The following is a 121,896-nucleotide window of genomic DNA, read 5'->3' as shown; positions in this document are numbered from 1 at the left end:
CAGACACTTCGGGTGCAGAGATGGTCTTTTTCTTTGTGACCCAGAGCATGTCTCTAACACATACTGTGGGGTTATCCACCAGAGAAGACTACTCGGACATGGGTTCAAGCCAATAGGAAGTCCTTATTAGCCAGTGAACTCTTAAGCACAAAAAAACGATATCCTGGGTTGCCATACTTCAGTTAACCAGAGCAGTGAGCCTTCAGTTAACCAGAACAGTGAGCCTTCAGTTAACCAGAACAGTGAGTCTTCAGTTAACCAGAACAGTGAGCCTTCAGGTAACCAGAACAGTGAGCCTTCAGGTAACCAGAACAGTGAGCCTTCAGGTAACCAGAACAGTTAGCCCGAAGCCAAAACCAAGGTTATTATCTTTAGAGACTTTTCTAGAACTATGGACTTTGATGGATTAGGCCTTTATTTTAGTTTCCGTGGGTGCCACATTTTATATGTGGATTATAGAACCTGAATGGTTCTTTCACTAAGGCATCAGTTGTGCTAAAGAGGAATATTAAGAAACTTGTTCAGTACTGGATTCAGTGACACTGGAGCCTGAAACTTTTCAGTACAGGGTTTTTTTTTTGTTTTTGTTTTTTTGTTTTTTTGTTTTTTTTTTAATTTTTTCCATTAAATCTTGGGATCCATTCTATAGTTCATAATTTTGACAACACTGTTGTGTTTAGTAACACAAGAATGTGATTCTTTTAATGATGTTGCATGTATGTTTCTTTGTATAATTGATTGTAAACAATTCCATCTAAGAAAGTAAATAAACATTATTACAAAGCTAAGTGTAACCTGCTTCCCTTCGCCATCTTATGTTAGACTCTCACATGCGGAAATGGGAAGGTCTGTTATTTCCACTGCTGCATGGTGTGATGCTGTCTCACTGACAGCCATTCAAATTGCCCACACAATTTTTGCAATTACAATTTTATTACAAGTATCATGCCTGCCCTCTTTCACATGTTGGTGGTTTCTCCCGGAATACAGACAGCAGTGTGGTTATATAGTCCTCATCCCCGGACACCTTTAACCTCCACAGACTGGCAGCAACCTGTTCAAGCCCAGAAACAGGAGATCTTTAAGGGAGTGCATCATTCACTCTAGGTATTGAACCCCCAGAGTTTGTGAGTTTAAGGGGAAAGCTCTCCTAGAAGGTGAGTAAAACCCATCTATACATTGAAAGGTTAGGATGCAAGAATTTAGACCGTTCAGGTAATGGTGAGGGAGGGGATGATGACTGGGGAAGCAAAGACCACTCTTTTGTGGGTTTTCTCCCAATGGGACAGAAACACCGTGCAAAGGGTAAAAGACAGCCCTGCTGCCCTCTATGGTGGACACTAGCAGGACACACTTTCCCAGCTGGGCGGGGCTTAGGAAGCTTCCAAGGGGCAGGCCTAGGAAGGGACAGCCCCGTCCTCCCCGCCCTCCCCTGCGGGACAGGAGCCGTGACGCCACCGGAGCAGGCGATGACGGGCGGATCGAGCTTGCGCAGGCGCCGGGCAGAGGAGCGCAGCTCGGCTGCGGGGACAGAGAGCAGCTCCCCGAGAGAGTCTGCGGGCGGCATGGGCGCGGGCCCGGCGCTGGCAGTGCTGCTGCTGGCCGGCTCGGTGCTGAGCGCCACGCTGCTGGCCCCCGGCCGCCGGGCGGAGGCAGGTGAGCGGCCACACGGGCTCGGGGCTGTGGGGACCGTGCGTGGGCCTTCCCCGGACTGCCCCACGGTCCCCGGGGCGCAGGACTCGAGCGCGACGCCGTGTCCACGCTGGGGTGGACCGCAGTGCCGGCATCACGGGAGCTGCGACCTGGGTCTGGCTTCCCTGGTTCAGTTGTAGGGCCTTGGGCTGGGTGCTCTGTCCGTCTCCGAATTCACCAGGGGAAAGGGTGAAAAAATAGGAATTCTGGGACTTCCCTCGACTCGGGTCTGACGGTCCACAGGGTCCTGCAACACCATTTCACAAACTCCTGTCCAGAGGACAGTCTGGGTCGAGGACTGAGGCAAGTGAACACCCCCTTCTCCCCCCCACCCCACCTCTTTCCTTTAAGCATTGTTTGGGATTGTCATCTGGCAAGGTGTATCACCTGCCTTTTCCCCATTATCTGTATCGGAAATGGAATGTGGTCCTGTGTGGACCACCCCTCTGGCTTCCAAACTTTAAAAATACATCGAAATAATGCAAAAAGCACAAAGAAATGTGTGAATTACAGTGTGCAATTACAACCGATCCTTGGGAGGAGAAATTTAAAAGAAAATCCTGCTGAATGTGGGGTCTGGCCAGGGTATTTGAACTTTGCTGCTTCCCGGGCAGTTCTGATGTTCATCTAGGCCCGAGGGACTCTACATGCTCAGAAATAATATAGTAACAATGTCAAGATCTTTGTGAATCTAAAAGCCACATGGGAAATCTAAACGTAAAACATACTACTAAAGACTAAAGAATAATACAGCCATTCTGTCCAGGAAGGGACGCCGTTGTAAAGGGAGAAGAGCGGTTGCACAGGGAGTTACTCTCACTGGGAAAGGAAGACCACCAAGAATGAATGGTGGCCTGGAGAGATATCTTCCTGTTAAGAGTATTGGCTGCCTTTCCATACCACCTGGGTTCAATTCCTAGCTCCCATGGCAGGGAACAACTACATGTCTCAAGTTCTAGGGGTTCTGATGCCACCTTCTGGCTGCTTTAGTCACCAGGCACTCATATAGTATACAGCAGGTAAGGCGCCCAAACACATTTAAAAAATTGAACAGGAGAAATGAAAAAGAAAATTATGACAGATGAAAAACAGACAAACAAACAAACAAATCCCCGAGAATACCTGGGTTTAGGAAAGCCGTTAAATAAGTTTCAAAACTCACAGGATAGGAAGATGGTCACGCTGAGCGCTGGGAGGACATGTTCAAAGTGTTGCTTCTGTTTATCCGGCTGAAAACTGAAGGAGAAATCTAAAGGCTGGTGGAGGGCCCCAGGTATAGAATAGATACACTTCCTTTCTGGATTGTGGTAGCCTGGAGATTAACGACTGCCACTGACTGAACTCCACCTTCACCTGCCTCCTAGCAGGTCGTGACCTAAAGCAAGTTGGTTGATCTCAGTAGGTCACACAGTGGTGCCTGCCTGGAGCACCAGCTACTTGGGAGACTGAGGCAAGAGGATACCTTGAACCCAACAGTTCAAGACCAATCACTGCAATGCAGAGAAGCCCCCACTGGAGAAAAAAAAAGAGACTAATCTATCGTATAAGACTCTTGAGATGTGGCACACAGTAAGAAAGTCATTGTTACCAGCTACCATTGTTACCGGTCCATGGTCTCTGCAGATGTCATAAACCAGCCCCACCAAAAAGGACTGAATTTCATAGCACTTTTGAGATGGCATTAACATTTTTGAAAGGCTATTTTGGGAGAAAAAAAATCTCTACTCACAGAAGTTCATTCTTAAATGCTGTCTGTGTGTGTGTGTGTATGTGTGCGCGCGCGCGCACGCGCAAATGTATTGTCAAGCAGTAATCCCTGGAGTCTATGTGGTGAGAGGAGACACCCCAGTCAACTAAATAGTTATCTTTGTGCCAATTTAATAATGTCATCAAGCAAGTGCCTCTTGGTTGAATGCTGAAGCAGGGAGTCTTTCTGCTCTTCAGTTTTGTCATACACTTCATACCCCTTTCAAATATGCCATTGAAGCTAGGAGATTCATAATCTCCCGCCAGAATGGTGGGATACAAGAAGTCTCAGACTTAAGAGGCAGACCGGCCCAGGAGTCTCATCCACCTGCAAGTGTGACTCTGGAGGGCTACAGTCTCTGTGTTTTTGTCCCAGTCAGTGTAAGTGGGACTTGGTTACTTACACTGGTTGTTACTTACTTGGTTACACTGTTAGGCCTGGGCAGCTACTCTTGGCTTTTCCTGGCTTTGGGTTGGAGGCTGTTGTTTTGGCTACAGCATACAACTGGTAAGTGCAGGTGAGGGTAGCACTGTGGGCAAATGATCTCGTCATAGTTGTGTTTCTGGGAGAGCTGTAGGTGTGGGCTGGACTGGTGGATCACGTAGCCCAAGAGCGTGTGGCCATGCTCCGCTGCCATCTGCTGTGTATTAAGTAGTCAGATTAGGCGCCATGGTTGGATCTTGGTTTTAATATTCCATTGGGTTGGAATTCGTGGATGATGGTCTTCCCTGTCAGAGTTTTCATACACATCAGCATCTTGTGTCTCCTCATTTTATTTTATGTGTGTGTGTGGGGGGGGGTTGCTGCATGTATGCCTCTGCATCGTGTGTATGCCTGGTGCCTGCAGAGGCCAGAAGAGAATGTTACACTCTCCTGGAACTGCAGTTAGAGATGGTTGTGAGTTTCATGTGGGTGCTGGGGGTCAAGCTAGTGTCCTCTGGAAGAACAGCAGCAGCCTTTGATGTCTCTCGTGGCCTCCTTGGAGGGACAGAGCTGCAGTCTGTGTTTCTAACAAGCTGCTGGGCTGAACTAATAACTAATGTGGTAAAGTCTAGCCGAGGGAATCATAGACTCTCGGTTCAGATCAGTGAGTTCATTGAATAGCTGTGGGCATGGGCAAAAAAGCAAACAAACAAAACCCAAACAAACAAACACACAACCTCTGGGAGCTTTGTTCTTCTGCAGAACAGAAAATAACCTAGCTTAGACATCCTTATTATATGGAGACTACTCAATTCAGTGGCCGTTACTGCCACAGAGTCCTCACACACACTGGATGTGGACGATGCTGACAGAATTCTCAGGTGTAGTTGAATCATGGTGCAAAAGGTCATGCGCATGCGTCCTTGGGCACACGACATCGTGCACATGGGTGTTGTGCTGGAGACCCCACAGGCTCCAGAGTGTAGGTGCTGGGAAGAGATACTCTGCAGCTGACCTCTGTCTCCTTTGTCTCTGGCACCCGTCAGGTGCTCCGGCTGTTCTGGTTTTGTAACTTTTCTTTCTGATCCTTCTCAGATCCAGATGAAAAAAGGAACGTGGAGCTGAAGATGGATCAGGCGTTGCTGCTTGTCCACAATGAACTGTTGGGAACAAGCCTGACTGTATACTGGAAATCTGAATCCTGTTACCAAGTACGTATTGCATGTGTCTTCAGCATTTGCCCCAGGCTTGTCGGACACATTCTTTTAATGTCCTCAGACCTAAGCCATTTCTTGTTCCCTTCACATCTACAGGTAAGGAAATAGTTTATAATAAAAAACTAGATAGAATATGGTCAAGGGAGAGCGTTTGGCCATGACTGAAGGATGTCTCTTATCCTTTTTTATTTATTTATTTTCCTGCCTGGTGTGGTGCCTCATGCCTTTAATCCAGCACTCGGGAGACTGAGCCAGGTGGATCTCTGTGAGTTCAAGGCCAGCCTGCTCTACAAAGAAGGATCTAGGACAGCCAGAGCTACACAGAGAAACCCCGTCTCCAAACCAAAAGCCAAAAACAATAGAATGCTAGATTTAGTGGTAGGCTGTCTTTATTAACTCATAAAAAGCAAATCTGTGAATAATAGGTATAAATACCTTGTTTGGTTTCATCATGGATGGCAGTCATTACTTTAATATAAATTAGGTAAGTTTTATCTGAATAACTTTTAAGTATTTTAAAGTATGAAGAAAAAGTAAAGATTTTTTTCTTAGCTATTATTTTCTCTCACAACTGAGAGCTTTCAAAACCTCTGACAGGATAGAGGTATAGTTTATGGGAAAGTATCTGCCTAACAGTGCAAGGCCCTGGCTTTGACCCCCAGGACTGCCAAATAACAGCAGCAATGATAATACCAGCCAATACTCTGACACCGTGCCTGGTGGGCTTTTGTCTTAACAGTGCACCTTCCAGCCTCTGGTGAACATCTCTCATGGCGGCAAACCCTCAAAGCCAAGCGTTGCAGCTGTCTCTGTGAGCACCCAGCACGGGTCCATCCTGCAGGTTAACTATACCTTGGAAGAGGAAGCAGCTTGCAGGTCTGTGGCTGCTCCTCATGATCTAACTCAAGTTTGCTCTTTTTCCTACTAGATTTTTCGTTTTCCTCAATCTTCCTGCTTCATATATAATATTTCATATCGTTCATTGCTGTTGGTGTTAGCAACAGCTAGGTCTGGTTCTCAACCTTCCTAATGCTTCAACCCTTTAAGACAGTTCCTCATGTTGTGGTGACCCCCACCATAAAATTGTATTTGTTACACTACTTCATAACTGTTATGAATTATAATGTAAATATCTGACATACAAAAGTATTTGATATGCAGCCCTCAAGGGATCGCAGCCCACAGGTTGAGAACCTCTGGTCTAGCTCTCTGTTTCCTCATGTGACCATTTGCCATCATCTTGCTTGCTCCCTGTAGGCTAGAATACAAATTTGGAGAATTTGGAAACTATTCCCTTTTGGTACAGCCTGCTTCCAGCGGAGCCAGTGAAATTGTCTGTGACCTCGTTGTTAATGAGAATCCAGTTGACAGTAACCTTCGTAAGTACATGTTCCTTCGTTGGTTTCTTAAATTTGTGTTTTCGGAGGTTTCAGTCTTGTTGTTCCTGACACTTCATGGTGTGTTCTTTAATTTCCAACTATCTGTTTATTATCTCTGTCATTTGTTTATGGTCCAGGTGTAGTGTTCTTCCTTTTTGGTGCTAGCAATTAAAGTCAGGACCTCACACATGCTGAGGCATCTAACCTCGGCCTATACATTCAATCCCAGTTCGATTATTTTAGTGTGTATACTAAGAAAATCAGGTGACGTAACACCATATTTTGATATTGCTAGGTTTGCTTACAAAGCATACAGTTTTAAAAAGTCAACAGACTGGAAAGAAACTGGAAGTAGGGCAGTTAACTCTCTTGTTGGGGACTGAGGGCACACATAGCGTTTCCTGTGAACGCATCAGTGACGGTCAGCTGAGGTTCCCCTACAGTGAGAGCATCTTTCATTCATCTACAACTCTGTGCAGAATGTCTGTCACCTTGAACCCTCTGTAGATATTACTGTGTATGATGCTCTTTAAGGGACAACAAGGACTCTTTGTGGCATTAATAAGTTTATGGAAAGCTGAGTGGTGTTACTTTAAAAGAATGTAGAGCCAACACCAAAGGGGCATTGGGGGAGCAAAATAACGGCTTAAAAGACTATTGATGCTGAGCAGGATGGCTCAGTGGGTAAAGGCACTTGGCACCAAGTCTGAGGATCCAGTTCAATCCCCGAATCTCACGTGGTAGAGAGACTAGACTGCTAAAAGTTGTCCTGACACCTTCGCATGCACAGTGGCACACGTGTACCTACACATACACACCAAGAGTGAAAAACGTAAAAACAGCAAAAAAGTCACTAGTGAAAAATAGCATTTGTAAATGGCATAAAAACTGCAGGGTTATTAGGAAACAAAGAAGACAAAAATAAAAACCATACTTATGTTTATTGCCTTTGGAGTAACAGGGGCACCTAATATTGACTTGGGTGATTTAAAATTCTCACTCGAGGGCCAGCAAGATGGTTCAGTGGTAAAGGAGCTTGCTGCTAAGCCTGAACTGGGAACCCACGTGGTTGCTCTGACACCAACTAGACAGGCCTTTGCTAGCTCAGCAAGTCTGCATCACGTGGTCAGCTGCAGGAAGTGCCTCTTCAGTGTGCACAGCTGTCACATGCTCAGCTATTGGCATTGCCTCCTCAGTCTGAAAGAGTTATTGGTAGCTTTGCATGGTCCTGGGTTTGTAAAGAAAAACTTAGGTTTATAGAAATGTTACAAAAAGTTTTCTGAATACCCTTTATCTGCATTTCTTTATGCTCTTACACTATGTAATCATTACTATAATTACCCTATATAGAGTTATTGGGGCCAGGAGCTTAACATTTCCATAGCACATATATACTATAGGTATTTAAACTTCTCAAAGTGGCTCTTTTTAGCATACATTTGTTTGTGTGCTGTGCTGGCGGGTGCCAGGGTCCACATGTCACGGAGTAGAAAGAAATTCTGAGGTTTTGGCTGTCTTCTACCACGTGGGCTCTGGCCATGGAACTCGGGTTGTCAGGCTTGGCGGATCTAATCTGTGGTCTCCTGTTGCATTTAGTTGTCAAAACTGCTTTGTCCCGGTGAGAGAAAGATAGTCCCTTGCCTTTCTTTGTCTCTCATGACCTTGACGGTTTTGAAGAGAACTGGCTGTTTTGCAGACTGGCCCTGGTAGATATTTTCTCATGGGTCGGTAGAGGTTTTCTTTTTTCTTTTTCTTTTTCTTTCTTTTTCTTTTTTCTTTTTTTTGGTTTTTTGAGACAGGGTTTCTCTGTGTAGCCCTGGCTGTCCTGGAACTCACTCTGTAGACCAGGCTGGCCTCGAACTCAGAAATCTGCCTGCCTCTGCCTCCCAAGTGCTGGGATTAAAGGCGTGCGCCACCACTGCCCGGCCAGTAGAGGTTTTCTATCAGAGGGTAGAAAATTCCCCAAGGAGAGCTGTGTGCTCTTCAGTGCGGCGACCAGACCTTCTCCAGGACTCAGACCCGCTATGAACATAGTGAGGGATGTGGAGATGAAGCGACTTGTTGTCTGGGGTTTAAAATACATTAACAAAACATGATTTAGTAGATGAAACAGAGTGAGTGATACCGTTTTTTGTTTGGCTGAAGTTAGAGCCCAGGTCCTGGCAAGTGGAAAGACAGTACCCACCACTGAGCTGTATCCCCGGCCCCAAGAGAGACAGTGTCTTAATAATAATAGCAAATCTCCAGGAGCCGCGTGACGGGGTGTTGTGAGCATATCATTCGGCTCTCCCGCTTCCTCATTCTCCGTTGTTTATACAGAGTCTAACATGTGAACGTGAGCTTAGCTCATTCCGTTCCCGCGGAGTGATTAATGCCCCTATAGCTTTGATACTCAAGATGGCGTTTTGGGGATAATGTTTTTTTCTTTGTTTTTAGCTGTGATCATCGCATTCCTTGTTGGTCTAACCCTCATCATTGTAATATCCTTCCTGAGGCTCCTGCTGAGGTAAGCTGTGGAGAACATGACTGGGAAGCATAGACCCAAAAATAATAAACCCAAAAAGGGTAATTTGGCCCTCAACTGACCAGTATTCCACCTCAGGACAATCACCAAGAACAGACACACATAGATGACCGATATTCTCTGTTTAATACGATTTGTACATCCTATGACTGTTCTAGTCCTGGGTATCTGAGCAGACTCTAGTCTCTGACCAAGGGCGTGCTAATGAAGGTGTGAATGGGCGTTTGCCTTCCATTCTTCCAACATGGCTGAAGATGAAGATGTTTGTCTTCTGGATTGAGTTTTAGCTAGTAGAGGTGGATTATAGTATCTCGTGAGTATTGGCATCTTAGCCACCCCCCCCCCCTCACACACACTCCCTCTTCCTCTGCTCTCCGATAGCCCAGGAGTCTGGGGGGCTAAGTATAGTACAAGGATAGCATGTAGCTCAGGACCTCAGCATGGAGTCCCTTTCCTTGTGTAGAAGCACCCGATTGGAGAAGCCATTTGGCCTTCTCTGCCTGATTAACAACAGTAATCCTGGGAAATGAAATCAGTACATGAGAAAAAGAGAAATGAAGCAAAATAGATACAGGCTGTTTTAATCAACTCCCAGATTTAATTTTTTTTTAAAGTAGTATGTATGTTTTTGTGTGTGTGTCTGTTTCTCTGTCTGTTTCTCTGTCTGTCTGTCATCTGTCTGTCTGTCTGTCTGTCTGTCTGTCTATGTGTCTCTACAGAGGCCAGAGATACTGGATTCATTGGAGATAGAGTAAAAGTTGTTTTGAGCCACCCAATGTGGGTGCTGGGACCCAAACTCGGGTCTTCTTTAAGAACAGTATACACAATTAATTGCCAAGCATCTTTCCAACCCTTTGATTAACTTTAGAAGAAAGTTCTTTTGTGTTTTAAAAGGAAGAAGGGTGGCCATGGTGACACACACCTGTAATCCCTACAATTGGGAGGTAGACAAAGGGGGATCTGGAGCTTGAGTTCACAGCCTGCCGTGGCTCCATAGTGAAACCTGGTCTGAGAAAGGAAAGACGGATGGAAGGACCACAGAGCTCACTGGTGACATTAGCGTCATCCAGGTTGGGAGAGTGAAAACCACTTTCATTTGGCTGCCTCGAGGGAGCTTACTATGCATTCTGACTCTGGGAGCGTTTGAAGTAGTTTCGTTCTGTGTCTAAGAAACCTGACCTTACAGTGGTGAGGCTCGCTTGCTGCTTAGAGGTGACCACTGGACTCAGCTGCTTCCTAGGAGGAAAGTTCAAGTCCTGAAGTTGTGTTTCTTGGAGGTAGGTGCTATCTTGTCAGTCTTGTGGTGAAATGGAAACACTATTCTAATATAGCAGTGTGCTTTGTGCTGGTGCTTTCCCTGTGACTGGATCTGTCCCTTCACTTCAGAGTGACAGATAGTTGGGTGACGTACTTGCAAGGAGAAACTGGTCATCTTGCCATCTTGGACGCCTCTGGCTCTCCTAGGGGGGTAGACTAAATGTTCCAGTGGGGCGGGGGTAGCTAAAGGCTACTCTTTGCCCTGTTGTCTCTCAACATACCTGTGTAAGCTCAAGGATGTTATGTGGGCCAAGAATCTCCCCCTTTCACTCAGAGAACAGGCAGTGGAAGACGAATGTCTTACTTATTTTTTAAGCATTTCAACTTCTCCATTTTGGTGCTTCCTTGAATGTATCTATTTTAACGTCTTCACGTGATAGTGGCATTTACAGCGCTGTACAGACTAGATTGCAAGTGGAAGATCCGCTGTGTGGGTTATATATTTGAACACGAATAAAGAACATCCATGAGCCAGCAAAACTGAGCTGGCTATACAGGGATAATAAGGAATATTGCTATCATTTGAAATGCATGATGGGAAAGGTCTTCTTGATGGCTTGAACAGGAAAGGCACTTGCCACCAAGCCTGGTGACCTGACCAATCCAGGTTCCACGTGGCAGGAGAGAAGCAGCTCCTGCAAGGTGTCCTCTGGCCGCCATTCTTTGGCATGTGCATACCTCCTCAATTAATAAAAAAAACTTAAGAAAACAAATGTAAACTATGATTATGTCATGGTCATGCTTAGGAAGAAAACAGTCTCCCACTTTTACAGATGCTGCTGTGTTTATGGATGGGGTGAGTTTTATGCCTGGGCCTTCTGTAAAGTTGTAGAAGACAGCGAGTCGGGAGGGGAAGGAAGTTCGGTGAAGTAAGGTTGCCCATGTGTGGATATGTGAAGCTCAATGACTCATTGCATTTATTAAAACATACGAGTGGTTTTGTGGTATTGTTTTAAGTTTTCGAGACAGGGTTTCTCTGTGTAGCCCTGGCCATCTTGGAACTCGCTCTGTAGACCATGGTGGCCTCAAACTTAGAGTATCCACCTACTTCTGTCTCCCAGGTGCTGGGATTAAAGGCATGTGCTACCACACCCAGCAAAAACTGGGTTTTTAAAAAAAACTGTGTGTGTGTTTATGTGTTTGTAGCAGGGACATGCACACGTGTGGATGTCAGAAGACACCTTTCAGGGGTCAGTTCTCTCCTACCATGTGGATTCCTGAGATTAAACTCAGGTAGTCAGGCTTGGTGGCAAGCATTTTTACTTAGTGGGCGATCCTGTGGGCTGGAGATCTTTAGAAAGATTTATGCTCAAGTAGAAATCTCATTCTAATGAAAAATCAATTAATGTATTTACTTTTGTCAACCATGTAGAAGAATTGGTTTGTTGCCAACGGATGCTCTCTCCGGTGTGGACGCATGTATTCACATGTTGTTGCAATCATGCAGAGTGTTTGTTTTGCTTTGCTGTGTGTAATTGCTCATTTCTTTGAGTGTCCTGTGGAGTCATTCCTCTGTCTAGTGGTCATAGTTGCTGCCACATGCCTGTTCTTGTACCTTTAGCAGTTAAGAACCCTGGTGACAGAGAGCTTGAGATTTGCAGTCTCCGAGTCTCTATCATTATTTTTATTTATTTATTAGCTGAGGGCTGCTACAAGCTTGGATCTCTATTTTGCTGTTTCTAAATCTCTTTCATAATGTTTATGAACCTTAACATAAATTTTATTTCAGCATCTAGTCGGTTTGAAAATATTGCCATTCAAGACAGAAAACTAATAGAGGATTTTTTTTTTTTTTTTTTTTTTTAAAATACAGTTTGGATGACGTCAATAATTGGATTTCTAAGACAATAGCTTCTCGAGAAACTGACCGCCTCATCAATTCTGTGAGTTATTGGAGTTTACATGTGTTGTCTGGGAGGTTTTCTAAGTGTGAATTCATCATTTTCTTTTAGTGAGCATGATTGTCCAGTTAAATACATTTGATTGTATTGTACAAGGTCAGACTACATGTCCTGAATGTTTTCCCTATGCTGATGAATCTAACCCAGGGCCTGTGTGTGCTACACAGACTTTACACCCATGTCCTGAATGTTTTTCCTATGCTGATAAATCTAACCCAGGGCCTGTGGGTGCTACACAGACTTTCTAGATGCAATAACACTCCTGGTCTGGACTTAGATTCTTCTTCCTGTCTGATAACCCCAAGTGTAAGCCAGCATTCCCTGCATGCTTGCTTTCCTCCCTCCTTCCTCCCCACCTCCCCTCCCCCCTCTCTCTGAGACAAGGTCATGTAGCTTAGGCTGACCTCCAACTTACTGTGTAGCATATAGCCAAGGATACCCTTGATCCCCCTCTTGTCCACCTCCTGTGTGCTGAGGTTTCCGGTCTGTGCCGTCTTAGTTACTTAGGTGGTACTAGGAATCAAGCCCAAAGCCTCGAAATGATGGGCAAGCATCTTCCCAACTGTGCTAGCCCGCTCACATCTGTTTTTTTTTTAATATTTAATTATTTAATTTTTTATTACTTATGTGTGTATAAAAGACACATGAGTGTGAGTGTGTGTGCATGCATGTGCTATGGCCTGCATGTAGTGCTCAAAAGACAACCTTCGGGAGTCGGTCTTTTCCTTCCACTATGGGTTCTGGGAATCAAACCCAGATTAAGAGACTTATGCAGCTGGCACTTCAGACTTGGCCATTTTGCTAGCCTCTGAGATGCATCCTAACTAGGAACAGCCTTGTCCTCAGCCTCTATGGAGGCCCCAGTCCCCTCTCTCAGTGAGGGTAGAAGTCTGGGCCACTTTAAGATGTATAGTTTTCAATCAGCAGGCAGCCCCATTTGAAAATAAATGAAGGACCAATGAGATGGCTCCGCGGTTAAGAGCACTGACTGCTCTTTCAGAGGTCATGAGTTCAAATCCCAGCAACCACATGGTAGCTCACAACCACCTGTAATGAGATCTGATGCTCTCTTATGGGTGTCTGAAGATAGCTACAGAGTACTTACATATAATAAATAAATATAATAAATAAATATATATAATAAATAAATATAATAAATAAATATAATAAATAAATAAAAACTGTTGGGCCAGAGCAAGAGTGAGAAGGGAAAAAAAAAAAGAAAAAAGATAGAAAGAAAGAAAGAAAATAAATGAACCAGAACATCAGTATTGTAAGTATCAATGTCGATGGCCACTGTGATAATTAAATATACTGTTATATTTGGTCTAATAAAGTCTCTGTAACATATTTGTTTCCACATCTGTTCTGGACTACCCAAGAACCAGTTCGTACCTTATTTTTTCAGTGCGGGTGGGTTGGGGGGGGGGGGTGAACACATGGTCTCACGTGGTAGCAAGCGCTCTGCCATTGAGCCACATCCTTAGCCCCAGAACCAGTCCTGTGTCATTATCACATGACTGCCAGCAAGATCCGCAAAGAACAGAAAAACGCCAATGAAGTGGAGAATGAGACCTCAGATGGGGTCTTTATAAAACCAAACTATCGTTCAAAACTATTCTTTTCTACTCTAACTTCTTTCCTGGATTATCCAATAATGAAACTTGATTTCTTAGCCTTATAAAGTCTCTGTCTCCCTTTGCTTGGAAGGAACTAGGATCCCCCAGCAGAGCAGACCCTCTCAGCGCTGATTGCCATCCAGAAACACGGCGTACTTCTGCCTTGCCGTACCGACTCCGATGCGTGGACACATTTAGGGGGTAAGTGGAGCTCAGTGGTGGGCACAGGCCCTTGTCAGATTTCATAATTACACGCAAGCCCATTTTTTTAGCGGAAGGTGTTTTGCATGTTTTTAATTTTCTAGGCTGGTGTAGTGTTGCACTCAGGAGGCCAAGGCGAAAGGATTGCTGGAAATTCAAAGCCATCCTGGGATACCTAGCAAGACCCTTTCTAAAAAAAAAAAAAAAAAATTAAAACCAAAACAAAGCAGAAGTAACACCAGAAGATTATTGCCTTGGGATTATCACGATAAGGGACTGGAGTATAAGCAGACTCCGCCCACCTAGCTTTCCGCATGTCGCTGAGGTCATTCCCCAACACCACAAAAAACAGACAAAAAATAAAACAAAAGGAAAGGTTGGCATAGTGTTGAGAGAGAAGAGAGAGGGAACACAGCCAGAACTATTTTCCACGAGTGTAGTGGATAGTTTAGTAGTCTGGGCAAGTGGCCATGTTCAGGACACACTCTGGTTCACTGTGTCTAGCAAGCAACAGCAGCTTGGACGGTATGTTAGCCCACAGAGCATCTGCGTGGGGAAGGCTCACTTTCACCCTTTGCTGCTAGAACCCCTGGAATAACAAGCCTTCTGGCAGCAGCTCCACAATCAGGGGCCGTAGCTTGTCACGCTGTACTTCTGGTAGAAGGGTGAAGGCCAAACTCTGAAAAAGCAGATTCATGAATAGCCAAAAATAAAACACACAGTGTCTGTTCTTCCATCTAAGGGAACCCTGCAGTTTCTTCCCAGCATCGGGAGTCTTCGGTACCCAGCTTTGGATATGTGGGAGCCAGTTCAGGTGCTTAGATAAGCTGCCCCTATCCAAAACTCTTGGAACCAGAATCGTTTCAGATTTCAGAGTTAGAATATTAACCGTGAGAAAGCTTGTGGGTAGGACCCAGGTCTAAACACAAGCTTAGATTCCTCACATGTACCTCACATGCATGACCTGAAGGTGATTTTAGGCAGGATTTTAATGTGCCTGTGTGTGTGTGTGTGGGGGGGGGGTGTTTATTTATTTGTTTGTTTTTGTCTTGTGTTTTTTTTTTCTTTTGGGGGTGGGAGTGAGGCATTCTGGGATTTAAAACTGGGCTCTACACATGGTAAGTAAGCACTGCTTCACCACCGGCCCAGTTCCTGCATCTTTGCTGTGAGCTGACATTTTCCACCCGTGACTTTGTGGACACAGTCAGTAAATTAATGCATGTCAGGTTGCAGTGAAAGCCATCACAGTATACAGAATTGATAACAAACCTGTATTTCCCCGTGCTGCTGCACCTCTAATGTGTCTTATTTGAACACTTAGAAATACCGTGGAATATGCTTTTAATGAGTGTGCTTCATGGATGGGAAAATAGAGCCACTGAGTTAAGTAACTCTCTCAGCCACTCAGTTGCTAAGAAGGAGAGACAGGCTACTATTGTAGGTGGGTCACCGAGCACAGCAGGTCAGCAGGTTAGACCTCAGCATGCCAAGTGTTCTTCTCAGGTTAGTAGCCAATGATAGCCTGTTCAGAAGCCATTTTACTGTATCTTTTTTTTTTTTCCTGTCACCATGGACACATGGAGATAAGAAGTTCATAGGTGAACAGAAACCAACATTAAATACTTAGGACATGCCTATTGAGACAGCAAGACTCAAGCTTTGAATCCTCAGTTTTGTGAGTGTCATGACAGTAAACCTGAGACATCTGAAATAATTAACACAAAGTTTGCGTTACTGGAAACATGTTACTTTGTTTTCAGATCCTAAGATTCAGTTGCATAGTATGAAGTTTTCTTTAAAATAGCTGTGTGTGGGTGTGTGTGTGTATGCTCGTGGGTGTTAGCTGCGGTTTCCTGGTCATGGTTTTCCTGTGGAGTTGGAAGGATGGCTTACAAAAGTGAATTCTCCCCTTTTACCATGTGAGGCTGGGGTCTTTAGGCTTACCGTAAGTGCCTTTACCAGCTAAGCCATCTTGCCAACCCAAGTATAAAATTTTCTTGACAGGGTTGGAGAGATGGCTCAGCAGTTAAGAGCACTGACTGCTCTTCCAGAGGTCTTGAGTTCAATTCCCAGCAACCACATGGTGGCTCACAACCATATGTAATGGAATCATACTCCCTCTTCTAGTGCGTCCAAACAATAAATAAATCTTTTAAAAAATATTTTGTTGACATACTGTGTTAGATAGAAATGTAGGCTGAAGAACATCATTTCGTGTCCCCTCGTAGTGAGCACCAGTAATCATATCTGACTTTAAAATTTTCTACTTGTGTCACTATCTGCCCTGTGGAGTCACATTATCATGTGATGTGCCTTGTGTGAAGTGTGTCTGTACTTGACGGCCACCATTACATCGCCCTCTCTTTGTTTGCCTTGTAGGTTAGCTCTCATCCTCATGGTCTTCGTTAATTATGGTGGAGGAAAGTACTGGTACTTCAAACATTCAAGCTGGAATGGTAAGACACTTCCCCCAGGCGGCATTGCTTATAATACGCCAGCCCTGTCCCCACAAAACTGTGGGTTAGCGGAAGACTTGTCATCCCCCTGTGAGCACTCCACCAGAACCCTCCCAGCCTGCTTAGAACCACCCTGGCCTTACTCGGAGACCTTTGGTTTGGTTCTTCAGAGGATCTAGAGTAACTGTAGTGACACGGCAACTCTGGAGTTTTCTGCTGTGGGACTGTGGGTCTCCACAGGGAATGTAAAGACTTGGTTTTACACAATCATTGGTACAGTTTAGATAGCAGAGTGATGGTGTTCTGGTGGGGGAGGGGGTCTACCTTCCTAAGACTTACAGTCTTTCTTGGGGTGCCACTTAGGAAGATTATTCTGAGTGGCACTCAGTAATAGCTATGAGTCTGGATGGGTAGTTGTCTGGATAGTGGATATTTTAGAACCAGGAAAATGACATAGAGTACAGACATGGACTTTTGAGAAGTTTTAGTTGTCTTTACCCTGATCAGACCATACCTGCTGAAGCCTCTAGAAGAGAGTTGGACCACTGGCACCCAGATTCCATACATTGATGGTGGAATCTGTTGCTGACACAGCTCAATACTCAGACTTGCAGTCCAGATGCTAGTAGAACATGTGTTGTTTTAAAGTACTTATTTAAACCACGAGTTGTTGCTTCTTGACCTCTTGGCTAAGGCCAAGTATAAGACAAGATCCATCGGCTTGCACAGCAGCTCAGCAGTGAAGGTGCTTTTGCTGCCAAGCCTGACGACCTGAGTTCAATCCCCGAGACCCACACTGTGAAAGTGACTCCTGCAAGTTGTCCCCTGACCTCTACACATGCCACCTGACCCATAAATTAAGTAATTAATAACCGAAAAAATTTAAAACAAGAGTTCTATCTCCCATTCATACCTGAACACCAGATTCTTTCTTGTGTGGCTGAATATTTTCAGTTATGTTCCGTGTTGGACATTCTGATAGAAGACATGGAGCGTCTGGTGGAAGGAGAGAATGGGTTTTGATTAGTATTGATGGAAGGTCATAAACCTGTCCACAGATCTCCAGTTTTAACCTCCACGAATGGTTTGTGGTCAGGAACCTCCCCCAGCCCGGTCAGGCCCCGTGACTGTGTTGGGGCTCCTGTCTGTGTATTATACTCTGGGTAAATATGTACCAGAGTGTACACGTTTGGAACTGAGAAGTATTTACAGTCTAGAGCCCTCCTTCTTACTGTTTGTTGTTGTGTTGTTTTACAGGACTGACTGTGGCTGACCTCGTCTTCCCATGGTGAGCTGACCATGTATTGTAAGCGTATTATACACATTAGTGATTAGCGCTTGTCACCAGTAATGCATTGGTGTTGTACAACAGAAGGAGATAAAAGCCTTCCCCTTGGAGTTCAGATTTGAAGTCTCTACCTCAGTGCTCCACGTCTTCTATCTCCTTGTCTGTCTGTCTGTGTGTGCGCTGTGTGTCACTCTAATGCATTTATTGAACAGCACAGAAAGCATCAATGAGGGAAGGAAGGGGACACTTTATAGAAATCTTTAACAGAGTTTTACAAGGGATTAAGTCACTGGCTCCAACTGATCCCACCCGATCCAGACCACAGGCAGTACTGTTTATCCACCAATGTCTATAAAACTGGTTGTTTTCAACCTTTATGGTAGATTTTTGGAAGTGGATCTCAACTTCTGTATCTGCTGCTTTTGGCAAATGATACACATGCGTTATCTGGGCTGGGGGAATGGAAAAGTATTAACCTAAGGTTAAAACTATGCATTAATTTGGGTGGTATGGTTGATGACCTGGGAAATCCAAGGAAAGTCGGGTAGATTCATATTGTTCTCTTAAAGGTTGATGAATCAAGCAGGCTGCGCACACAGAGCACACGGTAGAATAGCAGTCTTAAGTGACTTCAAGGAGTATTAGTAACCCTGGCTGTGAGGTTCAGCAAAAGTTCCAGTGTCTTAGCATGTCAGAGGTGTTTCACAATATTGCATTGGCATAGCCTGTCATCCGTCCCTCCACACGTCTCCTGTCCTTTGTCTGTGAAAGGCTGGAGTCTCTCTCTGTGACCGTTTTCAGATCATGAGCCAGCACTGACTGTTGTGAAGCCCTACCATAAGTTGTGCTACTGGGCAGTTCATACACTTGACGTCACGTTTATGCATGCGCCCATCAAAGACATTTGGTATCTCTATGTCTGCATGAGATTGAAATTAAGATCTTGTGCCAAACCGTAGTCTCAGCCTCAAAGGTGAAAGGTTTCATAGGGAACATCTTGTTAGAACAGATATCCTCTACTTGATGCTGAAATTCTATCACAAGTTCTGAAAGTATAGTCAAGTTTTATAAATCTCCTAAATATGTGTAAATCATAGCTCTTAAAAACAGGTACAGTAAATTGACCTCTGTAAATATGGATTCATATATAGCAGGAAATGAGAGGTGTAGATAAGACAGCATAGTAGTGGAGGGGACATACTCTCCACTCGTGGATTCTTAGTCTTGCCAGGGCATATTTCTCATCTGCGACACCACCTGTGTTCACTCTGATGCTCTGAGTAGCTTTGGTGCCCCATCACCGGGGATGGTTCCCGGACAGTGGTTGATGTGTTGGGACTCTGGTGTTTTACTACTACCACGGGTCAAGGTTTGGGGAGAGATATTTGGTTTTTTGAGAGAGATCTGGATAGGGCACTTTTTGTTTGCTTAAGATCTGGTAATCACTTCAGCATGCTGTCTGCATGGCTCCTGTTACTGTCCTGTGAGCAACTGACTCTGGAAGGGAAGCCAGAGGATGCTGGGAGGCAGCCAGAGCAAGCTACGCTTCTCTAATCCTGAAGAATACCCTGTGGTGTGTCAGTTACTTTCTCCTCGCTGGGACAAAATTTCTCAGGGAAGGGACTTAGGGGAAGAAGTTAATGTAGCTCAGGGGTGTGTAGCAGCAGTGGAGCAGGAGGCATCTTGTTCACAGCAGAACTGGAAGCCGTGTTTCCAGGCAGGAATAGGGGCTGCTTCAGTTCTCTGGCCCCACCCTTCAGCCCTGTGATGGCCAAGTTGTCTTGTTTCCAAAAGGCCCTATGATCTCCCAAAACACCAAATGGGAACTGACTGTTTGCACATGCATCCTTACGCTCAGTTTTGGGTTTTTAGGGAGACTTTTTAAGTTTAAAGAAAGGAAAGAGAAGTATGTGTGACTCCTACCAGTTGGGGAGTGGGGAGGGTCGACGGAGGGATGGAGGGATGGAAGGAGAGACTTTTTCTTCTAGAAGAAGGAATGAGTTTCTAAAAGATGGGATGTTTTCTTTCTGAAGGACTTTGATGCTAGAGCAAGCCCCTTGCATCCCAGCATCTACAGCCTTCCCCTCTGACAGCTTCTTGGAGGGTTGTCCTTCAGAGTCCCACCAACTCTTATCCAGTTTTCCTCCCACGACAGGACTCGAAGGTGTTCTGTCAAAGCTCCCAGCCAACAGGGCTGTGTTTGGGCCCCTCCTGTGTTATGTGAGCCTGACACTTGAATCGGCTCTGGTGGATGGATGGCGTGTCACCTCCCTCCTGTGTTATAAGATACGAAATATACATGTATACAAATTAGAAATGGCCACCCACCAATAGTCTTTCTTTTTAGGTTTGTCTTTATTATGGGATCTTCAATTTTCCTGTCAATGACTTCTATCCTACAACGAGGATGTTCAAAATTCAAACTGCTGGGGAAAATTGCATGGAGAAGTTTCCTGCTGATCTGTATAGGAATTATCATTGTCAACCCCAATTATTGCCTTGGTCCATGTAAGTATCTCTGCCCCGTTGTTAGTATATGGTCAGGGTGAACTATGGAAAAAACTTGTTTTATATGTGTGTGTGTGTGTGTGTGTATGTATATGTGTGTGTATGTGTGTATGTATGTATATGTGTGTATGTGTGTGTATGTATATGTGTGTGTATGTATGTATATGTGTGTATATGTGTGTGTATGTGTGTATAAATGTGTGTGTGTATATATGTATATGTGTGTATGTGTATATGTATGTATATGTGTGTATATGTATGTGTGTGTATGTATATGTGTGTGTATGTATGTGTATATATATGTATATGTGTGTATGTGTATATGTATGTATATGTGTGTGTATGTGTGTATGTATGTGTGTGTGCGTATGTATGTATGTGTATATTTTCCCCCAGTGTTTGGGATCAGATCCAGGCCCCTGCACATGCTCAGCAAACTTTTTGCCACTGAGTCCCACATGTCTCATCTGCTGTAATTCTTCTGACTCAGCCCCTCCCAGCAGATCAGTCATTAGAAGAATATCCTTACTGCTTGTGTATCATTGGCTACTATCGTACTTAGCTTGTCATTTTAATACTGGGAGGCACTGTTGTGACCACTCCAATTCCTGTGACATAAAGGTCAGGCTGAGTGAGGTTGAAGCTCTGTATCTGACCTCAAGCCACATGTGATGATTTACTTACAAGCAATAGAGATAATGTCTCCTCTTCAGGAGACAATACTGGCTTGGGGTAAGACGCATCCTGCCGGCTTAGCCTAAGGTGACTTGTGTCTTTGGCAGTGTCTTGGGATAAGGTCCGGATCCCTGGTGTCCTGCAGCGGTTGGGAGTGACGTACTTTGTGGTTGCTGTGTTAGAGCTCTTCTTCTGGAAGCCTGTGCCTGACAGCTGTACCTTGGTGAGAATCTTATGTGTGTCTGTGGAGGGAGTGGTGGTGAGGGGGACATAGCTGGAGGACAGCCTTGAGGGTCATTTATCTGGTGCTGTTCACCTTCCTTTTGAGTTAGGGTCTCTCACTGGCCTGAAACTTTCTGGGTAGGCTAGACTGCCTTGCCAGTGAGTCCTAGGGACCCTCCTTTATACAGGTCATTGGGATGGAACCATAGTCCCCTATTGATCCATCTGTCCTCTCATCCCCAGAAATTGTATGTTTTAAACAACAGGACAATTCACAAAACAGTTTTCTGAATCCTTAGACTGCATAGTCCATTACTGCACTTCTGCCAGCGAAATACTTTTTCCTGTCTCCACTAACTGCTTCTTCTTTCTTTCTTTCTTTCTTTCTTTCTTTCTTTCTTTCTTTCTTTCTTTCTTTGTTTTGAGACAATGAGGCAGGATCTCACTATGTAGACCAGGCTAGATTTGAACTCACAGAGTTCCACTTGCCTCTGCCTCCTGAGTGCTGTGGTTAAAGGCATGTTTCACCACACAATACTCTTTAGTTTTTTTCTCTCTTGATACAGTACTAGGGACTAAACCCAAGGGCCTCGTGTAGCCTAGACAAGCCTTAGACTCAGTATGTTGCTGAAGGTTGGCCTTCAACTCCTGATTCATCTGCTTCCACCTCTCAGGTGCCACTGTGCCTTGCATTATTAGATCAGTGTCTATGCACACATCTCCATGTGTGCTTGTGTGTGCAGATGAGAACAGCCTTGGGTGTCACTCCTTGGGTGTCATCCATGGTTTCTTGTTGAGATTGTGTCTGTGCACAGCCAAGTGGACCAGGTTTGCTGACCAGTGAGCTCAGAGAGGTACATAGGGATTCCAGGACCATAACACACACCAGCCTTCTTGTGTTTGTTCTGAGGGTTGGATTGAGGTCCTCATGCTACCTCTGAACCATCTCCCCAGCCAGATATATGGAGAGAGAGAGACAGAGAGACAGAGAGACAGAGAGACAGAGAGACAGAGAGAGACAGAGAGACAGAGAGACAGAGACAGACAGACAGACATTTTATTCTACTATAGATGATCACTGGGAATTTCCCAGGCTCTCTGTTGGGTTGTTCACAAGTGCTATGCTTGCCTCTCACCCAGGAAAGAAGCTGCTTCTCTCTCCGAGACATCACTTCCAGCTGGCCCCAGTGGCTCGTCATTCTGATGCTGGAAAGCATTTGGCTGGCTTTGACATTCTTTTTACCTGTCCCTGGGTGCCCTACGTAAGTGACCCTCTTGCCAGGTAATCCCTTTGTGTGTGTGTTCCTGTTAGTGTGTGAGAGGGGGTGCATGTGTGTGCATGTGTGTGCATGTGCATCTGAAGACTCACAGAATCAACTTTTTTCCTTTCTTTCTTTCTTTCTCTCTTTCTTTCTTTCTTTTTTTTTTTTGAGACAGGATTTGCCAAGTAGGTTGGCCAGTGAGCCCAAAGGATCCACCTGCTGGTATTACAAAATATGTACCACCATGCATAGCTTTTTAAAAAAAAAATTTTAAAATATATTTATGTGTATGAGTGTTTTGCCTGCATGTATATCTTCATGCCATGTGCTTGCAGTGCCCATGGAAGCCAGAAGGAGGTGTTGGATCCCCTGGAACTGGAACCTCCATGTGGGTTCTGGGAATCTCACGATTGCCCTCTTAACTACTGAGCCGTCTCTCCAGCCCCAGTACATGGCTTGGCTTTCTCTCTGTCTCTGTCTCCCACTCTGTCTCTCTCTCTCTGTGTCTCTCTCTGACTCTCTGTCTCTCTGTCTCTGTGTGTGTCTCTCTGACTCTCTCTCTCTTTCTCTCTGATTCTCTCTCTGACTTTCTCTCTCTGTGTCTCTCTCTCTCTCTCTTTCTCTCTCTCTCTCTCTTTCTGACTCTCTCTGTGTGTCTCTGTCTTAGTTAGGATTTTACTGCTGTGAATAGACACCATGACCAAGACAACTCTTTTTTTAAAAAAAATATTTATTTATTTATTTATTTATTTATTTATTTTGTGTATATGAGTACACCACTGATTGCTTTTTTCAGGCACACCCGAAGAGGGCATTAGATCCCATTACAGATGGTTGTGAGCCACCATGTGGTTGCTGGGAATTGAACTCAGGACCTCTGGAAGAGCAGTCAGTACTCTTAACCGTTGAGCCATCTCTCCAGCCCAAGACAACTCTTATAAGGACAACATTTAATTGGGGCTGGCTTACAAGTTCAGCGGTTCAGTCTGTTATCATCAAAGCCAGAGCATGGCAACATCCAGGCAGGAAGAGCTGAGAGTTCTACATCCTCATCTGAAGGCTGCTAAGTGGAAGACTGACTTCCAGGCAGCTAGGATGAGGGTCTTAAAGCCCACACCCACAGTGACACACCTGTTCCAACAGGGCCACACCTTCTAGTAGTGCCACTCTCTGGGCCAAGCATATACAAACTATTGCAGTTTCTCTCTCTCTCTCTCTCTCTCTCTCTCTCTCTCTCTCTCTCTCTCTCTCAATCTCTCTCTCTCTGTCTCTGTCTCTCTCTCTGTCTCTCTCTATCTCTATCTCTATCTCTATCTCTATCTCTATCTCTATCTCTTTGTTCTTCCCTACATGGGTTCTGGGGATCACACTTGGGTCCTCAGGGCTGCAAACACTTTCCTGACTGAGCTACCTTCCCAGTCATGATAGTCTCTTGGTGTTTCTCCGTGTCTCTTTCTGCGGAGTCAGAGGTAAGGTTTATAGCACTGAAGAGGAATTATCTTTCACACTTTACTGTTCTTTGAGACTCTCTTTCCACTGAGAGGAGGGTCGAGTTGTCTCAGCATCACTCTGAGTAGGGACGGAGCCGCCCTCTGGTCAAAGAGCACTAAGTTCAGGAGCTGGGGGCACTGGGGGCTTGTTTGTGTGTGAGGCTGTTCGAACCCTGCTGCATGGCCAGCCACTGCTCTGCAGTCCTGTCATTTAAGTATGTTTTTTACTTCCCTAGTGGCTACCTTGGCCCTGGCGGTATAGGGGACTTGGGGAAGTATCCTCATTGTACTGGAGGGGCAGCTGGCTACATCGACCGCCTGCTTCTGGGAGACAATCACCTGTACCAGCACCCGTCCTCCACTGTGCGTGAGTCTTTCCTTTACTGAGAACTGGGAAGTAGGAAGCTAGCTCTGTACTATTTAAGGAAAATGTGCTGTGAAATCAATTTTATTTGGAAAACTGGCTGCCTTCATGCCTCAGATGTCTACTACCTGTTGGTAGGTAAAGGCATTTCTGATTGCGGAGTGACATGAACCATATAAAACAAGTGGGGTTTTAGTTAGACCTTTAAGTTTCCAGTTCCAGATTCCGAGACAGGGACTCCTGTGCAGGGTGTGTGTGGGGTATCCTCACTGGATCCCCGTGAGGAATGCAGCAGGGTGGGGGGACATTGAACTACACTATGGTTAATATCTGTGCCTCTGAGGTGGCACTGGGTGAGGGGTGGATCCCTTATGGTCCTGGAGGTGGGCTGTCTCCAGCACAGGAGTGATTTAGGAAGGCAGACCAATCCCCATACTTTTGTTTCTCTTGTTTTATGTTGTGGGATCCAGCTCAGGGCCCAGGAGCTGTGAGCTTACAGTGTGTACCCATCTTTACTAAAGGACCCTGCATGAAGTACGTGACAGAGACCTTCTGGCAATATCTCTAGTAGTTGGGGATGAGTGTTTCAGGCCTCAGAAGGGTTGAGGATCTCGGTGGTGCTGACACACTGCACACTTCCAAAGTTCTGGTCTCATTTTTATATTTAAAAATACAAATGTTTTATTTTAATTGACTTTGCTTTTGATTTTGCTTTGGTTTGTTTGCATGCTAGTACTTAAAACGTGGGCCTCCCGCGTGCTAAGCATGCATGCTTCCCCTGGGATTCTCCCTTCTCAAACGGATTACTAAATGTTACTTGCCCAAGATGAAGGTTGGGAATTGTTGATGCTGCAGTGGGGTTTGCTAAATCAGAAACAGTGCGCACAATCCCTGTCCTGTTAGGCGTTTCCATTTGAATTTGGTTAAATGTGGCTCAACACTCTTTGACAGACTTGCTAATGTGGCCAGGCAGGGTCATACCTTACATCGCTTATGATGCCTATAAAATGCCCATGAATTTCTGCTGTAAGAGCATAAAAATAAAAAAAATAAAAAAAAAGAAAGAAAATGAAAAAGGAGGGAGGGAGGGAGAGAGGGAGGAAGGGAGGGAGGGAGGGAGAAAGGAGGGAGAAGGAAACCAGGAAGTATCAACTATTGGATTGTATTCCAGTTTGCATTCCATCTTGCATTTCTTTTTGTGTTCAGCGAGTGACTGACACCCTCTTTTCTGTCTCCTTAAGGTGCTGTATCACACAGAGGTGGCCTATGACCCAGAAGGAGTCTTAGGGACTATCAACTCCATTGTGATGGCATTTTTAGGAGTTCAGGTATCTGTTCATTTCCTCAGGATAACCCTTCTGACAGTTTGTGACGGCTGCAAACAATGTATCAAGGGGCCATCTCACTGTAATGAGGTAGTGGAAGGAGGACCGTCTGCTGCCCTACAGGTCTGGTGAATTCTGTTTAGGATTAAGATTGTGCAAACTAGTGTGGGATAGCTCAGCAATTCAAATGACTGGCTGGGTCCTTACGTTCTGGAAACTAAATTCTTACTAGTTGTGGCTTTATGTTAGGCCAGCAGTTTGTGGATAATGAGTTCTATTAATGGCTACATTTCTTCCTTCCTTCCCTCCTTCCTTTCTTCCTTCCTTCCTTCCTTCCTTCTTCCTTCCTTCCATGTTTTTTTGACAGTGTTTCTCTGTGTAGCCTTGATTTTTCTAAAACTTGTTTTGTAGACCATGCTGGCTTTGAACTCCTCAGGGATCCACCTGCCTCTGCCTCCTGAGTGCTGGGATTAAAGGTATTGGGGTCCAAGAATCACCTCACAAACCACACAACACTGATCTCAATCAGACAGGGTCAGTTTATTGCGTATCTACCCCAGGACTGGTGGACCAGGCCATGGTCCAGATTCAGGAACTGAACCATGACATTAAAATTCTACAAGGTTTTTAAGCCCCAAATCTGCAAACATCTGTGTTCAGCAATCAGGATTTAGGGGATTTCCTTTTGAACATGTCTTTGTTGTACACTTGTCCTGCACTCATTGGTTGGGGTATTCAACTGTGGCAGAGAACTTACCTTGTCTAACATTCATGTCCTAACATGTCACCCAGGATGGGACTTGTCTAACATTCATGTCTTCAGTTACCCACATACGTGTCTCTTTCTGCTAAGTAGGATGTCAGTTCCCAGGGAGGTCTTGGGACCTTAAACTTTACTAGATCACTACTCAAAATGGAAATCTTAATCCAAATGGTTTCTTATATTGGTGCAGGTGTCTCTCTTATGTTGGGGTCCATCCCAGGGGCACCTTATACAGAAAATACCATAATAACTCAGACGTAGGTGCAGGAAGTGCTGTTGGGTGGTTGGCTGGAGTCCAAGCTTATGGGTAACTATACAAAACAGTTCTACTGACTTCTATCGTGATTGGTTTCCAAGGGCACAGAACATAACAGAATATGTAATTAACTTAAGCATGGAAAAGTCTCCTGGAACAGCAGAAGCTACATAGTAACAGTACAAAATGGAAGGGGCAGACAGGTAACAGTTACCCAGACCATAACAAAGGTGCTTGTCACCGTGCCTGACAATGGCCACATTTCTAATCCCTGCACTTGGAAGGCTGAGGCAGGAAGACTCCAAGTTTGAGACCAGACTGGGTCACAGAGCAGAACAAATGGAAACAGACACCATGAAAGACTCCATGTGGAATTTTCAGAATGTTTCGATATTGGTAACCTGCAGAGTTACCAATATCCCTTGTCCCATGTCCCTTGTCTTTTTGTTTCCTATGTGCTTGTCTCCCTGTGTTTGTTTATGTTGCTGCAACAAAACAGCCAAGACTAACAAAGAGACAGCAGAGTTTGCTTCTCAGGCCCAGGCTCAAAGTGCTGCCAGTTCCTTTTCAGGCAGGGGTCCATCTCTGCCTCCTAGAGTGCAGCCCGTGGATGGAGAGCTGGGCACTGTGTCGGCACATCGTGGTGCTTACAAGGGTGCAAATGCTGGACTTGCTGTCCCAAGCCCTTTGTAAGATCATAAAATACAGTCATAAATGCAGAGATCCACACTGGTCCCAGAAGGACCAGACCTCCTTCCCGTGCTGTCACCTGCTGAGTTTTCTCTGTATGAACTTAGGAAAGACAGACTTCCATCCACAGCTAGCTATGTAAGCGGCTTTAAAGCATGTGTGTCTTATGCCCCAAATCAAATCTGGTTACCCTTTTTTTCCCCTTCCCTTCTCCCTCTTGCTCCAGACTCCCTTGCTCTAGGCCCCCTCACTCCGGCCCAAAGTCCACTGTAGCTGTCTTCAGACACCCAAATGAGGGCATCACATCTCATTAGGGATGGTTGTAAGCCACCATGTGGTTGCTGGGATTTGAACTCATGACTTCCCGTAGAGCAGTCAGTGCTCTTAACCGCTGAGCCATCTCTCCAGCCCAAATCTGGTTACTCTTAGTGTTCCTCATGTGCACTTCTGTTTTGACTCAGAGCAGTCTAGATTTCTCTACACAAAGTTGTCCTTCCTGGCGTTTGAGTATATTCTTTGAGGGGAACAAACTGACTCTACAGCAGGCCCGAGAGAACATTCTGTGATGGAGAGAGCATCCTGACCATGCAGGCAGCCATTGGGAGGAGTCTGGAGTACTGCGTGTGACTGGAGTGTGACTCAGAACCTCGGTTTTCATTTTACTTGATTTAAAATTTAAATGGCCACACATAGCTAGTGGCAGTCCCATTAAATGGTACAGATCTCAAATGTGTACAGTTTGGGGATTCAATAATTTTCCACTAATGGGTCAACACCCTGCCTCTATTTCTGTGGCGCTTAGATTCTGTTTTTATATACATTCACTTACTCTCTACACACACACTGTAGGCAAATCTCAGCCTGCTAGGGCGGCTGGGTTAGTGTGGGAAGGTACAGACCCACAGCTGCACTGTGTGGATTTGTGTCTAGCTCTCTCATGTGCAGGCTGGGTGAGTCTTGGTGTGTGTAATTCCAGAGGTATCACAAGGATGAAATACATCAATTTATACAAAACCCCAAGAACCAGCACATAGGCAATACTCGGACATTTTAGCTATTATTATAAATTGTAAACACTATATTCTTTGATACTTTCAAAGTTTGACCCTAGTTCAGAGAGATTTTTGTGCAGTGTCCTGTCTGTGGGTTGTAAGTTTTCCCTGCACCGGGTTTTGCTCCTTTGCATCCCGGGTGGCGCTGCCAGACCCGATACTTCGTAGTCAGGCTAGTCTGACCTAGTTTCTTGTCACCTAAATGGGTGTTACTTTCAGTTTCCATCCTGTTGCTGTGATAAAACACTGTTGGAAAGCAGTTTAGGGGAGGAAAGGGTTGTTTCACTCACAGGTCACAACCCTTCATTGAGGGGAGTGAGGGTAGGCACTCAAGGAAAAGCCCTGCAGGGGCGCTGCTGGCTGCCTTAGGCTTGCGCATGCTCAGGCGGCTCTCCTATAGTCCAGGAGCACTTACCCAGGGATGGTACTGCTCACAGTGGGCCCAACCCTCCTGTATCAATCAGCAATCAAGACAGCGCTGCACAGACACGACAGACCAGTGTGATCTAAGCGGTTTGTTGATTGATGTTCCCTTTTCCTAGGTGACTTTAGGTTGTGTCTAGGATAAGGGGTAACTTTCCTGGGCTCCCCAAAACCTCTAAGAGAAAGCCCCTGATCTAAGTGAGACCTGAGGTGCCTTCTGCCTCCCCTGTTATTTCACTTCTCACCCTACTGTGGCGCTTTTGTGCTTTACCTGTTTCTCTCTGTGCTATCCCCTTCACCCGGGATGTCCTGCTCTGATGCTCTCCGACTTGTATCCCCAACATTATCTGTGTGACGTCCACTTCTCTATCACTGGTCCCACGCTTCTCCCCAGTTTCCACCAGGGCACAGGGGTCAATCTGCGTTCCTCTTTATATCCCCAGAGTCTAGAACGTGTACTTTGCAAATAACTCTGTGTGCTGAATGGTTATGTTGATGAAGATAGAAACAAGAATTCACCATAGGTGACTGACTCCCTTGGTCATATTGTTTTCATCCCCAGGCAGGAAAAATACTGTTGTATTACAAGGATCAGACGAAAGCCATCCTGATCCGATTCACCGCCTGGTGCTGTATCCTTGTAAGTAACCAGTCTTCCTTACTCCGATTGCTGTTTTTAAGGCCGACCCTTGTTTAAGAAGAAATGAAATGTTGAGCAGTCACTGGCTCAGCATGATGGGGAACGGTTGACTAGAATAACAGGGTTCGCAGAACAGCATCTTTTAAAATTATTTTTATTTCCTGAGCCTGGAACCCAGGGCCTGGTATGTGCCCAGTATACACTCTACCATTAAGCCACACTCCCAGTCCCAAGGAGGACGACGTCTTTATATCTAAATTCTCAGGCTTATTTTCTTAGAAAACTATATTACATAAATAAATAACATAATGTTCACTATCAAACACTTGAATGAGGATTACTGGAGACAATGTGTAAGAGAGCCCGGTAGTGGTGGCGCACGCCTTTAGTCCCAGCACTTCAGAGGCAGAGGCAGGCAGATCTTTGAGTTCGAGGCCAACCTGGTCTATAGGACAGGCAAGGATACACAGAGAAACCCTGTCTCAAAAAACAAAAACAGGAAACACACACAGACAGACAGAGAGAGAGGTGGTGGTGGTGGTGGTGGGGGACCTGGGTCCTATTCCCAAGATGCAGGATGCCTGGGTGTGGTGGCACGTGTCGGCAATGAGAAGGCAGAAGCAAGTGTATCCAAGCACCCTCGGCTACATAGTGAGCTTGAGGCCAGCCTGGGATTTGTGAGACAGTTTCAAAAACAAGAGAGAAAATAAAACTGGAAACAGCCTGGCAATCGGTAGTTATAAAAGCAGGAGCATCCCCTTAAGAACATGCTTGTGTGCGCCTGCCTGCCTGTCCATTCTCCCCGGCCTTTCAGAGTCACCCTTAGGAGTCACTGTGACTCATCGCTTACCGTCTCTAACTCAGGGGACACTGGAAAATGGTTTTGGATAACGTGTTAGGTACACGTCTTAAAACAGGTTTCCAGTTAAAAGAACAAAATAAAAGGTGGTTTTTTTTTTCAGTCCTCCCTAAGCAATTAAGTAATTTTTTGGTCTTAAACACATTGTGTTTCAAGATTATAATATAAATCTTTAACATCCTTCTTGTCTTTGTAGGGACTTATTTCTATTGCTTTGACAAAAATGTCTGCAAATGAAGGCTTTATTCCAATAAACAAGAATCTCTGGTAAGCATGGCAGAGGATGTCGTCTTCCTGTTGTCCCTCATGTTGAAACCGGGCGTTCCCGGAGTGTGACAGCCCTCCCTCGCTCGTCTTCCCACAGGTCCATCTCATATGTCACCATGCTGAGCTGCTTCTCCTTCTTCATCCTCCTCGTCCTCTTCCCAGTGGTGGATGTGAAGGGTTTGTGGACGGGAACCCCATTCTTTTACCCAGGTGAGTTAGCTAGCACCAGTAGGTGGTAGCGGGTAGACTGGCTTCAGAGGCACTGGGCTTCCTGAGAGCTGAAGTCTCTGTCCTAGAGGCACATTTCCAGGAAGCAAGCTAAGGAAGAAGCCAGCTCACAGGAGGTCACTGGCCTGTCCCAAAGCACTCTGCCCCATTTCCATCGTTTAGTTCCTAGAGTCAGTAAATACACTCCACTTATATCCAGGCAGGACAAAATGGTGATATGCTGGGTGCGACCCAGGACATAATGTTTTTAATAAGAAATAGGATTGTGCTTCGTATGTGCATGCATGTGTGTGAGTGTATGTGTGTGCTTGTATGTGTGTATGTGTGTGCATGCATGTTTGTGAATATATATGAGTGTGCATGTATGTATGAATGTGTGCATGTATGTGTATATGTATGTGTATGTGTGTGTGCATGTCCATGTGTGTGTATGCATGTATGTGTGTGAATGGGTGTACATGTGTTGTGTGTGTTTGTGTGTACGTGTATGAATGTTAGTGCATGTTTGTATATGTGTGAGTATATATGTGAGTATGTGTGTGTGCACATGGCGTGTGTATGTGTGATATGTGCACACGTGCGCACATACAGGAGTACAACTTAAAGTCCTCCCCACCAAGAGGGTTCCTGGGGTAGAATTGAGGTCAGCAGGCTCCTACCTCCTAAGAATCTAGAAATACACTTCACAGTTAAATAGCTAAGCTATGTATCATTTATTCGGGGCAGTAGGCAATAATGCAAGTGCATGCTTCATGTTATTTATTGAATTTATTTCAAGAATTCTATGGATGATAGGGGAAAAAAAAAACCACATTCTGATCTCTCTAAGGGATGAACTCCATTCTGGTGTACGTTGGCCACGAGGTGTTTGAGGATTACTTCCCCTTCCAGTGGAAGCTAACGGATGAGCAGTCCCACAAAGAGCATCTCATTCAGAACATAGTGGCCACCGCCCTCTGGGTGCTCATCGCTTACATTCTCTATAAAAAGAAGGTTTTTTGGAAAATCTGACAGCATGTGCTGAAATACATCGCTAGCAGACTCCAGAGGGCCTGAGAGAAGAGCGGCAGCAAACTCGCTCACAGAGGGGATGTGCTTCCGGATGCTGTCCAGGCTGGTTTGCCTAGACATCAGAAAGCTGCCTGATTTTTTACTTATATATTTACATATCTGAAATGTTACGTTCTTCATTTTCTATGAGATTGATCTGTTTGGAACCTGTGGAAATCTGAACTTCTCAGAGGGGATTTGCCCTGGATTTGCCTTTGTGAAGGAGGCTGAGGTTGGTGGACTGTGCCTGACTCACATCCAAGCGTGGACGGCACCTCGGGTTTGGTCCCTGGCATCACAAGCAAGCAAACAAGAAGAAGGACCGAGTCTTACTTCCTGAAAACTGCCTTCCCATGTGTATACGCAGGCCAACAATAACCACTGTGGTTTCATGGTGACAGACTATAAAGCTTTTTGAATGAACTGTGTCATAATGTCTGATTTTTTTAATAGCACGTACTTTATTGTTTCTAGAAAGCCAAAGTAATTTTTCTTTCCAACTTTCAGGGCTTTGATGGGCCCATAAAATTAATTGTGAACGCATTTTGCTTCTTTCCTCACTTGGCAAAAAGCTGAGATATAGATTTGCTCTTGCAAACCATTCACCTTACAGCTCTATCTGTCCATCTACCTTATTATTGTCTGTCTTGTCTGTCTGTCTGTCTGTCTGTCTGTCTGCCTGCCTGCCTACCTGCCTGCCTGCACTGGCATGTCTCTGGATGGTATCTAGGCATCTCTCAGTACCTAGAGATGTAGCCCTGGGAAGAAGAACATATGTTCTTGGTGGGTCCTCCAGAGCTGTCTTCTGGGTAAGGTGTGGGGCAATGCCCTGGCCTGTCAGAGCTTTGGTTCCCTCATCTGTGGAAGGAATGAAACGAGGATGCTCCCTCAGCCCTCCCAGGGTTTGGATGTGATAAGGTGGGACCCATCAGCAACTTCTGTGTAACTCACAGAAAACCCTGGGAAAGGAATAATAGCAAACCCTCTCTGTCTCCATCGGAGTGAATCCTACCAATGGCTGTCCACAGTTTCTTAGGGATGAAAGTGATGTCTGTGTATAGACACCCTCCTGGGGAGTTTCCATGAGAATTGCATTTTTTAAGGAGAATCGTGATGGGGTTGTACTTTCTGCCACTCTTCTGTGGTGACCTGGGGACATTTGAATTACAGCCTATGGCTTTCGAGCTGGTTTCCAGCTCTGCCCTGGCCTCTTGGCTGTGCTTCCTGTTGTCTTCTCTCCTGTGCCCGCAGCACCTCTGGCTCAGCTCTGCCCTTCTCTACAAACGGAAACTCCATGTTTTCCTAGCTCTGAATGGCTCACTCTGTGTCAGGGCACAGAACTAAGTGCTGCTGTCTTTTCGCTCCTTACTTGTACTTTCCCATTTAAAATAAAAGATTTTTATCATGGCTAAGTCTTCTGGATTCTGTCTCCATCTTCCACCTCTTCGTTCTCTGTTATGTCCTCTGTTCGAGTGTAGATGCTTGCCTCTTTCTGTGAAGTCATTGGTCCACTGTCACCAGATTAAGCTTTATAAAGCAGGAGTTGGATCAAACCATCTTGTCCAGTTCAGTTGAGCCTGGGTCATTTCTGCCGGACACAGCCCTCTTCGTTTGATCCCAGCACCTTCTGCTGTTTTCCTGTCTCCGCCAGCCTTGCTGGCTGTAGCCCAGCTGAACCCCTCCCCTCCCTCCTCTTTATTTCTCCACACCTGTATTTGATCTGTTCTTTCACAGGCCCATTGTGGAAGCACCACCTCTGATCTCATTCTCAGCCAGAGCTGATATCCTCTTCTGGGTTCTCACTGATAACCATCTCATAGCATTAATTGCTTCTGCCTCATGAGATGGTTACTTTCTGTATTATTGTGATCTTAATGGCAAGAATTACATATTCTGCTGCATTTTTTTTTTTTGTGGTACCAAATGCACTGCCTTGTACTTAGCAAGTGCTAAATAAACATTTATCAAAGCAAAACAATGTGGGGTTTGATTTTTGTAAGACTTTAGTTTTTAATTATGTGTCTGTGGGGAGGGTCGTGCATATGAATGCTGTCGAGGAGAGAGGCTTTGGGTCCCCCTGGAGCTAGGGTTATGGGCAGTTGTGTGACACCCAACGTGGGTGCTGGGAACAAATTCCCGTCTCTAATCTGAGCCAGCCATCTAATTGTTTTTTTGAATAGTATGACTGAGCTGTAAGTTTGACGTTCCCCACTGAGAGTCTCTTGAGAATGCTGATGGAGTTGTTCATGGGAACATGGATCTTTAAGGACTCCTGGTGCCGCCCAATTCTTCAATGCGCCTGTAAGGATAGCCACGGCTCTGCTGTCTCCCTATCCACAATGACAGCCTTCATGAAAGGGTGACTTCAGAGTTACCCTTGAGAGTAGCACTTCTCAAACTGGGTGCTGTGTCTAGGTTAGGATGCCTTCAGCCATAAGAAGCACTGAGTCCTGATACAGCAGAGCTGTCAGGAAGCTCACCCATCCTAGGCAGTTCTTAGGGAGACATGCTACTCACCATTGCAGCCTGCAGAGATGGCTTCTGGGATCCCAGCTGTTACACACAGTACTGTATAGAGGCAGATTCTCTGTGTATCTTAGTGTTTTATTAGCCAAAAAACCCCAAAACTAAACAAACAAACAAACAAACAAACAAACAAACAAAAAACCAACCCAAAACCCTGGTCCTTGAGGACCACTGGCTAGAAATGCCTTCAAAATCAGAAATGAGAACTTGGGTTAATCCAGTCCACGTTATACCTGAGAAGGTGACTACCTGAGTGTACAGGTACCTTCTGAGAGAGGGAAGACAAGACATGTCACACCGGTGACTAACAGAATGGGAAAGTAGGTGTGGCTAGCATGACAGTTGGTGGCTGACAGTAATGACAGATGACACTACATCTTCCCAGGAGCAAAGTTTGTCATTTAAAATTATTTGCATTTCTAATTCCTGTTTATAATTAAGTAAACTGTAGTTTTTATAAGTTGTGCCATTTAACGTTCACTAATATAAAGGACACCATGGATAAGTAAATAACCCATGTGTAAGGTATTAGCTTGAGTGAAATTCAACTGAAATACTGGGTATTTTCCCACCTATAATGTAATTGTATTTTTTTTTTAAATAAGAGAGAAGACCAATAGACTTCCAGGAAGAGGTCTTTGTATCAGGTTTTTAAAACTAGGAGCAGATCCCTCCCAATGCTAAACACTATACTCTTAACCATGACTTGTTAATGACCAAGTGTCAGGCATGATCCCAGCTTTGAGAACTTTTAACACATTTAAGCAAGGTGGATGTCTTAGTTAGGGTTTTATTGCTGTAAACAGACACCATGACCAAGGCAACTCTAATAAAGGACATTTAACATTTAATTGGGGCTGGCTTACAGGTTCAGAGGTTCAGTCCATTATCATCAAGGCAGGGACATGCCGTCATCCAGGCAGGCATGGTGCAGGAGGAGATGAGAGTTCTACATCTTCATCTGAAGGCTGCTAGCAGAATACTGACTTCTAGGAAGCTAAAATGAAGGTCTTAAAGCTCACTCTCACAGTGACACACCTACTCCAACAAGGCCACACCTCCAAATAGTGCCACTTCCTGGGCCAAGCATATTCAAACCATGACAGGGCCCTTTTGACATTGGTTCCAAGTAGTATCCATCAAGCTGTCAGTCTTTCTACATTCAAGGCTAATGAAAAGCTAGATAGTCCTGTTATGTCATAAAATGCCTCAAATTTCATAAATTCCACTTTTAGTTGCTTATGTCAAAATGCTGTCAAAGTGTCAAGGCCAGGCATCGAGAGCATGTATCTGTAGTCATGACACCCGAGAGGCAGAGGCAAAGGGGTCACAAACAAGCCAGCCACAGTTCTAAGTTGGAGACCAGACTGGACTATGTGAGACCCTGTTCCTAAACAAAACAAAAAGCACAAAGACAAAATAAACCACTATTTTGCTGACTTTGGTTTTCAAAATTCCATCCAAAAGTGGACTGTAAGCCTTTCTCACCAACGGTGAAGCACAGAGCCATGGAAGTAATTCCTGACCATCGGGGTTAGGAAGATTTCTGCCTGGCAACTGAAAACGGATTTGCCCACATATCTCAGCCAGATGTTCTAGGATTTTATCATGTTTGTGGTCACACACACACCCCTTTTGGCACTTGCCTGGTGATCTGCTTTCTACAGAGCTGATCCGGTGACACTGGAGCCCAGGCAGAGCTGGAGGAACAGAGGTAGCTTTGCCATTGGAACAAGCCACAGGTAATGTCTTTCCAGATCACAGTCAGCAATGACAGACACCGATGCCACCCAAGCATGGAATGGGGGGGGGGGGCGGTATCCCATGAACACCTCACTGAGGGCAAAAGCAGTCACTTCATTTGTCAAAAATATTACAAGAATGACCTCTAGGCCACTTACTCTGAAACTTCTTGAGCTAGTTCCAGAGTTCTAGACATTCGTTCACTGCAGGAGGAATCCCTGACAGTGACAGACACACAGCTGGCGACGTCTGTGTGTGGGGGTGGGAGGAGGACAGGAAAGCTGCAGCTGTCCTAGAGTAAAAGAAGCAGAGATCACGAGCATCCCTGGCCGACACACAGACAGACAGACAGACAGACAGACAGATGCCGAGGAGGGCAGCTGACATTGGATATATAGACTGAAGCAGAACTGAGAAGCACCACCCACACAGAGACAGGGGTGGGGTGGGGGCAGAGGGAGAGAGGAAGAGAGGGTGAGAGAGGGAAAGGAAGAGAAACAAAAACTATGTCATTAGAACAGAAAAATGGCTTCCCTCCAGGGGTCATGGGAGGAGCCCCAGAGGTGAACGTGCACCTGGGCTCTGCAGAAGACTTTTTAAAAAATTATTTTCATGCAATATATTTTGATCATGCTTATCCCACTCCCTCAGCTCTGCTTCAACCCTCCCCAGTTCCGTAAGCACTCAAATTTATTTTTTTCTTCCTCGCTTTCAACAAAACACAAAAATGAAAATCAAAACAGATAAAAACTACCATTAAGACAAAAAACGGAACAGCAGGACTGATGCCTGAGAACTCAGAGACTGTGGCAGTACAGGCTTCAAGTAGGTGGGGGATCCCAGCACTAAGAGAGGGAATCAGACACAGGCCCCCACCCCTAACCAAACAGCAGTCTGTAGCTGATACCCGCCAGGAAAGGGAAAATCCATTTGCTCCAGTCTTACTGGGTATTTCAAGCACACTGCAGACCCCATCCCCAGGCCAAAGTAAAGCCTACAGGACTCTTTTATAGTCTCCAGCCCCTTAGTAGTTTGTAACAGCTGCAATACCCGAGGAGCAGGGAGCTGTCCTTCTCAAAGGAACCTATCCCCAATTACCCAGGTCAGCCCCAACTCTGCTCATTCCCCAGCTTCCACAAGATCCCAACATCTCATAATACTTTAATAAGCATCTGCCCTGTTTTAGGCGTGTACCTAGCTCTTAACTCAGAGACAAATGGGTTCCAGTTCCAACTGCCATCTGTCCAAGTGGAGGACTTGTTAATTCAGCTCAAATGAAACCTTTTGTGCTCAAGGAAAGAGAGCAATGAACTTTAATACCATTTGTCATGGGCATCTTTATTCATCACATCAGATCCACTGGGATAAGACGGTCCCTTCCACAGCACTGTGGGCTTGCCGACTCGTCGACCACTAAGCAATTGGTACAAAAATTAGCTTGTTTCTGTTTTTATTTTTCTTGATCAGTATCACCAGCATCAAATGTGTCCAAAGGATAGACTTTGGAGTTGGAGTGCTGAGACCTCTTCTCTCCATTGACACTGACTTCGTAAAGATCCTTCTCTCCATTGACACTGACTTCGTAAAGATCCTTCTCTCCATTGACACTGACTTCGTAAAGATCACTACTTTCCTGGATAGTGTGGGCATCATAGAAATTCAACTCCTGGTCCAATGATGTCACATTTGTAGTGTCTTCAATTTGAGTTGAAGGGTTGCTTCCTGTTTTTTCACAGGTGGTACTGAAAGGGATGGCACAAAACACGAGATCTGAGGGCAGCAAGTGACACTCATTGGCCGGCCTGGTGATCACGAACCTGTGAAGTAAAGCCAAGGATGGATTCTGAGACTGCAGTTTGGACAGCGTGGCTTCAAGCACCACCCCAAATGAAGAGGGCATTTTGTTCTGGGTTTTCCTTTCTTCGTTGACACACAATAAAAGGAGAGGCCAGGGGTTTGACTTTCATCTCTCTACAACATGCCCACCTTGGCATAGCATCACAACTCTCTGTGGGTGGCTGTTCTCATCATCCAATGAGAGAGGAATGAGACTGTATCTGGGATAGTTCACCTCTGTGGGCTTTTCTGACCCCTGGTTTATCTGCTTTCAGGATACATATACTAAACTTTGAACTAGCACAGTTCTGACCACTGAAGCAAGCTGTGGTACAAGGTGGGGAGACCTTGTAAAATGGCAGACCACTTGCCATTGGTTAGGCAGGAGGCCCAACCATAGACCTTCAAACAGACAAAGCAAGCTCAGAACTTGACTGTGGAAAAGTTTTTTGACCAGAGAAACCAGAAGGCTACAGTTTGCTGCCTACAACGTGCTTGTGTCCCAGATATTTTTAACACAGATTTATATCTATCTTAGCCTGATGTGTATGTCACAGAAATTTTACACAGAATGCAAGCCTGGCCAAAGACTAAGTACATTAAAACACCCAAGTTTTTAATCAAAATTAATCTGCAAGAAAACCTACAGACTGGGCCTCCGTGAGAAGATTTTTAAGGAAGCAAGGCTCTTCAACAAGGTATCAAGTTCAGAGGAAGCCTCAAATAGTGTGTGAAATAGTAGCCAGGGTTCACGACCAAAACATAGGCAGGCTGACATTGCATGACTTTTTAACCTGCTGTACTTCACGGCTGTCCAGTCTGCCCTCAGATGGAAGTCTACCGAATGATTCTCCTCCAGTTCTCTGTGCACCTGATCGGGTCTAGTGAACATTTAACACAACTACACTTCTCTTTAAGGAGAACAACCATCCCTTCCTTGAGGACCTCTCAAATATAAGTTGTGTGTTCTTCCAAAAACCATATCCTACGATTTTCCAGACATGTGAGGGACAGGACTTAGAGCTGAGGAAGAGTGTGGCAGGGGAATCCATTTTACAGAGAAGTCATTTGTACTTCCTGGTGCTGAACGCAGAGTACTGCTCCTCTCCCGTCCTAAAGGTGAGTGTTTGAAGCCAGGTAACCCTCTCTACTACACCAGTGTCATCTGTAGACACTTCCATGTTTATTCATGTCTTCCCCACTGGGGCGGCATGACCACTGTTCATCCCGACAGCATCCACATGGTCTACAACTCTGTCACCCAGGCTCACTTGACATCCACCACCCAAAGATTTCCCCACCTCCAAACAGCTTCACTGGTGCATCCTGAATGCTGTCACTTCCTGACAATGTCCCACATCAGAAATCTTAAGCTTCAGTAAATCACTCTCTGCCCACACCCTCCCACCTTTCTTTCTCTCCCACTCCCTTCCTCTGAGTGCATCCTCTCTAACTTCATCAGGATTTCCAGTCCTGGTGCTTTGACTTTAGAGTCAGCCATTGTTTCCTGTATCCATGACAACCCTGCTTCCATACCCAGCAGTCAATCTGAGTCTTTATCTCTTCTCAACTCTGCATCACTCCTCCATCTCTCTCTGTACTGTGTCCATCCTCCATCTCTCCCTGCACTGTGTCCCTCCTCCATCTCTCCCTGCACTGTGTCCCTCCTCCATCTCTCCCTGCACTGTGTCCCTCCTCCATCTCTCCCTGCACTGAGTCCCTCCTCCATCTCTCCCTGCACTGTGTCCCTCCTCCATCTCTCCCTGCACTGTGTCCCTCCTCCATCTCTCTCTGCACTGTGTCCCTCTCCATCTCCTCTCTCCCACCATCCATCTTTTCTCCCTCTCCTCTCCTTTTTCCTCATCACTTGAGCCTACTACTTGGAGTATTTTTATTTCTCCTCTGCCTGGAATGGGCTCCACCAACCCATTTCTACTCTTTCATATCTTCTCTAACTGCTCTCAACCCCACAGTGACAATCCTGGTTTAGACTGCATGGCTATGCTGTTCTAGATTCATGCTCCTTGTTTTTGCCTCTTTGCCTCTGATCTAAATATTCTCTCTTAGCCACAGCGTGCAGAATGATCTCCTTTTAATAAACACTGGAGCCTGAGCAATGTACACTGATGATTTTAGGATGAGCAAACCATAGTGACTAGAGGAAGCATTCTGTAAACCGTCTCAGTGAATCCAGCAGAAAACCAGGGCATCTCCCTGATAGATAGCAGCTTCATGAATAGAGGCAAGTATAAAACTTCCTGCTGTTTAGACCCCACCTTCCTTAGAGCAACAGAATCATCCTAACTCTCCCCACCCCCCATTTCCTGCTATGCAATGGCTGATCTGGAGCTCTGGGTGCAGCTTTCAGTGAGATGGCTTGGCCTTGTTTCTCACACTTAAAAGGTGGCCCACGCCTTTCAAACCATCATACTCCCCTTTTGCGTTCTTGGTCGTGTTCCTCATCATCCATCATACGGTATAAGCCGACACATAGAATCCCAAAATTATCCAATGAGCCACAGAACAGCTGTCCAAAGGTTTTTCTTGGCTGGGAAGAGAACAGAATAGCAGGTATTTGCTTAGAACTTTAATCAAACAGTTGCAAGAGCTTACTTGAGTTTTATTTGCTGGCTATTTGCTGCAGACATCTAGAAGACCTGGCAGCCATTCACCTCCTTGTGGTAGCAATGTAAGGTGGTCACTTATAGAAGTTTATGATTGGTTTCGAACCTTTATTGTTGGGAGCCGACTTTTAGCAGAAAGCCGCTACCAGCTTTGCAGCCATCTTGAGCCATATACCCTGACATGAGACTTGTTTTTCAACAGCCTACAACAGCTGAAGCACACTCTGATATCCAACATATTTTGTTTTGCTGTTTACTGCCCCCAGCTACAAGACACACGTGATATCCATGCCTACAAGACATGCGATTCACGTGCTATCCACGCCATACATGCCGATAAGGCGCACGTGATATGCAAGCCTACAAGTCACATGGTGCACGTGCTACCCACACTATAGACGCCTGTAAGGCTTACGTCATATCCACGCCTACAAGGCACGTGATATTCACGAGCCTACAAGGTACGTGGCAAAAGCCTATAAATACCCCAGATTTCCCTTCAATAGAGAGAATACGGGAGACAATGAGATGAGACAATGAGGAGGAGACAATGAGAGAGACACAATAAACGAGACTTGAGACTTGATCAGAACCTTGTCTTGTCTCCATTCTTCACGTCTCTTCCCCTTTATCCCCATTCTCTCTGGCTCGCTAGACCCTGACCCCGAAGACTGGAGCGACAGCTTGGGCCAGGAAACAGTGGCCGCCAAGCATGGAGTAGAGAGGCCCACAACACTTTATCCCTTTAGCATTCTGGTTTTCTCCAGAGCCTCTGGTGGGTGTCTTGTGGCACGTGCTCCTGCAAATTCTTTTACTGTTGATATTTTGGCCACCATTAAGAATTATCAATAAGCAGCAGGTTCAAAAATTCAGTTTTAGGGGTAAACTTCAGGGAATCTCAAGCACCCGGGCTCTAAAGCTACGGCCAGCAAGGTCACAAGTCAAAGGCAGTGGAAAATAGGTTAGATACACCCAGACAGATGCTGCTCACTTCTGTGATTCCCCAGGGCAAGATCAAGATCTCTGAGGACAGAAATACAGGACAATCGATTGGCTATTGTCCTGGTACAACAGGAGGTGCTGGTAGCAGCTTCCTGGGCCTATCCCTCACTCACCAGTCAACTGCAGGCGAGGATTCCAGAACCACATGAATGCAGATGGCATTTGCATCTGGAATTCACAGGCTCAGAACACACAGGGGGCCTGCCCATTCTGGCAGTGCGGTGCGTTTAGAGGTCTAAGGAGCACACTTCTTTGAAGGGAGCTCTGCTGATACCCAGTGAATCTAGAAAAGATGTCTCCTTGTTCAGCTGTGCCCTGACTGCAACACTGGACAGCCAGATGCAGGGTCAGTCAAAGCTAAAACAGAAAGCAGAATACTGAGGAGCAGATTGCTTGTGAGGAGGCAACACTCTACTCTGGTTCCTGAATGAAGAGATGACCCATTGGAAGTTTGCCCAATGTGTTATCTTGTTATAGTCTACAATTACCAGCTCCCCAGGCTAAGAAAGCATCAGCATATTCTATTGAACCAGTGGCATCCTTAGACCCAGCCACAGAGTTCTGCCTGATTCCAGCTAGCCTGACCAGAACTCCTTAGCATTCCAGGTATTGAGGCAACTTTGAGAAGCTGGACCACACTCCTTAGCTGGACCCCCTGCTGTGACACAGTTGAAACTATGATGTCCTTGGGTAAGCCTCAGGGTTGTTTGTTTGTTTGTTTGTTTTTTGTTTAGTCTGTTAAATAAAATTAGTTACTTAACTCGTACCATCCCTGGACAGATTAAACCCAAAAGACTAAAATAGATACAGAGGAGATCTAGGACTTCTAGATCCTAGAAGGCTGAGGTCATGTGACAACAGTCTTACTGCTGTATGGTCTCATGACAAGGTGAAAGGACAAGAGATGTTCCTGGCGGGAGAGAAGGGAGGAGGCCAAGCCCACCTTCTACTGAAAACCCACTCCTGCTAGTGACATCTAATCATCTTTTAATAGGCTCACCCTTCAATATGACTGCATGAGTTTCCAATATGGGATCTATAGGGGACACATTCAGAAATGCTGGGCCTCTCAGATGCTGCTTGCATCCTCAGCTGGAGGGTGCAGAGAACAACTGCTTCCTCTACCTCTTCAGATTGTTTTAAAGAATAAACACAACCAATGAAAATGTTCTGTGTGCTGAAGTTATAGTACTGTATTGTATTAAATATTTACTAATTATCATTTCTAGGTTGTCAGTCATCTATGAACCCAAGCAACCTGTTTCCAGAAACTCAGAGAGTTATGGAAGTAGGAAAATGCATTATACTAAGAGTAGACTCACCTTAATGTCTGACAGAATGGTTTGGTCTAAAGAGAGAAGTCCCAGCTTACACCGAGTCCTCCCAGACAATAATGCGGCATAGCCCTCATTTGTCTCATATGGCTTCTCCTTAACCAAATAGTGTTCCAGCTGAGAGTTTATGCCTCCAGTCACTAGCATCTGAAGTAATTCCAGGACATGGTAGTTGTAGAAGGACTGGAAAGCAAGGACAAGCCATGTGTGAAATTACAAGGGTCAGCCGGGCGGTGGTGGCTCACGCCTTTAATCCCAGCACTTGGGAGGCAGAGGCAGGCGGATTTCTGAGTTCGAGGCCAGCCTGGTCTACAGAGTGAGTTCTAGGACAGCCAGGGCTACACAGAGAAACCCTGTCTCGAAAAACCAAAAAAGAAAAAAAAAAAATTACAAGGGTCAACACATGAACTGTACAGGCGTTGGGACATGGAGGTTTAGTGAGCATCACCATGTGAAATGATCCTGACGCGCAGAACACCGCTTTTCATTGTTGCCATCAAAACTGACTGCGAATTGGCAGTTTGGGTAGGGAGGTGGGTCAGTCAAAGCAGGGAGAACAAAACAGTGGGGTGGGTCTCATTTCTGTGGAGTAGACACTGAAAAATGAGTAAGGAAACTGACATCCCAGAGTCCTCTCCCTCCTTAAGTGAACAGCCACAATACCCTATGGATCATCAATGTACATTTGTGGAATGTACATATAATAATGAGACAACTTTTTCCTGAAGTTTGCACTGATGTTGTTGTCAATTATTCTTGAGGTCTTTTGCATGGGAATCTACTGATGTTCTGAAGAATGACCTATTTAAAGCTACACAGTGGTGTTACTCATAAACACATGGAGTTCCCATAGTTCTTTTCAGCCCAATCACGGTTGTAGATGTAAGATAAGTGGAGTTTTGAATCTTCGGTGTCTTAGTCACTGTTGTATTGCTGTGAAGAGACCCTGTGATCAAGCCAATGCATATCAAAGACAGTACTTAATTGTGGGCTGGCTTACAGTTTCAGAGGTTAGTCCATTATCAGGGAGGAATAATGGCTGGAGGGAGCATGGTGGCACATAGGCAGGCATGGTGCTGGAGAAGCAGTTGCGAGTTCTATATCCTGACCCATAGGCAGATAGAGAGACACACCCCTAGTGACACACTTCAGCAGGGCCACATCCACTAATCCTTTTAATCTTTTCAAATAGTGCCACTCCTTGATGACTAAACACTCAAATGTATGAGCCTACAAGGGCCATTTTTATTCAAACCAGACATTTTTCATCCATGAATCCAAAAGAGGGACTGGGGACAAGTTCTCATACTAAAACAAGCTAAAGTCTAAACAGTCTGAGGGTCTGAGGTGTCTCCATAAACTGCCTTCTTCAGAATCTCTGCCACAGTCTTTCTTACATAGTAGGTTTTCTCAAGCTGGCTGAATATGGATTTTCTAAGAGTTTTATTTACTGATTTTTTTTAGGTTGACAGAACAAAGGAATGAGTTTCATGATGGCATCTGTGTATGTCTGTCTTTATATTTGCTCCCTCGTCCTCCTGTCTCCACCTCTCTCCACATGGACTGCCATTATCCAGTCTTTTCCTTTATCCCCCAGTTAGTCTTTAATTTCAGTTATGTATTCTATTACTCTGTACATTCCCCAAAGCCCTTAAAAATCACGCTCCACTCTCATGATGGTTTCATGACCTAAACACACACACACATACACACACGCACAAATTAAAATACCACACACTAATTTTCAGACTCAAGACATGATTTCTCTGTGTAGCCCTGGCCATCCTGAAACTCACTCTGTAGACCACACTATCTTTGAACTCACAGAGATCCACCTGCCTCTGTCACCTTGTGCAAGTTTTTTTTAAAATAATAAAGTTCATTCAAAGTTTTTCCTGTGTGTATGTATGTGTAAAAGGTACATACACACACATGGGTGATGGTCCATGTTCCTGTGTAAGTGTGGAGGCTCAAAGGAGGAACAACGTGTATTTCTATCACTCTTGGCCTTATGCCTTGAGGGGGAGGTGTGGTCTCTCACTGCCTCAGGAGCTGTATGGCTTTGACTAGCAAATTCTCCTGTCTCCTCACCATCAGGAGTGTGGGGATCCACACTCAGCCTATCATGCAGATGCTGAAATTAAACTCTAGGCTCTGCAGTTGCACAGGAACTCATAACCACTGAATCATGTTCCAGCCAGAGTTTTAAATGGGGGGAAGCCTCCACCCTGATTGCCATATAGTCTGTGGAAATTTACATTTCTGGAAGCTTTGGATAAGGCCCGCCATTCTCTACACCCTGGCCAGCTTTTGCCGTCATTCCCAGAGCGAGAAAGATGTTGAGAGCAATTTAGTCTTCTCTTCCCTGGCAGTGAGGATTTTAGAACTGTCCGCATACTCTACATTGTGGTTTTTATTTTATAATTTTTTTCACTTCTTACATTTCTATTTTTTTTTTAAAAAAAAAAAGCTAATGTTCTTACTAACGTTCTTTCATCTGGCTGACTTTGAGTACATCTTCCTGACACTGCTGTCCAGCCTGCTGGCGTTGGTCTTAGTGCCATCTCCCACCCACGGGCCCGGGTCGGACCCATCTGCCATTTGTCTTCTCCTTCAGGACTTTAATGAAAACCCTTGAGCCCGCATCTGGGATTTCTCCTGTTCAGTGTATTGAGTTCAGTCAATGAATTCCTGTGTGGCCTTGCTCTCCTGTGCTTGCGCTGTGGTTTGCACATGTTTCGGAGGCTGAGGAAAGGCAGTCGTTAGATTTCTGTGAAGTTCGAGGCCAGCCTGGTCTATAAAGTGAGTTCCAGGACAGCCAGGACTACAGAAAGAAGCCCTGTTTTGAAAACCCAAAAAGAAAGAAACAAAGAAAGGAGAAAATACAGTTTTATTGTCTATGAGAATGTAGAGGATAGGCGTCACCTTAGCAGGGAAGGATAGAGAAAGTACTCCAAGAAACAGGACCAGGAAACGAGTAAGCATCTATCCTCATCCCTCCAACAGGGCAGATCCCAAGTCAAAACCAATCAGAAGAAATAACGGACACTTTACCCCAGTCAAGGGAAAAATTAATCAAGAGGGAATTATAATCCTAAAAACTCTGGCATACCCAATTTCATAAGAAGTGTACTATTGTATTTCAAAACACAGACTAATCCCAACTCAGCAGCAGTGGGCAATTTCAGTACCCCACATTCAATACTCCACAGATATCTGTGGTAGTTGTCTGGACAATGAATAAAAAGAATTATCAGAACTAAATTATACCATATATCAAATGGTTCTAGCTGACAGAGTAATCTACCCAAGCACTAAAGAATATAAAATTGATTCAGTACTCCATGGAAGTTCCTCTAAAATAGACCACATACTGGGACACAAAACAAAGCTCAACAAGCACATAAAACTGAAATAATTCCATGTATCCCATGTGTCCCAAATGCAATAAACATCAACAGCAAACAAACTTTGAGTAACTACACAGACTCACAGAGATTAAACGCTCATTACTCACTGATGAAAAGTAGACCAAAGAAGAAACTGAGAAATTAAAAATTCCTGGTAAATGAACCACTAAAGTTAACCAACTGAAACCTATAAGCAATTGTTACCACCTGTAACTCTAGCTCCAGGAGATCTGGCACCCTCTTCTGGTCTCTGTGGGTATCTGCACTCACATGCACATACCCCTTACCCCAACACATACACATGTCTAAAGAATATTGTATTTTGGGCTGGAGACCTAGTTTGGCTGTTAGGATTTCCTACCACAGCCACACATCATTAAGACTTAATAGGTGGAACAGAAGGCACCAGGTGGCCGTCTAGTAGCTTGAGACCCAAACTAGCCTCCATGACATAAGAATGACTCTACACTGATGCTCCATTGCTGCCTGTGCCCTTATCTGTTTAACCAAGATGCAGTTTTAAGGGACATTAAGGGTTAGCTGATGGCCAGTGTTGCTTTTGACCTGATGTGACAAACACTTCTATAGACTACACTTTCATAAAAGGCCTTGTCTCTTTCCTGTAGACTTCACCACGGGCTTTATAATACTTACAAGGTTTTATGTAGCCTATTTCCCCCACCCCACCCCCAGGATGATGTCAATCTCTTCCACTGACTAAAGCCCATTGGTACAATAAACAGAAGCACGTTAGGTAGTACTCAGACTATACAAGACCAAGTTCACATAGGGAGTGACTGGAGGCATCACTGAGCCTCGGTGCCAATATCTAGTTCCAGACTATAAAAAAAAATGAGTCTCCTAGGATGGCTTATGTTATACACTGCTTCGTAAAATTTTTACTATTCCAACACTTTTCCATCTATCCTGATAGCTAGCCATGGTTACAATATATCCCTTGAAAAGCATGTGTGGACACGTGATTCAGTGCAGCGCTGTTAGGTGGTGGACATTAGTTATGGGACATCCTTCTCAATCAAGAGCCCATTCTTGTGGATGATGACAAACTGACTTGTTTGTAGGTGTTCCACACTCATAACAAACGGGGATGATCTCCGGCCTAAGAGTATCTGAAGAGAACAGAGAACTACAGCCCATCTATGGTGTCTCTTTTCTGCAGGTCAAGCTCATCAAGAGTTACTGTCTGCCTCCTTTGCTGGTTTAATTGTTAAAAAGTTAATTGACACATTGGTGAGATCCAGTTACACGGTACTAACAAGAGTTAGCTCAGAGAAAGAGTCTGACTTGATTCTCTTCAATGCAAATATGTCTGGCTTGGCCAGGGGTTAATGTTGCTTACCCTTCAGGAACTTGAGAGCCTGTCCCTGGTTTCATCTAGTACCAAGGTAGAGCTATCTGTCTGAGAGCTCAGTGGGGTTTTTGTGATGTTCCCTGTGGCTAAGGGGAACAGAGCCATGTACTTCCCTCAGTACTGAATAGTGCTGAGGGCATGGAGAGACTGCATGTCCAGCTATGCTCTACTGCATGTGTAAACTGCCTTGAGACAACCACTCAGTTCAAGAACAATGCCTTCTCCATGTGGAACTGCAAAAAGCAGAATGTTTATCCATCTTTCCTCAGCGCCTTGTGCATTTAAGATCTGCATTTTGATATTTGGTCTTTTTGTAACCGTCTCTTGAAAAGTCCCAGAGGGAGCAGTCTGAGGCAGTGGCTTGCACCGTCTCCTTCCAGGAGTTCCCAAAGTCATCCTAAATGGCTGCACACTGATTCTCTGGGTCTTAGACAATACCTCAGATGCCCAGAGTATGCTTGCTCTTACCTTACACCTGCCTGGAACATGCTTCTCTGTGAGAATAAATTGTAAAAATGAAATTTTAGGTCTCAACATGAAAGATTCTTAGGTTCAGAGTTTCAATTTACACTCAAGTGTTAGCTGCCCCTGGGGTGCATTCCAAGGGCTTGAATAAACATTTCAAAAGCACAAAAGACCCAAGATAGAGACAATAAAACACCTGGGTAAACAGAAGTCACTTAAAAGGAATTCTCCCTGGAGCAAGATACATATGTAAATTAAGATAGAGCCTGGTTGTAAATTGGGATGGAGGCTGGATGGAAACCAGGCTTGGGAACAGATGTTTGAAATCTCTTTTATTGTCTAAGAAGCAATTGACTGTCTTTGTGAACTTTATATATATACCATCCTTTCTGGTCACCCATGGCGCCTCTTTTTCACTTGAGAGTGGAGGGCCCGGTGCACTGGCTACTGTTATTCTACCTATTCATCTAATAAACCTCATGCGATTGCAGCGATTCTCTTCTGTGGGTATTTCTGAAAGAGCGCTTCCCATGGGTTTGGATCTTTAGATTCCAACATCTCCAAGGCTCTGAGTGGTGTCTGCCCTCAACCAGATTATGATGTGCATGTGTCTTTTCAGAATCCCCTTCCCATGTCATAACCATAACTGACACCCTTTCTCTACACTTCATATTTCCCATCTCCCCTAACTTTTGCCCTTTTATACATTCTTTCTGTGTCACTAGTGACCCATGTTTAAGTCAGTCACTGCTACATCCTTGCACAGTGACCAGCACAGTTTAGGCGTTCATTTGATCTTTCAGAGTGAACTCTACTTATGGGAATCCTGTAATGAATGCCAGTCACCTGCTCACTGCCAATGAACTACTGAGCCATCACCAAGTGCTTAAAATGGATCCCAAGAGAGGGACAATGCATGAGATTTGGCTTAGACCTGAACAAACCTCACATTCATACCTGTCAGGAGCCATCATAGGACAAGATAATAACTAGCAGGTGATCTTCCTGAAATGACTTCGATTTAGATTATATCTATGACGAAGCTCCAACAGGCAAGGCCCAGGAATAAATCATTTTAGGAAAGATTCCTTCTATCAATATGCTTTTCCTGTTGTTATTAAACATATTTAACAATCACTGGGTAATAGCCCACCCCCTTTGAGCAGATCTCTGTAGATCTACAAAGATGTACTGTCTTGTAGTGATGCTATATAGACAAATAGATGACTTCTTAAGTCTTAATGATTATCCTAAATTCCTAAAATTATATCAGTGATTATTAAGCTCTTTTATAGTGAGACTGCTATTAGGTCTTTTTCTGATAGTCAAAGCTGCAATGAGAACTCTTCCAGTCTCCCGTGTGTCACCAGTTAATTGCTTCTAGTTAGTAACCAGACTTTCTACTAATCAGTGCACATTCCAAGAGGTTGTAAAACAATTAAACAAAGGTAATAAAACTAACAATTTATTATAGGTGCCAGGACAAAAGACAGAATATTGACTGGATTTATCTATATAAAACTAGACTAATAACTTAGTTATGTTTTTTAACTTTCAATGAACCTGTGGAGCTGTGACCGGTGATGACTGTTTAACCAAATAATTAGTCTTAATGGATGTGCATGTAAACATTCTCTGTTGTAAACTTCTATTTCAATTTATGATTTGATTTTATGTGTGAACTCGTGATGAGCTTTTTACCATGTGATCATGTATTATGAAAGATGTGTAAGTGCTGAGGACAAAGAGAAGAGTCAGAGGAACTGAGCTGAGGAGGACTTTTTAGACAGAACACTTTTTAAACAGAACTGAACTCAAGAAGAACTTAAGAGTATAGGCATAGCATTGGTAGAAAAGACACTGAGAGTAAGAGCATTGTTGTGACATCAGAGCAGGAGAGAGCAAGATTAGGAGAAAGCAGAGTGGAATAACTTAGAAATTATAGGTAACATAAAAAACTAAGAGAGGTATATGCAAAATGCAGAGAGAAAGAGGAAAAAGAAGCTGCAGAGAGAGCAGAAGGAGCAGGCAGGCTTCTCCTGACCAGGGGACAGAACAGGTCTATTCTTAATGGCAAGGCAGGCTTAGTCTTACTAAAGCGGACAAAACTTTCTTCTTACAGACTCGAGTTTAGTTTATTTAGCATTAAAAGGGTAGAAGCTTTTTCTTCCGCTATGCAATAACGATCAGAGCACAGTTTTCATCCAGGATGAGAATGAGTGTGTTCTTTCAGCACTGATGCTTGGTCTTTTGCTCCAAATACATATGTAAGTATGTGTGTAAATATAATGATGAGAATGTATGCAAGCTGGACCCAACTGGCTTGAATGGAAATGTATAAATGCACATGCGTGAATCTGTATATGAATTTATGTGAGTTTATGCATATTTGCTTATGTAAAAGTTTTTCCTTCTGTGAGTGTTAGTTTCTTCTCCTGGTTCAATAGAAATTTATTGCTCCTAAGAAAAGAGTGAAAGAAAAATTTTCTCTTGCCCTGCTTAGGATTGTTCCACTTTTCCCCTTTTTCTTAGAGAGTTTTCATAGAAAACTTTTTAAAACTTAGAAATAAATGCTATAATCACTTTTCAAAGTGTCCCCCTTTCTTCCTGGGACATAAGGCTGAAAGTTAGGGCCTTGGAAGTTCCAACTGAAATAGAACAAAGGCCACATTACATAATCGCCTGCTATTAGGCTACAGGTGTCAATTGCCTAAGTCAGCCAATTTTTTATCCCCCAGTTAGAGCAAGAAAGTTCTTAGGACTTTTTAGAACTTATCACCAGCATTTCAGTATAGTTAGAGAGCTAGAACATCCAGAGACCCTCAATCTTTAAAACTATACCATAATACTACTCTGTGCACCTTCTTTACCCTCTGCAGGCCTAGAGGCTCCTGGCACCTACCCAAGGCCAACCCTTTTCCCTTGAAAGGCCTACATTCCCTTTATGGTGATTTCTACATGAATGACAGGGCTCCACATGATCTACAGAGCTCTGACACCAAGGAGTCTGGTCTGCTTGGACGAATGTGAAGATCCAAGTTTGGTCCCTCTGGTGATTTGAATATGCTCGCCCATGGCAAGTACCACTCTTAGGAGGTGTGGCCTTGTTAGAATAGATGTGGCCTTGTTGGAAGAAGTGCATCTTTGTGAATGTGGCCTTTGAGGGCTCCTCCTAGTGCTCAAGCTCAACCCCTTGTGGAAGACACTCTTCCTAGCTATCTTCAGGTCAAGATGTAGAACTCTCAGCTCCTTCTCCAGCACCATGTCTGCCTGGATGCTGCCATGCTTCCCACCGTGATGATAATGGACTGAACCTCTGAACCTGTAAGCCAGCCCCAATTAAATGTTATAAGAGTTGTCTTGGTCATGGTGCCTCTTCATAGCAATGGAAACCCTAACTGAGACAGTCCTTGTCCCCCAGGCATCTGGGATCCCTGCACCAGGACTGTAATCTTGAAAATGTGAAAATCTGAAATGATGCCTGTAGAGTTACCTTTTTGGGAAATTTTTTAAAGGGGTTAGAACACTGAGCTATAGCTTCTCCATGAGGGGCTTGCTCCTAAGGTGGGAGAGGGGAACTCTGGTGCATTAGCACCTACCGTGGCCAGGAGAGAATCCAAGAAGTTGCCTGAAAAGACAGCACCCGTGGAGAAAGACGTGCTGAGATGTAAGCTAGTTCCTTTGATCGTTCCATCCAGTCCACCCATCTGCTCAATGAAGTGGATGTTGGCCGGATTCTCTGCAAGACAAGATTGGAAGGCCAGGCCAGTGTACGTGGCAAATGAGAGATTGCTGCCTCCATTCCTAAGCTCAGTCCTCTCTGAGAGACTAAAGCTCTGAGGGGGTGGGGGGAGTGTCCCATGGACTTTTCTTCCTTTCACCCCATAGAAGTTCATCAGTAAACGCTTGTCACACAAGCAGGAAGAGCTATTTGAGCCAAGAGTATGTTTAAAAGGCCACAGGGCTGAAAAAGACAGCTCAGCAGTTAAGAGCACTGGTTGTTCTTCCAGAGGACCTGGGTTCATCTCCTAGCACCCGTATGGTGGGAAACGACTGTCTAGAACTCCAGTTCCAGGAAATCCTACACTCTTCTTTTGGCCTTTGTGAGCCCCGGGCATGTGCCTGATACACAGGCATGCAGGCAAAACACCCATACACACAGTAAATTAAAATACTAATAAAAATTAAAATAATGAGAAGCCAGGCATGGTAGTTTATCTTTATAATTCCAGTGCTGGAAGAAAAGAGGCAGGTGGTCCCCGGGCTCTCTGACCAGCCATATTAGCTCATTTAGTGAGTTCCCGGCCAATGACAGATCCTGTCACAAAAAAACAAAGTGGGATGTGAAGGGTCTTAGAGGGTAAAATCACGTGCTGCCAAGCTTGATGACCTGAGTTTGATCCCAATGACCCATGTGGTAAAAGGAGAATTCCAACTGTTCCCTGTTGTCTTCTAACCTATACGTATACATACTGTCTGACTTTGTCTTAATTCTGCTGGGTCATTTAAACCAGGGGCCTCAAAATTCCTCCCCATTCTTCCTTAGGTAGCATATGCTATACCAAAGACAGACCTGAAGCTCCCATTTCAACCCGACCGTTTCCAGCAAAGAAGAGGAAAGACTGAGCAGTCAGCAGGTGACTTGTAAGCTAACATGATGGCGGGTGTCTATTTCCAGAAGGTCTTTGGCTGTGGTCCTTGCCGAGTGGTTGGACATACCTCATCTCCTACCTACCACCTTCATTTACCATTTTCTCTAACTATACACTTAATGTATTGTATCTTAGGAGTTAGAGATGGTTAAGATGGAAGATATACATTAAACTTGCAGCCATCTGGCTTCAAGGTGATTGCAAGTTGATTGACAGGTACTGGTTCGGATACTTAAGACAGGCTTCCATGGATGACATCTTCATCATTGAAGCCCGAGGGAGCATTCAAACAGCCCCTCAAAGGTTTCTGGGACCCAATCTGGTTCTTTAATCCCCTGACTGTGGATCTAGAAAGAACTTGAGATGCACCATAAAGGTTTTTTCCTTAAATATTCTGCTTGAAACACAACTTACTCAGTTCAGTGAGAATGGGGATCTGCTGGTATCTTGCCTTCCCTTCGTAACCAGCAAACGTAGATGTTGTCTTTACGTCTACAGACAACAAAGAGACAAGAAGCACAAATAAACAGCTCATAAAACTTAGTCAGATGTGCAGTAACTCCACGTGACCCAATGCTTTATCTCAGCAAAGTTACTTGCTGGCCCAAATCCCAAATTCAATTCCGCATTAAGAAAAAAAAATTATAATTTTCCCTTGACATCTACAAAGATTGGAGTCCCTGTAAATACCAATCTTTGGCTGCTCAAGCCCCTTTTCAGAAAATACCATAGTTATTTGCATATCACCAAAGCATATTCTCCCAAGGACCTCACGTTACCTCAGACAGCGTATAATACCTAATGCGTTGTAAATGGCTACACTACCGAGGCTTAAAGAACAGCCAGGTAAGGTCTGTAAGTGTTTAGATGTTTAATATAGATGGACTTTCCCTTTGAATATCTTCTGTCTCTAGTTGAGTCGAATCAACGGATGCAGAACCCTTGACAGAAGATTGACTAGATGACTGTATTTGGTCTCTTCTTTTTATGAAAGAGGGATGGGATGTGTGTGTGTGTGTGTGTGTGTGTGTGTGAGAGAGAGAGAGAGAGAGAGTCTCCAAGCAGTAGGGTGTTAGTGTTTGAGTAAGATCTCAGCCATTTGGAGCCTCCTGTCACAATATTCTTAACAGAATTTTTAAGGAAGGAGTAATGAGTTCGTTGCTGGTGCTGTTTCGTGAGCGCCCTGGAGACCCTACAACAGACTTCTACTCCTAGTGCTATCTGCCAGTCAAGATCTTCTAAAGGACACTGCTTGTGTCTCCCTCACTCTGACAGCCTGCCTCTACCCAGAATGCCTTGGCATTCTGTAACGAATGGTCTTTGATGGGAGAGGTCACTATCAGAGTCCTGCAGTATAAGAAACTTAATTTTCCCCCATGCTCAGATTATTTGGTTCACTCTTAAGTTTGCCAACCTTTTCACCCTGCAATGTGGCAGAGAGTAATCAGAGCTTTCCTGGAGACCCTTCAAGCTTCTCATGGACCTGTCCAGGAGGTCTGGTGCTCTTAGAGATCCTTTGGAGAGGCCTCACTTCTGTCTACCTAACCCAACATCCTGGGGTGAATAACTATGGGGCAGTTAGTGTTGGCTTCCTGTGTGAGTTTAGCAGAATGTCTCCGTGTAGATTTCCTGCCTCTATCAAAGGCTCACCAGACCTTTGGAGGGTGTTTTTTTGTGTACTGTGTATTCAAATGCTGATTTCTGTTCCCAGAGATCTGGATGCAGTAGGACCTTGGTATTACCATTATTATGATATACCAAATACCATATGATCATTATGATCTTCTGACTCAGTATTTTGTAAAACACTGCCCTCCATCACCTTCAGATTGGTCGAATAAAGCGCTGAACAACCTATAGCTGGGTAGGAGAGAAAAAGGTTGGACTTCCGTGACCAGAGATAGGGAGAGGGTCTTAGGTGGAGACCAGGGGAGTCACCATTTGAAGACAGATGAGGAGGAGGTGCCGGGGTGAGACTAAAATGGCAGGTAATGGGTACATGGCTGGGAAGTAGGCCAAACCAGCATTGTCGGGTTAGAATAGCTGAGTATCTGCCCAGCTACAGTGCCAGAAGCTTTTAATGAACATAAAGGTCTTCACATCATTATTCAGAGCATAGAAAAGCCCCTACTTTCACACCAGACATGAGGGACAAACTTCCTCAGTCTCAGTACTACTGACCTTGATCTTTGGGGCTGCCTATGCACTGAACGCTGTGTGCCCTTCACCAACTAAACTCTGACAGTGTCTCTCCAGTTATGACAAACAAAACTGTCACCACTGGCCTAAGGAAATACAAAGAAGCCTGTCCACCATTCAACTGGTGCATTATGGGCCAACCTCTAGCTCCCGACAAAGAACCTAATACATCACAGGAAATCAGCATCTTTTTGCTGAATTAGTAAGAGATGGAAAATCACTAGCCATGAAAAAGAAACAAACAAAAACAACATTTGGGCAGAGCATGGTGTGCACACCTTGAACTTCAGCAAACCAGGAGGCAGAGGCAGGTGGATCTCTATGAATTCAAGGCCAGCCTGATTTGCATAGTGAATTCCAGGACATAGTGAGACAATGTCTCAAAAAAAAAATTAGAATCCTTTTTTTTTTAAAATCTTTTTAACCTATAAAGGAAGTTAAGGTTTTAAAACAATAACTGAATACCATCCATAAGAATCAATGGTTACTGGTTAATCTCTTATTGTCATAATATAGTAGAAGTTATGCATTCCAATATTAGCAAAATTTTATCCAATAATGAACAAAATTATTTTTCCAATAGTAGCAAAAATAATGCCTGGGTTTTTCAGTGGTTTTTTTTTCCTATTAAAATAAGAAACTGATGTATGTGAATTCCACTTAAGGGTGGACATAGGTTTACATTGTACTAAGAATTCCAGAGGAAATAACTGGATTATTACTCCCATAGCATTGTCAGAAAATCTGAGACATCTGTTCCCATCCTTCTTCCTCCTCACAACTCAAGTTTTTGTGGAGGGTCAGTTACCTTTCCTTCCCCCTCTCCCCTTAGGCTCTTCCTCTCTGGAGTTGTTCTGACCTGGCTTTGAAGACACTGAGGCAGGACAGATCACCCGCAGGGACTGGATATTGAGGGTAGCCATGATAGTCTCGGTGTCCACCAGAATCTGGCTGCTCAGCGGCTTGTAAGGGGTGGCTAAGATAACACACATAGAGCACTCCTCTATGTTGACTGCCTGCAGATCTCCAGTATAGAGCGCTGATCCCTACGGAGAGAATTTCATGTTGTTGAAGGGAGTGTCAAAAGGCCATTGTGGTTCATGGTGCTGGGTCTTTTTGGGTGATGCAGTTTTTAGCTAACATCTCTGCTGGCTTGACTAAAATGCAGTTATCAGTTGTCTATTGTGCTGATCAATAACTACTATCTTACTATGAAGTGAAGTCAAGGACCCCTCACAGAGGAGGAATTAGGATGAGAGGATGGGGAACAAAAATCCATTTTGATGCAGATGCGGAGGTGACACATGTGCCTTTACCCTCAGCACTCAGGAGGCTGAGGCAGGTTGGATCTCTCTGAGTCCGCGGTCAGCCTGGTCTACAGAGTGAGTTCCAGGACAGCCAGGGCTACACAGAGAAACCCTGTCTCGAAAAACAAACAACAACAACAAAAAGTATTTGAGGTTTGGAGAGATAGCCTAGTGGTTAGGAACACTGGCTGCCCTTCCAGAGGACCCAGGTTCAATCCCCAGCACCCACATAGGAGCTCACAACTGTCTGTGACTCCAGTTCCAGGCTCGGATACCCTCACAACAATGCACATGACATTAAATTAAATTTTAAAAAATTCCATTCTGACAGCTCAAGTAAGAGAATGTAAAAGGTGACCATGGTGATGAAAAAGTTGGAGAAAAAGAGAGAGAGAGAGAGAGAGAGAGAGAGAGAGAGAGAGAGAGAGAGAGAGACAGAGAGACAGAGAGACAGAGAGACAGAGAGACAGATCCTGGAGCTAAAGGCTAATTCTACATCTCCCATCCTACTTGTGTGCTCCAAATAGTTGGTAATGAAGCCCCACTTTCAGGGTGCATGGGGGTTTGTCTTAGCATTTCTATTGCTGTGCTGAGAAACCAAGACCAAAAGCAACTTAGAAAGGGTTTATACTTACACATCATAGTCCACTGGAGAGGGAAGTCAAGAGAGGAACTCAAGCAGGGCAGGAACCCAGAGGCAGGAACTGAAGCAGAGGCCATGGGGGAGGCCAGCTTACACCTCAAGGCTTGCTCGGCTTGCTTTCTTATAGCACCCAGGACCACCAGCCCAGAGGTGGCACCACCCACAATGGCCCTCCCACATCAATCACCAACCAAGAAATTGTACCACAGGCTTTTCCATAGGCCAATCTGCTGGGAGCATCTTCCCATTTGAGGTTCCCTCTTCCCAAATGGCTGCAGCTTGGGTCGAGCTGACATAAAACTAGTCAGTACAATTGACCCCTTGTCAGCTAGACACACACACACACACACACACACACACACACACACACACACATCGCTTATTAATCCATAACATTCCTTTCTTGTTTATTTCCCCCCAAATTCATATATCGCAATATAAAACATAAATGATTTTAAAAGTCCCACAGTCTTTAAAAATTCAGTCTTTTTAAAACATAGTCCCTGTCAATGTTCAAAACCTCTGCAAAATCTCTTAACCATGAATCTTGTAAAACAAAATGTAAGTTAAATACTTTCTTACTCCAAGAAGAACCAGAACATAGAATCAGATCCATCCAAAACAAAGCCCAACAGTGTATAATTCAGACTTTCTAGAATGATCACCTAGGCTCCAATGGGACAGAACACATGGCTCACCTCTTGGGCTCAGGCCAGCTCCACTCCACAGCTGCAGCTGTACTTGGTGGTTGTCCTAGGTAATGAGGTTTCCCATCTGGGAATCTCCTGCTGCAGCTGGATTGTACTTTCTCCAATAGCCCCTCTGAAGCTCTCTTCAGGGACTCTAATATGCTACATGGTGCTAAGCCTCAACTCCTCTCTCTGATTCCTTCAATCTCGAGACTTCTACTGAGGCTGCATCTTCATCAGTGCCCTCTACTGTCCTCTCACAATGACAAGTCTCCATGACTCCTTCATGCTTCCAAACCAGTATTATGAAGGAGAATCTTACACATTACCAAGTTCAACTGCCAGAATAAGGTACAGCCTTGGCTTCCCCAGATTTGCAGCTTCCATGTGCTGAGCTGGAGGAAATTATCCCAACTGCCCCTCTCATCAGGAGCCCACTCCCTGAGCGGCTGGCCACTCCCTGAGCGGCTGGCCCCATTCTCAGGGGACAGTGTCACCACAGTCATGGGAGCAGAGCCCTCACACCCAATCACTTCCTTTAGGTCCCACCTCTTAACACAGTCACAGTGGAAAATGCCATTCCAACCACAGGTCCATTTCGATGGAGACCCAGCTCCATATTTCCTCTCCATATCCTCCCTGTGGGGGCCCACGTGCGGCTGCGTTCTATGTAAGATGTGTCCAGAAGAGATGGGAAGGTCGGAGCCCAAAGGTTTAACCATTAAACAGCCAGCTCAGGTTTAACCATTAAGGGAAAAGCAGACTCACATAGAAAAAACAATCTCATTTGTACACAGACCATAAGACATGGCAGTCTGAACACAAATTCGGGAGCTGTAATGTCTGGATATAAATTCTACTCACTTCATTCACATGCTCTATAATATTGGACAAGCTATCCACTTGAAGACCTACTGTTCCCAAACCTAACATTCAGTATCTTTATATTCTACCCCACCTGACTATAAAAAAGTGAATATACGTAACTGTTCAGCTGGTCTGTCGCATAGTAGGTGCTATATAACTGTAAACTATAAATATCATTACTATATTACTAATACTAGTACTCTTATCCTCAAGTGATACTTACAGGCATAATGTGTATCTTGGGAAAGTTCCGGAGAAATCGCCATTCTCTCTGGAAGTATTCCAGAGCCCCAATAAAAACTATGTCCTTCAGCTCCTGCCGCGTGTAGTTGCTGGCTCTCAGGGGCATCACAAAATTCCGAAGCCCCACCAGGGTACAGTGGTCATCTCCAAACACGCATGCTACGATGTGGTTCCGAAATTCGTGTTTTGTCTTGTCAGTTCGTTTCTAAGGATACACATGCCAGTATCAGGTCGATTTTACAAACAAGGTAAGAGTTCCTTCCCACTCTAACACTCTAGATGCATCCAGAGCAGAACTTTTATAGACTAATATAATCTTTCAACTGCTTATAAAAAAATGATACTTATATGTAACTGGTGAGGTTGATATCGGCACCAGGTATTTATAGGTAATGTATATATATATATATGTATATGTATATGTATATGTATATGTATATGTATATGTATATGTATATGTATATGTATATGTATATGTATATATCATATAATATATGATTAAATAAAAAAAAAACACAGATCTCCAACTACCATTGCTAAACTTGTCTCTTCAAGAGAACCTGGGAAGTTACATTAAATTGTACATCATGTTGTAGTATTCAATGGGTTCTCATCGTGAAACTTCCTTTTCATGTATCAAGAAAGGAGTAACAAAAATACTCAAGGGAGCAAATATGGAGACAAAGTGTGGGACAGAAACTGAAGAAGGGGCCATCTGGAGACCATTCCACCTGGGTATCCATCCCATGTACAGTCACCAAAGGTAGACACTGATGTGGATGGCAGGAAGTGCATGCTGACAAGAGCCTGATATAGCTGTCTCCTTAGAAGTCTGCAAGAGTCTGACATATTCAGAGGCAGATGCTCACAGTTAACCACTGATCTGATCAAGGGTTTCCCAATGGAGAAGTTAGAGAGAAGACTGAAGGAGCTGAAAGGGTTTGTGGCCCCATGAGGAGAGCAACAATACCAACCAACCAGAGCTCCCCAGGATCTAAACCCAGCCTGGGAGCACATAGAGAGGGACCCATGACTCCATTTTGGTCCCATGAAGGATGAACACCCAGTGGGGGGGAATTCGAGGGTGGGGAGGTGGGAGTGGGGGGGTAGGCGGGGGCATATCCTCATAGAAGCATGAGGAGGGGGGATGAGATAGGAGGTTCCTCGGTGGTAGGGGGAAGGGGAGTAAGGGGATAAATTCTGAAATGTAAATATAATAGCCAATAAAAATAAATTTAAAAAAAGAATGGTTGACTCTCGGTAAATTCATATGATTACATCTGATAAACTGAAGTGATTTGATAAATTCTTTACCAAGTCAAGGAAATTCATCATGAAGTTAAAACCTTAAGTTTTCTGTTCAGTTCCCAGCACCCACCTTGGGTGGCTCATAGCCTGTAACTCCAGATCTAGGGGATCTGATGCCCTCTTGTGGCCTTCATGGGTACCCACACACATGTGGTAGATGCATGTACACACAAACACAGAGAGACACATACAGAGTCAGAGAGATGTGCACACGCTCACACACACACACACATGCATGCATGCTTAAATAAATCATATTTTAAAACTTCATTTGATCCCAAACATTTAATGTATTTCATGCTATTATCAACAGGCAAACTCTCTATTTCTCTAAATTGGAAACAAACCGGCAAGTAAAAGACACATTTAGATTAAGATTTTCCCAGATTCTTAGTGACACATAAAAACTACAAAGTTACTGAAGACATAGACTGATTTCTTTCCGAGAATAGGCATCTCTTGTGGCAGTGGGAAGTGACAGAGAGCTTGGTGATAATGTAGCAAGAGGCTTGACTTTGTATTCTGTCTGTCTTAGCAATGTAAGTAAACCAACTCTTTTAACTTTTATGGCTTTCAATATCTCTAAATGTTCGAAGTTGAAAGCAGAGCACTGTTCAACAGGTGTTAGCCAACCTCAGTTTTTATTAAGCTCCTATATTGGGTATTTGTTTCCTAATTTAAAATGTTTTATAAAGATATTTTATTATCTTATGTGTGTATATACATTGCCTACATGTATGACTGTACTACGTGTGTGTATTATGCCCACGGGCCAGAAGGGGGTATTAGATCTCCTGGAACTGGAGTTATGGACAGTTGTAACTCCAGTTACATTAGTAACTCTAACATTAGATAGGTACTTGGGTCCTCTGGAGCACCCAGTGTTCTTCACCGCTGAGCCATTGCTCTAACGTGTGTGTGTGTGTGTGTGTGTGTGTGTGTGTGTGTTTTGAGGATAGCATCTCACAGGTAATCTTGGCTGGCCTAGAACTCAGTATACAAATCAAGCTGGCCTCCAACTCAGAGGTCCACCTATCTTCGTCTCCTAAGTGCTGGAGTTAAAGGTGTATACTACTCCCCCTTGCCCAAAGCTCAGAGATTTTTAAAAAGAGGACACTTGAATGTTGTTCTCATGCTTAAGAAATGTGATCTAATAAAAGCACTCTCTCTCCCACCCCTCTCCCCCCTCCCCCCGCTTCTCTTCAGTGTGTCCATCGGGATCCAGCTTCTTGGCTTTTCTAAAACCTGCTTTCTATTGAAAGCACACCTGGCTACTGCTCTGTGGCTATTTACTTAGCGTGGATAGAACTGCTGAGATACTGGGTTGGCAGCTGGAGGAGTCTTCCTGCTGCTGTGACAGCTCTGAGAGATTAATGATTCTGATCAAATGAGGGCTCAGGTTTCATAAATAGTGGAACATGTTCTGTCAGGGTACTGGCATTGAACCACCGAGGTGGGGTATAGGAGGAATGGTATGTGTGCTTTTGAAAATCAAGAAAATAGTTATAATTATTAGGTAGTCATAGATGGGAAGAATGTCTGCTTGAGAGCAGAGCTATAGTATATACAAGGCTTGGGGTCAGGGGTCGGGGAGGGGTCAGAGGTCAGGGGAGGGGGAGGGGTCAGGGGTTAGGAGAGGCAGCATTTAACAGATTTTTTTTTAAGTTAATGTGTTAAGTTGTAAATATGTACACTGTAGTAAATATGTTTATCTGGCACCTTTAGATTTGCTAGGTTTCAGGAAAGCATTGTAGGAAGTAGTTATTTCAGATAAACTGCTCAAAGAAGGACCTCATAGGTAAAGCGGGGTGCATTTCAATCCCAGCAGACTACCCAGTCTTCATGTCGTGCCACATGGCCTGTGGTCTGTGATGTGTGTGGCTGATGTAACTTTCCTTCCAAATTCATGGTTTACAAAAGAGCTGACTGGTAATTATGGTCACTCTTCACTGGGACTCTGAGGCGTGGTGACCTACCAGAACCACCTTTTCCAAGGGCACTGATCTGCACCAGTGAAACATGCCACTGCTGTCCAGCATGTCGTCATTGTCCCCTGGGTCGTTTGGTATGAACCTGAGCAGAGAGAGTGGAGAGAAAGTTCAGGAAAGTAGGGTGATAACGCTTAGGTCGGGAGTCATAGCTCATTGGCCAGCGTCAGTCACATGGCTCATTCTAACACTAAGGGAGCTTGGGGTATATTGATGTATTTCCAGTGAGACACAAGTTGACAACCCAAAATTATAACCCTTAAAGTACAAAACATTTCTATCTCTGCCAGGGACTTTGAAGATCTTTTCCTGTGTTTTATGGTTGAAAGGCAATAACTGATAAATTGTAAAGCTTCCGCTTAAGGCTTAGGTAGAAAATGCTCTTGCTCGAAATACCCAACTGTCGTTCCCTCCCATATATGGACTGGTGGGACACAGCAAATTAGGTCCAGAGAAATATGAGAAGCAAGGTGTGAGGTAGAGAGAGACCCCTGTGGGAGTGTGCACGGCTGGGACCACAGTCAAGGCTGAATTCAATGGCCAAGAGAACGGAGAATGGAGCAGAGCCATGATCGCAGAACCGGGAGAGGCAAATGGAATCTGAAACAGACAGGTCAGTAAAGTTGATCACCCACCCCACTGGAGCACCTCTCTCGTGGTCAGGATCATGGGACAAGCAAACACAGCCGTGACTGGATGCAGCAGAGACAGAATCCAGCAGGCAGGGAGAAGAGTGAGCACAGGTTGTGGGTGTTCTCGCAGAAAAAGGCCACAGGACCCTGATGTGTCGATTGGGCATGTTTGCCCTCTCCCCACCCCCACCATTCCTAGCCAAGCAGAGATGCAGGAACAGCAAGGAGGAGGTTGAGTGTGGTGGAGGCTGAACCCCATCACCGATGAGGAGAGTGAGAACAGTATCGGGAAAGTAGTCCAGATCATCGGCAATGCTCACCAACTGTCTACCCCACCACTTGCAGGAGGAACAAGGAACCAGGACCAAGGGACACAGATTGGGCAGCACAGACTGTGCACAGCCTCCACCACACGCTGGGTTTTTTTTTTTTTTATATGACCATATCTTGCTTTAAAATTTATTAACAAAAGAAATGAACTAATTGTCAACCTTAAAGATATCAGTACTTTTCCAGGCGTAGTGGTTCAGACTTCTAATCCCAGCACTCAGGAGGCCGAAGCAGGGACATTTCTGTGAGTTCAAGGCCAACCTGGTTTACACAGTGAGACTTTGTCTCAAGACAAAACAAAACAAAATAAAAACAAAACAGGTATGTGTCGTTCCCCCCACCCCCACCCCTGTGATCTGTCTGGAGCAGAGTGGGATGTGTTCAGGAACCCCAGCCTGATTCAGGACAGATGGATAAGGATACCTCTTCTTGCATTTGTGCCTTAGGCCATTCCTTGTTCATCACACACTATAGGAAAATTAAGGGCAAAGACCTTGCCTGTCACCATACAGCATAGCTTGGGTGGAGGGGAAGAAACCCAGAGGCCTGTGCCCCACTAATATGAACAAACAAGTGGTGGATGGGAGAGAAAGAGAAGCAAATCCATGTGTGCAGTGAGGAGAGGCAGAACTGGAGATGTGAGGGTGCTGAGGCACGGCCTGATGTGAGCAGCCTGCACAGACACCAAAGGCCATGGTGAGGTCCCTGGCCTGGGCTGCTACTGGTGGCCATGTTGATGTCCGAGGGCTGCACAGAACTGGCTCTGCCCTGTGCCTGGGCAGCGTGGAAGAACTAGCCTCACTCCTTGCTGGCTGCACTTGGGAAAGCAGGACCTTCACTTTCTGGGCAGTAGAGCAGAGCTAGCGCTGGTGGAATAGGTAGGGATGAGCCAGCCCACAGGAGGGCATGAGAGCCCGAGAGTGACCCCAGACCTCAAAGGCTATGCAGTGGTGTGGGCACAAGAGCGATAGCTCCAGCTTTCCCTGACCCTCACTACCTGCGACAGGCAGGCAAGCCTGCCCCACCTTTTGCCTGGGAAAAATGGGAGAGCTGGCCCTAGCAATGTGGATGCAGGAGAGCTGGCGGTCGGTACCCAGGCCTAGATCTGGGCCCAGCCCAACATCTACCCCATTGGTGAACTGCCGGAGCGTGTGAAGAACTAAAGCTTCAGGACCTCCATGACACAGGGCAACAACAGGATATCAAAGAAAAGCTTGGTGAGGCTCCAGTATTGATAATGTAGCCAAAGCCAGAGGCTTCAAACCAGACCAATGACTCATTGTGTAAGCATTTGCAATAAAACTGTTTGTTTCTAGTGAAGTTTCTACATCCAGACAGCAACAGGCACAATGCCTACTTAACATAAACAGTGCTCAACAGACACCTACTTACCAACTATCTTTAAAGAGTAAAAGACCCACATCCCAATGTCATTCCTGTTTGGCTTGGGAAATAGCGGGACCAAACCTGAATGCTTGAGCCACCATGTGACCCCTTTCCTTCATCTAATCCTGTGTCCTTCTCCCGCCAACTAGTGCATCAGTTTCAGAAAATGCTCGGGGGTGGGGGGGGGTGGGGGGGGGTGGGGGGGAGGCAAGAACGTTCTCACAGGCTTTGCATGTCTCTTTGCATGTTTGGTATCTGAGATATACGAAACATTATTAATTATTGATATCATCATTACTAATTCAGACTCATGTCACCCATTTTCCCAAGTATAAAACTGATCACTACTCCAGGCCTGATGACACAGGCCTGTAGTCCCAGCCACTTGGAGGCCTACAACAGGACTACAAAACCAGGTAGGGGAGTTCAGTGAGATGCTTCTCAAATAAAAAGTGTTTCTTGAAATGGAGAAAGGGGGTGGGGGCCAGAGGGAGGAGGGGAGGAGGGGAGGGAGGAGAATTCGCAGTCTTGCAACTGAAATATGAAAAAAAATGTGAGAGAGAAAAAGAGAGAGGAGAGTGAGAGCGAGAGCGAGCGAGCGAGCGAGAGAGAGAGAGAGAGAGAGAGAGAGAGAGTCGGGGTTTTTTAAAAGGGGGGCCAGGAATATTCTAAGTGGTACAGCATTTGTCTAGCATATGCTAGACCCTGGGTTCCATCCCCTGAATCAAAGCAGAAAGTGTATCACAACACTGAGGAATGCTGGGAATCTGCTTGGGGTTGTTTTCTTGTTATTGTGACACACTTGGCTAACACCCTTGACTCTGCCATAGCTCATTGCCTGGCAGTCATCTGCAGTTTTCTCTGAGTTCACCTTAGATTTTCTGTGAGTGTGAGCATTTACACGTCCTTGAGGTACACCCATTTTCTCCCAAAGGGCAGGATTGCCTTCTTTATAAGATATGAACCTCTCTGGGTGAGGTGTCGAGCCCTGAGAGGCAGAGGCAGGCAGATCTCTATGAGTTCCAAGGCACTCTGGTCTTGATACTGAGTTTCAGGAGAGTGAAAGCTACAAAGTAAGACCCTGTCTCAAAATAAAACAAACAAAAACCGGCAAAAAGTGTGAATCTATTCCAGTGTGGACAGAAAAAGATACATGTCACTTTTTTTTTTTTCCCTTTCATCTTTAATCTCGGGTCCCACAGCTTGTCCACTGTGACGGAAGCTACAACCAAAAGAATTGTTTTGAGATACCAACTTCATTCACTTTAGCCAAATATTCAGGAATCAGATTATCGGATCCTGTGTGTATTTTATTTTCGAGATACTTTCATATTGTTTTATATCGAGGTTATAGAAGTGAAGTTCTTACATACTTAATATCATGCAATCATTTAAAAATCTACCACATTGGTCATATATTATAATGTCATTATAATCGTTTATGTTCCATTGATAACATGAAATTTACCCTTAGGTGATTGCAATCTCAGTCGTTAAAGATCTTCCTAGATGATTATTCTTGCTAAGCTGGAATGTTGCATACATAATTACAGAGCTAATTTTATCAAAATTAGGAATGATAAACCTTTTAGATTGACCTGCTGTACTGGCTGGTTTTGTGTGTCAATTTGACACAAGCTGGAGTTACCACAGAGAAAGGAGTCTCCCTTGAGGAAATGCCTCCATGAGATCCAGCTGTAAGGCATTTTCTCAATTAGTGATCAAGGGGGGAGGGTGCACTGTGGGTGGTGCCATCCCTGGGCTGATAGTCCTGGGTTCTATAAGAAAGCAAGCTGAGCAAGCCAAGGGAAGCAAGCCAGTAAGTAACATCCCTCCCTGGCCTCTGGATCGGCTCCTGCTTCCTGATCTGTTTGAGTTCCAGTCCTGACTTCCTTTGGTGATGAACAGCAATGTGGAAGTGTAAGCTGAATAAACCCTTTCCTCCCCAACTTGCTTCTTGGTCATGATGTTTGTGCAGGAATAAAAACTCTGACTAAGATACCTGCTTTTTAAAGGCAACTAAACAAATCTTCCTCCATTTTGCTGTTGTTATGGCCTGACACCGTCCCCATCACCACGACAGCATAGCTGTAGCCATTTTGTTAAATGCCTGCCAGCTATTTCGAATTGTTGCCCTAACATGCCTGTCAGTCACTGACACAGAAAAATAACTTGACTCAGAGTAGGGTTATGCTGACCACATACCCTGTTTCGTTCTGTATGTTCTGAATGTTCTATATGAGGTTTGCTAATCTTAAGAAATTCCACAAAGCTTATGTAGGACCCATCGACATGAACTGTTATGTCGAAAATATCTTGAGTCAGAGCTGAGCGCCGGTCAGCCCTTCCTGCACGTAGGTATGAGCTCACTGTGGTTTTTGTGACTGGCGCTGAAGAATGCTACTAATAAGCCAAGAAGCCACGGTTATGATACTCATGCTCTGTTATCACAACATTCTGAAGTTCCCACATTCACTATCTGTCCACCACCACCCCTTTACCTTACTCAGGACCAATCAGCTTAAAGGTCAGCTGATAATACTTTCCCTAGTAAGCCAACTGCTCCTCTCCTTGCCCTTTAAACTTTTGACCCTGGTTTTTCCTATAAAAAGTTTACCCTGAGAGCAATTAGGCTTCTGAGTCCTTTTTGTGGCCATGAACGTTCAGTATTGAGATGTGCATTCAACAAATTAATCTTGCTTAATTGAGATCAATGTTTGTATGGTTTGAGTGGCGATTCCTGAACCCCCAACACTTCCTGGTTAGTAAATTTTTTTTCTTTGCTCTTGAGATAAGGTATCATGCAGTTATGCTGACCTCATATATACTGTGTAGACAAGAATAACCTTGAATTTCCAATCTTCCCAAATGCTAGGATTACAAAGTGAATGCCAACATGTCCAGTTTTATGTGGTGCCAGAAACCAAGCTCAGGGTTTTGTACTAGGCCAACCTAGCAGTTTAGCCACAGGTACATATCTTCAGGTAGTAATTTAAATATACGGATGTGTCAGGGGCAGCCTTGTTTATACACTGAAAGCCTAAAATCAGCAATAGGCCTAAGTCAGCCTGCTAACACAAATTCTTGGGTCTCTGTGGAAAAACACTGAAACAGATAGCTATAAGATATTGTAAACAGGCAGATTTGGTGGAAATTTACCAGCCTGGATGAGACCAAGTAGTCATGGGTCTTGTGGATAGTCATAGACCTTGGGTAGCCTTGGTGGATAGTACTAACTTAGAAAAGGACAAGTGCATCATAGGTGGAGTCATAGTGACCTGTCCCTTGAACCTTCACCCAGCTGATACCCTGTTCTGGAAGATATCTGTATTCCCCCCAATACCTGCGCTCCTGCGTCATCCCCTTCCCCACATCCTGACTCTATGTGCCTATAACCCCTGTGTGAAAAAAGTAAAATTAGCGGTTTGATCAGCCTATAGACAAGCCACTGTTCTTTGGGTCTGCCTGTTTCCCCCTTCTCTCTTTCAGGTGACCTCTCTGGACCCCTGTTTAATGCCCTGCTGGCCGGACACTGATGGAGAAAAAAAAAAAAAAAAAAAAAAAAAAGAGCAGAGGAGGGGGAATTCTTTGGTTCCATCTTGCGAGTTTAAAAACTTAGGCAATCTCTGTATCAATTTACCAGAAGTAAGAGTTGATTCATAACAAAAATGCTATCTGGGAATAGCTAACAAATTAGCTCTAACTTTTGTTATGGAGCACCTGACAGATGACCTGAAAGAAAGTTGGGCGCCTAATGTTGAGTTATTACTGGCACAAATATCTGAACAATGATAGGAAAAAAGTATGATGTAGGGCTGAAGCAGAGATGAATTCACTTTGTAAACAGCAACTCCATTGGTCTGTAAAGGAACTAATAAAGCAAGTGTTTCAATCCAAGTCGAATTTGAGTTGCTGAGTGACATAAGATATTATATCCTGGGGTCCTTACCTGGTGTTTGCAATGGTGACGGAGCTCCCCTGCTCTCTTGAAACAGAAGTGTGAGTTTCTCTTGAACTAGAAGTGTGAACTTCTCTTGACAAAGAAGTGTAGATTTCTCTTGACACGGAAGTGGGAATTCCCGATGACATGTGAAATTCCGAAACATTGGTGCGTTTGTTTTTGTTCATGCTGGTGTCTATTACCATGATGGTTGGTGCTGCAAGGACACAGCAACCTCAGTGAGTAGGCGCATCATCTGTTGTCTCCTTACCAGGGACTTTTAAACCATTCCCCATTGACTGTCTAGGAAGACTCTGGAAATCCCTAGCTAGTCTGAAAGGGATAAATCATAGCGAAGTCTTTGGTTCCCATCAAGAGCAGTGGTTCTCAACCTTCCTAATGTTGTGGTGACCCCCTAACCATAAAATTCTTTTCATTGCTATTTCGTGACTGGAATTTTGCTACTGTTATGAATCATAATGTTAACATCTGATATGAAGATAGTCTTAGGTGAACACCCTGTGAAAGGGTCGTTCAACCTCCAAAGGGGTCGCAACCCACAGGTTGAGGACCACTGTTCTATATACAAGTCCACCTGGCACGTGAGAGTAAATGTCTCTGAGTTATTCCTGCACCTTAGTATCTTTTCCAAGGGGCAGAGTCTGGAGTTCCTTTAGAACCCTCAAAACATAACCACACAAGCCCTCCATCTTTCTGCCCGCACTGGTCATGCTCCAACTCACTATTGTCAGGTATCACCTTTTGAGGGTCCTTTTATTAGCTATTTAGGCTTTTTACTTTGTTTGTTTGTTTGTTTTGTTTTTCAAGACAGGGTTTCCTTGTGTAGCCTTGACTGCCCTGGAACTAGCTCTGTAGACCAGGCTGTACTCAAATTCACAGAGATCTGCCTGCCTCTGACTCCCAATGGCTGGGATAAAAGGCATTTGTGCCTCTCCTCCCCGCCCCCCCCCCCCTCCAGGCTTAATTTAAACTTATAAAGAGTCTTAATCTTCCAAGGATATGTCTCAAACTGCTTGGGAATTTCCACATATTGTAGTAACATATTGTAGTAACATAAAAACTAGTAATTTGGGCTGGAGAAGTGGCTCAGCAGTTAAGAGCGATTAAGACTGGTCTCCTATATGTCCTGAGTCTAATTCCCAGCAACCACATACATGGTGGCTCACAACCATCTGTAATGGAATCCAATGTCCTCTTCTGGTGTGTCTGAAGACAGTGACAATGTACTCGTATTCATATAAATAAATACATCTTTTTAAAAGACTAATAATTTCCTCTTATGCAAAAAATGAGAAGGAACACACCATGACTTTTAAGGATGTTCATGAGGAGAAACACAAGACATTTGAAATCAGTAGACTAGATGAACAATATTAAGATGCTGTAAGACAGGAAAAGTAACATATGAGACATGTTTTTCCTGCACCCATATGCTGCTACTCAATCGTGCCAATCTCTTCTTGAAACTCTGTTCAACTTTATTGATATATGTTATTTATCTTTCTGTCCATAAATGTCTTTCTATGGCTGACAGTGCACAAGTAATCATTTTCTCATATTTTAGGACAGACCAGTGGAATGGCTTCCTGCTCTCAAGGGTAAACTGTTAATATTGTGACACGGTTTACTAGTGCTTTCCAGTGTGTGCCTTAAGGAAGATTTCTATATAAGCCATTCTGGTGCTGTAAATAAGAATGGCCCCCATAGGCATAGATTTGGATGTGTGGTCACCAGGGAGTAGCACTATTAGGAAGCTTGGCCTTGAGTGTGGCTTTGTTGGAGGAAGTGTGTCACAGGGGTGGGCTTTGAGGTCTCAGATGCTCAAGCCAGGCCCAGTGTCACTCTCTTCCTGCTGCCTGCAGATCCAGATGTGGACTTCTCAGTTATCTCTTCAGCACCAACCTGCCTGCATGCTGCCATGGTGTAAGCCAGCCCCAGTTAAATGTTGTCCTTTATAAGAGTTGTCATCATCATTGTGTCTGTTCACAGCAGTAAAACCCTAACTTAGGCAACAATTACACACCACAATAGGGGGGGGTTCGGGGAATAGATATGAGACCAGTGAAGGCTGAAAGAAATTAAAGACTTACCATTACAGCTATGTACTACCATTATATACTAACATTTTAGTGTCTTTCTTTTTCTTTGTTGAGGAATTTTCAAAGGGTTCAAAAGAGAAAAATTGAGTTTCCTAGAACACATGCATAATGCTTAATATATTTCCATCTTAACATAACCTAGACTAACCTAGGAGACAAGGCTGGAGACATACCTGTGAGCACTGATGTAGATTAGGCTACCTGAATTGGGAAGACCCACCCTAACTGTAGGTGGCCCGATGCTAGGGGCTGGGGTTGTGGACTGATTAAAAACAAGAAATCAAGCTGACTGGAAGCATTCATCACCTCTCTGTTTCCTCACTGCGAACATGTAGCCAGCTGCTTCACCATTCCCACAGATAAGATTTCCCCACCACGCTGAACTGTCTCCTTGAATGGTGACCCAAGATAAGTCCATCCTTCCTGCCTCCCTCCCTCCTTCCCTCTCTTCCTTCCTTAAGTTGTTTTTTCCACAGCAGTAAATTACTAACAGGGAAAAATGGTACGAAGAAGTAGAGTCATTGCTGGGCTAAACCTCATTATGTATTTTTTAAGGCCTTTGGAATGGTTTGAGGGAAATAATGTGGAAGATCTTTAGACATTGGGCTGGAATATAGCTTAATGAGAACTTCCGGTGGGAGAGGGGAAGACAAGAATGCAGAGAAATGTGAACAGTTAGGCCTAGATCATGTTTCAGAGGGAGCAAGAAACATGTTTCAGAGGGGCTGGAAAGATCCAAGATTGAGGGAATCATGGAGTCTTTGCCATGCAATTGCAGAGAGCCACCAGGGCCAGGCTTGGAGTCCCTGCAAGGATACCCTGAGAGCCACTGTGTGTTTTTGAGATGTCCAAAAATACCTACTGCTGTCACAATGGCTTGAGAATCTCACGTGGAGCTCTCCTTAAACCCTGTTACATATCCTTTGAGTTTCCTTGTTAAGTGTTCATAAATGGTTTTCATATAAGTCTTTATCTGTCCTTTTGTCTACTGAACAGCTGGTAAATGTATTCGTGGAGATTTTTTAAAAACATAAATGCTGTATGTGTTGTTTTACACTCTAAGACAGATCTAAATAATGAAATTCACAGCCCTTTCATTTATACATCGTCTAAAAGTTATTGATCCCTGTTGTTAATATATGCCTGATTTTATGTACATGCATGTGTAGGCATGCATGTATATATAACCATTTTAAGATAAATTCTGACCACTAGAAACAAGTTTTCAAGACACCATTTTTTGACTGCTAAGTATGATTTGTTCTTTTTTCAAGGTCTTTATCTTTTCAAGCCAAGATAGGATACAATATAAAATGGGGAACAGGAATGATCTTTGGGGGAAAAAAGAGATCAGGAGGCTGGAGAGACGGCCCTATGGTTGAGAGCACTAGCCACTTGTCTTAGGGTTTCATTACTGGGAAGAGACAAGATGACTGTGGCAACTCTTATAAAGAACAACATTTAGTTGGGGTAGCCTGCAGTTCAGAGGTTCAGTTCATTATTGTCAAGTCAGGGAGCATGGCATGTGCAGGCAGACATGGTGTAAGAGGAGCTGAAAGGTCTCCATCTTCATCTGCAGACAGCAGAAGGAGACTGTGTTCCTCCCTGGGCAGAGCTTAAGTGTAGGAGACCTCAAAGTCTGTCCCCACAATGATACACTTCTTCCAACAAGGCCACACCTACTTCAACAAGGCAACGCCTCATAATAGTGCTACTTCCCATGGGCCAAGCATTCAAACACATGAGTCTATGATGGTCATACCTATTTAAACCACCACATTGTTCTTCAGAGGATCCAAGTTTGGTTCCTAGCACCCATTCTATGCAGCTCACAACTACCTGTACCTCCAGCTTCCAGGGAATTCGATGCCCTCTTCTGGCCTCTACAGGCATGGCGTGTATGCACACAGACACATGCATGTAAATAAAAGTACCTCTAAAAGCATTAGCTTGTCTAAGTCTCTTTGAAATTCATTCTCTCAGCTCTCTCAGCCTGTAAAGGAGTTGAACTGGGCAGCTAGGAAGTCTTTGTTTGTTTGTTTGTTTGTTTTGCTTTCCATCTTAAAAAAAAAAAAACAAGACAAAACAGTCACCGAATCCCCAGTGGGAATCACATGCCTTATTTTGGCCGGGTTCCAATGGTTCTTCTCTTCTCAGTGACAGCAGTCCCTCTCCCATCCTTGAGCAGACCTCAGAAAATGGGTTGACAACAGGTGTAAACTGGACTTACCTGTGAGTTGTTGTCGGCTCCTGCTTTTGCAGCTGCATTTCCCAATTAGCTCAGGAGTTTGCACATCTCGGTGACAGTTGGAGCAGTAAAAGAAAGCTCTGGGGAGTGAGAATAAATAAAGAGTGGCAGTTAACACCAAGAAGGTGCAATGCTCACGCTGCCTGTCTCCCATTAGGTTCTGCATGTTTCCCTTCATAAGCAAATTGCAGTGTGGTACCTTTTGACGTCTTTGGAGGATTCTGCAATGAAGAACCCTAAGGTGTCCTTATTCAGCCTCACTTGGGATGATGGATTTAGTATCAGAGTGCTGGAAATAGAAGAACAAAGACCCACGTTTTCCTGCTAATATCTGTAGCAATCTTTGGTGTTTCATGCTATCATTAACAAGGGGTTCTCCAAGTTGCCATATTCATAGATTTAAGTCTGTTTGACTGCCAAACACAGTGGGGAAAGTAAATTTGACTACATTTACTCTGCTGATTGCTACTAAATAATGCTGAGGAGCCAGGGAAGAGCTTGGTTGCTGAGCAGAAGGGACACTCCTCCCTTGGATTGGGTCATGAATCTGAGATGGACTGACTAACCCAGGCGCTTGATGGCTTGTTGCCTTGGCAACCATGACAAAGTGGGCATGACCATATATTCTGGAAATGCTAGTGGTATCCATCCCTGGACCAGCTGCCTTTAAAACAGAACTGTATCTGATCAGGTCTAGGGTGTAGCTCAGTGGTGTAGCACTGGCCCTGCAGACTGTAGACCCAGGGTTGGGTCCTCAAAATATAACCATATTCCACATGACCATTTTCTAGTGAGAATATAGCTCAATGCCAGTGTGCTTGAGCTGGGGTCCCAGTCCCAGAACCACAATAAAACAAAATAGGTGAAATTATCACAGAAGCACAACTAATTATCAAGGTGGAGTTAGATGTTTCTCTTCCTTCCTTATGGCTTATGTGCTTGGAAACAGTCCTAAATTTTACCTATGTTTTTCCTTGATGAAACACTGTGCTACAGGATACCCTGCTCCTTGGTGTGGTGATTTGGGTGAAAATGGCCAAATAGGCCCATAGGGAGTGGCGCTGTTAGGAGGTGTGGCCTTTTGGAGTGGGTGTGGCTTGTTGGAGTTGGTGTAGCCTTGTTGGAAGAAGTGTGTCACTCTTGCTTCCTGCTGCCTTCTCTCTAGATGTAGAACTCTCAGCTTCTCCGGCACCCTGTCTGCCTACGAGCTTCCATGCTTCCCACCATGACAATAATGGACTAAACCTCTGAACTGTAAGCCATCCCCAATTAAACGCTTTCCTTTATAAGAGTTGCCATGGCCATTGTTTCTCTTCTCAGCAATAAAATCCTAACTAAGATGCTCAGTCTCACACATTGTTCCCTGTTTATCAGAATGCCCGAATGCCCTGTCTTTAGCCCCCACCTGACCCCCAAGAATACATCCAGTATGGTGAAACCCTTAACTTTCTAACCCTAAATTCTTTCATTTCTGATAATGCATTCTTTTCCTTCTTTAAAATTTACTTTTGCCAGGCCTGGTGGCACATGCCTTTAAATCCCCTGAGTGCTGACTCAGGAGGCAGAGGCAGGTGGATCTCTCTGAGCTCAAGGCCCACCTGGTCTACATATCGAGTTTCAGACCAGCCATGTAGGAGTCTATGTCAAAAAATGAAAACAAATACATAAACAAATTTACTTTTCCCCTGTTCACTTTGGAAGGAAGGCAAACCCTAATTCTGGTTTCTTCTGTTGTCAGGAGGTGTTCAGAGTAAACTCAGAATGAGAAAAATCCTTGTGTACAGACATGGGCTCCAAAACAAAAGCCTCTCACTTCTGCTGAGAGAGGCAGACCACTGCTTTGGCAGATCTGAGACAATGTAGGACATTGGTGAATATTTACTGAGACTATTAATGAGGGTATGACTGGTTTTGACTTTCTAAATGGATATGGATTTGAATATCTCCATTAGCAAGCACATGTTTAATGTATCCAGGGGCTTTTGGCCAGCTCCTTTTGTGGGGGGTGGGGAGAGATCTTTGAGTTCATGTTAAACATCTATTTCTTTTTTCTTGGCCTTTTGGTAAAGGTCGAGTGTAAATATCTACTTATAAAGATACTGTCACAAAATATATAGATACTTGGTCCTAACCAAAAAAGAAGTGGCCCAGTAATAACAAAAATATACCTGGTTCTATTTGCAAGAACTCATAAACTTATTTTATCTTGTTTTTTGTTTTGTTTTCTTGCCTTATTTTTTATTTGTTGTTTTTGTTTTGGTTTTGGTCTTGTTTTTGTTTTTTGTTTTGTTTGTTGTTGTTTGTTTGTTTTTGTTTTGTCTTGTTTGTTATTGTTTTTGTTTTGTTTGGTTGGTTGGTTTTTTGTTTTGTTTGTCTTGTTTTTGGTTTTGTCTTGTTTTTCGTTGTTGTTTGTGGTTTGAGACGAGATCTTGCTCTGTAACCAGGTGTAGCCTCATACTCATCTCCCTCAAGCTTTCGGGTGCTACCCTACCGAGCTACAAATTCATAAGTTACAGGTTCTTGGGAAATGCCAGTGGTCTGATAATCTCCCCTCTCTCCTCCACCTGCTCTATGAATGGGAGTGAACCTCCCCTCCACAACAGAAATAGAAACCCCCTAAAGCCCTGAGAAGCTTTCTCAGTACCAACAATTGTGGAAGAGGGGTTTGTGCTGGATGGCGATCAGCATGAGGTGCATCTTCACAAAGCAGATCCTAGAAAGGAACACAGAGGAGTCATGAAAAGACAAGCGGAAGGCTGTTCTGCATGAACATAAGCAATCCTTTAAGCTGGTGAGAAAACCATGAGAAGAAGTCACTCCTAACTATAGATTTCCACGTGACATTGAATACACCTGCCATACATTTTAGCAAGAATACCAAAAGGGATGGAGGTGAAATTGTCCTGCATGTGGCGTGAGGTGCTAGTGTCTACAGGAGTGGTTCTCAACCTGTGAGTAGAACTTGGAGGTGGACTGGGGGGTGGGGGGAGGGAGGAGAGAGGAGAAGGGTCAAATGACCTTTTCACAGGGGTGACACATCAGCTATCATGCATATCAGATATTTACATTACAATTCATAACTAGGCACACTGATTCTAGGTAGTACAAAATGGAATTTAGGGGCCTGGTGAGATGGCTCAGCAGTTAAGACTGCTTTTCCAGAGGTCCTGAGTTCAATTCCCAGCACCCACATGGTGGCTCACAACCATCTGTAATGAGATTGGATGCCCTCTTCTGGTGTGTCTGAAGATAGCTACAGTGTACTCACATATATAAAATAAATAAATCTTTTTTTAAAAAAAAATGGAATCTAATTTGTCATATGCCTACTATGAGCCAATTATTCTAAATGTTTCTATGTATTTCTCAAATATCAAGAATTCTACATGAAAGCCAGGGTTGTAACTCAGTGGTAGAGCATTTGCCTCACACACTCAAGGCTCTGGGTTCTATCTCTTCTCCAGGGCCTTCCTAGCCCCCAAATCTCACATAAGAATCATAATTCCTAACTTTACAGACAGAAAATGGAAAATGAGAAGAGCCGAATGTTTTACAAACAGACTGTGCATCTAGTGTGTGTTAGAACTACAACTGGATATCTAGGACAGTTTGATTACAAAGCTTCTGTTCCAGCAGTTCTCAACCTGTGGGTCTTTACCCCTTAGGGGGCTGAGTGACCGGCCCTTTCACAGGGACTGCCTATGACCATCAGAAAACACAGATATTTACATTACAATTCACAACGGCAGCAAAATTACAGTTAGGAAGTAGGAAAGAAAGAATGCTATGGATGGGGGAAGTCACCACAACATGAGGAGCTGTATTAAAGGGTCGGTCGCAGCACTGGGAAGATTGAGACCCAGTGCTCTAGAGGCACTGATTTAACTGCTCTTACATCTCCAGAGTTTGGACTGGAGCCTGCCTATAGAACGTGTCCCATCAACAGTATAGGATGAGGGCATTTCATGAAGAATGGGGAAAGGGCTTCGCTTAACATACCGGGAAACCTGAGGAAATGTCATCCCAACGAAGTCGTTGGAGAGGCGTTGTGTCAGAATTTTGTTCTTCAAGCCATTCAAGAAATATTTTTGCCAAGGATGTTTAGGAAAAACCTAGAAAACACAAATCATATTGTATTGAGTATGTTAATAGGAGAAGCCAGCGTCATAACACAGGCTGCTAAGTACAGTTTCCACCACATGTAGCCTTCAAAGGGGAGACATGTCGTCGTGTTCACGTGGAACAAAGTTAAAGGAGGGATGAAAACTATTCAGCGGCGCTCAAGATGATTCGGACGCCGCACCTTTTAGTTTCTTCCCACATAGCATCGTGAAGGAGAATTTCTGGAAAGAAGCTGTATCTGCAGGGCCGACTGGCTAGTGAAAATGTCAGTGCCTGCAGAGGGTTTAGAAGATTGCAGCTCCAGAGCCTACTTACAGTTTCTCACAAGCATCCCAAAGAGCCACGCCTTACCGACCTCTGTGTCTGACCTAACTTCCTGATAAATAAATAAAGAAGAATGGAAAGTTTTAACTTAATAAAGCCCTATTCTCTGCCAATTGAAGGGTTCAGCAAGCTATCCGACAGTAGCTGAGGCCTGTAGCTGAGATTTCTCTGCCTGCCTGTAACCGCCTCTTAGGTAGTTTTGCCAATGTGGTATTTATTTATTTATTATTTATTTATTTAATGCACATTGGTGGTCTGCCTCCATGTATGTCTGTGTGACAAAGTCAGATCCCCTGGGACTGGAATTACAGACAGTTGTTAGCTGCCATGTGTGTCCTGGGAATTGAACCCAGGTCCTCTGGAAGAGCAGCCAGTGCTCTTAACCACTGAGCCATCGCTTCGGTGTTGCCAATGTCTTGATTTATGACTTTCCTTGTTCTAGTCCTATGAAAACTCCATAAAACTGCTTCCATACAGGAACATAGAGTTTGGGGTCACCTAAATCTGTGTCCCTGGGCCCTAGTCACTCAAATGTGGCTCTTGAATAAACTCTCTCTCATTCCCTTTGAGGTAAGAGCTACATTTTTAAGTTAACGACATCCAAGTTTTCATGTTAAATTGGAATTATTTTCTCTGGCCCACTGCTAATTTTAGTATGGTAGACTTACCATTTAGGTCGTGTGTGTGTGTGTGTGTGTGTGTGTGTGTGTGTGTGTGTGCTTTGTTTTTAAGATATTGACAGTATATTGGAGGGACAATATGGAACCTTAAGTTGTCACTCTGTAAATATGGCAGCTTAAGATTGACTGTGATTAACTGATTATTAAATGACTTTCTACTGAAAAATCACATGCCACGAAGGAAAAAAAGTAGCTGTGCTTCTACTCACGTGAGAACCCTTCACAAGGTTATAGGCACACGATCAAGGTTGATAATGATGTGGTAACCCAGGCCAGCAGAAGGTTTCCAGAGAAAGAATTCACGGTGGATGGCTTTTCTCCAGTGTTATACTGGGGCCCCTAAGCTACACCCTAGTTCTAGAATGATCCTAACAAAGCTGAAGACCACCTGGGGCAGGTTGCTGGAAAGCTCTCTTAGGATTTCATGTAAGGCCCATTCCTCATCTCACTAATTGCCACCATGTGAGCCCTGCAGTGCTGTCTCCACAGATCGTGACAGATAAAGACAGAAACTTCTAGGTTCTCTAGAGCAACTCTTACTATGGAAAGAAATGGTAAGCTCAGACATTCTTCTTGTGGTTTGAAAATCACCCTGCTAAAACTGGTCACCTATTCCTGATCATTTGGCTTCCTTTCCTACTCCTTGCCTCTGTCCTGAGGTTTGAGTGAATCTCCTGTTCTTTTCCACTCTCTCCAGGAGCATCAGTCACCAGGAGGGCAGGCCATTGATGCCTCGGCTACTGAAGAAACAGGCCTAGGGGTTTTAGTCTGAGTGACTTAGACTTTGGAAGGATAACCATGTTGATGAAGCTGAAAACTCAGAAAGGACATCAAGAGGCCAAAATGAACTTAAAACAGAACAATCTGGGGATTCACATAATCCAGCCAGGGTGAATTTAAACTAAACTGAAGTGGAAGTAATATTCTGGGCCTAGAAGCAACAGGACTGTTCTTCTGTCTACAATGTCTCACAATAAAATTACTATAATTAAAACACATGACACCAATTCAAGACCCTCTAATATGGGCACTTAGGTGTTTCACACATGTTCATGCAATGCCTGGAGAAAACTGGTTGTAAGAAATATGATTTTCATTTTGCAGATACAGAAATGAGGTCAGGGAGAGCAAGTGCCTAATTAGAGGCATATAGTGCTGCACTTTGGCCATTTTCTGTATTTGTGAGCCTAAGTTTGTTACAAAATGTACCACAGACAGGACTGGCAAGCCCTGCCCTGATTCTACCCAGTTCACATTTCATCTTTTAAAAACATGGAGACCACAAATATCGCCTATGTTCTCAGAGTCACCTCTTGGTGCACATTGACATGGGATTGTGTTTAATGGGGGTTAACAAGCCTATGTCAAATAGCAAAGAAATACAGAGGTAGGGTGGGGTTTACATCTGGACTGTGTTGCCATAAAGGAAACAATATCTTCCGAAAGGATTCTCATTTCATTTGTTTTTTCCAGTCCTGGCTGTTGCAGTCACAGTGATCGAGGAGGACACTGAAGTCTGTCACTTGCCCTGCATTCTGTACAAGGCATCTGGGCCATACAGTCACCACAAAGTGAAGACAAGACAAGACCCTGCCCATCACAGAAGCATCCAGGCCCACTCCCTACTGCCTGGTGCTCTCTTTCTTTTTATCTCTACATTACATCTTCTTATTTTCAGAAAGAATTACTGGGGGAAAAAATGTGTTTCTGTAAGAGTTAGCGAGCGGTCTGCCAATCTGAGCGTCTTCTCACACTCTTGCTCTTCCTAAATAACACCGAGAGAAGAAAAGATGTAAAAATCTGTATTAAATGAAGGAAATAAAGTCCAGAGAGGCCAAGAGGAAAATTGGAAAAAAAAAATTGAAGTAGCAAATGTGGAACGAGAATGAAACGAACAAGAAGGCAGCTCTACAAGAGAGACAGGAGACCCTGCCACCTAACCCAGGAACATTCATGGAGAACACACTTGATAGCCACCCCGTAGAACTATAAAAAGCAAACCCAGTTTGCCCCTTATTTTGTCCCAGTCAAAGGATCTATAGTCTAAGGTACGAAGTGGTGGGTGGATACCCAAACATCAGAGACAAATAGTCTGATGATTCCCAGTGTGCCGTTCACTTACTATACGACCAGGTTGGTTAGCTTTTCCACCCCCACACCCCCTACCCGGGTGTACTTCCTGGAAAACACCACTGAGAGGCAACAGGTGACATAATAAACACTTGATTGATGACCACTGTTCCTGTTACTGAATAGATTTTCCCTAAAGTAACCTATAAAGTAATTAGATTTTAGTTATTATTTATATCATTTCTATTCGATTAATATAATCACTATTATACTAATCTGTATTTATTTATATTTAAGCGTTGCTTCTCTGTTAATACTAAAACTATTTACATTTCTACTCTCAACTCAAAGTACTCCTAAATTTATGAAAATATTTATGTTACAGCATCCTAGGATGTGGACGAGCAGCAGAGTTAGCCTTCCTCCTTTGCAGAAGATGAGGCCGATCTTTTAACAATGACTTCTTCAAGTCTAGGGATATGCCTGTAACTTGAATCCAGACCTGTCAATCCTTCCTGCCCAAGAGGCAAATCCCATTTCTTGGAGACTTCCTTCATTCTCCAATTTTTTTTTCCTCCTTTGTATCCCATGGGGGTGGGGGTGGGGAGAGCGGGTGGGCACAGAGTAACTTCCAGGACACAATATCGGTTCGTAAAGTTACCTTTTGGTTTTGTTCAATAAACAGAGTCGTGAGAAAGGTGCACAACCCTGGCACCAAGCAGCCTTGGGCAATAAATCCAAGCTTCAGCTCTGCAAAGCAGATGATGTTGTCTCCAGTACTCCAGTTCCAGTTGGGGATTTTTGACAGGAAAACCTGTTTCACAGTAGAAACCAAGTCAGGCATCGAGAATGCAGACAACAAAAGAAACCTCTTCTGAGTAGACACTTTCTTTAATTAATTTACTCTTCGCTTTGGGGTAGTACCAACGTCAATGTACATGATTGGAACCAAGTCAGCACTGGAAAGTGGTCAGCCTGCCTCCAGGTGCTTCATTTTTGAAACAAACAGAAAAAGCTGGAGTTGTATACGTCAAGCCTAATGGCTGAACTCACTAATTTTGTCCCTATTTCACGTCCCCAAATGATCCACCATCTCAAAGAGACTCCAAATTTCATATATCGCTGAAAGTTTTAAATTTGTAGATCCATGAAGAGATCTAAAGATGAAACAACCGAATGTATGGACTGCCGTGGTACCTTGTTTTGAGACTGAAGTATCTGAATGATGACTCTGGTCTGTGGATAGTAGTTCTTGATAGAGATCACCCTAAAAATACAAACACACACACAAAATACTCAATAGCCATGTGTCATATTGGCTCTGTAATGTAAGCCAATTCAGAGTTAAATTTATTTGTCAATAAATGTGGCAGGAACTCAGCACATTACAAAACTGTTAGCTTGTTTCTACAATCTATTTAGTAGAGGGTTTTCTTAATTTATTTATTCTTATTTTGTGCATATGAGTGCTCCGCTCAAACATATTGATGTGTTCCACAAGGCCAGAGGAAGCTGTCAAGAGTCGAGTCCCTGGAGTTACAGGAACTGAACCTGAGTCTTGTGAAGGAGCAGTGAGTGCTCCTAACTGCTGAGCTACCCTACCCCTAGCCCCACCGTACTGTCTTCTGAAAAACATTTTATAATGACATGCACAGAAAAGCAAACAGCTTAAGTGACCAAGGAACTAAATCTATGGAATGGGCAGGTTTTAGTGTTTGAAAACTGGGATCCACTGACAAGGAAGAAATAAACAGTTTCATATACCTTACCCTCGTGCCCTAAAGTTCGAAGTGGCTAATAGGATGTCTAACTCAATACCCTCAGTTTCTAGGCTAAGAGCCTAAAATCCATCTCCTGTCGAATGGAGTGTGTGTGGTTTAACTCCTCAGCTGCTTCTTACCCTGTGTAGAGTCATCTTCAACTCACATATTTGTTTCGCTCTAGGAACAGAGCCACCAAAATCATACTTTGAGTTTCTGTCACCACGAGAAAAGTTCCCGCCCACAGATATGAAATAGGTAAAGTTGGGGACACCTATTCTGTTCACCCTGAGAACACTTGACAAGGTGCCTCAGATGTAACGCGCTCAACCACGTACACTCTTTTCCTAGAGCTGCCAAAGAGAAGTTTCAATGAAGAAAGGATGCAAATAGGACTCACAAATGCCATCTTTGCCTCTGGACTGAAGAGGATCTTACACATGACGGCACTATCTAAATGCCCACCTGATGTTACAGCTGGGAATGCAGCTCACTGGGTAGTGTGTGAGCACTTGATGCCCTGGGTTTGACCCTTACCACCACAAAAGGGGAGGAGAGAGTGTTGGCTTGCTTTTAAATGTATATAGCTCTTATCTATAAAAAGCATCAGGGGAAAATATTGAAAATGCCATGCACAGTTAGGATGCCTGTTTTCATGTCTCTTTGCTTTTATTGTTTTGGGGTGCATGTGAGGGGAAAACAGGCAGAAACCTGGCGTGTGATGAACCTACTGAGCTAGATATCATCTCCTCTCATTAGTGTATAGAGAAAAATAACCATCACTGGAGTGTACAAAACAAACAAACAAAGCAAAACGACTCGTTTCTTACCTCATAATGTTCGAGTTGTCTTCAGCATGAAAATCACTGCAGAAAGGATTGGCTAGAATCAAGCAAGCCTCTGCGTTCTCCACCTATTCTTCAGATTAAACAGCAGCTGTCAGGTTAATGACAGGGGCGATACCCTAACGTTCTTTCTTGGCGATTGTTTAGGGTTTCATCAAACTACCGCCAAGCGAAAGAGCACATGAAGGAAGGGGTTATGAACCAAACATCTTCATATCAAGACCATAGTCCTGCAATTGCTCTGAGGGCTGCAGCTGATGAACCAGGGGACAGTCACTCTTATAAAAATCTAAAGTTGCCTTACAGTGGGTACACTTTAAAGTTGTACTTTCCTATACTGGATATCTCCGTTACTTTATGTCTGCCGATAAGCAGTGAGACCTTTCTCGCCAACTGCCAGTACACTTATCCACCTTAAGGACAACAATGGCAGAATTGGATGCACTTGTCTACAGTTAAGTGTCACTCAGCATTTGGGTTCTGAATCTTAAAGTGCAAGACATTTATTGAAATAACTCCTATAGTATCAATTATAAGACAGGAAAAGAACGTGCCGAGTCTCGTCATTTTCTACTTAGTCATTAGCTCTGTAGACCATTGGTTCCCAGCCTCCCTGCTGCTGTGACCCTATACTATAGTTCCTTACATTGTGGTGGGTGACCTCCATTCATAAAACTATTTTCATTGCTATTTCATAACTGTAATTTTGTTCCTGTCATGAACAGTAATGTAAACAGATGTGTTTTCCTATGGTCTTAGGTGACTCCTGTAGAAGGGTCATTAGACCCTCAAAGGAGATGCAGCCCACTGGTTGAGAACCACTGCTCTAGACCTTTGCTTTAAATAGAATTCTTCAGGTTAGTTACTTAGATACCAGAAAGCCAGTTTTGATCTAACACCAAACTTTTCTAGTCACTTGACCCTTATTCATTTTTGTATAGCCTTGGCCTTGCTGTGATTTCTGCTATTTGTCTTAATGTTTATCTTATCAAAGGCATACCAATATTTAAGAAGGGAAGCTGATGAGAGCTAATGGACCCATGGTTAAGACCATATTTAGCTATGCAGGCTGCTGGGGGGAAAAGTTATCAACAGAAATGTTTTACCTATCTATGAGCCTTGCAAGCTACAGTATTAACTGGCCTAGCAAACTATGCCCACGGATGTAATGGTGGTATGAATTCCATAAGAGTAATCAACTGTGATGCCTGGTACTGTAAACCGAAACCCATGGCTGGGAAGCTCATAGGCACTAGGGAAGAATCTACTACTCTTGCTAAATAGACATACTATCAAACCACCTTCTAAATGCATTATTTCTATACCCATAGTTAAGTGTAGCTTCTCATCAGAGAATCTTTTTTATGTAATGGACAGCCATCAAAACAGACACTTACAAAATGCAAAGATTAAGTGTCTGTCAAATGACTAGCCACAAAGTGGACATCTGTATCACACCCTTTCACTCCAAGGCTCAGGGAATATAGCCAATGTGCATAATGGAAAGATTCTTAGAGCCAAAGGCTGAGGAGTTCTGGGACAAAACAGTATCTTCTGGACATGACAGGGCTATTGCCCCTATGAATGCATGGTAGCTTTTCTTGCGTGCATAAAACCTATACAAGATGGAGCCAGCCGAGATTTCAGCATGCATTGTGGAGGGGCACACAAGCCAATAGCTGAAGGGCTATTGACGGTTAATGGCTACTAGGGGAGGGAGTTACTTTTTCTTAGGAGTGTGGTCCCTGTTAAGTTGAACTCGCTCCAGTCAAGGGTCCCATATCCATGTGTGTATGGGCAGCACTAGTTAGATTAAGTGGAGATAGATAGATAGATAGATAGATAGATAGATAGATAGATAGATAGATAGATGAGAGAGAGATGGAGGGAGGGAGGGAAGGAAGGAGGGAGGGAGGGAAGGAGGGGAAGAGGGAGGGAGGAAGAGAAAGATATTAAGATCAAGTTGAAAGGGAGTCGTGGGGAAATCCAGAAAGAGCTGAATGGAGAGTGGAGTGAATTAAGTAAAACACATGCTATGAATTTATAAAGTTCTTAAAGAATAAATAAAAACAAGGGGGTTTTTGCATTATATACTGACCAAATAAATGTTTTTTTAAAATATTTTTTTAAGAAGAGGTAAAAGAACACCCGCTTTTGTTATCTATAACGTTCTCCAGACCTCTTAAGTAATAACATCTCATAGAGAATTTGGTGGAATAGACCAACATTGAGGTCAACTTGCTGAGTCAAAGAGGATTTGGAAGTCAGTTGTTATACTATTTTCCCATCAGTGTCTAAAGTCATGGAAGCCGCACTCTTCCTACAGTTAAAAGACCTGGACTAATAGCTTCTGGCACAGCAGCACGGCCTGTTATTTTCACTCCAGACTTAGGGAAGGGACAAAGTGAGAGAGAGAGAGAGAGAGAGAGAGAGAGAGAGAGAGAGAGAGAGAGAGATCTAACTGCAGCTCGCTTCAGATCCTCACACCTCAGCGCGGTGCCACATACAAAGGTTGTGCAGGACGAGTGGCACTTCAGTAAGGTCTCCAGTTCCACGGAAGGAGGAACCCTAGACAAAACAGTTCAGGGGCAAAGGCTGAAACCCAGAGGCTTGCTTGGCGCTTGTTAGCTGACTCGGCACACTCTAAATCCCCAGTTCCATCAGAAGACATCTATATTCCATTATGGGTCCATATGGTTAGAGGATGTAGACACAGCTAACCCAATCCACAAATGGGTGTGTAGATCAGGCCTGAGCAATCACAGTGACTCAAAAACCAAAACCCACAAATCAAATAATGCCATGCAAAAATGAATCACTAAATAACGAGATCAAGTCAATCACCCAGACACAGCATTCTGGGGCTGGAAAGGTGGCACAGTAGTTAAGAGCACTAGCTTGCCCTCCATGAAGACCTGATTTTGGTTGCTATGACCTATGTAAGGTGGCTCCCAACAATCTGCAAATCCCAGCTCCAGGGAAGCCAATGCCCTCCTCTGGCTTCCCCAGGCACCTACACTCAAGGGCACATATCCACACTCACAGACTCATACTTTAAAATAAAATCATAATAGAAAAAGATACAGTGTTTGCAAACAGGGATTTAATCAAACAGCTTCTAAACATATGAGGTAAACACAGGCAGAACGTGGGAATCAAACCTGTCACTGGAACGAGAAATTTCAATTAATTGGCAGGTATTTTTAACAATTTAGTTTAGAAAACCTAATTTCTTTGAAGATGGCAAAAAAAAAAAAAAAATTTAGTGAAATAGTAAATTTCCCAACCCACAAAAACATCTTGTATTGCAAAAAATAGTTACAGAACATATTATGATCTACGATTAAGTTAAAAGTTAAAAACAAATGACAATAGTCTATATTGCTCACTGCAGCAACACAAATGCTAAGACTGGAATAATACAGAGGAAGCTGGCATGACTCTTGCTCAAAAGCGACATGCAGATTCATAAAGCACCCCATACTCTTAAATATATATGTTCATCATATTTAAAATTTTAAAAACCTAGACTGCTAAAAGTACTATTGGCCTGATAATATTATGATAGTCCTTTATAGTTATTCTTAGAAATAAATTATGTTAGAAGCATTAAATATCAATAGATGTGCTTTAGTGAAATGTACAGCTTTGTATACTAAGCTATTCTAGTAATATACTAAGTATCCTAGTAATTAATATACTATCACTAGGATAAACTCAGAGACAGTCTACAAGCTTAAAACTTATTATCTAAAAACAGAAGTGAGGAGATGACTCAGCACTTAAGAGCATTTGCTGTTCTTTCAAGACCTGGGTTCAGTTATTCTTCTTAAAATATATTTAAATGTAATTTTCCTTCCAGGCCAGTCAGAGGGAGCAAGCTAACAAGCAGTATTATTCCCTGGGTTTTTTGTTTGTTTGTTTGTTTGTTTTTTGTTTTTTTTTTTTTTTTGCCTCAGGCTCTTGCCTGACTTCCTGCTTCTAGGGAAGATGGGTCGTAACTGTAAACTAAAATAAACCCTTTCTCTCAATGCTGCTTTTGGTGATGGTATTTTTAATAGCAGCAGAGCACAAACTAGTTTAACAACAAATTGACAAATTAGAAAACACAGAACGGAGCTGCTCAGAGTGGCAGCATATCCGACCAATGAGCGGAAGGATTCGCTCGATAAGTGGTCAAAGCAGTCGATGTATTTAAGAAAAGATGAAACTTTAAGCGTATATCTTACAATATGGAAAATTTCCAGAGATTCAGTGACCTAAATGACAAAACTGAAAATGTTACATTTCAGGAAAAATACATTTAAATATGTATGGAAAAGGAATTTATTTTTCTAAATAGAAACAAAAAATATATATTAAGAACTTGGAAGTTAGGATTGTAGCAATAGCTCAGTCAGGAAAGTGCTTGTGAGGATATGTGTTCAATCTCTAGCACTTAACATAAAAAAAATTCCAACATAGTGGATCATGCTTATAATCCAAGCTCTGGGGAAATAGAGTTAGGCAAATGCCAGGGTTCTCTGGCCAGTCAGCCTAGCCTGTTTAAAAAGCTCCAGACCAATAAGAGACCTTACTTCATTAAAAAAAAAAAAAAACAAAACAAAAGGTTAATGGCTTCTGAGGAATGACATTCAAGGTTGGCCTCTGGCCTCCACACCTACATGTACATACATGCATGTGCACCTAAACATATGTGCTCACATGTGCATGCACACACATACACACCTATTGCTGAAAACACCACACACCTTGGTTGCCGGAAAGAGAGAAAGAAAGCTACAAATGACCTGACAGCATCCTCCTGCTGTCTAGCTTGCGTGGCCAGTGGGGGAGAAAAGTCAGCATCGTCTGATCCCGCTATGAACCCTGACAGTTACAATAGTGATCTACCAGGTAAGTGTGACTACTGGTGTAGCAGTCGCATGACCATTACAAAGGTGACAACCTTCTGATTGGATGTGAGCTTTACTTCACAGTGGAAATTCATGTCTGGTACTGTAAACCTGGTCCACAAGGCCTTGGATTGGAGGTCAGAGGCCCTAGAAAGGAATCTACTACTGTAGTTTTGATAAACGTGTTGTGCCTCTGGATACTTATGCTAGTTCTCATAGATTAGTGCTACTCTTAGCCCTGGCGGAGAGGTTTCTTTTTGCTGTGGAAGGTGAAATGCTGGACAATAAGTGCTGTGGAGAGCTCGGCCCTAAATGCATCATCTATATCTCCTCCTCCAAAGCTTCGAGAACATTGTAGAAGACAGGATGGAAAGAATATAAAAGTTGGAAGATAGGGGTGTTGCCTCAAAGCCAACCAGAAGGAGGCTGGTCATCCCCAATAACTATTATGCCTCTATTGCCCCAGCAGGTACACCTTGCCTGGCCAGTCAGTGTTGCAGCATTCAGAGTTGGCTCTAGGTGGTATTTTTCTCTCCCAGTGACCTGCATAGCAATTTCTGGCACCGTGAAAGCTACGCAGCAGGGAGCAAGGTTTCAGGTCGGTTCCAGCATGATTTCTCTCTTCTTCAACTAAAGTTATGATGTATGTTTGGCCATAGGGTTGTAAATCTAGGTATGGTGAGCAGCCAAGAAAAATGGCAAAATATTATATGATTTAGGGGGCTTCAGACCCTCCCTGATTAATAACTCATAAGACAATATCTCATGCCTCATCAAAGGGACTGGATAAAGAGCAAAAAGATGACTATAACAAGCATTTTGCTTTTTGATGTATGTGTACACTGTGTGCACACTGTAGCAGGCAGAATAATACTCGCACTTCCACTGAAAGAAGAAAGGTGAACCAGGCATGGAGGTGCAGGCCTTTAGTCTCAGGACTCAGGAGGCAGTGGCAGAGGCAGATGGATCTCTGCATCGGAGGCCAGCATGGTTTATAGAGAGAGTTCCAGGACAGCCAGGGCTATATAGAGAAACCCTGTCTCAAAAACCAAAACAAGACAATAGTAACAAAAAACTAGGAAAAACGAGGAAGAAAGTTAACCAAGATACATAGAAATTCAGCTAACAACATAACTTCTGATGTGCACATCCCAGAGCAAAACACAAAGAACGTGAAACCCAAGACAACACAACTGTCGCCAGATCTATCAACCCCAGAGTGATAGCCCTCCCAGTGAGACCAATTTAGATGAAATTCTAGGCAAAGAATTCAAATATTTTTGAAGAAATAAATGGGGACCTGAACAAATGCCTGAACCAGTTCTAAGAAAGCATAAAACACACGAATGAAATAATGAACTAAATACAGGATATGAAAACAGAATTCAAAAAAGATGGAGATTAGAGGCCCAACAGTGAAGCCTACTACTGCCATTCCTAAGTCAATATAATTTCTAACTGTTTCTAAATACTTCTCTTTGTACCCACTAATTTCTCCACCTTCATCTCTGATATAATCTGCATATATGCCATGGCATGATGCACACACACACATACACACACACACATACACACACACAAATAATAGTAAATAAAACATTTTTTTAAAAAAAGATTAGGACATAAATTAATGAAATTGAAACAAAAAACTGCACATAATCTATAAAATGAAGGGTTGTGTTGGGATTTTAAAAGATACATCAAATCAATAAGCCATTAGCCAAAATATATAAAACAAAGAAAAGATCAAATTAATAAAACAGGAATTAGGAGAAAATACAACAGATGCCAAGAAAATTCAGGATTTCATAACTTTAAAATGCATATTCCACTAAATTGGAAAGTTAAAAGAAACGGATAAATTCTAAATTGATATGACCTACTAAAATTGAGAGGTCCTAAAACCTTGGAAATAAAAATTTTCAATTCCCTGGGAAGCATACTGGGCTCCTAGGAAGGAACCACTCACCGACAATGGGCCTTTAGTCAATGATGGTCCTGACTTAGGATGGATGAATCTAAATGTGAATCAGCTCCTGGACATCTAGCTGGAGGAGATAACAAGGCCTCTAGAACAGAGCTGGTTTCTGAAATTTTTCAAGGTCTCAGTAATTATAATAAAACTAACATTGCAGCCAATCAAAATTGTACTAATGTCACTGCTTTGCTTGTGCCAATCATATTAGAGGTCACCTAACCCTTCTGGAAAATTCCCTAGCCCTGCATAAAAAGGCGACCTATGAGCCCCTTTGGTGGTCGCCATTTTGATGAATGGTTGCCCCCTGCATGCTGTTTTTTCCACAGAATAAATGCTCTTTGCCTTTGCATACCATTTGTATCTAAGGTCTTCCGTCAGTGACTCTTAAACCCTAACAACGTGAAGTCAGATGAGATGAACAACTTAAACAATGAGACTGAAGTATTAATTTAAAATCTCTTAGTTAAAACAAAACAAAAAGGGGGGCAGGATAAATTAGAGTTGACTACAAAACTCAACTATACTTTGAAAGAAGAGTGTAAATCTAACCCTTCAAGATTTATTCCAGAAAATAGAAAATTGATTTCCAAGCTTATTTTTATGAAGCCAGTATTACACTCACAGCTAAATCACAGAAAGATACAGCAACAAAATCTATCTATCTCCCTGGAGCTATGAGAAACAAAAATTCTTAATAAAGTACTTGCAAATCGAGTTCAAGAGTACATCAAAAGAGAGCATGTACCATGAGCAAGAGGACATCACTGCAGGGACGCAGGGAAGGCTCAACATCTGGGAGTTGGTGAGGTTAATTCAGTACATCAACTGACTCAGTTGCAGAAGTCATACAATTTGACAAAGCCCAATATCCTTTCACGATAGAAATCCTGAGGAGATTTTGGATGAGGCCAACTATCTCTACATGATAAAGGCTAGACACAACAGGCCTACAGTCAGTGTGATGGTTTGTGTATGCTTGGCCCAGGGTGTGGCACTATTTGGAGGTGTGGCCTTGTTGGAGGAAGTGTGCCACTAAGACAGTCTTCTCCTAGCTGCCTTCAGAACAAGATGTAGAACTCTCAGCTCCTTCAGCCCCCATGTCTGCTTGGATGTCACCTTGCTCCCGACCTGATAACGGACTGAACTTCTGAACCTGTAAGCCAGCCCTAATTAAATGTTGTCCAGTATAAGAGTTGCCTTGCTCATGATGTCTGTTCACAGCAGTACAACACTAAGGCAGTCAGCATCACGCTAATTAGAGAAGTGTCCAGACCTTTACCACTAAATCAGGCATGAATGCCCACTCTTTCCATTCCTATCTGAAGTCTTCCTAGAGCAGTAAGAGAGGAAAGGAATTGAAAAGAATATAAACAGGAAAAGAATCCTGCGGGCAGATGACATAATGCATGTAAACGATCCTGAAGACCCCACAAAAGAGACTCTAGAACTGATAGTCTCTTCTAGCAATATGGCAGGACAAAGAATTCATCCACAAAAAAAGCCCCCAGTAGCCTCAATGATAGATACACTAAAAGATAAATCAGAGAAACAACCCCTTTCATAATGTTCTCAAAACAAAAAACAAAAAAACAAAAAAACAAACAAAAACAACCCCAACAAACCAACAAAGCAAACAAACAAAACCAATAAAAACAAGGTTGGAAAAATCCCCTACTTCCCAGGCCTGACGTAGTAGTGCACAACTTTAACCCTGTCATTTGGGAAGCAAAGGCAGGTAGATCTCTGTGAGTTTGAAACCAGCCTGGAATACACAGTGAGTTCCAGGACAGCCAGGGCTACATACAGACACCCTGTCTCAATAAAACAAACAAACAAACACATAAATACATAAATAGAATAGCTAGCCCACCAACAGCAATTTACAGATTCAATATAATCTACTTCAAAATTCCAGCTTCATTCATGGGGGTGAAAAAAAGAATCTTAGATTTTTTTACGGAAACACAAAAGACTCAGGATAGCCAAAGCAGCTGTGAACAAAAATAATAATGTCAGAAATTCCACTATACCTGATTTCAAGTAATAAAACACTTACATACCAGTGTAGACTACCTCTCATTAATTCATTGATTTAAAGGGTTCCATAGACTTCCAGAACAATTCAGGCTGAGGCCCCTGTCTGTGGTTACCTCCAGAGCCTGAAGGTAATTCCCCAGTGCTGAGGACATCACGCACTTGAGTCAGAAGACATGGAGAAGTCAAGCTGATGTTGACCTGGAAGCTTCATGCCTACTGGCTAGCTTCCACAGAACCTAAGTGTCAAGTAACTGAGTCGCTTAAATAATGTAGGTAGATAAGCAGAAAAACATTTGGAAAGATTGATTCTAAAATATTTGCACTGGTTAGGCCTGGAAATGAAGTTACTCTTCTTTTTCTATACTTGATCTTACTGGAAAGGCTGAGAAGTAATTTTATTTTGTTTACTATTGTTTCTTAACACATATACACACACACACACTAAAAATGTAATCCCCATTCATTGAAAACATACTTATTTCAACTATTGACTTAGGACACACTGAGCAATGCTGACGCACTTACTCTCCGAGGAACACAATCTCAATATTGATCTCTCCTGCCTTCCGGTTGAGAAAATTCCTCAGGAAAGCAGTCACACTGTCAACTGTGATGTTTCCACAGACCACAATGAACCTAAGCAGCAAGAACAGAAAAACGGGTCACCAGAGGAACAAAAGGACAGCTCTCTCTTGGCATCTGAGGGAATGGACTCCAAGAACCCCCAAAATAACAAAATCTATACAGAGATGTTCAATGTCTTCAAAATGTCACAACCTTGCATGTAGCCTGCACACGTCCTCTCAGCCTACTTGAAGACATCTCTAGATTACTTGTAAAATCTAATGCAATGTAAATGTTACATGGATTGTTGTCACAGTGTGTTGTTCCTGAAAACAGTCTATATGAGTTCAGTACTGGCTCAAATCATTTTTAAATATTTTCTGTCTGAGGCTGGCTGGACCCCCATATTCTATCTGAGGCTGGCTGAACCCCCAGAATCTGAGATCTCTGGCTGTATCTTCCTGTCAGTCTTAAAGAAGGGCAATCAGCTTAAACTTGTTTTAAATAAGTTGTGTCTATACATCCTTTAGATTTTCATAGTGCAAACACAAAGGTCAAAGCAAGCATCCAGTTCTGTAGTTTTTGTCTCATCTCAAAAAGTGCATGCCTCCAAGCCCTTATGGTCTTTGCATTATACAAATATTTCTAGGAAAGCTGTCATTATTGTTAAAATTGTCATAGTTATTTATCACTCATAATAGACTTGCTACCTCCTGTGCTTGCAAAATTCTGCCATTCACACATGTCATTATTCTCTCCCTCTCCCTTTCTCTCTCTCTTATTTAGGTTGACACAAGTTGATTAAATACTTGTATCAAGTAGTGAATATCCTGTTTGTATGGAGTTCTTTCTAATCCTGTTCTCTTGGGGAAATGAAGCACCTCCACAATGCATTCCCTCAGGTCTGTCGGCAGACAGTGTGTGTGCAGAATGAGATCTCTGGTCAAAAGAAAGCATTAAACGGTAGACATCACACTAGAAAAGCTACTTACTTCTTTCCTCTGACTGATTCATAAGGCTTGGTGTATTTCTTCCTGGTAGAAAAGAGTTCCACCATTTCTGGAATGTAGTTTGCAAATAGTATCTAAAATAATAAGTCAAAAAAAAATCCTTAGGGCTCGTTATATTGAAAGATACTCCCAAAATTGCAAGACTACAGAGAAAAAGGCAAGTACACATATATGCCTTTCATTTAGCACTGTGGTCTTCAACTTTCCTAATGCTGGGACCCTTTAATACAGTTCCTCATGTTGTGGTGACCCCCACCATAAAAGTATTTTTGTTGCTACTTCATAACTGTAATGTTGCTACTGTTATGAACCATAATATAAATATTTTAGAGATAGAGGTTTGACAAAGTGGTATTGTTTTGTCTCACAAGTTGAGAATCACTGATCTAGCAGAAGGCTATAACAATGAACAGTGCTTTTTTTTTTTTAAAGACTATATATTTCTGAGTTTTTTAAAAGTTAGGATTTTGATTGCAATTAACAAAATGATGTTCAGCTTTCAAAATGATAAATGTATATATTAGCCAACCATTATATGAATTTGTCCCTTGATTTTGGAGGAATCTTAATCCAGCAACATGATGGCTATGACAAGTGATCACACCCAAAGACCTTCTAGGTGTATGTGATCTGTCTGAAATTCGGACATGACATGGATTACCATGTCATCTAGCTGGAGTACGGACATTCCCTTAGTATGCACCTTTGATCCCTAACAATGAAGATGAAGGTAAAGTTAGTTTGTAGAAGGAAGCAGCTATGTTTGAAAATGTCATCTAACTGAGGAGCAGACAAAGTGATGAATCAGAGAAAGATTTGACAGAGTGAGTCTGAGATAGGATACACCCAATTCTCATGAGAACTGCATAGGAAGGAGAGGCTACTTTCAAGAAGCACAGGGAGAGATGTACAGTGTGTCCAAGGCAGTTTTACTGAGACAGGTTACAGAGAAAACAAGCTAGACACTGGTGAAGACAGAATGAGCCAGAGAATGAGAAGGTGGAGCCAGAAGATCAGAACAGACTGCCAGAGTTAGTATAAGGCCAAGTTGAGCAAGTCAGTGAGAAGCTGAGAGAAGCCAGACAGAATCAGTCATCTTGTAAAATTAGATTGTATGGAGCTAGATGCTTCCAGCCTAGGCCTAGGGCTAGTTAGAATGGAGAAAGAAACACTCTGGACTGTGTTTTCACAGCTTGGGTACAGTTCTCTTCTCATCCCTTCATCTGAGAAAATAAAAGTGACATTTATACTTGATGGTCTCTAACTTCTTTCTTATTATGAATTCACACTGTATAGACTGTAATAATAATAGTAATAATAATAAAAAACAGAAACCAAAACAAAACAAAAGCCTGATAGCCGGGCATGGTGATGAACATCTTTAATCCCAGCAATTGGGAGGCAGAGGCAGGCGGATCTATGAGTTCCAAAATGGCTAGGGTTACACAGAGGACCCTATCTGGAAAAAAAAAAGACAAACAAAGAAACAAAAATCCCTCTCATATGATTCCAAGGAGATTAAGGTGATGACTGAACTGTCCCAAGGTAGATTGGTCGTGGGAAAACACTCTTACAATTTTTAAGAGATCAAAATGAGAAACAAGGCTTCTTTTGCCCTAGATACTCTCTTGAACCAAGAATAAATACTAACTAATCTGTAGCTTGCCTGGAACTAATTGCTGGTATAGTGAGTGGTTCCTCACTTGAGATATCTGATGGCACAGAAGCACATCTCAAATGTTCCTTCTCTTTAGAAGAAAATTTTGGTCTGACTGGCAAATATGGAGGAAGATGGGCTTGCTTGATTTGATGTAGAATCTGCTTCCCTTTATCCCTGGAAACTAAGCAACTGCACTCCAGTTCCAGGGCATTCGATTTGAAAACTATGTGATCTATACATCTTTTCACCTTCATATACACTGAATAAAGCAACATCCACTATTGACTCTTTTGTTTTTTCAGTATTTTAACTGAATACTTTATTTTTTTTTAAGTACTTAAGAGATAATGAAAATGTTCCTCACCAAACTCCCAAGGGTGAAGAAAACGATAAAAATCCGTCCTAGGGACGTCTTGGCCACCACGTCCCCAAAGCCAACAGTTGACATTGTTGCTGTCACCAGATAAATGGACTCAAAGTATGACATAGTCTGTGAGTTTCTACCATTTAGCCAGGGGTCACCAGAGTTTTCCACCTGTCCAAAGAGAGATGGCAAAGGAAAGGTCTGTGAATAGAAGACAACGGAAGAGGGCAAACAGTGCATCCGTGCCCCCAGTTCAACCCAAAGACAAGAGCAAATGACTGTGGTGGCTGGGAGAGCCCTAGAGTTTCAAGTGAGAACCAGAAAGCCCTCATGATTAGCATTCCATGATTAGCACTGACATCTGCTGGAGTTATGTGGCATGCACCAGATTTGGAACACCCTACAAAGCAGGTGCTTTCTGCTGCTCTGAAGGCCTAGAACTGCATGCGGGAGCCAGCAACCACCCTTCATTTTCATTTTTAAGAAGATGGGGAAAATCAATAAGGAAGTCGAGCACAGGCTTCAGTGAGTATAAACACATGACCTTCGTGTCTAAGAAACAATAAACTTTGCAAATTGAACAAAGCGGTACCAAACCATCTCGTGGACCCACACATGATAAAAGGAGAAGGCAAGCTAAGGACAAGCACTTATGTCTTGTAGCTTTCTTATGGAGTGCAATACAACTGGCTGCCTCACTCTCCATGACTTCCCCACTGTGACGGATTATATCCTTAAATAGGAGCCAAAATAAACTGTCCTTATGTGAGCTTTGTCAACTATTTCACCACGGCAATGAGAAAATTGATTATATACACACAGATTTCTGTTTGTATTTTTATACTAATACATAATTTATGGGCATATATTTATACTTATATTATTTATATATTATTTATATATTTATATTTATATTTAATAGACATTTATATATGTAATATATCTATACATTTGATAATTATTTAAATATATATAAATTTGTAATATATACTTATATTTAACTTCCTTTTGTGCATCTTTATGTACAAAAGCTTATGTATTTCCTATTTCTATTTATTTCTATATATGTTATATATCTATGTACTTAATACATATTTAAATATATATAAATTTATAATGTATATTTATATTTAACTTCCTTTTGTCCATCTTTCTATTTATCAACAAAGATGATTAAATGTTGATAATTATCTGGGGAAATTAAATTTCTGCTTTCCAGTTGAGAACAGGAATGGACGGGGCTGGAGGGTTAGTTCGGCAGTTAAGAGCACTTGCTGCTCTTCCAGAGGTCCAGGTCACAAACAGGGAGGCTCACAACTATCTTTAACTCCAGTTCCAGGGGATCTGACACGTCTTCTGCCTATGTAATGCATGCACACATTATACACTAAAAATAAAGAAATCAAATAATATAAAATAGAATAAAAAGAAAGAAATCGGAAATAAATTTAAAGGACTGGAATGGGAAGTAGAAACTGCATCATTTCGCAAGTGCTTGGCCATGTTTTACGGGTGGTGTGCCAAGTGTTAGCCCTTTTCCTCACTTTGATGGGCACGTTTAGTACAAGTCTTGAGCACTGGCAGGATGTCATGTAGCTCAGGATGGCTCCAAATTCCTGATACAGACAAGGATAACACTGAATTTTTGATCCTCCTGTCTCTACCTCCAAAGCACCAGGATTACCAGCATGTGCCACTACATGCGGTACGATATATAGAGACGGTGCTGGGAATTGAACCCAGAGCTTTGTGAATGCTGGGCAAGCACTCTATCAACTGAGCTAACAGCCTGAGCCCAGGGTCTTCACTAGTTTTTAAGGCTTGTGTATACCTAAAAATAAGTTTAAACCATACATATTGAGGAGTTATGCATGAAGGTCAGTGATGGAGTGCTTGCCCAGCAAGGGAAAGGCTCTGGGATTGGTCTTCAGCTCTGGAGCAAATAAAATAAAATAAATAATAAAATTACAAAAAGAAAGAGTAAGGCAAAACAATGGAACCAGGAAACCATAGATATAATTCATATAATTATATGTATATATACACAAATATATATACATATGTATATATATTTATATATATATGTATATATATAAATATATATACATATGTATATGTATATATATTTATATGTATATATGTGTATATATACACATATATACACAAATATATATGTATATATGTGTATATATATACACATATATATGTGTATATATATGTATATGTATATATGTGTATATATATGTATATATACACAAATATATATACATATGTATATACACGTATATATACATACATACATACATACACACACACACACACATATATATATATTTGGCTCTTCAAGACAAGGCTTCTCCATATAGACCTGGTTGTCCTGGAACTCATTCTATAGATCAGGCTAACCTCGAACTCACAGAGCTCTGCCTGCCTCTGCACTCTGAGTGCTGGGATTAAAGGTGTATGCCACCACCACCTGGGTCTTATATTTTGAGATAGTGCGTTGAACTAAAATCCATCTTTGGTAATATCTCAACACAGAAATCAGTATTACCCTTGAATAACATGACATGCAATGCATGGTACTTCAATTTGAAGATTTTCATATACATTTAAATAACCTTAGAAAGTTTAACTCATTGTCTTTGGGCATATTCGCTCAATATTTCAAATCCCTTCCCATTGACCCAACCTCTCTGAGCTGCCCTCAAGTTTATGGTGGGAGAGAGCCAACAGCCTTGTGCTGGTCCCTAAATTCATTCGGCACCTCTTCTAAAGATTTATTTATTCATTTTATGTATGTGAGTACACTGTCACTCTCTTAGACACACCAGAAGAGGGCACTGGATTCCATTACAGATGGTTGTGAGCCATCATGTGGTTGCTGGGAATTGAACTCAGGAACTCTGGAAAAGCAGTCAGTGTTCTTAACCACTGAGCCATCTCTCCAGCCCTCGGCTCCTCTTCTTACCGTGGTAGCACAAAGCCTTCAGTTGATGGGGAGTGGGCTGAATTTATGCTAAAGAATTATAGACAAGTGCTCATAGAGTTCTTATCTACTCCAACTCTGTTCAGTTCAAAATGAATCTCACACTTTCCACATTTACATTTCAACTTTAGATAAGATATAGTAGGAAGGAGGGAGACACAGACGGGCACCATCTCCTCACCTTCTCATCATTTGTAATGAAAAAACCATGTGATAATAATGTAAACCTCAACATTCACATTAGTTATTGTGATAGGTGATCTTGATGGCTAAACTGATCGGACTGAGAAGTACTATGAAGTGGAGCAAACTTCTATCTGCGTCTGTGAGAGCATTTCTAGAGAAGCTAAGGGAAAACACTCTAAATGTGGATGCTGCCATCCTGTAGGCTAGGGGTATTCAATGGAATAGAGGCCAAAAGAGAGAGAGCCCGCTAACATAGGTATGCTCTCTTTCTCCATCTTACCTGCTCTTCTCTCCCTCTCCTGGCTTCCTAGTTGTTGTCTTTGGGCCTGCCATGACCTCCCCCACTGATGGGCTAAAAAATTTCTGGAACCGTGAGCTAAAGCAAATCTGTCCACTCTTAAGTTGTTTTGTCCTGGTGCTTTGTCATGCTTGCATGGTAGGCATGCTGGCTGGTTTTATGTCAACTTGACAGAAGCTATAATCATCTGAGAGGAGAGAGAGCCTAAGTTGAGAAAACACCTCCATAAGATCGGGTTATAGGCAAGCCTGTGGGACATCTTCTTAATTAGTGATTGATGGGGGAGGACACAGTCCATTGTAGGTGGGGCCATCCCTGGGCTGGGGGTCCTGGGTTCTATAAGAAAGCAGGCTGTGCAAGCCATGAGGAGCAAGGCAGTTAGAAGCACCCTGCCATGGGGTGCTCCCCTCTGCATCTGCTCGTGTCTCCAGGTTCCTGCCTTGCTGGAGTTCCTATCCTGACTTCTTTGGTGATGAACTATGATGTGGAAGCTTTAAGCCAAATAAACCTTTTCCTCCCTAACTTGCTTTTTGGTCACAGTGCTTCATCGAAGCAATAGAAACCCTAAGACAGTAAGTATGCACACCAGTATGCAGGCATGTTTCTCTGGCTATGACATTTGTCTTTAAACTCATTAACCACTACATTTTTGCCATGCCTTTTCATTCTCAACTTCTTACTTTTAATTCACCTCCTCTGTGGTGCTGTTTTCCCTTACAGGCTTATGATGGCAAGATAAGTTATGTATATTTTCATACAAGCCTCATATCATCATCCGGTATTGAATCAATGCTACGGAAAAATCCGATGCTTTTGCTTGTAGCAGGATATTTTTCTGCTACATTGTATTTGCAGTGGATTGGGCAGTAGAAGAGGTGGGTGGGGTGAGGAGCTGAGAGGGAGGGGAAGAAGGAAAGAGAGGGAGAAAGGAAGCAACATGGAGGAAGAACAGGATAGACATTTGAAGAATTCTATCAAAAGGTTAGATGTTGAGTAACAATTCTAATTGGTTCTTGTGTATTGAACATTTCCAAATATATAAATCCACTGGATAATCTTTAAGCATTAAGAGTCTTCATTTTACCGGGAACCGGGGGACATGGCAGGTATCATCTGGGGCTTAACATGAGGGTGACTAGGTTGGCCCAAGATCCATGCTTTGGGGCATGGTCTCCATGGAGCTGATTGGCAGAACCAGCCACCCAGGTAATGTCTCCTGGGTGCTCTTGACCTTTGGCCACTTTTAGTTATGGAACATGGTGGGCGGTCCAAGTTGTTAGCCAGACTGCACATCGGCTTTTCTAAATTCTCCAGTTTCATTCGCTTCCTTCTAAAAGCCTTTCTTTCTTCAGCTTCTACTCTCTTCTTATCCTTGAAGATCAGTGACTTCTCCAAACACTACAAAGAGGGTAGATCCATCTCTGCATGCACTGGGCTGACCATGTACCTACCAGGGAAGAAGCAACCATTACTGTCACCCAAATGCTGTGGGACACATCATTAGGAATCTTTCCTAGGATTCCAGTACTTCATTTGACCTGGCAACTTTATTAATTGGGAGTCACTTCCCTAGGGCACACCATGTCTTTTCATCTGCAGATGCCAGACTTCACTGCAAGCATTTCTCTGGGAACACTTGTCAGATGTCTAGGACACTGAATCCATAGTGTGCACTGTTTATGGTTTTTCTCCTTAGATGTATCTCCATCTATTCTCCAGTTAATCTTTCACTGCAGGGCTGTCCTCCAAGCTTCTGAATTTGTTCTGTCACATCATCATCATCATCATCATCATCATCATCATCATCATCATCGTTGCATCTGGTTCCTCCTGGTATGTCTTCAGCTCCATAAGATGTTTTATTCTTCTGGTATTTTTGAGCCTACTCTTTTCTAAGGTTTAATAATCCGTTAGTCACATTTTTTTCCGTTCAAGATTTTTAGAATTGTTTTTATTTCTGACAATTTCATGCATGTATATAATATGTTTCGGTCATTTCCACCTTCTCTTATTAGGCTTTCTCTCATTGAATTCGTTCTTCATCCCGACAAGATCTGCTCCTACTTACAAGTCTTTCTTGTTCTTGTTGCCTTGGAGGTTTTGTGTGTGATTCTCTGAGTTCAGTTAGGGTTGTGTCTTAGCTAGGGTTTTACTGCTGTGAACAGACACCATAACCAAGGCAAGTCTTATAAAGGACAACATTTAATTGGGGCTGGCTTACAGGTTCAGAGGGTCAGTCCATTATCATCAAGGCAGGAGCATGGCAGCATCCAGGCAGGCATGGTGCAGGAGGAGCTGAGAGTTCTACATCTTCATCTGAAGGCTGCTAGCAGAATACTGACTTCCAGGGAGCTAGGATGAGGGTCTTAAAGCCCACACCCACAGTGACACACTTCCTCCAACAAGGCCACACTGACTCCAACAAAGCCATACCTTCAAATAGTGCCACTCTCTGAGCCAAACATACAAACCATCACAGGTTGCTTCCATGAACAAAGGTGAGGAGATGTTGACTGCCATGGGTGAGTTACCAGTGTCTATCCACTGAGAGTCAAAATATTCTATGGTTTTGTATAAAGGATCATGTTAGATTTTTATACGCTTGTTTGCACTTCTTCAAACAAGGGAGTATTTTTCTTAACTTTTTAAAAATCATTCCATTTGACAAATTACTACATTTAACAATTTATATCCATGGTATTCTGTAACAACCATATATGTGTGTGTGTGTAGTGAAATATATATATATGTATTTATATATATGTATATATACATATATATATATTTCACTACACACACACACACATATATATATTGAAATTTAAGCCTAGGCACCATACAAATTTCTTTCTAGTTAATATTCAAATTTGAATGGTATCAGCTGGGTGGTGATGGCACATGCCTTTAATCCCACCCTTGTTGGGCAGAGGCAGGTTAATCTCTGAGTTTGAACCCAGCCTGGTCTAGAGCATGAGTTTTGGGACAGTCGGGGGTACACAGAGAAACTCTGTCTTGAACTACCCCCACCCCCAAATTTTTGAATGGTATTAATGATTAACTGAATAGCTGAAAGTTTGTTCAAGTACAGGATGGTGAGGCAGGGGGATAATCATAACTTTGATTTTGGGGCATCATTTCCAACATCCTCTCAAAGAAATCTGCTATTTTCTGTGCTGGTAGATAAAGCACTTTAGTTTAGGGGTTTTTTGCTTTTACTTTTGGTTCTTTGGTTTTGTTTTGTTTTAATCTTTTCTTTTGTTGTTTATATTCTCCAAATTAGTTTGATTCAAAATGGAATCCTCTCACTCCTCTGATGGTTTCTTCTTATTTATTTCTCTGAATGAATTCCTGCCAAAGACTTCCTTTCCTTGAGGTCCTGCATGTCCAGCATGCTCCCATGCTTAGAGGTTGAAGAAGAAACTTCAAAGGTTCAGAGACACGCCCAGTCCAGCAGCATCTTCTGTACCAGGCAGCAGCTACTCTGCTTATGACCCTGATGACCTTGAGAGAATGGGTGACCAGACTCCTGTATTCTCCCAAAGAACCCAGAAACCCACATATATGTGAATGCTCCATAAGAGTTAGCAACTAACAAAAAAGAAAATGAAAAACAAAAATTAGACCACAGGGAGCCTGAGAACTTCTCATTGGAAGTAAAGGTAGAGGATATCTTAGTGGCATCTCCTCTAGAATTCTGGGATAGCAATGGTTGCTTCTGTCCTGGAAAGAGCATGACTCTTGGCCCAATGCTCTCGATGCAGAGATGGAGTTGCCCTCTCTGCTGTGACACTTCAGGAAAATATCCTTCCTTGCTGAACACTCAGGTGAGGTGAGGCTGGTTTCAAAAGTGTCCAAGACTCTAGCAGAGTCTGCATTCAGTATTTGACTGTTTTCTTAATAAGCCATGTTGCGTATAGTTTTTAAAGATTTATTTATTTATTTTATGTGAGTACATTGTTGCTCTCTTCAGGCACACCAGAAGAGGGCATCAGATCCCATTACAGATGGTTGTGAGCCACCATGTGGTTGCTGGGAATTGAACTCAGGACCTCTGGAAGAGCAGTCAGTGCTCTTAACCTCTGAGCCATCTCTCCAGCCCCTGCTGTGTATATTTTTATAGTTATCATTTAAGTTAATTTTGAGAGAGACCCTCAAGTCAAAGGAGTTTTCCTTTTTTGTTTCTCTGAAGGCTTGTGTTCTGAAGGCTTTTAGCACCACACTTCAATCCCCCCTCCACCCCACAACTTCTGATAACTCAAATGTCCTCCAGCAGTGAAGCCCGTAACCCTTCCTATTGAGGAAATTTACAGCGCCCCAATCTGCAGAGCAGAAACAAGCCCTTCCCTGTGGATATTTCCAGAATGAGGCTGGCTCCAAGTCTCTTTTCCAATAGAAACTCAACCACTCCCCGGCCACCATCCAGTTTTATTATGTCATGAATTCTTTCGTTGGCTTCCCTCCCCCAGTTCTGGAGATGAAACCCACGGCCTTAGACAGGTAACTGCTCTACCACTGACTGTACCTCAGTGCTAGCTTCTTCATTCTTTCACTTTTACACAGTTAGTCAACATTTAAGAATCCTTGAACCTCCATGAAGATTTATCAATAAATCTTACATTTTATGTCATAGATCTTTAGACCTGATGAGATTTTTCACTGACACCAGATTTAGAAATATTGGAAGAGGAAACAAAGCTGTCTTGATTGTGGGAGATATGAAAATTATAATAAACATGGGGGTAGGAATTAACAAGTAAAACCAAAAGGCTAAAAATAAGATGAACCTCTGGCGTGGCCCTCTCCAGTCTCAAAGAAAGGATGCTCACACTGGCGGATGCCATTAGAGACTACAAAAATGTTCACACCATTGGATACCATTGGGGACTGCAAGGATGCTCACACTGGCGGATGCCATTAGAGACTACAAAAATGTTCACACCATTGGATACCATTGGGGACTGCAAGGATGCTCACACTGGTGGATGCCATTAGAAACTACAAAGATGTTCACACCATTGGATATCATTGGGGACTGTAAGGATGCTCACACTGGCGGATGCCATTAGAGACTGTGATGAACTCCTTACCAGGTGAAGAAATCCTGCTGCTGTGAACCAGGTACTGATAACTATTGACATCAGTTTGGAAAGTTTCACTGAATTGCTAAAAGAACAAGGACAAAGAACTGTTAGGTCTCTGCAGGCATGTTCTTAGTCAACACAAACATACAGTCCTCCAGGGCTCAGCTTTCTGCTCACTGTGTGGCCCACAGATTGGAAGGTACAGCGTTGCCTGGAGCTCTGTGCTCACCTTTCAGTCTGCATAGTTACAGGGTCTCTATATCATTCATGTATGGGCTATGAGCTTGAGAAACACAGCTGGAAACCCACCTGGTGTCATGTGTATTTCTTCAAATGTTACAGATTTTACCATATCATCCAGATGCCTGGTGTTTCAGAGGCATGAATGTGGATCAATATCCAATCAACTTGTAAGTTTGTAACTTTGTCTAATGTAGTGAAACAAAATGGCAGGAGTCTAGATGTGGACTTGTAATACAAGATGCGAGTAGATTACAGGGATGCAGTGGCATATGCTGAACTTATACTGGAATCATTGAAGCAAAAGTATCACAGAGGCTTATATCTGTCAAGGAAAGCCTTAGAGTTTAGCTGAAAAGTCTTTGGTTTCTGACCTGGCCATCTGCCATGTAAAAATAGTCTTTCCAGCCTTGACTTCTTCACAATGCATAGTTAACACTGAGATGCACCTAGACTATAATATTGGTATTTCTAGTAAGAATGCAGCACTGTTTTAATGGAGAAAGTTTAGACTTTTCTTATCGTTTGAAGATATTTAAGTTGCACTATTTTTATTTACCTGTAATGCTGGGTTTGAACCCAGGACCTTGTATATGATAGGTGAGCACTCTCTCATTGAGCCACAACCTGAGCTCGTGGCTCTACTTCTCCAAGCAATAGTTCACTGGTGTTGATGGACATCTCTCATGCTCTGAGGAACTGTTACACCTCTAAACCTGAAGAGGTGTTTCTTACTTTACTAGCCAACAAGAGGTGACTCTTTAGTTGACTACCTTTGTCCTTTCACAGTTGTATACATGTATAAAATGCATTTCAATCACTGTCTCCCACAATCCCAACTTATCATCCTGCCAACCCCCACCCTACCAGTCTCTTTCCCAGACTCATGACTCTTGATTTAACTCAGAGCTGTCTTCTGAGTAGTAAAATTGGAATTATCCATTGGAGCCTAGTGGGGTCACCACTGGGTACACAACTGACTCTCCATCTCCCTGAATTTATCTGTATCCCATGGTTCATCAGTGAGGGGCAGTGTCCTCTGAACCGCTCCCTCCCAGCACAGCAATGGCTGTGTTTTGCCCAGAAGATGCCTTTAGCAATCCTTCTCCCTGTCTTCTGGATCTTACTTACATTCCTTTTGCCTCCTCTCCCACAGCATTCCCTGAACCTTAGAGGGATGGAATACATTTCTTGTTTGGGCCTGAGCAATCATATATCACTTATTATCAGCACTTTGTACAACCATGAGTCTCTGCATTCACACTGATCACTAGAAAAGATGGTGGCTCTAAGTCTGAGTGTAGCATCCATCCATCAGTACAAATGTAAGTACTGAGAAGGCAGTTTTACACTATGAAATATAGCTAAACAATAGTATTCCATCCATGTGCCCTTTGACCTCCTTAGTGCATATGATATTCCTTGGCATGGGGTTTTAACAAATTCACAGAACCAGGCATGGATTCCCTCCCATGTACAGGTCTCAAATCCAAGCAGTGAGCAGTTGGTTAGGCCCATGACAGCAATGCCATTGCTGCACAAGTGGGCACATGTGGCGGTTTGAATATGCTTGGCCCAGGAAGTGGCACTATGAAGAGGTGTTGCCTTGTCGGAGAAGGTATGTCACTTAGGGGGTGGGCTTTGAGACCCCTCTCCTATCTGCCTGGTAGCAAGCTTTCTCCTGTTGCCTCCTGTAGAACTCTCGGCTCCTCCAGCAGAACCATGCCTGCCTGGAAGCTGCCATGCTTCCCACCATGACGATAATGGACTGAACCTCTGAACCTATAAGCCAGCCCCAATTAAATGTTGTCCTTTATAAGAATTGCCTTGGCCAGGCTAGCAAGATTGCTCAGTGGTTAAGAGCACTTACTGCTCTTCCAGAGGTCCTGGGTTCAATTCCCAGCAACCACATGGTGGCTCATAACCATCTGTAATGGGGTCCAATGTCCTCTTCTGGTGTGTCTGAAGACAACAGTGTACTCACATATATAAAATAAATAAAATCTTTAAAAAAATAAGAGTTGCCTTGGTCATATATCTTCAAAGCAGTGGAACCCTAAGACACCTATCTTGTCTGGCAAGTTGGTCTGTAGTGTTCACACCTGGATAAGTAGTTGCCTTTTCTACCACACAGCTTGCACAGCATCCACAAAGAGGGGCTGTGAAAGCTAGCCAGTAGGGAGGGAGCTGTCAGCTTACTCCCAGGCTGATTTCTCTATATTGTGTAACAAAGATGTGTGGTATCTTCAACAGCTTGTCACTATTCCTCGTGGACAACTGAGAAAAATGATAAGAGGCTATATTATTTGGGGGTCTCTGATCACAACCAGGAACTCCATGGGAGGTATTCTACTGTGGGACCCTGAAAGGATAGTTTGGTTCCTGGTCAAGCACAGACCTCGAACCCTGGACCCTAATGGGACGGTAGGTGCTTGGCCTTGCTCCCAGACTCCAGGCTCCTGACACAAGGCCCAACACCTACTGTCCCATTAGGATCCAGAGTTCGAGGCCTGTACTCGACCAGGAACCAAGCTATTCTTTCACAGTCCTACATTCTACCTCTGGCACTGGGTTCATTTATCAATCCACAGCTTCTAGGAGCAGCTTTTGCCAGTCACATGGAGATAACCAAATGTATATAATTTGGTTATATACATTGGTTATAACCAAATGTATATATATACCAATGTATATATATACCAATATATATATATTGTATACAATGTATATATATACCAATGTATATATATACCAATATATATATATTGTATACAATGTATATATATACCAATGTATATATATACCAATATATATATATATAAATGTATATATATACCAATGTATATAACCAAAGCCTCAGTATTGGTTGACTCTTTGTTTTGGTCTTTTTGGTTTTGTTTTGGATAGAGAGGTCTGAAATTAAAACCAAATTTGACTGACATACTGTAGCTTTGCAAAACAAGGAATGAGCAGTCTCTGTACAAGGACTTTGAAGTTTTCAGCCAGAGTGCTAAATGACAAATAAAGAAGTGAGTGGGTGACAGGCACCACAGATGCTGAGAGAGTGACAGACACCACAGATGCTGAGTTTCTGATTTTCACTCCAGAATCCTGATGGGGCATGGGGACCTTGAGGACCATTTAATGTTTTCGCTTCCTAATGTAAACTACCAAGTGAGCATGCCAGGCAGTGCTGCACTTACCTGGTCTTGATGACTTGTAGGATCTGTAAGATTTTAGGGAGTTCGAGCAACCGCAGAGCTCTTAGAAACCTCAAACCTACAAAGCAACCAGGAGAAAGTTGCCTGAACTCGAATGTGACTGAAATGCATGCACTGCATTTTCCTGTAACACTTCAATATCATGTGTTGTAATGTCACAGGTTTATGGACATGGAGTTCAAATCCTGGTCCTGAACGTTTACTAACTACAGTTACCTAGGGCACCCACTTCCGTAGTTCCTCATCCATAAAATGAGAAGTATAATAGGATCCACCTTACAGCATTGTAGATCCAATCTTAAACACGTAGCAGCTGGCCTTGTATGTAATCAGCACTGTTCATTTTACCCAAATCTTCCTTAGAATTTATAGGAAACTTTACATGGGTCCATTGTGGTCTTGATTGTTCAGTTTTCCTAGTTTTCCTTGTTTGCTAACAGTGGCAAGAAATGGAATTGATGTGTATTTTATGAACAATAAATAAAATATAAAATTGCATTAAAACTGATTTTTTAAAAGCCCATGAACTGTTACTACACATACCTTAAAGATAACACAACTAGGACGGGCAGTGGTGGCACACACCTTTAATCCCAGCACTTGGGAGGCAGAGGCAGGTGGATTTCTGAATTCGAGGCCAGCCTGGTCTACAGAGTGAGTTCCAGGACAGCCAGGGCTACACAGAGAAACCCTGTCTAGAAAAAACAAACAAACAAAAAAAGATAACACAACTAATGAACAATTCCCATCCCCTGCATATTTGAATATGATGATTGGCCTTGAGAAACAAGGGGAAGCCATTCTTTGAGTCCATACAAGATCCCATTGTAAGGGCCCACAGGTGCTGGAACCTTGCCCCTCTGGTTGTAGAATATAGTTAGTCCATCAACAACTATTAGACACCTGCTGTATACCAGACACATTGCTACATAAGGAGATAAAAAAAAATGATTTCTAGTCATTCTGTTGGTGACACATCTGAGCACTAGTGAGTCAGAGGCAGATGGGTCTCCGTGAGGTCAAGGCCAGCCAGAGCTACATAATGAGAAGATCCTGTCTCAAAATGAAACAAAACAAAAGCAAATGTTTCTGCAAATGTAGTACAAAACTCTACAGTCAAGAGATCCAGCTCTTCAAAATATCAGGGAGGTGTTTAGTAAATATTCTAAATGACTGTTGCAGTTTAAAGTTAAAGCAACATTGGTACTAATTACTGGTTGCCATAGCACACTTACCTAGCCAATTACTCTTCAAATAATAAGAAATAAAGGTTGGTGGGATGGTAAAAATGTCTACAATTGAATTCATCTCCAACCAGAACTTGATCTTGTCTTCAGCTGCCCAAAACTGAAATAGAAACAAGACACCCACGTTATATTACTGTTGAGATTTAAAAAAATTTTTTTTAATTATGTATGTAAGTGTGTTTTGTATGTAGATAAGCTTGCATGTTTGAATGTGCACCATGTGCAAGCATGTGCAAGCATGGTGCCCATAGAGACTAGAAAAGGATGTCAGATCATCTAGAACTGGAATTATGACAGCTGTGAACTGGCATGTAGGAACAGGGAACTGAAGGCAGGTCATCTATCAAAGCATCAAGTGCTCTCCCTACCATTTTGATTTTGAAGGGACTGTGAAAGATAATTGCTGCTTTGCTATATTTCAATCATTAACTGCAGATTTAGTTGCATGCTATTTAACATACATACAAATATATACATGTGTAAGAATACACAAGTGCATACACATGACATGAAGAGATGGTACCTTGGGTTGAGCATGGTGATACACACTTTTAGTATCAGCACTTGGAAGGCAGAAGGAGGTAGGTCTTTGTGAGTTTGAGCCCACCCTGGTCTACAAAGAGAGTTCCAAGACAGCCAGAGCTATATGGTGTGACCAGTCTCAAAAACAACCAACCAACCAAAACAAAGCAAAAGAGAGAGGGAGAAAGAAATCATATTTGTAATGAGTGTTCTATCAATGAGCATATATAGTCATCTTATTTAGCAGACCCGCTCTCACATTTTAAACGTTTTGAGCTTCCAATTGTTCCTAGAGATTTCTATTATATCTACATATGTATATATATATACATTAATATAAGTCATAATTTTTATATATGTTTCTTTTTATACATCTATGTATGTTGTATACATAGAGCTTATTATCTGTGATTAGTGAACATATATGGCTCAGGACAGTCTCCAGTGTAAGAGCTACAGCTTGCAAATAGCTTGCCTGGCCATTGTGTCTCTGAGCTTCCTAATTTAGATTAAGAATGCTCAATTTGGGGCTGGAGATATAGCTTGATGTTTAAAAGCACTTGCGGCTCTGGCAGAGGACCCAGGTTCAGTTCCCAGCACACATATGGTGGCTCACAACCATCTGTAACTTCAGTTCCAAGGGATCTGACACCCTCTTCTGGCATCTGTGACACTGCAAGCAAGTGTGCAGACATACATGAAGAGACAACACCCATACACATGAAATAAAATAAATAGAACTTATACACACTTGAGAAGTAAATCAAAAACTCAAAAAGTCAGATGGCAGACATGCCATTAGTATAACACTGACATTCAACTTCTCCTAGCTTCTGGTTGTTAGTAAAGCTTCCCCAGTGGAAGACCAGAAGCCAGGAAGGATTGCAGACAGGGTGTTTAGTAGTGGAGTCATTCTCAGGTGTGTCAGAATTCTGGACCTGACTTACCCTCTCAAGCACAGGACATGTGGGTTTTAGGTCTCATTAAATATTTAATAATAAATGACTTATTCATTAAATATTTAATAACAGGTTTTCTACCTTTAGAGCTCAAGGGAGATTGAGCAACTAAGGACCACACAGGGCTCTTTATATTACTGTTTGGGGGTGGGACGTGGTAGATATTGCTTTACCTAGGTACTTACCCTCAACCCAAAATAGAAACTAAAGAAAGCATTGAAACTCAAATCCACATGGACAATTTTGTCTTCATATGCAGAACACCTTCGAACAGGGCTGGAAAGAAATGGGAACATTTTTGCAAAGATAAATATTTAAAAACCTATGTCTACAGAGCAGAGATAAAGGCAGGGTAGGCGATGCACATACCTATGTGAATGGTCTATTCAAGACTCATGTTCACATCTGAATGGAATTGCCTTCTTCTTGAGAATACTATGAATAAGTAAAGTCACTAGACCATACTTGGAGCTCAGAATAGTAGAAAGGCCCACCACTCTGTTACAGAGTCAATTTTGTTAAGTGGGAATCCAGAGCCTCAGCGATTGTATGGTCCTTTCTGGTTGAAAACCAGGATTTTTCAGTTCCCCTTTCTACCCCTTTGAGACAGGCCTACTCGAGATCAAACAAATGGATTTGAAACAAATTTCAAAGATAGTTTCTAAAAGACGTGTTAGGAATTCTTAATTTTATCCCAGGTGGGTATTTAATATAATTCTCAGAGGCTTGGCATGAAGGTCAAATCACAACAGTTTTAGTTTTTAAAAAATGCTGCCTTAGCCTTGATTTATATACGGGAATGACATCAGAGAAGCAATCCAAGGTTAAAGTCTCAAAACCTCAAACAGGAAGGTCTCTGAAGCATGAGAGGCTCTGAGATATCACAGGACTTCTAGAGGAATTCAGAAGCCTTCATAGGGGGCCACATGGGAAGAAACAGACACTGAAGGTTTGGTGTCCCAGAAGGTCTGAAGAGCAACTGGACACCCCACCCCAACTCTAGCAACCGTGGTGGCAAGATACAGGGCAAAGGCATGCATGTATCACAGAACTGGAGTTAGTGCTTACTGAGGGCTACTACATGGTTACTACATTTTGATTAACTTCTGGTGGGGGCAGGAGGGACAGTGTGTGTGCATAAGAGCAAAACCAACTTGACATCCCTAAAGAGAAAATTCTAAAGCAATTACGTTTCTCATAAAGCAGGCAAGAATGACTGGGGCATTACTCACTCCATTGAATTGATGAAATAGATTACAAGAGACCCGATGCTCAGCACAAAGACGAGGATCACCTAAAAACAGAAGAAGACAGAGAGGAGATGCAAAACTATTTTATCAGCAGAAAATGAACAAGCCCACAAAATTGCGTTTTCTATTTTGAAGAAGGTAAATGTTGTTGTGTGTTTTTACTGCTGTGTGCAGTGAGGGGGTGAGGAGGAAATGGTTTTGCCTCATCTTACCTTTCTTTGGGAAGTGCTGCACTCACACCTTCATTTATGCCCGTATTCATTCACTCCTTCACTGAAGAAAAGTTGGCTAAGGGTCACACTAAGTCAACGTGTACCCATTGTGCTTACCTAGTTTTAAGTCCCGCATGCTTCAGAATAAGCGGGGTACCCTTCCTGCTCCTCCTAGAGTTTCGCAAATGTTTTCCAAGTGCTTAGCATGTGTCAAATGCACTGTGGCTTCATTTCATGATAGAAATGAGGGCTCACAAATAGCAGTCTTGAACTGACCATGATGTGTCTGTCCTTAGGGACATTTCTCCACCTGGGAAAATGTTTTGTGAGAAGATAGTGAGTGCTTTTGCTATACCAGCTTATCTGGTATGTGAAGAAGATCCCTGCAGATCAATACAGCCAGGAAGTTGTCCTCAGAAGCCTCCAGTGGAGCTGGGTGAGACCTTTGTCAGCCTCTGTGATTTTTCTCAGGTAGGCTCCAGATAATTAAACATTCCTCCAGGGGCTGGAGAGATGACTCAGAGGTTAAGAGGATTGACTTCTCTTCCAGAGGTCCTGAGTTCAAGTCCCAGTAACCACATGGTGGCTCAAAACCATCTGTAATGTGATCTGATGCCCTCTTCTGGTGTGTCTGAAGACAGTGACAGTGTACTCATATACATAAGATAAATAAATCTAAAAAAAAAAAAAAAAGTACTCTTCTCACTCCTCTGGTAATTTTTAACTTCCAAACCATCAGGTATTTGTCTGGTTTGATGGTCCACACCTTTAATCCTAGCACTAAGAAGGCAGGGGCAGGTGGATCTCTGGGGGTTTGAGACTAGTGTGGTCTGCACAGAGAGGCCAGCCAAGAGGTACCTAGTGAGACCCTGTCTCAGCAAACAGATTTTTAATATGTTTAGATCAATACAGTTTTAATGATAAAATTCAGAATTTTATTTACAATAATATGTTCGCTTTAAAAGGGTTAAAAAATTTCAAAAACTCCTAACAGGCTGAGCAGAACCAAGAGTGCAGGTCAGCTTGGTCATGAGCTCTGTGTTTCAGGAACTTGGCTGACCACAAGATAGATGGTTGATTAAGAATAGGCTCTTAGAGAATAGCCTATACAAAATGTTCCCCATGACTGTTCCTTGGACCCTGTCACAAACTGAATAATGGGCTGGGACTTTCCACAGGTGCTTTCCAATAACCCTCCTTTACTCTCCCCTGGGTTGTGGTTTCCCCCCTGAGTTGTGGTCTTTGGCTTTAAATTCTCTCTGTCTCCAAAGCCCCGGGGTCAGACCCCACTGCCCCTGCGTTGGGTCATGGGTCTTGACCTCAGCATGTTGATTGAAATATACCTCTTGCTGATTGCATTAAGTTCGGTGTCTTGTGAGTTACTCGGTGGCCACGAATTCCTGAGGCTTGGGTGAGGACCTCCCTTTCTGGGGGCCTTAGAGCTTCCTTCTAACTCAGATATTGTTTGGTGGGTCCCTTTCCTACTTTTGTTTGTGGTGAAGAGTATTTTTACTTTCTCACTGTCTAAGCTCATAGTGGCCTCTCTGCAGGAGGCATGCAGGTCTCTGTGTTCACAGGGGAGCACTGAGGAACCTGGAATGTTAGCACTCACACAGTTGTTCCTTCAAGGGAATCTATGATATAGCTGTTATCCACCCAGGATGCTAGGAATGGGGGAGCTTACTAATCTGGTGGCCTTTGCTTTATCTATGCGGCCAGAGGTTTTTCTGACATCAGGTCTTCCCCTAAACCAACCAGTCAATCTATAGACAAAGACCCATCTTTATGAACTTCACAAAGAGTTCCAATGTAGAAACATCTGACCTGTACTTAACTCACTTTGTTTCTCAAGGTAATTTCTGTTTGCTTTGTGTGCATGTGATGTGGACTTGAGCTAATCTTCTCCAGAATAATTTTCACCCAACAGTGTTGTACTTAAATATGACCAAAACAATCCACTCAGGGTCAGACTCCTGAAGTCTGAGCCAACATGGACTACTGGGTGGTATGTGTTGAGAGAAACTGTCTTCTTGCCTCCATGGCACCTCTCTCTGCAGCCTGTTAAGGCCACAGAAGCCCCTATAAGAGCACTCTTAACCCAACTGGTGTTATCATGATTCCTTTGCCCAGGAACTCTCCAGCATGGAAGGTATTCAGTGTTTACTCTTGTGAAGTGGGGTTCGTGGGTGGAGTGGGGAAGGGCTAAACAGAGTCAGGGGGGTGAATATCCTATAACGCTGATTAAAGCATCATGATTCTAAAGACTTGAAATCCAGAGACAAAATTATCTTGGGCCTCAGTACCTGTCCTTACATCCTTTTTACTCAAGGAAAACTTTTTGAATGTATTAACGTAGCAGATAACTCGATTTCGCCAACTAAAAGCTGAGCCGTGATCAGAAATCAACCCAAAGCAAGGATAGTCCCACCTTGCTATAACCTTCTGACCTGATGTATTTGGGAAAAGGCTTCACTCATGACTGTTTGTTGTTGTTGTCTCATCACTATCAAAAGTTCAAGTAAGGCCATCAAGATAAAGAAAGATCCCCAATATCTCGTTCTTTTAATTCCAGCGCTCAGGAGGCAGAAAACCTCTGTGAGTTCAAAGTCAGCCTAGTTTACAAAGGGAGAGTCCAGACAGCTGAGCCCATCTCAGCTATTCTTGTTCTGTTTTTGTTCCTTTGAGACAGGGTGTTGCTACACAGCCCTGACTGCCCTAGAATTCACAAAAAGATCTGCCTACCTTTTTCTCCCTAGTGCTGCGACCAAAGGTGTGCACCACTATGCATGGCTAGCTGACAGTCTACAAAACCAAACTACAACAACAACAACAAAAACCACTGCATGTGTTTCTTGTGCTTTTCCTTTCTTCATTTTTTAAAAAAAAATTCTAGTTTGTTTTTATTTGACTGCTTTCTAAAGAGAAAGAAAGTTTTGAGGCCGATGAGTAAGAGGTAGTAGTGTACTGGCTGGTTTTGTGTGTCAACTTGACACAAGCTGGAGTTATTAGAGAGAAAGGAGCCTCCCTGGAAGAAATGCCTCCATGAGATCCAGCTGTAAGGCATTTTCTCAATTAGTGATCAAGGGTGGGAGGGCCCATTGTGGGTGGTGCCATCCCTGGGCTGGTAGTCCTGGATTCTACAAGAAAGCAAGCTGAGCAAGCCAGGGGAAGCAAGCCAGTAAGTAACCTCCTTCCACGGCCTCTGCATCAGCTCCTGCTTCCTGACCTGCTTGAGTTCCAGTCCTGACTTCCTTTGGTGATGAACAGCAATGTGGAAGTGTAAGCTGAATAAACCCTTTCCTCCCCAACTTGCTTCTTAGTCATAATGTTTTGTGCGGGGAATACAAACCCTGACTGACTAAGACAGGAAGGATTTGGGGGAGGAGAAACTCTGATCAGAGTATATTGCATGAAAAAAATATTTTCAATGGAAAAAAACTGAAAAAATGTTTTGTTTTGTATTTTTTTAAACTTCATTCAACCATTTCTCTGTTGAAACACATCATTCTGAACCCACAATCCATCTCCTAGGCTTTACTTACGTCTGTCTCAAAACAAACACTCTCAATCAACAGCCTCACGTATAGTTTCATTGATGTTTGGAGATTTCAAACAAGTTCTACTCAAATTCAGTAAATGTATCTCTGGATCTTTTTATGACCTACACACTATTCATCAGTGAACAAAGACAAAATGTCTGTCTTACAGAATAGAGAAACATGGCATGGCATTGATGAATATTTACTATTTTTCTATAGGAGCCAAGTTCAATTCCCATCACCCATATCAGGCAGCTTGAAATTACACCAAACTCAGCTCTAGGCAACCCAATGACCTCTTCTGCAATCTATGGGCCCTCCACTCATTTGGCATACATCCAGACACAGAAATAATAATTCAAGAAGGGCTTGGTGGCACACGTTTTAAATCCCAGCGCTTGGGAAGTAGAAAGGGGTGGATCTTGGTGAGTTCAAGTTTAGCCAGCTCTACATACAGAGTTCTAGGGCAGCCAGGGATACACAGCAGAGACTTTGCCTCAAATATTTTTTTTTAATCTATGGGATCAGGAGCGCACAGCAGCTGTGGCTACTAGCACACAGAAATGACATGGAAGTAAGGGAATGGTCAGGGACAAGAATGGGGTCAGCAGGAGTTGGGGGGGATTAAAGAGGGTAATGGGTGTGAATATGCTTTAGTACATTGTATACATGCACTTAATTATACATAAAAATAGCTATGTTTCTTAAAGACCCCAGAACCATCTGCCTAGGAGTGTTGCTACCCACAGTGGGCTGGACCCTCTCACATCAATAACTAACCAGGAAGGTGCTAACGACTGATAAAGAGGGAGACATGAATTTGAAGGAGAGCAGGGAGGGGTATATGAGAGGGCTTGCGAGTGGGAGAGGGGAAGGAGAAATGTTGTAATTAAAATAAACTTTAAAAGGAAACAAACAAAAAGAAAAAAGAAAATGCTCACAGACTAAGTGTATTCTCTAACAAAGACAAGAACAAAAATCCGGCTCTCTATATTTCTGTTTAAAAACAATAATCCACAGTAGGAGTTACAAAAAGACAATAAATAATGATTTTAAAATGCAAGGATCGGCTCATTTTCATTGTTTAATATGACCTGAGTGGTTTACACATATTATTGTATAATTCTCTATAATACTTAAAGAGGGCCTTATAAATATCTCTTGTAGTCTTAGTACACAACTGAAATCCGATTTCTAAAAATCAGATTATAAAAAGTCAACACACAGTAGGCTGAATTTGGAGAGCGAACCCCAAGCCTGACTACCCTCCTCAGGGTTGGAACATGAAACACCCTGGCCTGTCTATGACCTGTGCCCAGCTGACATTTTCCGGCCCAAGATGACTCCTCAACTCTGCTCTGCCCTGTATCCCTCAAAGGCCTGAGAGTACTGACCTACCAGACCAGGCTTAACCTAAAAGAGACTGGTGAAGATCAGCTCATACATGCTGTGGCACTGAGGACAGCTGAGAAGAGTATGAGAGCCCAGGAACAAAACATGGCTGCCAAAAACAAAACAAAAAAAAACAAAAAAAAAACAAAAAACAAAAAACAAAAAAAACAAAAACAACCCCCCCCCAAAAAAAAACATGGCTGCCACTTACATGCTATTATTGACTAAAGTTGGTCTGTGGCTCCCCCCCCCCCCCCCCCCGTGCCTACTTGGCCTGTCAGCATCCAGTGAAAAATCCTGGTAAATTAAAAACGAAATGTGTGCTCTAATAAAGACAGAACAGAAGTCTAGCTCTTTGACATTGGCAAGAGACACAGTTCAGAGAAAATGGGACAGAAGAGTAAAAGGAAGCAAAGTAGGTCCCACAGTGTGCAGATACTCTATTGTATGTAAGACATGCCAGAAGCAAACAGTCCATGTGGGCTAAGGGAGTTAACAAGACAGTTTAGTAAGTGACTCTTTGCAAGTAAGAATATACCATTCAAACTCTATTGAACGGCAAGACATTCAATAAAACAAAACCAAAACAAAACACCATAAATGAAGGTTTTGACATGTCCTTTTCAGTTGTTTAGCAAATAACTAAGGACATTGAAAATACATATACACCCTTGCTGCCTACCTCAGGCAGGAGAGCTGGCCCAGGAGCAGGAAAATGGGAGTATTGGCCATGTCCCTCACCAGCTGCGTGAGTGCTGGAAAGCTGGCTGGCTGACTAGCTCAGATACCTCTCAGGTCCAGAACAGGGGCTTTGAATCAGCCCACCCCAGCAGCTACCTCATCAGTGAACTGCTGGAGTGCATGAAGGGGCAGGCCCTACAGATCTCAAATGACACAGGGCAACATCTGGCTATCCGAGAGGAGTCCCAGTGAGGTTCAGTATTGACAGAGTAGCAGAAGCCAGAGGCCTCGCACTAGACTAACAAGTCATTGCAATGAACATTTGTAGGCAAAGAAGGGTGGACTCAAGGTCACACTGAGACACACTACAGCTTCCATGACAAGATTTTTTTTTTTAGTTTGTTGTGGGGAGGATTGCAAGGATAGGGGGTAGGTATGAGGGGAGGGGGAGATGAATGACATTAAGATACATGATATAAAATTCACAAAGAACCAATACAAAATTTTAAAAAATACATATAACCCAATTACTATTACATGGGTATCAAACCTTAACACATATTCTTTCGAAATCCAATAAATGATCACGAAAGTTGATTGTGTACTAGGTAATGACATATTATTTCGAATATCAGACAGTCATCCTTGAACTATAATGCTGTTTTTAGAAAATAAGAAAAAACTAGCCACCTAATCTAAGCCCCTCTCCTCTATAGGAAAATGGAAGCGTGCAACAGATGTCTTTCTAGTACTTATGTCCAGGCATTCCTCTATCTGTAAAGCATGCAATGTACACAACTCTGTACTAATAAAACTTTCCTTGAGCAGAGAGGCCAACAGTACGTATAAACTCTAATAATGGTGCTCACATAGGGAAAAGTGAAGCAGAATGATGACGAGGGAGTCCTACATGTAGGGCTTGATGTAGCTAAAACCACCATGGAAGAAACGATGCCTACTTGTGTGGCTAATACATAGGTGGACCAGGACCACGTTCCTGGCTACGGTTTATTGGCACCGGAAGGGTGAAAGTGAACTCACCAACACTTGCCCCACGAAGGTCTGTGCAGAAAGCAGCATTTCAATACGCTCACGAAACACTCCATGAAAGTAAAGTTTTCTTAAAGGATTAGCCTCGATTCTACGTGATGAGAATAGTTCCTGTGGGGGTCGGGGGGTGGGAGAGAAAAAAGAATAGACAGAGTGAGCTGTAGCTCAAGAGAAACTAGTTTGCTTCAGGTTAAAGGAGGAGGAGCTTCAGGTTGAAGCAGGTGCTTCAGGTTGAGGGAGGAGCTTCAGGTTGAGGGAGGAGCTTGTCATGGTATTAATCAGAAATCAGTCTACCTTGCTCAACCCTGGAAATGAACACTCTGGAGACTAAACATATCCTGAAGCGCCAACTAAAGAGATTTCTAAATGCTACAAACTCTACACAAACACATTAAACACACACACAGTTGAGAGAGAGAGAGACAGAGAGAGAGAGAGAGAGAGAGAGAGAGAGAGAGAGAGATTATGTCCTTTAGTCTCAGAAGTCTTTTCCCAATAGCTTTATGATATTATTTAAAGTCTTGTTTTTAAAGTTTTATTTATTTTTACTTTATGTAAATATGCATGTGGCCTGAATGTTATGTCTTTGTAGCATGTGTCTGCCCGGTGCCCAGGGAAGCCAAGAGAGGGCATCAGATCCCTTGGAACCAAAAATGCAGACGGCTGTGAGTCATCTCGTGGGTACTGGGAGTTGAACCCAGGTCCTCTGGAAGGGCAGCCAGTGTTCTTAATCACTGAGCCATACCTCCAACCCAGCTGAAAGCAGTTACAGGGTAAACTGGCTTATCAGAAAAAAAGTATGAACTTCAATACTAGATATTCTCAAATACAGAAATAGAAAGAGCACATTGTTAATAACGTTAAGTCTTTGCTTTTTTGTTCAGACTATGTCACTTTAGGCCATTTTAACATTAAAGACATATTTAACAAAATCCACTTATTAATTATAAAGCACAGGCAAAAAGTATTCTATTACCAAAACACCCCTATTATTATCTATTCCAAGAAGAAACAAAGTCTGATAAGTGAAAAATTAAAACAAATTATAGAGGGCTTAATAAAATTCTTCCATTGAGCCAATTGTGGTGGTATATGTCTTTAATCCCAGCAATTAGGAGGCAAAGGCAGATGAGTTAAGAGGCCAGCCTGGTCTACATAGTTAGAGGCCAGCCTGGTCTACATATCTAGTTCCAGCCCATCCAGGGCTACATAGTGAGACCCTGTCTCAAAAACAAACAAACAAACAAACAAACAAACAACAAAAATAGAATAGCCATGTGGAATTGAAGAGAGATGTTTCAGACTATTAATACATCATCCTCATAAACAATCATCTGTTCCCGTTATTATTTGCCAGCAGTCAACATCAACCTTTGCAAAGCTAGTTATGCCACAAAAATACCTACTACATGTTTGTAGCTGGTGTAGGTAACATCTAAGAGCACTGTATACATATGGACAGATATGAATTGTGTGGAAAGGATATTCAAAGGTAAGGCTGAATTGATTTGTAGTTAACAAATCCCTCTCCCTTTGAAACAGGATCTTATGCAGCCTAGGCTGTTCTCAAGCTCACACTGGAGATAATCTCTCTTTGTAGCTCTGGCTGGCCTGGAACATGTTATGTAGGCCATTATGTTCTTTTCTAAAATATGTATGTATGTATGTAGTATGTATGTAGTATGTATGTATGAATGTATCTATTTATCTATAGATATAAGTGTAATTTCTTTACAGTATATTGTATATTTATACACTATTCTCTCTGTCTGTCTGTCTGTCTGTCTGTCTGTCTGTCTGTCTCTCTCTCTCTCTCTCTCTCTCTCTCTCTCTGGATAGAAGGTTTCCTCTGTCCATGTAGCCTAGGCTGACCTGAAACTCACATCAATCCTCCTGCCTCAAGTGCTGGGATTAATCTATAAAGTACCACATTTGACCTTAACTGTCTTTTTAAGATTTGTAGTCAATGTACACAGAAGGTTTTCCCCCCCTTTTTCCAGAACAGAGACTCTGGTATATCCATCATCATACAAGGTCAACAAGCTTTGCCAATCTTCACACACAGGTGTCCTAGACAAGGAAACTGACCAAGATTCCTCTTGGCCCCTTGACGCTTTGCCAATTTCTTGAGATTTTCAAGATTATTCTGAAAATGAACAAGATGATGAGTCCCCCGAAGAAAGTCGCCAAGGAGGAGAGAATAAATGCTGCTTGGATTTCGATTGTACATGACGTTTCCGTCAATTCTTTCTGATTTAAACTTTCTAGTAATGTTTGAATCATCTTGAGACGACACTGTTGGGCTAGTCTATGATGTCATGGTCACCTGGCAACAGTCCCAGGAGGCATACTTCCTTGTATTACATCACCTCGGGATCTGATGGGAAAGCCAATGAGAAGCTCAAAAAAACAAGAGTCCCCTCACCACTCAGGTGAAACTCACTGAGTCAACTGATAGAGAATACTAGAGACCACAGAGGATAGGCAGGTAGTAGATGAGAGTTCTGGATGCCCTCATCACTTCATCTGAGACCCTGAAGAATCCTACTCTCTGAGGCGGAGACTAGCAGCTAACTACCTATTTCAATCGGTTTGTTTAGTCAAGTGACTTATATTTTTTTGGTGACATGCATACAGCAATCTCAGAACTAGTTCTCTAGCTTTCAGAGATATTACATTCTTGAAATTTTCAGAAAAAAAAGAAGTCCTTAAAGATTCAGATTCTGTTTATCCTTTTTTATTGGATATTTTACATATTTACATTTCACGTGTTATCCCCTTTCCCCATTTCCCCTCCCTAGAATCCCCCATCCCATCCTCCTCCTCTTTTTTGCTTTTATACCATTTTAATTACATGCAAGTATTAAGGTCAGTTCTGGGTTGAGGAACTAGCAATACAATAAATGCAAATAGTCAAGGAACAAGCAAGCCAATAAACACAAATAGTCAAAGAACCAACAAGGCAATATTCTTTTTAAAAGTTGTGGGTAAACACGAGTAAATTCATCTAAATACTTAAAGGTACTATATGAAGACTGGTTAGTAATATTGAGATATATTTGTAAAATTGTGCCAAAATAATGAAAGAGTAGAATCTGGGTGTTCTGGATACACATACGTTGTCACATGCACACACCTACACACATGGTGACTATGAAATAGAAGGTGTGTTGTTTGATGATAATTGGCATTTAAATATGTATAGTTAAGAACACCAAAAATATATACATTTCTAAGAATCATTTATGTTTTTAAATTATATATATTTAGGGAGATATATATTTATCTTTTAAGTAAGAACGGCTCACGGTAGAGCATAGGTGTTATATAAATGCTTCTACTGTAATGTGATTGGTTGTGTGATACCATCAAACTGGCCCCTCATCTATTCCTTGTCAAATCCTCCTCTTTCTTGTATTTATCTCTGCCCTATCAGTAAAACCTCTGGCCCAACAAACAAAATTCAGAAAGAGACAACTCCTCTTTAAGTCTCTATTTCAAAGCCAGAAGAAATGTCATACTTTATCACTTGTATGAGTGCCAGGTGGAATTTTAGTCTCCAGTGGCAAGCCTGCCTCACCTTAGACCTAGATGACCTGACGTGAGGTGATAAGATCTGGGAAACACGTGCTCCTCAAGAGCCCAGGCTTTTGAGTAACACTATTTCCTGGAGGCAGAGAAGTCATTTCCTGGAGTGCTATCACATTCTGTGTCTGTCCTCTAAGCTTTTCTGTCATTTCTACTACAACCCTCCAGTGAGCTCTGGTAGTATTAACACTCTTGTCTAAGTGTGAGGAGCTCTGAGCACTAGTCCGGGCCCTTCTGTCCAGTTACTGTGCAAGGTCTAAAGAGTATCCTTAATTTCATAGTTTTTATTATATGTCGAACACAGTGTTTGTTTGATAGACTTGTTGCTGGCATTCCACGTTTTAAAGAGCATATTCTAAAACTGGAGATACATAGACCTATCTCTAAAAAGGAAGCAAGGGGCAAAGGAGAGATAAAAAGAGAGGAGGGG

General features: G+C 43.0%; 2 protein-coding genes across 2 annotated transcripts; one reads left to right on the top strand and one right to left on the bottom strand.

Annotated features, from left to right (window-relative positions):
- Positions 1-1,439: 1,439 nt before the first annotated feature.
- Hgsnat (heparan-alpha-glucosaminide N-acetyltransferase) lies at positions 1,440-32,261 on the top strand. The gene is made up of 18 exons (XM_034520454.2): positions 1,440-1,656; positions 4,958-5,073; positions 5,819-5,955; positions 6,337-6,458; positions 8,895-8,964; positions 12,113-12,182; positions 13,911-14,020; positions 16,400-16,476; positions 17,734-17,764; positions 20,112-20,272; positions 21,055-21,170; positions 22,310-22,431; positions 24,158-24,284; positions 25,527-25,613; positions 29,357-29,434; positions 30,490-30,560; positions 30,658-30,770; positions 31,618-32,261. Exons 1-18 carry the CDS (start codon positions 1,470-1,472, stop codon positions 31,797-31,799), a joined length of 1,977 nt encoding a protein of 658 aa, XP_034376345.1. The 5' UTR covers positions 1,440-1,469; the 3' UTR covers positions 31,800-32,261.
- A 5,164-nt stretch (positions 32,262-37,425) lies between these two features.
- Kcnu1 (potassium calcium-activated channel subfamily U member 1) lies at positions 37,426-120,212 on the bottom strand. Its single transcript, XM_076913956.1, has 27 exons — positions 119,967-120,212; positions 117,870-117,989; positions 110,987-111,048; positions 109,940-110,030; positions 108,262-108,373; positions 107,009-107,084; positions 103,572-103,647; positions 95,012-95,182; positions 92,970-93,061; positions 91,939-92,049; positions 84,966-85,071; positions 82,489-82,571; positions 81,096-81,165; positions 80,560-80,712; positions 76,702-76,814; positions 75,347-75,415; positions 72,902-72,991; positions 72,685-72,782; positions 68,344-68,551; positions 62,035-62,131; positions 58,731-58,955; positions 55,861-56,047; positions 53,217-53,294; positions 51,750-51,889; positions 42,892-43,086; positions 40,375-40,491; positions 37,426-37,924 (listed from the first exon to the last, which is right to left on the bottom strand). Exons 1-27 carry the CDS (start codon positions 120,159-120,161, stop codon positions 37,898-37,900), a joined length of 3,162 nt encoding a protein of 1,053 aa, XP_076770071.1. The 5' UTR covers positions 120,162-120,212; the 3' UTR covers positions 37,426-37,897.
- Positions 120,213-121,896: the final 1,684 nt, after the last annotated feature.

Source organism: Arvicanthis niloticus, chromosome 16 (genome assembly GCF_011762505.2).
Source record: "Arvicanthis niloticus isolate mArvNil1 chromosome 16, mArvNil1.pat.X, whole genome shotgun sequence".
Taxonomy (NCBI): domain Eukaryota; kingdom Metazoa; phylum Chordata; class Mammalia; order Rodentia; family Muridae; genus Arvicanthis; species Arvicanthis niloticus.
Note: the sequence above shows the minus strand (reverse complement) of the source record. Positions and strands in the feature narration are given on the sequence as shown.

What these genes read in the sequence shown, in the direction of transcription:
- Kcnu1 (XM_076913956.1), bottom strand. Translation starts at nt 120,161, where the DNA reads ATGATTCAAACATTACTAGAAAGTTTAAATCAGAAAGAATTGACGGAA. An exon ending in TATTTCATCAATTCAATGGA is followed by an intron (nt 110,031 to 110,986) that starts GTGAGTAATGCC and finishes ATTTCTTTCCAG; the next exon opens with CCCTGTTCGAAGGTGTTCTG. An exon ending in GAATCAGTCAGAGGAAAGAA is followed by an intron (nt 92,050 to 92,969) that starts GTAAGTAGCTTT and finishes CTTGCTGCTTAG; the next exon opens with GTTCATTGTGGTCTGTGGAA.
- Hgsnat (XM_034520454.2), top strand. Translation starts at nt 1,470, where the DNA reads ATGACGGGCGGATCGAGCTTGCGCAGGCGCCGGGCAGAGGAGCGCAGC. An exon ending in TCCAGTTGACAGTAACCTTC is followed by an intron (nt 6,459 to 8,894) that starts GTAAGTACATGT and finishes CTTTGTTTTTAG; the next exon opens with CTGTGATCATCGCATTCCTT. An exon ending in CCAATAAACAAGAATCTCTG is followed by an intron (nt 30,561 to 30,657) that starts GTAAGCATGGCA and finishes GTCTTCCCACAG; the next exon opens with GTCCATCTCATATGTCACCA.